Source organism: Cydia splendana, chromosome 4, assembly GCF_910591565.1.
Source record: "Cydia splendana chromosome 4, ilCydSple1.2, whole genome shotgun sequence".
In the NCBI taxonomy this organism is placed as follows: domain Eukaryota; kingdom Metazoa; phylum Arthropoda; class Insecta; order Lepidoptera; family Tortricidae; genus Cydia; species Cydia splendana.
Window position 1 is genome coordinate 1956858 of NC_085963.1, and position 120526 is coordinate 2077383.

At 39.0% G+C, this 120526-nt stretch overlaps 2 protein-coding genes across 5 annotated transcripts; both read right to left on the reverse strand.

Moving 5' to 3' along the window:
- Positions 1 to 20204: 20204 nt before the first annotated feature.
- LOC134789685 (ankyrin repeat and MYND domain-containing protein 1-like) lies at positions 20205 to 79341 on the reverse strand. 4 transcript variants are annotated; one of them, XM_063760284.1, is made up of 17 exons: positions 79097 to 79341; positions 78618 to 78791; positions 49438 to 49644; positions 48712 to 48915; positions 48063 to 48265; positions 30054 to 30174; positions 29388 to 29565; positions 28387 to 28882; positions 27841 to 28009; positions 27265 to 27492; positions 26236 to 26472; positions 24790 to 24897; positions 24735 to 24753; positions 23859 to 24087; positions 22738 to 23071; positions 21406 to 21589; positions 20205 to 20356 (listed from the first exon to the last, which is right to left on the reverse strand). In XM_063760284.1, the coding sequence occupies exons 1-17, from the start codon at positions 79232 to 79234 to the stop codon at positions 20307 to 20309; spliced, it is 3279 nt and encodes a 1092-aa protein (XP_063616354.1). In that variant the 5' UTR covers positions 79235 to 79341; the 3' UTR covers positions 20205 to 20306. The 4 variants fall into 4 exon arrangements, with proteins under 4 accessions (XP_063616354.1, XP_063616353.1, XP_063616355.1 ...); XM_063760283.1 differs by having other exon boundaries at positions 24735 to 24897; XM_063760285.1 differs by having other exon boundaries at positions 24735 to 24897; positions 79018 to 79151.
- Positions 79342 to 79940: 599 nt separating this feature from the next.
- Positions 79941 to 111114, reverse strand: LOC134789573 (uncharacterized). Its single transcript, XM_063760143.1, has 12 exons — positions 111034 to 111114; positions 92145 to 92328; positions 90062 to 91900; positions 89754 to 89884; positions 89189 to 89410; positions 83857 to 84055; positions 82999 to 83055; positions 82244 to 82381; positions 81612 to 81829; positions 80905 to 81096; positions 80142 to 80291; positions 79941 to 80033 (listed from the first exon to the last, which is right to left on the reverse strand). The coding sequence occupies exons 2-12, from the start codon at positions 92326 to 92328 to the stop codon at positions 79977 to 79979; spliced, it is 3387 nt and encodes a 1128-aa protein (XP_063616213.1). The 5' UTR covers positions 111034 to 111114; the 3' UTR covers positions 79941 to 79976.
- Positions 111115 to 120526: the final 9412 nt, after the last annotated feature.

Sequence of the window (120526 nt, forward strand, 5' to 3'; positions counted from 1 at the left end):
TTATCTCAGATACAGAGGTAATTCGTATAAAATTCTAAAAAATCAATTAGGAAAATGTAATCTTATAAATATAGTCTCAGTAAAAGAGGTGAAATACACTCTCTGTCTCAATTATAGAGGTAAATGTGACTATAAAAGCACAACAACTAATCCCAGTTATAGAGGTTCGTTTTATCTCATTAACAGAGGTAATTCAGTGCTAAAGTGTCGGGACCGTACCATGAGTCCCAGCTATAGAGGTTTCTCACTTATCCAGGTCCCACTTAACCAGGTTTCACTGTACCACTAAAGTTAAATACCTTCTTATATTATTTAAGTGCTTTATTTAGAGTAAGGTTCTGATATATTTTAAGAAATTTGTAAATAATTATGATGTCAATATTATTAACTGATTTAACCAAGCATGTGCACAACAAAAAAAACATTCATTTTGATATGGTAGACATTGTAGTAACTTTGAATATTAATTGGTATCCCTAACGTGTGATGACATGTTATCAAAACACGTGAATGAAAAATTTTTTAAAAATGGTGAATAAATGTTGCGTTAAAGGTTGTAGGAGTGAAAGAATTTCTAATTGCGGAATATTGTTTCACAAGGAAGCCACAATTATTAAATTTTGCGATAAAAAGACAAGTCAACATTGTCAAACTCATTAGGGTGACCATGATGTCGGCACGATGAGAATCAATGTTATACAATTCTTATTACGTACTTAAAAGTAAGTTTATATGAATAGGTATGTATTTATTTCAGCATGTTTAAATTGGTGAAATGAGAGCCACTACAAATAAATAATTGCCTAAATTGAAATCCAAAGTCCTTAAACACTACAGACACATTTATACATTGTTATAATAATAAAAAAACACATTGATAATAAAAGAAAAATAGAACTTTATGGTAATTTACTGACTTTTGGGACGATACCAGAAACGTTACTGGGAATTTACCGTCTTTGGAAAATTTACTGGGAAATGCACATCACTCGTTTCTTTACATTTCACGACTCTTCTCTTTTCGCACAGATGGCCTACCACCGAGAACACCGTGGTTCGCAAATTGCGGGCATCTTTCTCTTTTACTCCTATAAAGGAATAATTACAGAGACAGAGAAAGATGCTCGTCAAACGATGCAAACTTCTGTGTCTATGCTCCAGTGACAAGCGTCCTAGTTAAAAACTATAGCAAACGGGCGTAGCGGTCCCACGCGACCCTGTGGCAGTGGCGGATTTGCCCTAAGGCCGAGTAGGCCCGGGCCTAGGGCGGCCAGATATTTTAAGCGGCAGTCTATATAATGGGTGCTGAGAAAGGGGCGGCTAGTGCTTGCTATGAAGGGCCTGGGACCTAACGCGGCAAAGACTGTAAAAAGCTCTCAGGACCGTAGGGGTGTCCTGAGAGCCTACCCCGAGCCGCTTTCGACGTGTTGCCTCTTTGTAGCACTTTCGTACGTAAGTGTGACAGAGGGGCGACACGTCGAACGCGGTTCACGGTAGACCCTCTGGTTCTGTTAGCATATCTGTCTCTCTATCTCTCTCACTCATACCTGTATTCTTGACAGACGTTACGGCGGACCACCATCCTGAGGATCGACCATGTTCGTGGTCCAGCATCTACGCCTAACAGTTTTTAGAACAACTAAATTAAGTTCCTAAGGTTGTGTGAAGCGTTATACAGAAGAGAAAAAAAACTATATCCATCCCTTTTTAGGCCATAATACTAGTACAGCGAAAATACAGTATGATTCTTTATAACTGATATAACCAGGGTTGGGCAAAATACTGGCTTCCACGTATTTCAAATACAAATTACAAAATACATTTTTAAAAGTATTTGAAATACCAAATACAAATTACTTTGGTGACGGGTATTTGAATTTTGAAATATAAAATACAAATTACAGTGTTTAAAATAATGTATTTCAAATACAAAATACAAAATACCTTTCAATTTTTTTGTTTAATCATTTAGCGAATTTTTTTTTTAACGAATATCCTTTCCTAAAAACTTATAGGGTCATTGCGCTAGTTTTCGTCCACTTGACGAAATTTGAATATAAACCTACATTGCTGCACAAATTTGGACTGATTTCAATCCTTAATGTCGAAACAATATATATATCTGTCTACATATCAAAATTATGGACCAGACCAGGACTGGTCCATAAATTCAAAGTCGCTCAGCGAGCTATGGAAAGGGCTATGCTCGGAGTCTCTCTGAGGGATCGTATTCGAAATGAAGTTATCCGTCAGAGAACTAAAGTCGTCGACATAGCCCACCGGATTAGCAAGCTGAAGTGGCAGTGGGCCGGTCATATTAGCCGTAGAACCGATAACCGTTGGGGTAGACGAGTTCTCGAGTGGAGACCGCGCATCGGCAAACGTAGCGTAGGACGCCCTCAGACTAGATGGAGCGATGACCTTCGCAAGGCGGCTGGCAAGAGCTGGTTCAGAGTTGCCGCAAATCGTGCTCAATGGCGTGCAATAGGAGAGGCCTATGTCCAGCAGTGGACGAGAGCAGGCTGATGATGATGATGATGATATCAAAATTATATTTCGCAAGTAGTAAATTAAAAATGAAATATATTATTTGCTAATTCGTCAAGTAGTCTAAAACTAGAGCATGGACGGAAACTACTGCAATGACCCTATCTATACCCTGGCTGTTGACGAAAAGTTCCGCGCAGAATAGCTCGCGCATTGTATTTGCCCTCGTACAAGTCGTACATTATATTTAAATAAACGTTCCATATTAGGATTATAGAATTTAATTAAATGTATTTTGTAGAAATGTATTTTGATGCTTGAAGTATTTGAAATACAAAATACAAAATACATGTGAGTGCAGTATTTGAAATACCAAATACAAAATACTTTTCCAGGTAGTATTTGAAATACAAATACAAAATACAAAAATGTATTTCAAATACGTATTTCAAATACATGTAATTGAAATACTGCCCAACCCTGGATATAACTATGCATGAATAATAAAAGATCCTGGCCAAACTATATATTCAATGTTATCCTAATATCCCACATACATATGACTTATGATGATGATGATATCCTGTTATCCCTCATCAGGGACATAGGGCTCTCAGAAGGGATTTCCATTCTTCGCGGTCCAGCGCGGCCTCTTCCAGCTCCGCCCAGCCGAGGCCAACTGATGCCGCCTCTTTTTCCACTGTGCGCCTCCAGTGGCCTATTTTATAAAGCTACAAGTTACAATTTACAAGCGGAAGTCTCGTTCTAGCACATAGGGTTAGAAAGAGACTTCCGCTTGTAAATTGTAACTTGTAGCTTTATAAAATAGGCCACAGGTGGTACGTGGGCGACCTTGTCCTCTTTTTCCGGGAATTTTCCAGGTCAGCCCTTGCTTGGATAGGTGATTGTTTGGCCTTCGTAAAACATGTCCTATCCAGCGCCATTTCCGCAGAAGTATCTCCTTAGCTAAAGGGTTTTGGCCAGTCAGTTCCCATAGTTTAACATTGGAGATGGTCCGTGGCCAGTAGACTCCTACGATTCGCCGCAAACACTTGTTTACAAACACCTGGAGTCTACTGGTTATGTCTTGCTTGACGGGCCATGTCTCGCATCCATATAGGAGGACCGACTTTACGTTCGAGTTGAAAACCCTTAGCTTGGCATATGACTTATGGTCACCCTAATTAGAAAGAGATGCAACGGCCCACCTTGACTTCTCATGTGGACACACTTTTTGGCTAATGTACACTATCCGGTTTACTCTCTAGGTCCGTGGGCGGACTACGAGGCGGACTACAAGGTAGGAGTGTGAATGGGGGGCTTAAGCATAGACACAGAATAATTAATAGTACTACCGTACAGAAAGGAAACTTCCTACAAAAACGAAGTTTGACAGCGGTTCAGAGTCGAATCATGATGGCCCTTTCTAATATATGGCACTATCCCTTTCGGCTATTTAGGGTTGTCAAAAATCAAGTGAATATCTTATCTGTGGTCGTGCACGCAAAAGGAAGTCAAGTGGTGCCAACCCTAATAATTGCTCGGAGCAATGCTGAGCCGAGCGGAGCCGAGTTTGACCGAAGTCAGGAGTTTCGCACCCCTGGCATAGACTTATAATATATAGGCTTAGCCCCCATTCTCACGGGAGCTTTTCAACGCGCGTTAAAAAAGCGCTTGAATCTGTCTGCACTCTAAATTCGATTTAACGACCAAGGCTTAAAGTCGAAAATCCAACAACGTTTGATAAAAAGCGCCACCGCTGTCGTGTGAATACATACATGGTTATCCATTTGTGTCATTCAAACGCTTTTTTAACGCGCGTTGAAAAAGCGTTTGAATGACACAAATGGATAACCATGTATGTATTCACACGAAGGCGGTTTTTAAGCGCGGCGCTTTTTTATCGAGCACTGTTCGATTTTCGGCGTTGAGCGTTGGCGTCAAATTGAATAGACCATACGGAAATCCGTGTATCTGTTCTCACAAGCGTTGAAAAAGCGCCGGCGCTGCTGTCAGTTGGCTGTCAAGTGTCAATTTTTGGTGTCAATCGTCAAGATTATTAGTTTCACCTTAAAAATGTCAACTTATGCTTACAAATTCCTGAAATATTCAAGCTATATTCAAATAATACGTCGTAATAGCAAATAAAGTATGGCTTTGCTGAGATGCGTACGTGGCAGTACGACTCACAAGTGATTTTTAAGCGTTCATATGAACACAAATATTGGAAACGGTAAAAAAGCGCCAACGTCGGGTTTTAACGCAACGCTTTTTAAGCTGTCGTGCGAATGGGGCCTAAGATTTCGACTGAAAGCTAAATAACTGGAAGAGACACTTTACTTAAATTAGTATGAAAAAATGAAAACTACTGAAAACATTAATATCGGAATTGACCTAATATGAATAGTATTATATTTACTGAAGACATTTACCGGATTGAATACTGAAAAGCCAAAAAAATCTACTTATGACAAGGCAGTATGGCTTAGAGCTTTAGCCTGTCCAGATGGACGAAAAAAAATAACAGCTAACAGCTTGTTGACAGATTGTCTAAATTGCCTTTGCCGCGCACACGCACGAAAATTCGCAGGCCCGCAATACTCAAAACTTGCCGAAAGACTGATTGTACAGAAGAAACTACTGCAGGAGTGCCTTGGATGCTGTTGTTTGCTTTTTTGGCCTAATTTTAGTTCAAAAGTGTGATCTACCGACCCCATTGTAAAGATTATGGCTGAAAATCAGACCATGGGTGAGTACAAGATATTTCTTATACGTAAGATGAAGATTTCTTTGTTCACACAGGAAGTCTTGGGATAGTGACGTTTAAGGACATTTGAGCTGTTAATTCTTACCCCGTAGAAACACTTTCTTAGCAATCGAAGAGTGGGTTTGGACCAAACTGCCAGAAGTTGAGGTCACACTATATAAAAGAGTTAGAAATTATTAAGCATGCTCTCAATTTAATTATTAATTAAGTGTCTACTTTCTTAATAACAATTATGACATTGTTTTTCATAGCTCCTGTGACCCCACTGCAGCTGGCAGTCCCTGGAAACCTAAAAGTCATCCCAAGCGCCGTGTTCATGACAGATAATGGAAGAGGTATGTTTGTCTAAGAAAATGTAGTATGCAATTTTAATAACAAAACTTCCGTGAGACACAGACATATTAAATATATTAAGAACGGGTCAATCACGTATTTTAAGTCGAAAAACGCTCGACATGTTTCACTCCCTACCGAGGAGTGTCATCAGGAGCTTGCGTTTACGGTGACGGACCGGCGCAGACTGACCGTCCGTGACTGACTGGCTGTGAGTGACTCATTCTTAATGTAGTATGCATTTGAAATTTGCATATAGACAGCGCCAGCTGGTGAAATGGAACTGCTGATGAAGACCAGAATGTAACTATTCCACAAGTAGGTATTTTACGTTTTTAATTCATTTAAGATGCACTGTACTCACAGTGCATCTCGTATATAATTTTACTGGCATTTATAACTTTTTTGTGAAGTCAGTTATTTCTATAAAAGATTATTTAATGTTCATTTTACATTTACAGCAATTAAGCTATACTACAGTCGAGGCCTGCAGCGCGGCGCCCTAGTTATTTTCAGCTACTCAGTGTTCACAACAGGGGAGGGATACAGGGATATTGCGGATGACATTGAGATGCTGAACAATTTGTTCAGACAGATTGGTTTTAGCTATATCCGACACTGCGAAAACTGCTCTAAAGAGGTAATTAGATTCATCTTTCAATATCCGTGCACAACACAATAGTTCGTTTTTTTTTGCATTAGTAAAAGATACGCGATCTTGACAATGTCTTTTAATTGAAAAAACGCTTTTTAAATAAGTTTTTGGCAAAAATTTCAATTTATCGCTGACTGTACTTTTCTTACGACAGACAGGGAATACTCATTGAGACAATTTTTTATTTTATTTTTTATTTATTTAACATACACACAACCATCTTTACAGGCTATCCTAATTCGACAGTATGGAATTTTAACACAAAAGAAACTAAACAACATAGGTACATTGTTACAAATTACAGTAACACAATACATATAACGTGGCCTTTGTGAATTCGTTCAAAGAACAAAAAAACAAATCTAACTCGATCGCTACTCGATTAAGGGTCCGAATTGCGCGCGTAAAGGGGACCTGGCGAAGGAGTTGCGTTCGAGCGCGCGGCTCGGCCAGCAGGCTCGGCCGCCGCCGCCGCCACACATACCGGTCTGGTACGTTCAAACGCACCTCTGCCAGGACTCCAGGATTGCACAACTTCCCTCGTACCAACTTAAATATATATGAAGCTAGCCCCAGTTCCCTTCTAACTTCAAGTTTATTGTATCCTACCATTCCTAACACGAACAATGTAGGATACATTAATGGATAAAAAGGGTATACTCCGTATAATTTTAAATATATAAACCTAATAAATTTATTTTGAATTCTTTCCAACATTAGCCGATATTTCGACTCGTGTGGACTCCAGATGGCTGCATTACCCTCTAGATGGCTCCTGACAATTGCCTCGTACAATACACGTATCGCATTGATGTTAGTAAACGCATGAGCCTGTCTCATCACAAACCCCAGATTTCGGAAAGCCCTTTTACATACTGAAACAATATGGTCTCGAAAGGTAAGGTCGGACTTCAGCAACACCCCTAAGTCCTTCACTTCTTCCACACGCTGCATCGGTGTCTCTTCTAACACATATTGGTAGCAAATAGGATTCCGAGATCTGGTGAATGAGAGTATGGCGCACTTTGCCGCGTTGAAATGTAGCTTGTACGTTTTACTCCATTTAACCACTCGATGTATGTCCTCTTGTAATTTAATACAGTCAGAGCTGTCATTGATTCTGCAGACAAGCTTGAGGTCATCAGCAAAGAGTAGACAAATGGAGTCTCTAACAACGTCAGGAAGGTCATTTATCATTAAAATGAACTCTAAGGGACCCAAATTGCTCCCCTGACTTACGCCAGACCTCGTGAAATATGGTTCTGACACGTGACCAGCACAGTCCACATACTGGCGCCTGTTACTCATATAGCTGGCAAAGAAAGTGAGAGTATGCGGAGTGAAACCCGCGTTTGCCAATTTCACGAGTAAGACATCAAGGTCGACGGTATCAAATGCCTTCCGGAAGTCGAAGTACGCCACGTCCACCTGGTCTCCTGCATCCACTGCCGGCACTATATTGACCATGAGACGCAGTAGGTTACCTGTGGTACTGCGCGCCTTCCGGAAGCCATATTGCGCGTCAGTCATTTGGCCGCTAGCTTGGGCCTGAACCGATTGGTAAATCGCAGACTCAAATACCTTAGCTACCGTACACAATACTGCCACCGGACGATAATCACTGGTATTCGGTCCGCCGCGACCTTTCGGTACAGGCACCACCCTAGTTAACTTCCACCTGTCAGGAAACACTTTGGATTTAAGGCAAGTATTAAAAATATAATGCAATGGTTCAGCCAAAACACTACGACAGTCCTTAATTCTAAAAACCCCTAACACAATTTGGTTGCGTTGTCTCATCACAGAGTTCCTATGGCCACCTCCTGTCTCCATCATCAGATCAGCTCGATGGTACCATAATATTGCATTGTCATCCGATTTATACATGCATGCAAAATTTCAGCTCAATCGGAAACCGGGAAGTGGATCAAATTTAACTTGCAAGATTCCATTACATAGTTACATACAGGTCGACCTTATAATAAAAGCTACCTCCTGTCTCCATCATCAGATCAGCTCGATGGTACCATAATATTGCATTGTCATCCGATTTATACATGCATGCAAAATTTCAGCTCAATCGGAAACCGGGAAGTGGATCAAATTTAACTTCCAAGATTCCATTACGTAGTTACATACAGGTCAACCTAATAAAAGCTTGTTAAAATCACTACTCACTACTTATGAAAGCAAAACAATGTAAATAACTATGTGATTCATAAATTGTTACATATTTGCCGTGACTTATTTTTCAAAAGTGTTTTTCAATAAAAAGACACATCAAGATTTCTTTATTTCTTTATTTTAAATCACATGCATAAACTTACAGCTAATGATGCCAAAACGCTTATACAGTAGGGACAATACATACAATCAGATTCAAACACAGCTAGAGTGTGATAGCTAGATGAGATTAAAACATTAAAACAAAACATAAACAATCAAATACAGTCACGTTAAATCACAAACATTACATTAGGTACACATAAATTAAATTAAATGCAACAGAGGGTAGGATGTCAAACTTAAACTTACACACATATATACATAATATATACGAAAATTCCATTATTCATTCGTCAAATACACATTAATATAATTTAAGAATTTTCTAGTGAAGACACCGACACTATCGTAGTATACGTCAGCATCATGTTTGATGTTAAAAAAGTCATTAAAAAGTGCCAGAGCTCTAGCAGTGGGAGCGTTCTGGGCCCGACGAGTACGAATCGCACTGCGCGCGAACAGAGGCCTTCGTCTACGCACGCCACCCTCACCAGTGTCTTCCGCGATCAGTCGCGCCTGCGGTACAAATAAACCGATACGCTCTAAGACAGTTGGATTGTCGACCTTATTATTGAGCAGTTGGTAGTAGTGCACCGCAAGTAGGAGTTTGCGCCGTAACTCGAGTGTATCTAAGCCCACCATCCCTGTCACGAAAAGAGAGGGAAACAGAAAGGGATAGTACCCGTACTGCCTCTTGTAGAGAAATCTCGCAAATTTCCTTTCGATCCTCTCTAACATCAGAGTGTACTTTTTCTCACTTGGATCCCATACCGTGGACCCGAATTCCAATAGGGTACGTACGTAAGCATTGTACAAAACTTTGGGTATGAGTCTACTTTTAAACTGGGAGCTGATTCTCATTATGAAACCCAAAGCTTTAGTTGCACGCGTACAGATGGCAGTTATATGCGAACGGAAATTAAGTTCCCTGTCCATATTTATGCCTAGGTCACGTATTTCCTGCTCTCTTGCTATCTCGACGCCACTTAGATGGTAGGAAGAGGAAGAGTGAATCGGCGATTTGGCTCTTGTGAATGTAATGACTTTACATTTGCTTTCGTTGAAAAGCAGACGATTAGCCTTACTCCACTCAGCAACAGCGTTTATGTTTAGCTGTAATTTGTCACAGTCTAGCGACTGTTTCGACATGCAAAAATATTTTAAGGTCATCGGCAAACATGAGACACCTCGCATACTTTGTGAATCTTGGTAAGTCGTTGATCATTATGAGGAACAACTTTGGGCCAAGAGTACTCCCTTGGCTCACTCCAGAACGCGTATAGAATGGTTGGGATTCGTGACCTGCAAGTCCTACATACTGTGATCGACTGCCAAGGTAATTCGCAAAAAAACGCAAAAGCTGGGGCACAAATCCTAGTTGGGCAAGCTTTAGTAATAGAATGTCGTTGTCGACTAAATCAAAAGCCTTTTTAAAGTCAAAATAGGCTGCGTCGACTTGCCTACGCGCATCGATGGCCCCCAGCACGTATTCCACAAAGGCTACGTGATTAGTCGTAGTAGATCTGCCTGTACGGAACCCATGCTGCGAGTCATCGAGCAGTCCAGCTATTTGCCGACTTATTTGGTAATCAAGTATCGACTCGAATAACTTGCCGAAAACAGGTAAAACAGCAATTGGCCTGAAACTTGTTACATCCGGACCCAAACAAGAAGCAGAACCTCCCTTGGGCACAGGTGTAACTCTTGACACTTTCCAACGTCTAGGAAAGGAGGCTTGTTTCAAAGACAGGTTAAAATGTGTAAGAGAGGTGCCTTCAGGACTGAGATGCAGTCAATGGCCAGAAATGGGGGAACGGCATCGGGGCCGGCTGCAGACCGAGGTTTTAGTCTCTTAGTTGCACGAAGCAGCTCCCACTCCTCCACCCCATCGACACCGATTCTTCTAACTCCGCCCACCCCCTTCACGCTCTGTGCAGCATCGTCCGCGTCCAGTCGCGGTATATCTGGTTGGAAAACAGAACTGAAGTATTCGGCAAAGGCTTCAGCTGCATCTTGGCCCGTTACGAGGTTATCTTTAAAGAAGAATTCTTTACACGATAATTTCCCCTTACGCTTTTTTTTCACAAATTGCCAGAATTTAGTCGGCTCATTCATGATATTGTCTTCTATATTTTTAAGGTATAGTTGATACGATTGGTCAGTCAAGGTTTTAACGTGCCCCCTGTAGTACCTGTACAGTTCTTTATTGCATACAGCACCAGTCTCTTTGAATTTTTTCAGATGGTAATACTTGAGCTGTATGTTTAGGATGATTTCTGGCGTGTACCAATCCGGGTAACTATATTTACCTACACGATTTTTTTGTTGGTTTCTGCACGGAACAAACTTTAACATACACTCGGTTAACTTAGTGTAAAAAACCTCTGTAGCCTATTCAGCCTCCTGGCAGTCGTGTACTTCTACCCAATCTATATTAGCGATTGCGGCATATAGCGCACGAAGATCTGCCTTACGAAAATCCCATGCAGGCGAGGATAACTTCCCTTTAGACTGGTGCTCAGAGGAGGACGAGTGTGCATGTAGACGAGATGTTCGCACCAAGGTAAGATCGACCTCATGCGGCGGGTGATAGGCGTCCATCGGGACCAAAGGCTCCACGTCACCAGATACACGAATGCTATCGGAATCACGATCGAATCAAGATTGTTTATCTTTTTTCTCATGCTAAAAAAAAACGAATTAAGTTTTAAGCCGATTGGGTTAAGACACACAAAGTATCGTAAATCATCTTACACAAACAAAGTACTCAATCATAATAATTTTGTTATAAACTTTCTAAGAGCTGTTTTTTCATCTTGGTTAACGTGTTATAAATCGTGGAGGTAAGTTTTAATTATTCTTACTAAGAATTCTTTCAGGAAACATTGGATATTATGAAGAACCTTAGCCTGGAGGGTTACGACTGCGTGTTTTTAGTATTCTCCTCTCACGGATATGGCAGGGATGGCATGTGGGATACCGAGGTTCGCTGCACGAACGGTGGGCTAATCTCCACGCACGATATAGTCAACCTTTTCATTGGTGATAACTACCCAGACCTAATTGGCATCCCTAAGGTGTTCATTTTTCAGATGTGTCGGTGAGTACCTACATGTTTTGTTTGTCAATCTAATCCGCATCAAAAATAGAAGGATCTCGAATAGTATTTTTACTCGATTACATGAGTGATTATGAGTTTAGCAGTCTAGGTAGGTACGTTGTTCTACTGACTTAAGATCCTATGACCCCTAGATGGGGCAGAGGGCGTCCACAGTGACTCTCCATGTAGATCGATCTTGAGCTTCTCGCTTCATTTCGCTCCAAGACTTCCCGATCTTCTTAGCCTCGTCTAACATCGTACGCCGCCAGGTTTGTTTGGGACGGCCACGCTTTCTCTTTCCTTGGGGGTTCCAATCTAAGGCCTGTTTAGGTATATGGTCGGGCCCCCTCCGGAGTGTGTGTCCAATCTAGTTCCACTTACGGCACTTGATCTGCTGGTCGATCGGGATTTCGTGGCAACGTTCTCGGAGGTTCTCATTCGAGATGGTCTCGGGCCAGTAAATACCGAGAATTCGACGAAGACATCGGTTAACGAAGACTTGAAGCTGGTTGGAAATGCCCTTTGTAACCTTCCAAGTTTCACATCCGTACAGCAACACAGACTTAACATTAGACCCAAAGATTTTCAGTTTCACTCTTCGGGTCAGTTTTCGTGATTGCCATACGTTCCGCAGTTGTGCGAAGGCTACCCGGGCTTTGGCAATCCGTGAAGTGATGTCCTCTCTGTTCCTCCTGTCTCTGACACGACACTACCGAGATATGTGAACTTGTGGACGCGTTCCACATCCTCTGTGCCAATCAGCAACGGTGTTGTGTTCTTCACTCCAGATCGCATCTCTTGGGTTTTCCGGGTGTTGATTTTTAAGCCTATGTTAGCCGCCTCTGCCCCGAGATCGTCCAGCTTGGCTTGCATGTGACCGCGTGTGTGGCTGAGCAGACATAGGTCATCGGCATAATCCAAGTCTTCTAAGACATTGGAGATCCCCCACTCTATTCCGCGGCGACCGTTGTTGTACACGCGGCACATGATTCCGTCCAATGCTAACAAGAAGAGGAGAGGCGATAGAAGGCAGCCCTGTCGAACACCAGCGTGCACAGCAATGTCTTCCGATATGAGGCCGTTGTTCTACAGTAGCGTCAAAACTTTTGAACTGATTTTGGCAATTGAAGTGTTAGTGTAACACTTCCTCCTTAGATAAAAAAAAAGCGTTTTGAGGAATTAATTCCCAGTACGCTAGAAATCATTTTAATACCTTCATTAGGTCCTAAATTCGTATAATCCGAGTTTGCTCTATCCCAGGAGGTGTGGATAAATTTTGGGGGCCTTAGGAGATAAATTTTACCTTGGATTGACAAAACCACTCAATGTAGAAGGAACCATCAAAATCAATGTTACTACCACAGCAAGGTTGTTGTGGATCAGACACTGGTAAAAAAAATAATCGGATTTTGACACGATTTTACAAAAAAAAAATTTAAGTGGTGGCCATTTTTTACAATCTTTGACTACGAACTCATAATAAGGTATCTTTCGGATCCTAAGATGGCAATTTTTATCATGATTAGAGCAAATTTTCCGTCGAACGTACCGTTTTTGAATTACAAGCAAAAAACTCAAAAATAGCAAATTTTTTTTCCACAACTCCTGGAATGGAGCAAACGCGGATTACGCTAATTTAGAACCAAATGAAGGCATTAAGATGATTGCCAGCTTGCTAAGAATTAATTCCTGGAAAAAAATCTAATTTGATTGGCGTAATAGTGTAGTGCTGTAGTGTATAATTCAACTTGACAAAGTTAGGTATGAAAATGGCTTTTTTTGTCACCTTTTTTAACTTGATTGTTGGTGTTGCCAGAGGTAAAAAGGTGCTGCCGGAACTGCCAGATGTGCTGACAGACAGCTCGAATTGTAACGAGGAAGGAAGCCGTCATAATGGCTTCCGCGGGAGCGGCTACTCGGACATACTCATCGCGTACTCCACATTGCCAGGTATGGGTATGGCTTACAACCGATTTACATTCTCGCGCGAGCCACGAGACGAGCCGCGAGCCGCGCCACGAGCCGCGCCACGAGACGCGAGTGTAAGCGGTGGGCTCGTGGTTCGTCTCGTGGCTCGTAAGCTCGTCGAGCTAATATAATTTAAACACTAACGGCACGGCATAAGGTTTATAACCGAATGACAAGCCGAACGCGAGTGTGTCGAGGCGAGACGTTCCGCGAGCCGAGCCGCGAGCCGCGAGTCTAAACCGGCTATTTCAGATATGTAATTTTTTATGGTAACATTGGTAGGGGAGACTGGACAGACTTCACACACACGCACGCGCACGCACGCACTCACGCACGATATCATTAAACCGCACCAGAAACCTTGGGGTATGGTAATACCATTCGAGATGAGGTGGATTGCAGCGGTTGCTTATCAAACAATTATTCTGTGGCCTATAATAGGTCTGAATTAATTTCTTTTCTTTTTGTTCAATAGGGTTCGTGTCCCCGCGCAATAGCGGAAACAGCAGATTGACCTGGTACATACAGGCGCTATGCTCCGTGTTCGCCGCGCACGCGCACAACCACCACGTCATCGACCTGTTCCGATTGGTCGGCGAGAAGGTGAAGCTGCTCTGCCCTGCCGCGCGCCCCACCTTGGAAATAGTGGAGTTCAAAAAGGACCTTTACCTACATCCCGGCTTGGCTGAAGACGAGTTTGGTAATATTTACCGAAACCCAACGGCCACTCTGTACAAAAGTATGTTAATTATATTATTACGCCGATTTATGTTCTTACATTTTTTTGTAGTTTAGTTTGAGTATTTGGTTGTGGCTATTTTTTAGGGTTCCGTACCTCAAAAGGAAAAAACGGAACCCTTATAGGATCACTCGTGCGTCTGTCTGTCTGTCGTCTGTCACAGCCCATTTTCTCCAAAAGTATTGAACCAATTAATTTGAAATTTGGTACACATAATATGTGAATTCGTGACCGAGAGACGGACATCATACGTAAACAAATTAATTTTAAAGATGGAGGCAACTTTAGGGAGGTAAATGAGAACATTAAAAATTAATGTTTTTTTAAACTATATCGTGTATGTAACACAAATCAAATGAATGAGCTTATTTTGAGAATCTCAAATATATCTTTTTTGTAATTTTAAAATAAATGTCTACTACAATGCTACAATGCTATGTAGTAGATGGGCAGGATATACAATATGTCGACGAGTACGTTTACTTGGGCCAGATAGCATCCTTCGAGAACAGGCGGTCTATCGAAATCGATAGACGTATCGAGAACGCCTGGAAGAGCTTCTGGTCCATGAAAGCGCTAATGAAGGGCGACCTTCCCTTGTGTCTTAAGCGCAAACTCCTTGACATGTGCATCCTGCCCATCCTAACTTACGGTGCACAAACTTGGTCATTAACTGAGGCTCTAAAATCTAAACTCAAGGTTTGCCAGCGTGCGATGGATCGTAGTATACTAGGTGTTCGCAGAACTGATCGAATCAGAAACACGGAACTACGCTCCAAAACTAGAGTTGTAGATGTGGGCGTCAAGACCGCTAAGCTTAAGTGGGACTGGGCTGGACATGTCTGCCGCATGCATCCAGAAAGGCCAAAATGAATGGGAATTACTGAGTGGGACCCACGGAACACAATAGACGGTGCAGGTCGGGGTTTAGGCAGACCGAAAAGGAGATGGCGGGACGACTTGGACGCATTCTACCCCAAATGGTGGGAAAATGCCGATGACAGGGTCGAGTGGAGAAAACGAGGGGAAGCCTTTGCCCGGCAGTGGGACACCAAAGTAGGCTAAAAAATAAATAAATAGTTTAAAAGTTATTTAAGAATATTTTTTTCTAATGGTAATTTGTTGGCTATTGCCAAAAATATACAATAGTTCTTTACCTATAGATGACAGGAAAACCTATTAGAAATATGCAGTCAAGCGGGAGTCGGACTAATTACTTAGTTTTTGATCCGACCCCTACGGGTTTTTTTAAAGGAAATTCACTCGCGTTTCACATATAAAAAATACATTGTTAAAAATTGGGTAATGTACCCTTGGAACGCGAGTCCGACTCGCACCTGGCCGGTTTTTTTTATCGTAGTTTTAACTGTTAATGCCATTTTGTTAAAGATGTTTAAGAAAGAAAAAATCTTAAATTTCTAATTCTAAATCATCTAAATGCATGAAGTATCAATACTTATACCTAATAAAACAACCAAAGTGACAACCAGATTTACTAAATAAAGAATGAAATATATTTTATATTTAGTAATACGAGGTTAATCACGATTATATTTAATATTTTGAATTTCATTTCAGGCCTCGTCTCAACCTTCGGAAGCGAATTCAGGTGGTACATACTTGTATGTACAGTCCTGCGCCTGTACAAATTGAATCTACTGCACCGACGTGAATGAAATTAACTCACAGAATGAATTAATGAATGTATTGACAATAACTCCTAAGTATAGTCGGATGGTTTTAAAATGTCGGTATCCATTTGAGAGACTACCTGATGATGAATGGCATTGCTATCTTTTGTTAAACCAAACCCCTAATTACCTGTGCAATATGAAATGCAATAATCTTTACCGCTTGAAGGATAGAGTTAAATAAGTTAAATTACAATAGCAAGTACTCGATATACCTTTTGGAAATTAAACATGAAACGTAGACAAACACCTGGGCGACCACGGCTCTAAATTTCAAAAGGTTCTATAGGTATGAAGTACCTGCTATTGTAATTCTAACTCTATAAGCCAGCGGTTCTTAACCTTTTTCCATCCACGGACCCCTAGGAAATCAAGCACAAGTCCAAGGACCCCTTAATAAAAAAGGCAGCAGTACATTTCAGACCAGTGAGAATAGGTGAGACTGCGGCGGACCCCCGTACATATACTCGCGGACCCCCAGGGGTCCGCGGACCACAGGTTAAGAAACACTGCTATAAGCGGTAAAGTAATTGTTATCTGTATGGAATCTTTTGTTGTTGTTGCTTTTTATTTTGCACACGTAATTAGCTGTTTGGTTTAATAAAAGAAAAACAATGTCATTCATCGGCAGGTAATCTCTCATTTTAAAACTGTACGACTATACATGAAAAAGCGAAATTGAGTAAGACCATTTTTTGGATACTCCTTTCGGACCAATTTTTCTAGTTTTCATTGACCACATATCTGGTTCAAGTTTGACTGGTTATTGTACTGTCCGTATTAGATACGTACAAATAAGACTTTATTTATTAATCTAATAATCTATTAGAATAGAATAGAAATTATTTTATTCGTGAGCACAAACACAAAATAGAAAATTATACAAAACAGAAACATAAAAAGGAGAAAGTACCACGAAATTAATTCAACTCACCGTGTTGCTGGCGACTTCCAGCGCTGATTAGAAACCTACCAAACGTTTTCTTTTTATACTTTAGTACTACTAATCTGCCAAAGACTACAATCCTGACAAAGACTGCCAAATTAATACATACATTTTTATTTTTATTATTTTATTTAGTAATTAAAACTTAAATCTATCATTACAGGTTTTACCTAATGCGATAGATAAGCGACAAACCAATAATCAGAGTTGTTGACAATATAAATAAAAACTCAACTTGATATTAACACAGTGGCCTTTGTGAAGTCATTCAGGGAGCACGTAAATATGTCAGACATATTTGTATGCATTGACATTACGGGCACTAAGAATGGTGCTATTTCAGCGGTGTCACTCACGAATTCGAGCGAATCGTGCAGTATAACGCAACTAGTTGCGACCAATCGCGCGCTTGATCGAACTCATCAACCAATCGCGTTGTAGACTGCAAGATTGGCTCGAATTCTTGTACCTGACATCGCTGTCCTGGTCCCATTCTTAGTGCCCGTAAGGCCTGTCTTTAGATATATGTCAATGTTTGTATGCTCAACGTTACCTGTTAACGTTAGTAGTTGGCATTAGTAATTTTAACACTTTCGCAACCAGGCAAAATTTCAAACAATACCCCAGAAACCGACAGTACTCGCTAGTCGGGCAACGACGTGCAACTCAATGCCGCACGCCGCGAACCCGCTAGTCGGGCAAGCGGCGGACGCTCAGGGCTGTGCCAAGTAACTTTCGTATAAGTACGTGGATAAAATTAAATCTGCTGTCTCATCTGTTTAGGCTCCCCGTTTTGTTCTTCTCCTAATTCTAACTCCTATTGATACATACCCGTGTATGCAATTTCACGTAACCAACTAATAAGAATTTTTATTTTGTAATCGCATTAGGTAAAGTAAATAAAAATACAAAGTGAAGTAATAAAATATAATAATCAACTGTACCAACTTTTCGACCACATAATAATCAGAAGACTTACAATTTTTTCTGTTAGTGGCAGTGGCAGCCCTGAGGTAGTGAAGATGCAATGCTTGCCCGCCTGTCGGGCACTTCGGCGTCGCGTGTAGGTTTATAGCTCTTGCCCGACTAGCGGGTATGCCGGCATCTGAGTAAAGTTTACGAGTGCCCGAGAGTCGGGTACGCGGTGTCGAATGTGTTAATTATAACTATTATAAGTATCTACGGTCGTCCGCTAGTGCCATTGTAGGTAAAATCCGTCGCACGCATCCGCCAGTTAGCGTTGCTCATACTATATTTCGTTAACCCGCTCACTCGCTCATATTAAACGCCCTACCTTTTTTTAAAAAGGGATAGACATTATCATAACATATCACAGTAAACCGTTAGGGGTTGGTCTGTGTAACATATATAATAAATATAATAAAATAATCATCACTACTTCCAGGACAAATACTTACGTGAAGGCTGTGAATATCTTCCTTCTTATAGTTTTATGATACTATGAAGTCCTGTGATCCTACATTATGATATTTAAGATTGTTATGTTTGGTACATAGTTTGTAACATTATTTTTAAGGACACTATATTCTTTTTTAAATAACTGATTGTTGTACATAATGATATAATTAATTTAATTATTAAAAAAGCAAGACAAAGATGTTTGCACAGTATGTATCTATAAAGATTTAATACTCTGATATTTTTATATACCTAAAGGTAGAATAATGACATTGTAATATTTTAAGTATTTTTTTAGCGTTTATTGTATCCAGAAAAAAGCAAACTCCCTCTAGGGGGAATTTATTTCACGAGATACCGCGTTGTGGTATAGTTTTTTACTTTTGATGACTAATAAATACTCTATATTTTTATTTATTTCATACTTAGTCAATTATATTTTTACAAGAGTTATTGATTGTATGTGTACAGTCTAAACAAACTAAATGGTTTGTGGTAACTGAATTGACAGATATCAGCTTTTGTTTTGACACGCATACAGCAGCGCCATCTATATTAGCTGTCACATTCGAAGCAGGAAATCTTAAAATCACATAGTTAATAATGAGTACCAACTTCGTTTTTTCTTTCTAATAATGTATAATTAATTGTGAATATTCTCTACATCAGAATCATCAGATAGTATTATGTGATTGGTTATGAAGATGATATTATTTTTAATTTATTACCTATTTTTTATTTATTTATAAGGGAACCAATAAAGTTGAATTTATGAAGTTTTTTCTTCTTTTATTTAAAATATGACTGAGCATTTACCGCCTGTAAGAAACGATTAACTTTTATTTACAATTAACTTATTATCTTGACAGTTTGATCAGAAAAAGAAATTGGTCAAATTGGTATTAATCTCATTTAGCGTCCACAACTTCCTCGTAAAATCGGCAAGCCAATATCCTGCAATTTTCTTGTCTGGACTGGCCTTAAAACTTTAGTAGGTACCTACTACTAAACTGCCACAGTCCCACAGAGATAGGCCATAGGCAGTCTGCTCAATTCGAACTTTAAGATACGTCAAATATTACGGTTAGATACGATATGGATTAGATATGTCATTGTCAAAAGTGACATTTTTGTTTGAAGTAACGTCAGATTTGACACTGACATCTAATCCATGCCGCGTAGCCAACATGCCAATCGCTTACGCTTCATAGCATATCGTATCTAGCCGTAATATTTGACGTATCCTAAAGTTCGAATTGGGCCGACTTGTCTCATTTTTGTTCCAATAAAGCCCCCTCCAGACTATGCGCGTGAATCGCGGGCGAAGCCGCGAACGCGAGTGTGGAGTCGATTTCGCAGGTCTGCGTTCAGGACTCCACACTCGCGTTCGCGGCTTTGCGCCGCGATTCGCGCACGAGTGTGGAGGAGGCTTAAGATGTCGCATGCGCTCTAATGCGAGTTCCTACCTTCGGCGCGAATTTTAACACTACACTACCGCACCGGACCAAGGTCACGGTGCGGTAGCGTGTTATGGCTAATATAGTGGCGACGCGCATGTCTCCGACATGATGCCTTCCAGTCCAGGGCTATAACCGCGAAAATCGATGTTCGGAAATTGCGGGCATTTTTCTCTGTCACTCTAATTACGCCTTCATTGGAGTAAAAGAGAAAGATCCCCGCAATTTGCGAATTTCGGTTTTCGCGGTAGCCCCTCAGAGACTGGACTACTGCTGTCACTTTCTTACCTCTATAGGTACTCACCAAAAGGATCTCTTGCATTAAGATTGAAGTAAAAAACAGTGTTAAATAAATAAATTTAATAAAAGTTTAAGTGATAAGTTCACCAGAATCAGCACAAAATAATATAGGTACCTAAATGAAATTATGCAGGTCATGTTCGACAAATAAGTTAACTTTATTTTATTACGGACGGTTGGTTTTGTACAGGTTCGTCGCTATAAATGGCTGAAAAAAAAAATTGAAATAACGAAACAACACTTACGCATATAGTCTGTATCTTTAGGTATTTAAAAAATAATAAACAAAATCTACTCTCAAAAGGCTTCTCAAGCCAGTTGAGGGTAGATAAATAGTATTTTATACAATCGTGATATAATAGAGTTTTTCAGTCGAGTACCGTGTTTAGGCAACGAAGCTTGCTGAGTTGCCTAAGTAAGGTACGAGATTGAAAAGCTTGATTATATCATTATTGTATACAATACTTTTTCTACTAGTCAACAAAAATAATACTTTAAACTAGTAGAATCATACAATCAAACCAAACCAAAAGTATACCTACAGCTAAATTTCGCGAGCTGCCGCGATACCTTCATACTGGTACGCGACCCGGCCGCCGCGCCCCGCGCCCTACGGCGGGTTGGTCAACGACACCTTCTCGTAACTCATGAGGCCCTGGTACTTGCTACTTGCTCCGCGCTAAATTCAATTTTTAAACAGTTGTTTTCTCGATTTTGGCCACCGTAGCCTATGGAAACTAACAAGCAACACTAAGTGGTTTTCGTAGTCTATGGATGTTGCTATATTAAGGGTATCACATGCGCGTTTCTGACTTATGAACCAATTGTTTCTACTATACAACCTAAAATAATTAATTTGAGCTATGGTTTTGTTTCGTCCTCTTGATCGCGGCGAGCTGTGATTGGTCAATTTCATTATAGTTGACTAAACTGTATCGAAATGAATAAATTAGTTGAGTTGGGAGCCCATACATTAAAAATACCCAATTGCAGTTTGGTATAAGAAATCTTAATTCATGAATTACAGTCGACTAGTAGAAAAAAAAGATTACATAATCAAATAATGTAATAATAATGTAGGTCAGGTCGTTCAGTGACAGATCCAGGCGGTTTTGTATTTGGTTGGTTAGTTAATCTATAAATGTTATAGCTACCCGAAAATGTACAAATTATTTGTTTACTTTAATTTAAGTACCTAAAGATACAGAGTATAGGTATTATTAGGCATGTTCGAATAAGTAAATATTAATAACTTACTTTCCAGTGGTTTCGGTAAGTACTTAAGAATCAGATAATCATTGCAGGCGTGACCATTGCTCTTTTCAATGCTCTCTTTTAAACAGTCCATATTGCAAAACGAGACAAATTTACAGGAAGAGCACAGGATTCGGTCGTCGGTGAGGGGCAAGAAGCATTCAAAGCACACGTTGAATTTTGCGTCCTGTAATTTAAGAATAGAGTAGGAAATAAATACCCTTAAGTATATTAGGAAATGACGTTGGATCGGACACGTTCCGTAGACCGGACAGCCACCCGTCCAAGCAGAGTCTCTGCTGGCAATCGCCTGGCTGTATAGGTACCTACTATTGGGTCGGCCTCGCACTACATGGAGGCGATCAGTTGGAATGGAGGCTGGCTCAACTGGACCCGGCTCGGAACAGCTGGTAGTAATAGCCGCTTAAGATCGCGACAAATGGAAAATTCTTTTTGCGAGTCCTATGTCCCTATAATGACTTGAGATAAAGGTACACTGAGGTAATGCATCATAGGTAAATTAGATCTATTCTTTACAGAACACTTTCTACTGACGGAGACAGAAAAAGGTGCAAATTGTTTCCCTGCTCCGCTTAGCAGACATTCTCCCTATCCGACAAGAAGGAAAATATAATAACCCGTAACCTACCTACGTTTGACGTAAATCATGGCATGATTGGACTTTATACAGGGTGGAACATTTCTAGGGACTGAGCTGAAAGGATAGTGTTATCTAAGTGATCTACAATCGAGTTATTATAATCGTAAAACTCGATTAAAAAGTAAAACAAAGTCATTAAAATGAAATATTTTTATACCAGTGACAACCCACAAAGTTATTTAATAGGATCTACTTGCTAGGGTTGAAACATGCAGATTTTTGCACTAAGTTTAACAAAGTGTATCTCAAAAACGGTTAGAAATATTAACGTGATTAATAAGTGAAAAATTAAGTATGCAGCCTAAACAATTTCCCGTTTGCGTAAAAGTCCTTCGTTCTGTTCCACCCGATATACATTTTTCTTTTCTTGAAAGTCTCGAAAAGGGAAAAGTCGTAGAAGACTGTAGTTACTGCTGTGGTGCAAAGACCCGAAGTGGATCTTGGCCTCCGACACCAAAGACCGCCATGCTACTCTGTCCAAAGCCGTTTCTGTCCAGTCGACGACGCCGAGTTCGCTAAGGTCTTTTTGCACTTTGTCTCTCCAGCGGTACCTATCACCAACACACACACATCCACAGTATCCACACACAACACACGTACACGTACGTACGGTAACAGTCGTACAACCATTTTTAATTCATAGTTTCTGCGAAAATGAGATGATTCTATCTTACCGCCTTAACAAAGAGCTCTGGCTGGACATATCGCCGCAATGGCACCATTGGACTCTTCTTACCATCTTTTAAGATATCATTCGCATAAGATTCAGACTCATGTTTTTCTGCGGCTGTCACTTTGTTAAAACCATATTTCGTCACCGATCTTAGATGGAAGAAGTGGGCAATGCAAAGCAGATTCCATAGAACGGCTCTGTCTTGGTAAACTTTCTTTTTAGTCGTCTTAAGATGGCTCCAGATTTCGAAACAACGTTGAGCAGTAATCCAAAGACCGGCTGCTTTTTTGTTTTTACATTCTTTGATAATCATGCTCCAATGTCGGTGCTTGTATCTGGAGTTTAAAAATTATTTGTGATAGGTACAAGTGGAAGTCCCTTTCTAACAAAAGCTGTCAAAAAGTTACATCCGCTTGTATTACAAAATACAAGCTTTTGATAAACAGGGCACTGGACTGAGGAGGTGACCTACCTGTTAATCAGTGGGAGGGTTTATAATCTTAAATTCATAATACTTAATCATAATTATGGATTCCTGTTTAATAATGATTTACAGAAAAACCTCTCTTTCAAATTTATTTGCGTCGCGCCCCCCAGAACAGAGAAGAGATATTTTCATACTCTTATTCTACATATGTCATGAAGATGGTTTTGGTAATAGTAGTTCCCATAGGCTATAATGTCGCCTAGGTGCGCCCCCACTGGTTATGAACCCCTGCTTTAAAGTAATACCAGGCGTGGCTCATTCCGCAATTTCGTCGCGTCGCTACAAGTACATGCGGTCCACACCAATTTTGGGGTCTAGCCATAGTAGTTGCCGCGCACCGCTACGGAACGGACGCCTGCTCGCGTTTGTGCTCGTATCTCTCGTAATAGACACTTTTTTTTAGAGACCTTCTGTACCTAGTACTATTAATTCTGTGGTAATACTCGTATTTTCGTGTTACCTGAACTGATATGATCCCCGCGTGGGACCCCCATGACTCTCATGAGGTCATATTTAGGAATCCTGTGTCAAGTGTTAGTTTGCTGGAAGCTGGCAATAGCCTACTGGATTAGTTGGTTGGATGGAAGCGAAAGTAGAACTTGGAAGGAAGCGAAAGAATATCGATATGTGCATACTTGTCAATGACCTGGATGATTTCTTTAGCCAGCTGCGTCTGTAACCACCTGATGTAAATGATCCTTGAGCATTCCGTCATCAGGTCAACCGCTTGCTTGAAGCTCTCAATATTACGAAGATTATCGGACGCTGATGGGGTTTCTACTTTTTTCGGTTCATGTTTTTCTACTTTTTTCGGTTCAGGTTTTTTACCCTTCGTCAAGCTTGGTTTTGCTTCTAGCTTTTTGCCTGAAAAGGTCATTAGGTCAAGACAAGAAAACTATAATTATTTGTGTTACAGGAAGACGAATACAGTGATATATAGATAAAATCTGTATTCAACCACAACTTGCTTTGGGACACAAACAATAACAAAAGACAAAAACAGTGAAGTAATGGAAGAAAACTGATTAGAAAAAAAATGCAAAAGAGACTCAATGGATATGTCAACTTATGTCGATTAACTTGAACTTTGTCAAATTAAGGGTAAACTCTGATAAATGATTTTAGGGTATTATCAGGACCTAAGAGACATAAATTATGTTGCTACAGTTCGTGCTCCAGGCTGAAATTGGTGCCCACAACACAATACCGGTCGCTCGGCGACATCTGTGTGTATGTCGCGGTGAACAAGTGCTCCGGAAGAAAAACAACAACTCAAGAGTGGACAAGTGAAAGCTCTAGTCAAGTCCTGGAGCCTGTTTTCTTCAAATTGAACTTACACACAGATGTCGCCGAGCGACTCTTCAAAATACAATCCATTGTATGCAACGAGGTGAAGCGCTCTCAGTTGACCGCCGAGCTAAGCGTCGTCGAGCCCTGTAGATCACCACTGAAAGTCCACAATGGACGGCGGCCCCTATATTGTCTGATTCGTATACGGAAATACTACTTACTACCAGAGGGACCAGTTGAAGTCATCACTGTGTGATGAGTCATCACTGTGTGATGAGTCATCACACACGGTTGTTTTACCATCACGAATAGGTTCTGATATTTGACGCCTTCACATTCACATTCAATCAACGGATCGGCTCCAAACAACAAAAGGTTTGTTAGCTAAAACGATAAAAAATCAATGAGAACATGGTTAACAAGAAAAAACCGGAAAAGTGCGAGTCGGAGTCGCCCACCGAGGGTTCCGTACTTTTTAGTATTTGTTGTTATAGCGGCAACAGAAATACATCATCTGTGAAAATTTCAACTCCTATCACGGCCTAGCTATCACGGTTCATGAGATACAGCCTGGTGACAGACAGACGGACGGACGGACGGACGGACGGACGGACAGCGGAGTCTTAGTAATAGGGTCCCGTTTTTACCCTTTGGGTACGGAACCCTAAAAACAGAAAAATCTTATATCGGTCTCGACATAGTGATTTAATTCTCTTTGGGTCTCGATTTAAATAGGTAGTGGTCAAGGTATAAATATGGCTGACCATTCTAGACAGGTCAGTCCGTTACCGGGCGTCAGATCTTCAACATCTCCTGAGGATGATATAGAGAGGTACAGAGGCGAAACACGTGTCGAGTTCTTTTGGTGGTGGTTTATTATATTTATTTTGGCGGTGGGTGGAAACATTAATTGCATGTAAAAAATACGCAAGTAAGTTTAACGGGTTAGCACTAGAGATGCGCAAAACGCATCACTGAGTTGAAAAGATTGATTCATATCTTTCGCTCGCGGTGATATGTATCACTAATTTCGCTCATTTCGCTCAGTGAGAGAGGTCAATCAATCAGATGACATAAGTGCGACCAAGATGGCGAATCACGCGATACAATCCCGCCATGTTTTCCCGACACCCTCCGAATTCTTCCGAACCGCCCACTCGCTCGTCACTCGGCCGGCTCATTCGAATCATGAGTGGGAAAGAGCGAGCAAGGAACACTGAGATAGATGAGTTACTGAGCGAAATGAGCGAGTTGAATCTGCACTGAGTTGAAGAGTGAGTGACTTCAGTCAAATGGTACAGTTCATTTAAATCACTCACTCGTGAACGACTACATGCCTAGTTAGCACTGATTGACCAGCACGTTATCTTTTCGCGGATAAGCAAAGTAATATTTTAGTATTAATTAATATGGAAATTTGCAAAGTAACGCCTGATTCTATTCAGATTTTACATCGTTGAAATAAGGTTTACGAATGTTCACTTACCCACACAAATTGTGTCAACAATTAACACATAAAGGCATGTCCAGACGGGGACAATTATTCGCCAATCTGATTAAATTGTCCAATCAAATTAGGCCGTGCGAACTCAAACGGCGGTCGAATTCGGCGAGTCAAATTGGCGTTTGAGTCCGCTGGTCCGCACGGCCTGATTTGATCAGGCAATTTAATCAGATTGGCGAAAAATTGTCCCCGTCTGGACAGGCCTTAAGTTAACGAACCGTTTGACTCCGCTCCACATTACCCAGTGTCCTGAAGTACGGCATGTAGAACATCTTGACCAGAATAGTCTGGTTAGAATCGTCAATGGCAGCGTTCAAGTTGGTTTTGGGATTCTTGATAATGATGTCCAGCAGATCCAGGCTCTTTGTCGCTTCGTCGAGAGCTGAACGTCCATTGTATTGCTCTAAAGGGTCGCAGTCGTATTCGACCAAGAGGTGAATGATTTCTCTTCGAATCTGTAAAATAATAATTATTATTTGTTAGCAGTAGTAGGTATTTTTATTTTTTTATTTTATTTTAGTGGTATTCAGGATAACAACAGCCGTAAATATAACTAAGAAATATTAATGCTTACATAAAAATAAGGCCAATAACAGTCATCCATTGAGTTACATTATATAACGATTAATAACAAATATAAGAAAACAACGAGAATGTAAAATACACACAAATGCTCGATACGCTAGAACTACTATAAACCGGTTGTAAGATGTATAAGTAATCTAGTTAAAAATACCTAAGCATTCGTTGTACATCAGACACCAGCAGATATTCACAAAAAATATCAAGATAAACACCATAATGTAGTATTCAAACTGAATATGATCATTGATCATATGATGACTTGTTTTATGGGTTCACTTTTCACCCTTATCGCTATTAAAACATATTCAATTAGTAACATTCGTAAGTAACTTTGGTTGATTCAATTATTAGCATTCTAACTTTGTTTTTACAGATAGTATAGGTATTACCATTACCTACCCGTTGGAATAGCCGGACAAAATTTTGTCAAACAAAATACTTGATTGAATATAGCGCTTCACACACCTGACACACCTAACTTAATATTTTATTACGACTACAGACTACTGACGACAGGGACGCAGCAATATGTAAAAGTGAGATGCGAGTGAGATCTTTACCGTGTCTAACGTATAGCTGCTTCCCTGTCCTTAGTTACTGAATTAAGGTGTGTGAAGCAATATAACAGGAACAATCTGATGAAACGAATGAGTAGCACTCACGTCTTCCTCAATTTCGCTTTCCACTCTCCTCTCCAAAACATAATGGAGCAACGTCGGCCCCGGCCCTAGTTCTATCAGCCTTGCGGGTTCCCTTGGCGAAACACGCTGGAAGATGGTCAGCCGATGATTAGCGCTTGCGCCACCCATCAGCAATGTTTGAACCAAATCCAGAGTCGTTTGGTTTAGCGGCAGAGACATTGCTATGTCTAGTGGCGTGTATTTGAAATGCTGTGGGAAAACGAAAAATACGTCATTCATTGCTGTTAGACTAGATTACATTCTAGTTCACGCACGAGGACCACGAATTTGCGGGTCATTATAACAAGAGGGTCCGCATTCGGTTATGTTAGGTTACATCTATATCCAGGCACCGAGCGGATACGAGGGGCAAGTAAAGCAATACAGCAAAAAGGGGAGCTAGACACAGTGGACACAGTCTGCTGTGATGATATTTATCATATACCTTTATCTGTTCGTCTCAGCAAATAGACCTAACAATCCTTTAACTATAGGTTTGCACCCGAGACCTTGTGCACGAGGATTATTACAGGTGCCATTTTTTAAATTAAGTCTCACCTGAGGATAAACCTCATTTACATCAGCGCCGTAGTGTATCAAACGGTCCACCAAATCCGGGGACCCGGCGAGGATCGCCATGACGAGCGCCGGCTGCGGACAACGCACCAGGCTTGGCTTCGCTCCATTTTCGAGGAGTGTGAAAATTGTCAACTTGATTCGACTACATCTGAGAAAAATGTCGTTAAATTCAATTAGTTGTGGTATGATACAAGTAGAGAAAGATAGTAAAATATTTGTTCTTCGTTGCCCTTTAGGTATTCTGTAGAAGAGTAACTGGAAGGCGAGGATGAAATTTGAAATTTTTTGTAAATATTTGCTAGGGATGGGGAATGGAAGACTACAGCAACAAAAAAAAAAAGAATATAGCCACAACCGAATACAGAACCTCCTCCTTCTATGAAATTGAAGTCGGTTAAAAAAGAAGGTAATAGGCGGAGTATATTATTATACCATGGTAATAGTCATACTCATAATAATATGTTACTTATAATTTACTAGTTTGTATTAAATATATTGTATTAGTTATATGATAAAGGGGCTTACAATTCGGATTTACGGGTTTCGGCGGTAGTCATAGTATAAGTATCCTCGTCTTTCTGAGAATTCTGCCAAATCGCTTCTTTACTCGGCTTAGTTGGTTCCTTAAAAGCATGGGATGACTTTAATTTTGGATCCTTTTTCTCAGGTTGTGCACATTTTTTCTGTTCTGCGTTCATTTCGTCAATCATATAATTGAGCTCAAATAGATATGTTACTGGTTCAGCCACTGGTTCAAGTGTATCTGTTATTTTGATCATGTATTCATTATTTACATCTCTATACAATTTAGTTTCAGGATCATCTTCGTCTATTGGGTTTAATGTGTCTATGTTTATTTTACTAGGAGTTGGGAAATCTTTTACAGATGTTAGTGATTTATTCTTCACGTTCATCTTGGTTATCGTCGTCTTGCTTGGTGTCTTTCCTAATGTGTTTTTGGCAGGCTCTGTTTGTGTCTCCCTGGTTATATTCCAATCTAATACTGTTGGTGGTTCGTAGGCTGAAATATGTGATTGCTATCATATAACCGTGTCGTGCCGTCTCATCAATAAGTATTCATAATTCATCACAAATGGGAAAAGTGTTGAAATCGTTATTCATGAAAAGTAAAACTTGTAGGTAAGCAAGATCAGCCGGCCTAGTCAAGGCGACAATCGCTATCGCTTTGACAACGAAACACTTTGTGTCTCTCTATCACTCTTCCATACTATATTAGTGCGACAGTGACAGTTTCGTTTCGATCGCTACGGAGCGTAAGCGATTGGCATGTTGGCTACGCGGCCTGAACTGGTTTCCGGTGTCCAATTTAACTGAAGTTCTGCTGAACCATTGCATTGTTACCGGTTTGCGTAGGCAAGCATGCCAACCAGACTGGCGTGATGGTGCTGATGATACAGTTTGCAAAGATGGCAGAGGGAAAGGAAGGGGAATGTAGGCTCGTCACAATTGCCTTGATATTTACCTGGTAAATGACTAAAAAAAAACTACTTTTTTCTGCGACTTACTAGCAGGAGCAGCCGGCGGTACTAAGGCTTGCATCATCCCGTGGCTGGGGACGTCTCTGCTGGCGCACAAGAGCTTCATCAGGGCCACGCCCAGAGGAGTGCAGCATGAGTCGTTGGCACTGTTCACTCTCGCACCCCCCTCAGCTAGGAAGGTTATGAGGGAGACCTGGTCTCCGCACTGCACAACAGCTTAGTGTTATTTCAATATTCTAAGGAATCTAAGGCGTCAGGCGTCAATGCTTAGAAATCATCATCATCATCATCATAATAAAAAAGTGGTCGTTAGGTCGTTACTAGTGAATTTCCAATATTAATCGGAATTACTGAAAATATTTGGCGTCAACAGCCGGGCTCTAGCACTACATGATTGGCGCGACAGTATCTCGCGGCGAGATAGACTACCCGTCTCTCTTTAATTAACATAGAAAAAGACGGGTAGTCTAACTCGCCGCTAGAGACTGTCGCGCCAATCATGTGCTAAGTAGGTCTACAGGCTAGTCTCGGTAACGCGGTAAAGCGGCGGGCTTGTATTCCGGAGTCGGGAGTTCGAGTCTCACCCGAGACGGTGAGCATTGTTGTATCGTTTGCATACATTTCTGCTTAATAAAAATTTAATTCTAAGCCTTATTGTATTGTATCTAAGATTTACGTGTATTTAATACTCACAGTAGCATACATGATAGCTGAATTCCCTAGCATGTCAGTGACATGTGGATCCACTCCGCGCTCGTTGATGAGGTCGGTTGTGGCGGCCACGTCGCCCAAATAACAGGCCATTAGCAGAGTCCTTAAAACATTCCAACATTTTAAATATTTACATCACAACGGTTACACTCACTCACAGGTGAGTGTAGTGCGTAATTATTTTCCTTCGTATTTTCACGGAAACGTATGAACGTGTCTTGCTATTTCAGTCTGTCTCGGTACAAGAAGTATACTGACGTGGACCGAATCAGCATGACAAATAGGACGTTTCCGAGAAAATACGGAGGAAAACAATGATTCTGCCGCCTTAAGAAAAAAAACCATAAGTGACAATTTTTGCGAAATTGAGTTATTGATACCCTCGAAATCAGGAAGAAAAATTTGATTTTTCTATCTAACAGTTATTTCTTTATCTCTAACAGGTCACGATTTAGACAAGCATAACTACACGCCATTTTGGTAAAATTACTGCCTTTTTGAGAAAGAAAAAGCATAAGTATATATTCATAGACAGAAAAGTACTAAATTGACGACTTGTGTTTTTTTCCTCTGTCTTGAATTTGAGCCCAATAATTATTTCACAAGAAGAAAAACCATATATTGGTATTATATAAAATTTCTATGTAAAAAAACCATAAGTTGACAGAGGTGTTCATTCTTGTTAATATAAAATAATGATTACTCATATCTCTCGGAATCTGAAAAAACATAAGTTGCACGTTATGTTTTTTCTATCTCGTAAGACTCTTCCTTATGCTTTTTCTGCTTGGTGTCGGTTTCAAAAATGTAAACTTGTGCTTTATTTATTAAACGTTGTGGTCAGTTATGCTTTATCAGGCTAGTAGGTAGTCCCCCTCCGGTCCCCTAAAGGACAGATTTCGGCCATCACTCCTGGTTACTTTACTTCGGAAGAGGTTGCGCGTACGACGCACGTATTAATTACTCCTGTGCCTACCTCAAAAAATATTAGAAGTAAATTTAAAAGTGGAAAAATTACTGTCTTGGGTGAGACTTGAACTCACGGCCTCTGGATCCACTTTTAAATTTATTCTAAGCTTAGTAGCATCGTTAGCAGACGTTTCTGCTTGTTAAAAATTAAAATATTAGAAAGTGTTAATGTGTATACGTGATTGTAATAAGTGTGAAAAATTATTCGTAAGTATACTTATATTTATATCCATGTTACGTTTCTCACCTTGTCGCGTATTCCAGATTTTGCACGCGTATTCAAATGTAAGTATACCTATGCATATCTGGAATTAACATTATCTATTTATTTATATTGGTGTTAAGTAACTTGTCTATTGGGACTGCTGTTGAATAACTACCTAAAACATATTATAACATAACCTAAAGACGAATTTAAGGTACAATGGTTTAAAATAACGTGGCTTTAAGTTTCGGTCCTATGTATAAACACGTACAGTTTACATTGGCACATGGCTTAATTTTAGTACAGGATACACCGCCCAAAGTCATGCTTGTTCATGAAACAGGCTTTTCCCAACTATTTATTTTTCATTATGTTTGTTTCATGAGTATCGCTTTGTTGTTATTTTTGTGGTTGCATGTTTTGTTATAATAAAATATAATTGATAGTTTTCTGAGTGTTTGAGCTGTATCTAATATTCTAATTCTAACCATATTTTATTCTAAAATTCAAAGGCTGTTTGCGCTTGCTTCTTGGCTGTGTTTTGTTTATCAGATTACTAACAATGCGGCAGTCGTCCAGGAGCAGACGGTTGCTTCTTATTGCCAGAGGTGAAATTCAAGAAAATAATGTCGAGCCACAAACATCAGCAGCATCTCAATAAATTAAGGACTAGTAATTAGTACAATCTACTTGTACCTCATTTCAGTTTTGTATTACATTATGACATTTTAAAGGTCTCTAATAGCATTTGTACTTAGGTAGTACAATCTAATTGTGCAATTTTTTAGTTTCATACTACATTATTAATCAAATATATCTAAAAATATCTCATTTGTTTTCTTTTAATAAATAATCCTGAATCTTCATTGTATTTTTATAAATTCCTTTGACGATATAAATCATAATTTGATAACGTTAACAAAGCAAAAAAAAACATAAAGTACATAATTGTGCTTTTTCAGCTTCGAGATCGGTCAGTAACATGAGCACAACTGTGTACTTGTGTTTTTATTTCTTAGACATCGTAGTACAAAACTAACACAAAAACCATAAGTACACACTTATGTCATTTAATGTTAGTAAAGATATTTTTATTTTATTTATATCACGAGGCAGTAACTATTTTTTCTAAATAACTTATTTAAATAAATAGATAATCGAATAATTTACAACGCATAAAAATTGTACACTATTACTTTGTTCATTAACAAAAGTTTCAACTTTGTACTTTGAATTTAACCTATTTGAACAGGAGTGCAAAGTTTTTTGGCTTTTTCTCGAAACTTACTTTTTGTCAGTTATGGTTTTTTTTTCTTAAGGCGGCAGAATTATGCACTACATCGATTATCGAACTGAAGTTTGAACATTGTCATAGTGACATTATGTTGAACTTCAACTATCTTGAAAATGTAACATGGAACCCTGTTTAATACGAGCCCCGATGCACATGTTTTCGTCTAGTGAGACCATTTTTTGAGGTTGTCGCGTTTGTTCAAAAATAATGTTTTTGTTTAACAATTACTAATATTTAATGCTTATACTAATGTAATTTAATTTTATATGGTAACACTCTGCAATAACTAAATCCAAATACAAGAAATACCGTTTGTACTGAAAAAAAAAAATTATGATTTTTTATTTTTTTATTGACGGGTAGGATTACAACATAATGTGATAAAAACTTTTTACAAAAAAAAGTAAACCGACTTCAAAAAGGATGAAATAAAATATTATCCTTTTTTATGTCTATGCGTTACCAACTGATATGTTTGAAGTCGGTGCCAAGCCAAATTTTGAAGCATACCATGACTTTGGTGCGATTCGATAAGGATTTACCTACGTTGGATTGCCTTACACGACTACAATGAACGTACTTTCTGTAGGTACAGTCGACGTTAAAAATATGTTTACACTTTTTTCCTTATTACAAAGGAGTAAGGTGTAAAAGTGTAAACATATCATTGACGTCGACTGGACCTAAGAACACACCTCAGAACATGCGATCAAACCTTCTTGGCGCAGTCCGTACCATATTTGTCGGCACATTAGTGTAAATATAAATGCATTTTTTTGCCGTCGTATTTTTTAAAGAACATTTCTTACTAATGCTCGAACAGTCTATAGCACGCAAGTGTGGGATTGGGACTGAGTTATTTCCCGTCCCTTATCCAGAGGACTACATTTCAAAATATAAAACAATTCAAGGAATTTACCTTCTTGCCAAATTTCACCTAAAGCGGTTCAGTTGTTTAGCCATGAAAAGGCGACAAAGAGGCAGACAGAATTCTTTACACATTTATAATAGTTATTAGTACAGTTCTAATGGGATTTATAGCCATCAAGCTGATTATTTTTGACTGGTATTGTTACTACTTGGCTTGGCACTGACTTCAAACATATCAGTTGGTAATGCATAGACATAAAAAAGGATAATATTTTATTTCATCCTTTTTGAAGTCGGTTTACTTTTTTTTGTAAAAGTTTTTATTTTACCATTTTTAGGGTTCCGTACCCAAAGGGTAAAACGGGACCCTATTACTAAGACTTCGCTGTCCGTCCGTCCGTCCGTCCGTCCGTCCGTCCGTCCGTCCGTCCGTCCGTCTGTCACCAGGCTGTATCTCACGAACCGTGATAGCTAGACAGTTGAAATTTTCACAGATGATGTATTTCTGTTGCCGCTATAACAACAAATACTAAAAACAGAATAAAATAAAGATTTAAATGGGGCTCCCATACAACAAACGTGAATTTTGACCAAAGTTAAGCAACGTCGGGAGTGGTCAGTACTTGGATGGGTGACCGTTTTTTTTTTTGCTTTTTTTTTTGTTTTTTTTTTGCATTATGGTACGGAACCCTTCGTGCGCGAGTCCGACTCGCACTTGCCCGGTTTTTTAGTTTTAACGCATTGTTAAGAGCGCAACGCATGAATGAGAAGCAAGATCATGTTTAACACTAAATTCGTGTACCTATTACTTTAGTAAATATGTAATCAGGAATTTTCTCGAGTCCGTCTGGGAAATTATAATTCCTGTCAACTAAATCCATCCGCCCGCCCCGCCACTGACCCAATCCCTCAGCCCCCCGATCACTCAACCTCACAGCACATCAACCCCTGATCCAGGAACCCCTCGATCCTGAACCAGCAACCCTTCAACCGCCATTCCCCTACCCCTTAATCCCTGACCCCTTAACTCCTAACCTTAACCCCCGATCAGTAGCCTTACCAGCTTACCACGAGTTTGACATTGATATATTCGCTAGCATGTGTGTAACTTACTTCCTATGCATCTCGCTCGTTCTAACCTTAGTGTGAGCGAGATGCATAAAAAGTTACATTTAGATGCATAAGACGTTAGCGAATATGTCAATGTCAAACTCGTGGTAAGGCTACAGTTGCAGTACATCAAATTGGTGGTTGTTGGAAGCAAATGCTCGAGTTACTTTAGAAAACGCCCAAAACACCATGCATGTGCCTTTAAAAATTGAGGAGTTCCCTCAATTCCTCATGGATCCCATCATCAGAACAGAACCAAATTAAAATGGGACCAACTCGGAGGTAGCTCCTTTCAAACAAAAAAAGAATTACTCAAATCGGACTACGGATGTCGGAGTAATCGGTGAACGTACATAGAAAAAAAAAATAGCCACAACCGAATACAGAACCTCCTCCTTCTATGAAATTGAAGTCGGTTAAAAAGGGCTATTACTAGGGAAAGCAATAGGGCTCTGCCAATGTACTGACAATTTTGTTTCGAGCCCTTGCATGCAGCAGTGCTGTAGGAGAGGACAATATGATTTGGACAAAGTTTTTGAAAAGTCCTTTTTTTTCAGCAATAAAAGTCTCATGCAATTTTATTAACCGACTTCAATTTCATAGAAGGAGGAGGTTCTGTATTCGGTTGTGGCTATTTTTTTTTTTCTATGTACGTTCACCGATAACTCCGACATCCGTAGTCCGATTTGAGTAATTCTTTTTTTGTTTGAAAGGAGCTACCTCCGAGTTGGTCCAATTTTAATTTGGTTCTGTTCTGATGATGGGATCCATGAGGAATTGAGGGAACTCCTCAATTTTTAAAGGCATATGCATGGTGTTTTGGGCGTTTTCTTAAGCAACTCGAGCATTTTCTCCCGAAAACCACCAATTTGATGAAGTAGACCTTATGATGATGATAATTTTGATGATAATGATGATGATTTCTTTAAATGTCAGTATGTTCAGCAATTACTCCGGCACCTGTGATCCGATTTGAGTAATTCTTTTTTTGTTTGGAAGAAGTTACCTCCAAGGTGTTTCCGTATTATTTTTGGTTCTGGTCTGATGATGGAATCCATGAGGAATTGAGGGAACTCCTTAATTTTTAAAGGCACGTGTTAAGTGATTTCGGGGTTTTCTAAAGTAACTCGAGCATTTGCTTCCAACAACCACCAATTTGATGTACTGCAACTGTAGCCTTACCACGAGTTTGACATTGACATATTCGCTAACGTCTTATGCATCTAAATGTAACTTTTTATGCATCTCGCTCACACTAAGGTTAGAACGAGCGAGATGCATAGGAAGTAAGTTACACACATGCTAGCGAATATATCAATGTCAAACTCGTGGTAAGCTGGTAAGGCTACTGATCGGGGGTTAAGGTTAGGAGTTAAGGGGTCAGGGATTAAGGGGTAGGGGAATGGCGGTTGAAGGGTTGCTGGTTCAGGATCGAGGGGTTCCTGGATCAGGGGTTGATGTGCTGTGAGGTAGAGTGATCGGGGGGCTGAGGGATTGGGTCAGTGGCGGTGCGGGCGGATGGATTTAGTTGACAGGAATTATAATTTCCCAGACGGACTCGAGAAAATTCCTGATTACATATTTACTAAAGTAATAGGTACACGAATTTAGTGTTAAACATGATCTTGCTTCTCATTCATGCGTTGCGCTCTTAACAATGCGTTAAAACTAAAAATGGTAAAATAAAAACTTTTACAAAAAAAAGTAAACCGACTTCAAAAAGGATGAAATAAAATATTATCCTTTTTTATGTCTATGCATTACCAACTGATATGTTTGAAGTCGGTGCCAAGCCAAGTAGTAACAATACCAGTCAAAAATAATCAGCTTGATGGCTATAAATCCCATTAGAACTGTACTAATAACTATTATAAATGTGTAAAGAATTCTGTCTGCCTCTTTGTCGCCTTTTCATGGCTAAACAACTGAACCGCTTTAGGTGAAATTTGGCAAGAAGGTAAATTCCTTGAATATTTTATATTTTGAAATGGAGTCCTCTGGATAAGGGACGGGAAATAACTCAGTCCCAATCCCACACTTGCGTGCTATAGACTGTTCGAGCATTAGTAAGAAACGCTCTTTAAAAAAATACGACGGCAAAAAAATGCATTTATATTTACACTAATGTGCCGACAAACATGGTATGGACTGCGCCAAGAAGGTTGGATCGTGTGTTCTTAGGTCCAATCGAGGTCTATGATATGTTTACACTTCTGCACCTTACTCCTTTGTAATAAGGCGAAAAGTGTAAACATATTTTTAACGTCGACTGTACCTACAGAAAGTACGTTCATTGTTGTCGTGTAAGGCAATCCAACGTAGGTAAATCCTTATCGAATCGCACCAAAGTCATGGTATGCTTCAAAATTTGGCTTGGCACCGACTTCAAACATATGAGTTGGTAACGCATAGACATAAAATAAAACCGGGCAAGTGCGAGTCGGACTCGCGCACGAAGGGTTCCGTACCATATGTAAACCAATGGACTGGTTTAACACTCAGGTTATGAGATTGGGAGTGAAAACATACAACGTACTTGACAAACACTATTTATTTAATATTACACCTTCACTTCACAATAAACAATTCACAAGAGCTACCGTCACTTGCAACTGCCGAGAAACGAATGCCTGGTTCAACCTTGCGACGGAAACAACGTCATAGTCGTCCAACTTGTCTGTGATTGGCCGTCTCGACAAACTGTCAATTCCGGCCAATCACGGATAGTCAATACAACGACACTTTAGTAATATTTTTAGTAAAATACTGAAATAGATATTTATAAAATTATAACAACTCGGCCATCCGCTCCTCAACGAGTCCCTCGTTGCTCCTAATGATAAAGATGCATAATTTCTTACTAAGCTACATTTAAATTCAATTAATTACACCAATCCAAAATTGTATAAAATATTTAATTAAAACAAGTCTCATTTGCAAAACAGGTGTAGCAACTAATTTAATAACCATTTCGAGATAGGCTTGAACTTAAATAATTATATCGATACATAATCTTGATCAACAAAATATTACATCGTAACTTATATGGGCGTCGGTTACCTGACAAACCCAACCTTATACTTTTTGCCAGCATACCTATTGGCACATTACATTTACCAATAACTATGCTGCCATTATACTTTATACCAAATTGGTACCACCAATCGCCAACAGGCAGTGCATCTGTTACCTGACACACTGCGCTTTCATCATCTATTGGAGATTAGTCAATTTCTTCAATTAATACATTACTTTATTTATCAATTGAATTACATCGCCAACAGGCAGGGCATCCGTTACCTGACACCCTAGCGCTTACATCAACTATTGGCCTTTAATTACATTAAATCATTCTTAGGTATCATTTACATTACTTATACCTTTGGGACTTATTAATCTCATAATCATCATTTTCTTACATCAATGGTGCACTTAATTAAGCAGGTAAGCGTTAAATCACGCTTACATCATTCATTCATGATCAGATGTGTTATCACTTTCGGACTCGGTTGATACGGGTTCTTTAAAGCAAGTCCATGGAAAGATTTTGTCAATGGCAACTACAGCCTCATACCTTTTACTTGTTCTTGTGAGTGGCGTATCCTCAACTACGAACCTGTCATTAGGAAGAACCTTTTTAACTCTATACGGTCCCCTACATTTGGGTTCGAGTTTCTTTGACTGACCCTCAATCCCTACTGGTGTTCTTATAACCCTGACTAAGTCACCTTCTCTATACCTAATGCCAATTTTCCTGTGTTGATCATACCTTTCTTTATCTTTATTTTGCTGCGCTTTAATTAAGTTTTCAGCATCGTTCCTAATATTGTCTAAAGTTTCACCAACCTCAGGCGTCACCTCATCTATTATTTCATTCATTAATCCTTGAGATGGATTAGTCACATTTCGACCAAATAGCATTTCAGTGGGAGTCTTTTGAGTGGTGGAGTGCACTGAGGTGTTAATACCTAACTGGATGTCTGGCAAATGTTCATCCCATAACCCATTCGCTTTTTCGTGGTTCATTGCCCCGAGCGCTGCCAATATGGTGCGGTTGTAACGCTCCACTTGACCATTTGCTCGGGGAGTGGCTACAGCATTCATGACATGCTTTATGCCAGTTGATTGCACGAAAGCTTTAAAGGTCTTGCTAGTGAAACTAGTGCCTTGATCCGTTATTAAACGCGTAGGCGTGCCAAAATAACTAAAATGTTCTCTAAATACCCGTATACTCGTAGCTGATTTTGTGTTACGCACAGCAGTGAGATTCACAAATTTAGTGAACGCATCAACGATGACCAGAATGTAAGTATTGCTGCGTTTCGTACGTATAAAAGGACCTAGATGGTCCGCGTGTATAGTGTGAAACGGCACACTAACTTTGGGTATTGGATGTAATTCACCGGGTTTGGCACCACTTGGGAGCTTGTGATGCGCACACTCCAAGCATGCAGCGACATATTTTTTTACAAATCGCCTCATTTTTGGGAACCAATATGTCGCCTTTAATCGCGCTAGAGTTTTGTCGAACCCAAAGTGTCCGACGTCGTCGTGGTTTGCTTTTAATAGCTGCCACCTGGTGCCCTTCGGTACGACCCAACGAATATTATTTTCATCTAAAATCTTGTATACGCGTCCGTTAACTAGTTTGTAGTTATTGAAAATATCGATGGCTTCTTTGCATTTAGGATCATTTAAGGTATCCGCGATATTTTTAATATCTTCGTCAGTTTGCTGTACAGTGGCTAACCAGTCATCCGAGCCGATATTGAGAACATCTAAAACGTGTTCGGTTTCCCGATCGTTACTTATGGGACCTCTGCTAAGGGCGTCTACGTGAGCCATTTTATCGCCAGCACGGTATTCTATTGAGCAATCATACTCCAAAAATTGTAACCACCAGCGAGCGATGCGGGGTATTAAGTCACGCTTACTCATTGTGGTACGCAAAGCATTGCAGTCAGTCACTATGGTGAATTGAATACCGAGCAGATAATGTCGAAACCTATTTAACGATGCGATAATAGCGAGAGTCTCTAGCTCGAACGAGTGTAGTTTTTGCTCATCGGCACTAGTCTGCCTACTATAATACGCAATTGGTTTTAACGCCCCAGAGCCATCTTGTTGTAATAGTATTCCGGCAATTCCATACTTACTCGCGTCGGTATGGAGTTGCGTTGGTACATCAGGATTATATAGTGCTAGGACCGGCCTTTCTATCAAAATTTGTTTTAACCGATCAAATGATGCAATTTCTTCTTGACCCCACTTCCAAACGGCTTCCTTCTTTAGGAGACTGGTCAGTGGGCGAGCTATCAGAGCAAACCCCGCAACGAATCTCCTAAAGAAGCTAGCCAGTCCTAAGAACCTCCTAACTTCGTGCACATTAGTTGGCGCGGGAAATTTAGATATAGCCTCAGTTTTTAGAGTACCCGGTCTGACTCCATCTGCACTAACTTCGTACCCCAGATATTCAATTTTGTCATAGAAAAAATTACATTCACTCATTTTAAGCGTTAAGCCACTTTCTGCCAGCAAACGCAACACCTCTTCCAGTCGTAATATTCCCTCTTCAAATGACTTCGCTGGAATTAATATATCGTCCATATACACCAAGGCATATGACGAAGCAGGTGAGTTTTGAATTATTTTATTCATTGTACGCTGGAAAACAGATGGCGCGTTTACTAGCCCGAACGGCATCCTATTGTACTCGTATTGACCTTGGGGGGTCACAAAAGCGGTTTTATCTCGTGAACCTTCAGCGATCGGAATCTGGTAGTAGCCAGATGCTAAGTCCAGCGTAACAAATAAGGAGCTGCCGGACAGTAAATCGAGTTGATCTTCGATGCGAGGGAGGGGATAATGTTCTTTCTTCGTTTTACTATTTAAGGCGCGATAGTCTACGCATAACCTCTTTTCCCCAGACTTTTTATTCACTAAAACGATCAGGCTTGCATAAGGACTGTTAGATTCTCTTATAATACCACTTTCTAACATTTCTTTTATCATACCCTGGACTAGTTGACGTTCGTTGTACGATAAACGATAAGGGCGATATACTACAGGATCAGGATCGTCAAGTTGAATCACCATTTCAGTCTCAGTCGTAAAACCCAGATCCTTTAGACCAGTTGAAAAACATGACTTGTACTTATCTAATAATAGTTTTAAAGTTTCTTTTTGTTGCTTAGTTAAATTCTCCCCACAACTGATTGGTGATTCATCTGACGCCAACTGTTCGTTAATGTTTACCTTCAGTATTTCTAAACTCCCAACTAATGCCCTACTGCGTGTTACTAGACTGCCCTTATCTATAATCAAATCATTCTTACCGATATTTTGAATCAAAATTTTGCCAACCCCTTGAGTTAAGTTGTACTCTCCGGGTAATAGGTAGTGCTCACGGTCAACTACCTTACGCACGGTTCCATTCACATACACACTACCCGTAAATGTATTAGAAGAGTTAACCGGAATAGCCTTTAATTCACCTGTACTTACTCGTGTGGTCTCACTACATACAAGGGGGTAAGTACTAACCGACTTTCCGCCGCAGTCTACATTATTCCTTTGAATAATGAGATCGGAATCCATTTTGACTATTTTTACTGATGGTCTTTCAGTAAACGAATGGCCCACTAGTACAGGATAGTCAATAAAGTAATCATCTACCACCACTACCTCTACATTTTTCTCTATCACCCCCTGAACCTCAACCGTGACGTATGTTTTCCCAAGCGGGGTGTACGGTATGTTACCCGCAGTTTTTAATATCGGCACCTCTTCTACAGCCCAATTTAATGCCAGCCGCTGAGCGTCACTAATGCGTATCAAAGTCCCTTCGCTTCCTAAATCAACGAAACATTCTGACAACATGTCATTTATTTTAATTGGCATTTTATATTTAGCACTCGAACCGCCTGAGCTATCAAGTTTCAAAACTTGTTTGGGTTTTACTTGGGTACTTTGTATGGTTTCGGGACACTCAGCGTCAAGCTTTAATACTACTTTGGGCTTTGCGTCATTACTTTGCTTAGGTCCCGGACACTCAGTATCTTTATGCCCCAAATAATTACACTTAGTACAACGAACTTTAGGTTTTGGACACCGGTAAAATGGATGGCCAGCTTCGTTGCAATTAAAGCAAGTCCGGGGTCCTGATTTTTGTGGATTTACTTCATTTTTGCTATTCTTTACAGTATTATTTTGCGAGCGTTTATCTCTATCCCTAAGTCGTTGAGGCTCGTTCGTGTTTCTATCTTGACCTACTTTAACAGTCTTTAAAAACTTGAGTACAAGCTCTGGCTCCTTAAACTCGGCTCCCTGAGCGCCTAATCGAACACCGCGATCTTCAATTCCTGCTATAATACAGTCTACTGCGCGTTTACCTGATATCTCGCAGCGATTTAGAAGATTCATTTTTGCGTAATAGTAAACTTCCAAAGACTCCCCATATCGTACTTTTTTATTAAGCATTTCCATTAACAAATCCGCATAGTTGTCTCTAGTTGGAAAAGACTCCCTCAGCTTTGCCTTCCATTCTTCCCACGTAAAAAGTAATGAAGGCAAACCCTGATACCAGGTCTTCGCTACCCCTGTTAGTTTGGGTAGAGCGTAATGAATGACTTGCTTATCACCCCACCCATAGATTTGAGCACATTCGTCTACTTTGTGAAGCCACGTATCAACCGTTTGTTCCTTACATAAAGGGTCAAAATCGGGAATTACATTATTTAAAACAGGAAACTTATTGCGATCGTCATTATTCTTTAAACCTTTAAGTGCTTCAATAAACTTATCCATTAACATATTATTCATTGACTCACAGTTCGCGGCTCCTGGGGTTGAAGAACGCCGGCACGAAGTATTTCGCCTCGGTGTACTCGGGGTACGTAGGCGCGAAGACTTGCGCCTCGGTACGTTCCGAGAATCTGCGTGGTGCGATCCGCCTCCCATGGATGTAGGCGTTCGTGTCCTGTAGCGCCCTGGGCTTCTATGCTGCGAAATCGAACCTGTCCGTCTTGAATGGTGTGACCGAGACCGTGACCTCGTCATTGTCAGTCGCGATCGCCTTCCTCTTGAGCATCTTGACCTCGAACGGCGACGGCGACTGTCGCGCTCTCTTTCGCGCGAACGTCTTCGCCCCCGACCACTGCTACGGCTTCGACTCCGAGTCTTGTCACGAGATTGTAACGGTGGTGTCATCGTCTCACGCGAAGTTGCTCGTTTTTCGCGTTTTCTTCGAGAACTATTGTTTCCATCGTCCATGATCTTGTGACCTCGAAATAATTGAAGAAAATATGTCAATAAACAAGTGATATATTACTTAAACCTAAAGAGGACTGTTAATGATACTGTAACCTCACTTCCAACTATGGACTAATCGACCACTGTTGTCGATCCATCAATTTCGATCGCCCGTAAAATCGTCAATCAATATTACCGGTTCCTCAATCTGTCAGTCGGAACCGGCCATCAATCGTACATCAATCCTCCATCAATCATAATTGAGCATCAATCCTACATCAATCACGATTGACCATCAATCCCCAACAATCATGATTGACTATCAATCTTCCATAAATCATGATTGACCATCAATCATGATTGACCATCAATCCCCCATCAATCATGATTGACCATCCATCCTACATCAATCATGATTGAGCATCAATCCTACATCAATCATGATTGAGCATCAATCTTCCATCAATCATGATTGACCATCAATCTTCCATCAATCATGATTGACCATCAATCCTATATCAATCACGATTGACCATCAATCCTACATCAATCATGATTGACCATCAATCTTCCATCAATCATGATTGACCATCAATCCCCCATCAAACATGATTGACCATCAATCCTACATCAATCATGATTGACCATCAATCTTCCATCAATCCTATATCAACCATGATTGACCATCAATCCTACATCAATCATGATTGACCATCAATCTCCATCAATCATGACTGATCATCAATCCTCCATCAATCATGATTGACCATCAATCTTCCATCAATCATGATTGACCATCAATCCCCCATCAATCATGATTGACCATCAATCCTACATCAATCATGATTGACCATCAATCCTACATCAATCATGATTGACCATCAATCTTCCATCAATCATGATTGACCATCAATCCTATATCAACCATGATTGACCATCAATCCTACATCAATCATGATTGACCATCAATCTCCATCAATCATGACTGATCATCAATTCTCCATCAATCATGATTGACCATCAATCCCACATCAATCATGATTGAACATCAATCCTACTTCAGTCATGATTGACCATCAATATTCCATCAATCATGACTGACCATGCATTCATTAGGATAGACTTAGATATGAGCGCCGCGCCGGCGCGCCGCCGCCGCCGACAAAATTTACGCGCCGCCGCCGCCGACGCTGCGCTATCGGCGTGGCATCGGCGTGACCTTGTTAGATACTACTACTTTCAGAATCATATAATATATATTTTATCTAGTTTAGATCTTTAACGGCGCCAGTCTGAATAGCTTATAGACATTCAAAAGGTATTTTAGGACCATATCATTCTAAAATATCGATGGTAAATTCAAACTTTTCTGTTTGGTAACCGCGCTACTAGTGTTAGAGCAACGAAATGACTAATTTTGCCAGCTGGCTAGCTCATCCGTCATTCACCGCGAATTCAATTATTGCAAGCATGGTTTAAATATCTTAAAAAGGTGTAAAAGGATTTCAGATATTAAGCGTTTTCACGCCCAAAGGTCCGGCCGTTGGCTTTGCACGGAAGGCATCGGAAACGGAATCAGGTCTCATTTTAAGCTTGGCCATTGTTCAAATTTCAAGCTTTGCTCTCTCGCAGACCAATCTTTGGCCTCGCATCGCTCGCATAGAAGTAAGCCGCTATCTGAACCTCCAAGTTTTCGGCCCTGTTTGGAGCGTAACTTTTGGCCTCGCCTTTAAAATGCTTGGTTCTTCTCCAATCTTAGCTCCACTGCAGCACGGCCTTTGGCCTCCCACGAATGCAGCTACAGGAGAGCCCCAGAGGTCTTAAACACTGTGGCCACGGTCTTTATCGGCCTTCGGTCTTGCTTACACTGGACCAATTCCAAGCTCTGCCCTCTTGCAGCTTGGCCTTCGTCCTCGCACAGAAGCGCGCCGTAATCGGCACTCCGCGCATTCGGCCGTCAGCCAAGCTCACACTTGGCGTTCGATTCTAAGCTGTATGCTTACTTGCAGCTCAGCCTCTGGCCTCGGATGGGAAGGCGTCGGAATCTGGTCTTCGGTGTTAGGTGGAGCTCGGCCTTGGGCCTCACTTTTTGACATAAACCGGTTTGTTGGGTCGATATTGGTTAATAACGGAGCTTGATTTTCCTCACTTCGGCTCTTTGGACAGTCGACCAGATGTTTCCTGATACAGTCAATCCGCTACTTTTTACTTAGGGGTCATCCATTTATTACATCACACGTTTAGGGGGAGGGAGGGGGTCAAGAAAATGTGACATGTGTGACAAGGGGGAGGAGGAGTCACAAACTTTATGACGTCACTTTAACTTCATCAGTAATCGAAAATTTATTGAAATTATTTTATACGCTAATATACATTTAAATAACAAGTTTTTGAAACGAGAATCGTTTTTATTCGTTTAATTTTATTTCTTAATCAGTTTGGGTTATAAAATTACTAATATTTCTTTTGTCAAAAATATTTTGATAAAATATTAAATAAATATTTGCCGATTTCGTTGAAGAAATGTGACGTCACACCAGGGGGGAGGGGCTTGCCAAATGTGATCAAGTGTGACAAGGAGGGGGGAGGGGTAAAAAACCTAGAAATTCGTGTGACGAATTAATGGATGACCCCTTAGCACAATAGATAAGGGCCTCGCAAAGATCTTCCGGCCAGGGCCTCGCCAAGATTAAGACCGCCTCTGATGCCGCTCGATACCGTTTATACTATATAAAACTTTTTTCGTACCTTTATTCAATAAATTTTGCTTGCAATTGAAAAATGCACTTATTTTATAACTTTCTTACAACAAAAACGTGTAAATTCGGTAAAATTTTGGTTTTAATTATTTTTTCATTAATCAAAGGTGTTTCAAGGCCACGCCGCCGATTCGCCGCCGCCGCCGACCGATTTTGACCGGCGCGCCGCCGCCGGCTAAATGTCTATCGGCGCTCATATCTAGATAGACTATCTGTGTAACACGATCAACAATAGCTCATTAATCGATCAGTCACAAACCACCATCAGTTCATCCTGGTGAGCCCTCGGTAATCATGATTTTCCAAAAATCACGGTAATACACTAAGATACATTACGGTAGTCGCAATCATTCACTTTCTCAGTCGCGATAGACAGTGATTAATATTCTAATGAATGTCGGTATTAATTATCGCTTGATAGATATTTCATATTTACGATATAATTATCAGAGGGCTTGGCTACTTTTCTTTGGTCAGTATGACATCTGATTCTATTAATAACTTATGTAGTAGTATAAACACAAACAAATAAAATAAAATGAAACATCAATTTGATTTGTTCCCTTAGTAACAGATGTAAAAAAAAATAGATTAAGTACCCACTTATGTACTATGAATAGTCACGTAAAATATTGGAACAGTACCAGCTACGTCTGTTAATTTGTTGATACTTAACTTTATGATAGGAAAAACACTTACGTTTTATTTTCCACGTGCACAAAACTTACGGCCAACTAATTTGCGGGTCTTTGTTTTCGATCCAACTTCTGATATGTAAACCAATGGACTGGTTTAACACTCAGGTTATGAGATTGGGAGTGAAAACATACAACGTACTTGACAAACACTATTTATTTAATATTACACCTTCACTTCACAATAAACAATTCACAAGAGCTACCGTCACTTGCAACTGCCGAGAAACGAATGCCCGGTTCAACCTTGCGACGGAAACAACGTCATAGTCGTCCAACTTGTCTGTGATTGGCCGTCTCGACAAACTGTCAATTCCGGCCAATCACGGATAGTCAATACAACGACACTTTAGTAATATTTTTAGTAAAATACTGAAATAGATATTTATAAAATTATAACACATAATGCAAAAAAAAAAAACAAAAAAAAAGCAAAAAAAAAAACGGTCACCCATCCAAATACTGACCACTCCCGACGTTGCTTAACTTTGGTCAAAAATCACGTTTGTTGTATGGGAGCCCCATTTAAATCTTTATTTTATTCTGTTTTTAGTATTTGTTGTTATAGCGGCAACAGAAATACATCATCTGTGAAAATTTCAACTGTCTAGCTATCACGGTTCGTGAGATACAGCCTGGTGACAGACGGACGGACAGCGAAGTCTTAGTAATAGGGTCCCGTTTTACCCTTTGGGTACGGAACCCTAAAAAGGATAATATTTTATTTCATCCTTTTTGAAGTCGGTTTCATTTTTTTTGTAAAAAGTTTTTATTATACGATCAAAATAAACTACATTAAACATTGCTATTATGGTTCCCATTACTGGGTCATTTTATATTCATGTGTAATAGTAGTTTATGTGACTGCTACATAATGAAAGGCATTAAAATACGAGTGTGGGTTTATGAAACGAATGAAATGAGTTTCATAATAGTATCACACGAGTGTTTTAATGCCTAATTATGTACAGTTACATACACTGCTTTATCTACACACATATTATAAACTTTCTATGATATATTCACTAACCTCATATTACAGCCGACATTGGGGCACTTTCCTCTCTGGCGGAACTCGCGGATATGAGATGGCGTCTCCGAAATATCTTTATCGCACATTTTACACGAAACTTTTGTTATAGTTACTTTAAAAACAACAAAACAAATTATTTTTTACTTACAAACTAATTAAAAGATAAACTGTACGTCAAATGGCGGCAAATGAAAACTTTTTTTTCACGCATGTCACGCATCCGTAGTTTTTTTTTTTATTCAAAGACAAACTAGAGTCGGGGTCGATTACCATATCGTCCGATACCAACTTACAAGCGAGATTTGTCAATATTGTATGCAATTGTCATTTGATTTCGAATAAAACGTCATCTCGACTGATATTAGAATAGGGGTCAAATCAAATTGCCTTTTTTTCCAGAGATGTTCGAAATTTGAATGTCATTACCAAATCGATTTTGATATAGTAATGAAGCTATTACCACATTTTCACAGATAAGAAATTTGCTGTAACAAAACAGTTTATCGTAATGTGGGCCATTATTTACGGATTTTGAAGGTATCATAGAGAGTTTATGATATGTGTGTAGATAAAATTTATTAGAATAAACAAAATTGTTACGTGGAACTAGACGAAATAATTTGCATCGGGGCTCGTATTGGGCCAGCGATCTGTAACCGTTGTGATCTAAATATTTTAAAATATGTCTCACGAAAGTTTAATTTCGATCATTTCAACATTGACTTGAAAGATTATAGAAGAGGTGAAAAGCGCATTATAATGGCCCGGAAAAAAGCTTGATTAGGTATTAAAATATTATTTTAAACCTGCTATCCAATTCATGCATAGCCGGAGGCTTGAATTGACTCCTTCGTCCACTCAGCACAGCCTCCAAGTCGATAAACACATCTCCTCTCTGTTTATCATGTTTGAAGCAATGTTTCATCATGTCTATGGTTACTGGATCGTTGTTCCATGCGTAGTATGAGCCTGAATATTCCAAACTGTTTTCGCTTTCGTTTTCAAGATCCTGTACAAATACAAGGAAGTGTAACGATTAGATCGATTCATGTATCAAAAATTAAAACGTGTCACCCTATGTTCTGAACGAAGTTTATGATACTAGACGGCCATTGAGTATATTGAATAGTAGCTTCTTAAGGCCTGCATCTATTAGCTGTTTAAAAAAATCGTAAGTATGGTGTAAGTGTAGATATTCATTCCTAATCCACATACATTGCACGTAGTGTATGGTGTTAAAAAGATTACTTTTAATGGCCAAAATCATGCTATACTAAAGTAGATTAATGGATGCTACACCATCTGATAATTTAATTTGAAATGATGTTTATTAGTGCCTTGTAAATCTTGCTACCCACGTAGTAACTTAGTAATACGTAGGTATTGTATGAATGATCACGATTATCGGAATCGAAAATGTCGAAGAAGTACTTTTTGACAACTTATGAATTTAACCTCATCATTTTGGGCACTGTCATATTCCTTCAGCGAATACACCTTCCCGTCATAATACTCGTAGTCAAAAAGCTCGACATGGCACAGTCGACTTTCAAGGTCCGTACAATGTTTAGGGTACAGTCGAGCCCAGTTTTCAGTTGCGGACACTGGGTCGGAGCCGTGTTGCTTCAAGAATTCCATTGCTTTGTTCACTTTGTCAATCTAGAATAAAAAAGTAAGCGGTCACTATATCTAACACATTCACTGCTAGCAGCTAGCGACCCGCTAGGCGGCTTATCTGTTCGTAAGCGCTTTTCGCTCCATAGTAGCTTTCCCATGTTATCGGACAGCGGCGTAGCGTGATAATCTAGCCGTGGGCGAAGTCGCATCTACGAGGCCCTTTTCTTTTGATGTGCCCGAAGGGGCCTTGCGCGAGGCCCCCCTAGGGGAGCGAGGCCATGGGCGACGGCCCACTTCGCCCACGCCTAGCTATGCCACTGTTATCGGCTACGCTCGTAGCGCTTAGCTCGCGTTGGCAGTGTGTTAAGTGCCAACACCAAGGATCCAACTGCATTTCACATCTATAGGTTTTTTCATCTATTGCATTTGGCACATATTACATAATTATGTATATGGGTTGTACATCTTTGTAATTTTTCAGGAGCCTAACTGCTGAGACAGACAGAAAAATATTTACGTTGTTTCCCTGTCCCTATAGAAGAAAGTAGCTAATAGAATACTAACAGTTCTAAAAGCTGTCTGCATCACAACCCGATGTGGGTTAACGATCGCTCGGCCTCCCGGACAGGCTGCGAGTTCAGGGGCCACGGGGGGCAGCGGCCTCCACGCTAGGCGGACTAGCTTCGTGCTGCGCCAGAGGCCGACGTTGGCAGTGTCGTCCGCGAAAGACTCGACGCCGGGGCCATAGCGGACGTCGTTGCTGAATAAACCCTAATGAAGAAAAAGGTGCAAATGGCATGCGATTTTAGATTATTACCGGCTAAGGCCCACTTGCACCATCCCACTAACCCGCCCATATAACCATTCCAGTCGCAGAATCACAAAGTGGTAACTAAATGTCAGATGTGTCGTAACAGAGTCCACACAATGTGTTTAGAATTGTTTCGAAACAAAGTGTCGTCGCCGTGTCTACACTTTTCCGTAACAAGGTGTCGACACATTTGTGTGCACTTTGCGTGCGGTTTGCGACTAAATCTGACAGCAAATTTGTGACAGCAAATGTCAATATAAAATACCTCTTGAAAACCAAGGTTTGTCAAACTACTATTAGTGTCTCGTGTGCTCGTAATTCTAGTAAGTCATCATGGGCAATGCAAATGATAATAATCGACCGAAACCATATAAACACCCAACACCCGTCAACCTTTTACAGAAAAGTTTTTAAAGAAATTCAATAAGCTACTTAGGTCAGGCAACGAATGCTCCAAAAGTTGTGAGCATGTCTCCAAAGGTACATGCTCATAAACAAAATTTACAATATCGCCAAACTGTAACCAGTTTGTTGGCGAATGAAGCGCTCACTTAACTAATCGAATCATGCACCTAAACAAAACAATTAGTAACTTAAACAATAGGTAATCCTTATTATAATATAAAAAACTAACATGCATAGATGCCTAACAAGTCTTCACATTGTCTCAAAGTTTAATTTTCTAAAAGGTATGTTTTTAATCTCTTTTTAAGGATCGGCTTACTTAACCTAGGTTTACCTCTTAACCACCCTATTTCGTTAAACAGCCTAGGCACTAAATATTTATTTAACCTTTTCCCATAATAATTAACCGCCGCAGGCTGTATTAACTTCCCTTCGCGTACCCTCCTCGTGTTGTATTTATTAAATGCTGGCCGTTTATAATCATCGCCCACGCCTAAAAAAAGTCCCCGTGGTAGAAGAGCCGGCCGCAAAATTTCTAACCGACTTGATACCACGATGAAATGCACAATGGTTTCCCAGAAAAGTTATGCTAAGTCCGAATTCGATAGTCTGCCACGGCGGAACTTGCCGAAAGTACGAAAAAGAAGGCCACTTCCGGTGCGAAAAAAGGGGCTGATTTAACCCATCTGATACCGAGATAGTAGTTATGGCAGCAGTTAGAAATTTACATGTAGACACAGAAAAGCGAAGTCTGCCACTATTTTTTTTGCCGGAAGTGCTTGGCAGACGCTCTCAAAGGTGACCATCGGGACCCCTAAATTAACCCATCTGATACCACCATGAAACCAATGCCAGTCGGTAGGTATGAACTCTCATGTCAGGAATATATAAGTCTGCCAAGGCTTTTCCTGCCGAAACACCATGGCAGACGAGATTATGTAAGCAAGGTCGCCATCGGTTACCCTACACTAACCCATCTGATACCACCATGAAACCAATTCCATTCGGTAGGTATGAACCCCCATTTTAGGAATATATAAGTCTGCCAAGGTTTTTCCTGCCGAAACACCTTGGCAGACGAGATTATAAGCAAGATGACCATCGGTTACCGTACACTAACCCATCTGATACCGCCATGAAACCAATTCCAGTCGGTAGGTATGAACCCTCATTTCATGAATATAGAAGTCTGCCAAGGCTTTTCCTGCCGAAACACCTTGGCAGACGAGATTATGTTAGCAAGGTGTACATCAGTTACCCTACATTAACCCATCTGATACCTCCATGAAACCAATTCCAGTCGGTAGGTATGAACCCTCATTTCGGAAATTTTTAAGTCTGCCAAGGCCTTTCCTGCCGAAACTCCTTGACAGACGAGATTATGTAAGCAACATCCGCATCCGTGGGACCGGTATACGTGATTACTGTAGGCTTATTTATTACTTTATGCTTTTACATATTTGTATATTATTATGTTATTAATGAAATATATTTATAATTTATTAAACCTATACCTAATACATTGGGAATTCATTACCTGCTTACGGCAGTAGTAGGGAGTAGTGGGTGAGTTCTGGCTCACTTAGCCAGGCCAACAGTCCCTCCCCCTTTTTTTCCCTTGTTGAGGCCCTGCAACCTTACCTTGAACCCAACCTAATGTCATTGTAGCTCGAATCTAACCTAATCTATTTTTATTGCTTTTAGAAAATATTCTAATAACAATTATCTACTTTTGCAAAGTTAAATGTTGAATTCTTTATTTCGCAAAATGGAATTTTAATGTGACTATAATGTATGTGCAATCTACTTAGAAACTGGGTTTAGAAATATAAAAACACACATTTTATATAGGATAATAAGTTTATTCAAGTAATATTCTGAACATATGAGATATAGTAACATCATTACTTATTCTGTGTACAGTGGAGAAAACATGCAAGTTGACATTTTTCGTTTTAAAATAAAGATAAACTAAACAGTATTTGCCACAAACCGATGTAAAAAAAACTTTGCAGTTGTTGATTACAATACCATATCTTAAGGCCCCAGTACACAATGGGCCATCGCCGGCCATTCCAAGGGACGCATTTATGCGTTAGAGGGAGCAAATGATATTGCTATCTCATTCTACCGCATGGCTGCGTCCCTTGGAGTGGCCGGCAATGGCCCATTGTGTACTGGGGCCTTTACAATTTCTCTCCATGAACATTTTATGATACCCAACCAACCTTCCGGTTTTCGCCCGAATGAATTAAAATATTCACCAACACCATTGACATCAATATAAATGGCTATCCGATGTCAGCCAGGTTTAAAATCCGGATCTAAATTGATAATAAGCAATTTAAACAGGTGAACAGGCCCCAATTTCACCACGGTGACAGGTGCGACAATTGTAAAACATCACTGTTGCTGACGTCACAGGCATCCATGGGCTAAGGTTACCGCTTACCATCGGGCGGGCCGTATTCCTGTTTGCCACCATCATCGTATTATTAAAAAAAACTTTATTATATCGGAAAAAAACAGATATTTCTCTTGCTAAGTTTATGACAATTGTCACAAGAAACACTACAACTGTCACGAAATTCCGACATATAACTCATTTCCTGTCAAGATTCACCGACAATTCTACAAATATGTCGACTAGAAAAAATAATTCTTGTTTCACAACATAATTGTAATACATACAATTGTAGCAAAATGCCTGTCATGTTTGTAAGTATTTCTATAGAAAATATTTTATAAAATTGTAATATGTCACCTGTCGCTTGACAATTGTCGCTCGACATATGTCACTGACAATTGTAGCCGTGGTGAAATTGGAGCCAGGTAGCTGAACAAACATTGGCATTTTGTTGGCTGCAAATACATTCGATTCCACGCCTATATTCATTTTACTCATATAGTGTTACACAGAACTCATTTGCTGTCAAGAATTACCGACAATTGTCGTGTTTCTTGTGACAATTGTCATTAGCTTCGCAAAATAAGTACTTAGTATTTGGCGATATAATGGAGTTTTTATTTTATTAACATGTTGGTGGCAAACAAGCACACCGCCCGTCTGATGGTAAGCGGTTACCGTAGCCTATGGAGGCCTGTAACGTCAGTACCAACTGTGATGTCGACAAGTGTCGCACCTGCCACCGTAGTGAAATAGAGGCCAGGCCCCAATTTCACATCGGTGACAGGTGCGACGAATTGTAAAATCACTATCGCTGACGTCACAGGCATCCATGAGCTACGATTACCACTTACCATCGGGCGGGCCGTATTCCTGTTTGCCACCATCATTGTATTATTTAAAAAAAACTTTATTATATCGGAAAAAACAGATATTTCTCCTGTGAAGTTTCTGACAATTGTCAAAGATCTAGAAGAATTGTAGGTAATTCTTGACAGGTAATGAGTTATGTCGGAATTTCGTGACAATTGCAGTATTTCTGTGACAATTGCAGGTGACTGTATATTAGGAATAATTATTTTATTTAGTTTCAACGAAAGTTTCAAGTTTAGTACGAAAATACTTCAGATATATAATATGCACAAAATGTAGACCTAATCGAAATAAAACATTGCTTTTTATAGTAATTTTTTTTAAAAACATTCGATACATAGGTATACATAACAATAACCACCACAGCGGTATTGGCCTGTAAGCTTTATCTCGGTCTCCAAAGCCGCAAAAACTCGCTAGTACTTCGTGCTGGTCTAGCCGTTATTTTTTCTTGAAGATTTTCAGAGAACAGCACGTACACGCATTATACATATAGACGGAACGAACGGCATAATCATAATCATTTATTCGTCGCAATCCATGGTATTACAGATCTAGGTACAAGACTTTCAGGTATTACTTATACGAATTACATAACGCTTCCTGTTAATAGGCAATATTTTAAGATAAAAGTTCTATAATATATTACAAGATTACAATTGTCATCAAAATTAATTGACGTACAGAAGTCAAATACGTTTTTAAAATGACGCAAAATGAAAATTAATCCCAATCAGTAAAGGATGAGTCTTTAAACTTTTTTCATTTTAAGCGAGTTTTGATTTGAAGGAACATAATACTTAAATTCGACTGTAATCGTATTGTTTTAAGATAGTTTACTGAGGTTTTCAACCATTATGACCCGTAAATAACAGCAAATCAAATTTAAAGGAGACGCGAGCTGATATTTATGTACCCTATTTTTTGAAATACAATTTATCTACTGGTATACTTTCTCGTGTGCGTATATGATTTAATGTCAAATCAAGCTGTCATTTTTATTTGAAGAATTATACGTGTGCTCCGGTGCAGCCCCAGCGGGCATCTGACTTGAAGAAGAATTTTGAGTGATGTCGTCAATGTATGGAAATTGTTCGAAGGTTTACATTTGAGATTGAATTTCTGTGTTGTCTTTGTGAGTAAAAATATAAATCTTGAATTGTCTAGCTTTCAAAATCACACAATAATTCAATTACTGTCAAAGACAAAATTGTTTTGCTTCTTTCTCAAACGGAACTCCATATTTTGATATTTTGATACTTTTAGTGTCGATTTGTAGAGAATAACAGCAAATTAAAAATATAATGGCATGAAGAGTCGGTACACGGTTTCTTCGTGAACAAATTTACGTGTAATAATAATAATTATAATATAATATATATTATAGTGGTTTTCCGGGTCAAGGTCCGGGTCCGAGTCCGGGTCCGAGTCTGAGTCCGAGTCCGGGTCCGAATCCGTGTCCGAGTCCGTGTCCGGGTCCGAGTCCGAGTCCGGTTCCGAGTCCGGGTCCGAGTCCGAGTCCGGTTCCGAGTCCGGGTCCGAGTCCGAGTCCGGGTCCTAGTCCGAGTCCGTGTCCGAGTCCGAGTCCGGGTCCGAGTTCGATTCCAAGTCCGGGTCCGAGTCCGGGTCCGAACCGGATCCGGGTATGAGTCCGGTTCTGGGTCCGAGTCCGGGTCGCAGTCCAAGTCAAAATCGAAATTAGAAATCACCAAACGTGTACTATGCGTCGTTGAAGAGTTTTGTTCTGGTCATCATCAGCAGTTCCACTTCATCAAATGCGACAGTTTTTAATGTAAATGCTTGATTTTATGATGAAAATACAAAAAAAAAATTATTTTATTTTTTATTTATTGGTATTCAGGATAACAACAGCCGTAAATATAACTAAGACATATTAATGCTTACATAAAAATAAGGCCAGTAACAGTCATCCATTGAGTTACATTATATAACGATTAAAAATAACAAAGATAAGAAAACAATGAGAATATACAATACACACAAATGCTCGATACGCTAGAAATACTATAAACCGGTTGTAAAATGTATAAGTAATCTAGTTAAAAATACCTACTTCTAATACAAAACAAAACCATGACATTGCATTAGTTGAAAATCAGACACCAGCAGACGTTCACAAAAATATCAAGATAAACATCATAATGTAGTAGTTATTCAAACTGAAAGTTTATTGTTCATAGAATTATTATAGGAGTTAGAATCTAAAAAGTACACCTACCTGAACGTACAACTAACTGCATTTCCCTGGCAACCAGGAACACATAGCTTGAAAAAATTATGATCTTATGATATAAAGAGATGTTGTAATAAAATGTATGTATTTATTTAAGGAGCAATTAGTACCAGTACTGAAGTTAAATGTAGAAACACAATAGTAATAAAAACAGAAACTGATTTTATGTTAATTTTCTTTGAACAAAATGGAATATATATATTTTTTGAATTTATTTTTAGAACCTACAAAAGGATCGGCAGTGCAGAATTCAGTGTTATACAAGTGAGGGATCCGTGATAACACGGCGTTAGAACCATAGTTAGTGGAGTGGAAGGGAACATGAAATAGAGTTGTATGTCGAGTTCGACGTCTTGGAACTCGAAACGTTAGACCAGATAATAATTCAGGGCAGTCTAAACGATTTCTAGTTATATCGAAAAGTAGACTCATATCAGCTAATTTGCGCCTAGCTTCAAGTGAAAGTAGGTTATATTCCCGGCAATTACCTTTGTACCCAGCAGATGGTTTCTTAAATTTAAAATTTAAATGAGCTACAAAATTTTTTTGAATTTTTTCGATGCGGTCTTTATGAACAGCGTAACAAACTGACCAGATAGGTGATGCATATTCAAGGATGGATCTCACATATGCGTAATATACGACTTTTAGACATGACAAGCTATGAAAAGGTTTACAGGTCCTCATGACGAAGCCTAAACTGCGATATGATCTGTTAATAATGGAGTCAACGTGATTTCTCATTGTCATTTTAGAATCTAGAATTACACCCAGGTCACGCACAACATCGACTCTGTTCACCGCTACGCCATTAAAGTGGTATGAGTAATTAAATGGCTTAAGACTTCGAGTAAAACTTATACACTGACACTTATTAACACTTATTGTTATCTTATTACGGAAGTAATACTCGACTAGGTTATTAAGATCATTTTGCAGGAGTTCGCAGTCTGCTAAAGATTTAACACGCATGAATACTTTTTTATCATCTGCATATAATAAATGGCGTGCGGTTACAAAACATGTATTAATATCGTATATATAAGCATTATAAAAGAGAGGACCGAGATGGGAGCCTTGGGGCACGCCGGAGGGAATATTAATGTAATCAGACCTATAGCCGCCAAGAACTACAGCTTGGGAACGATTAGTGAGGTATGATTTGACCCATCTGAGCAAGTCGCCATGAATTCCGAGTGCTTCAAGCTTCATGAGAAGTATAGCATGGTTGACACGATCGAACGCTTTTTCAAAGTCTGTGTATATCACGTCGACTTTACCGCCTCCTTCCATTTCTGTTAAAACATGATTCGTGAAGCAAGCTAGGTTGGAAACTGTAGAACGTCCCTTTAGAAAACCGTGCTGTTTATCCGAGATCCCACAAGAGACAAGGGGGTAAATTTGTTTAAAAATTATGGATTCAAAAAGCTTTCCTATGGTATTGAGGATAGAGATAGGTCGATAATTCTCGATATTGGACTTTGAACCTTTTTTATATATAGGAATAATGTGGGCCCTTTTCCAGATGGAGGGGAAAATACAGTCCTTTAAAGATCGTTGAAATAGAATGGTTAGTGGGCATGCAAGGCTCTCAGCACAAGAAGATAAAAAGATAGGTGGAACGCCGTCACAACCAGGTCCCTTAGTTTTATCTAGTCGCTTTAAGAAACTTAACACGATCTCGCAAGTTACATCGATTCCGGACATTGCATGAATTGCATCCAGGGTTGGGCAAAATACTGGCTTCCACGTATTTCAAATACAAATTACAAAATACATTTTTAAAAGTATTTGAAATACCAAATACAAATTACTTTGGTGACGGGTATTTGAAATACAAAATACAAATTACAGTGTTTAAAATAATGTATTTCAAATACAAAATACAAAATACCTTTCATTTTTTTTGTTTAATCATTTAGTTTTTTTTAACGAATATCCTTTCCTAAAAACTTATAGGGTCATTGCGCTAGTTTTCGTCCACTTGACGAAATTTGAATATAAACCTACATTTCAATCCTTAATGTCGAAACAATATATATATCTGTCTACATATCAAAATTATGGACCAGACCAGGACTGGTCCATAAATTCAAAGTCACTCAGCGAGCTATGGAAAGGGCTATGCTCGGAGTCTCTCTGAGGGATCGTATTCGAAATGAAGTTATCCGTCAGAGAACTAAAGTCGTCGACATAGCCCACCGGATTAGCAAGCTGAAGTGGCAGTGGGCCGGTCATATTAGCCGTAGAACCGATAACCGTTGGGGTAGACGAGTTCTCAAGTGGAGACCGCGCATCGGCAAACGTAGCGTAGGACGCCCTAAGACTAGATGGAGCGATGACCTTCGCAAGGCGGCTGGCAAGAGCTGGTTCAGAGTTGCCGCAAATCGTGCTCAATGGCGTGCAATAGGAGAGGCCTATGTCCAGCAGTGGACGAGAGCAGGCTGATGATGATGATGATCATCTCAGCCATAAGACGTCCACTGCTGAACATAGGCCTCCCCCTTGGACCTCCATACGTGCCGGTTGGAAGCGACCCGCATCCAGCGTCTTCCGGCGACCTTAACAAGATCGTCTGTCCATCTTGTGGGTGGACGTCCTACGCTGCGCTTGCTAGTCCGTGGTCTCCACTCGAGCACTTTTCGACCCCATCGGCCATCTTCTCTGCGTGCAATGTGGCCTGCCCATTGCCACTTCAGCTTGCTAATCCGGTGGGCTATGTCGGTGACTTTAGTTCGTCTACGGATCTCCTCATTTCTGATTCGATCACGTAGAGAAACTCCGAGCATAGCCCTCTCCATAGCTCGTTGAGCGACTTTGAGTTTTGAGATGAGGCCGATAGTGAAAGACCACGTTTCGGAGCCGTAAGTCATCACTGGTAACACACGTTGATTAAAGACTTTCGTCTTGAGGCACTGAGGTATGTCGGACGAAAAGACATTACGTAGTTTCCCGAACGCTGCCCAACCGAGTTGGATTCGGCGGTTGACCTCTTTCTCGAAGTTGGACCTACCTAATTGGACTACTTGTCCTAGGCAGATGTACGAGTCAACAACTTCGAGTACCGAGTTCCCAACAGAGACTGGGATGGGCACAACATTGGCATTTGACATAAGTTTCGTCTTGTCCATGTTCATTTTCAAGCCCACCCGTTGTGAAACTCGGTTGAGGTCATCGAGCATCATGCTGAGTTCCTCCATCGACTTTGCCATGACTACGATGATGATGATATCAAAATTATATTTCGCAAGTAGTAAATTAAAAATGAAATATATTATTTGCTAATCCGTCAAGTAGTCTAAAACTAGAGCATGGACGGAAACTACTGCAATGACCCTATACCCTGGCTGTTGACGAAAAGTTCCGCGCAGAATAGTTCGCGCATTGTATTTGCCCTCGTACAAGTCGTACATTATATTTAAATAAACGTTCCATTTTAGGATTATAGAATTTAATTAAATGTATTTTGTAGAAATGTATTTTGATGCTTGAAGTATTTGAAATACAAAATACAAAATACATGTGATTTCAGTATTTGAAATACCAAATACAAAATACTTTTCCAGGTAGTATTTGAAATACAAATACAAAATACAAAAATGTATTTCAAATACGTATTTCAAATACATGTAATTGAAATACTGCCCAACCCTAATTGCATCGCACTGATTGCTGCTCATAGAACTATTGTTAAGGTTATAAGAGGAGTTTGAGGTATCAAAAACACTCTCAAAAAATGTATTAAACGCATTACAGATATCCATGCCACTGTTGTAGTGATTACTACCTAAATTGAAACAATTAGGGTAATTAGAGCCTTCCCGTTTAGATTTGACATATTTCCAAAAGAATTTAGGAGAGCGCTTGATGTAAGATTCGGTGTTGTTATTAAAACGCTGAAAACAAATCTATACTTATGCCTTTAATATTTGAGGAGTTCCCTCGATTCCTTATGGATCCCATCATTAGAACTCGAGCTTGACAAAAATGTGGCTTTAAAACTTGACTTGCTTAACAAACATAACGAAGAGGAAAAATCGCCAAACGTGAACTATGCGTGGTTGAAGAGTTCTGTTCTGGTCATCATCAGCAGTTCCACTTCATCAAATGCGCCAGTTTTTAATGAAAATCCTTGATTTTCTGATGAAAATACAAAAATGTCTATACGCATGCCTTTAAGATTTGAGGAGTTCCCTCGATTCCTCATGGATCCCATCATCAGAACTCAAGCTTGACAAAAATGTGGCTTAAAAACTTGACTTGCTTAACAAACATAACGAAGACGACAAATCGCCAAACGTGAACTATGCGTAGTTGAAGAGTTCCGTTCTGATCATCATCAGCAGTTGCACTTCATCAAATGTCACTTTTTTGAATGTGTATGCTTAATTTGATGATAAAAACCCAAAAATCACTATATGTATGCGTTTAAAATTTGAGGAGTTCCCTCGATTCCTCATGGATCCCATCATCAGAACTGGGTTTTGACAAAAACGGAACCAATCTGTATGCATATACATACAATCAAAAAACTAATTTTCAAAATCGGTCCAGGAATGACGGAGATATAGAGTAACAAACATAAAAAAAATAAAAAATAATAAAAACATACAACCGAATTGATAACCTCCTTCTTTGAGATTTGGAAGTCGGTTAACAAACTAATATTAGCCCAAAATCTAAAATAAATGAAGTACCGATCACATAAAAAGTAAAAAATTAAATTAAGTAAATAAAAACAGGAAGGTATCATAAAATGTTAATGAAGAGAAATTGTAAGAGATGGTATTATGCCAACCAACAACTGCAAAGTTTTTTAACATCGGTTTGTGGCAAATACTGTTTAGTTTATCTTTATTTTAAAACGAAAAATGTCAACTTGCATGTTTTCTCCACTGTACACAGAATAAGTAATGATGTTACTATATCTCATATGTTCAGAATATTACTTGAATAAACTTATTATCCTATATAAAATGTGTGTTTTTATATTTCTAAACCCAGTTTCTAAGTAGATTGCACATACATTATAGTCACATTAAAATTCCATTTTGCGAAATAAAGAATTCAACATTTAACTTTGCAAAAGTAGATAATTGTTATTAGAATATTTTCTAAAAGCAATAAAAATAGATTAGGTTAGATTCGAGCTACAATGACATTAGGTTGGGTTCAAGGTAAGGTTGCAGGGCCTCAACAAGGGAAAAAAAGGGGGAGGGACTGTTGGCCTGGCTAAGTGAGCCAGAACTCACCCACTACTCCCTACTACTGCCGTAAGCAGGTAATGAATTCGCAATGTATTAGGTATAGGTTTAATAAATTATAAATATATTTCATTAATAACATAATAATATACAAATATGTAAAAGCATAAAGTAATAAATAAGCCTACAGTAATCACGTATACCGGTCCCACGGATGCGGATGTTGCTTACATAATCTCGTCTGTCAAGGAGTTTCGGCAGGAAAGGCCTTGGCAGACTTATATATTCATGAAATGAGGGTTCATACCTACCGACTGGAATTGGTTTCATGGCGGTATCAGATGGGTTAGTGTACGGTAACCGATGGTCATCTTGCTTATAATCTCGTCTGCCAAGGTGTTTCGGCAGGAAAAACCTTGGCAGACTTATATATTCCTAAAATGGGGGTTCATACCTACCGAATGGAATTGGTTTCATGGTGGTATCAGATGGGTTAGTGTAGGGTAACCGATGGCGACCTTGCTTACATAATCTCGTCTGCCATGGTGTTTCGGCAGGAAAAGCCTTGGCAGACTTATATATTCCTGACATGAGAGTTCATACCTACCGACTGGCATTGGTTTCATGGTGGTATCAGATGGGTTAATTTAGGGGTCCCGATGGTCACCTTTGAGAGCGTCTGCCAAGCACTTCCGGCAAAAAAAATAGTGGCAGACTTCGCTTTTCTGTGTCTACATGTAAATTTCTAACTGCTGCCATAACTACTATCTCGGTATCAGATGGGTTAAATCAGCCCCTTTTTTCGCACCGGAAGTGGCCTTCTTTTTCGTACTTTCGGCAAGTTCCGCCGTGGCAGACTATCGAATTCGGACTTAGCATAACTTTTCTGGGAAACCATTGTGCATTTCATCGTGGTATCAAGTCGGTTAGAAATTTTGCGGCCGGCTCTTCACCTATAATTGTATATATGTATATTGAATATTCAAACACGATGTAAATTGTTCTTGAATAAATAAACTGAAACTGAAACTGAAATATATTAAATAAGATTGTGCATGATCTTAAGCAAAGCTAAGGTGCCTACAATGCGCACAGTGTCAACTGTGAAATCGAATAAAATATTAAAATCCAGTAGGACATCTACCTGCGGAAGCAATGATTTTATTCATACGTTTTTGTTTAACGGCATAGTCTGCTTCTAATTTTAATTTTAGGATCTTCAAATTTGTTAATAATTTTTATTATCATCGTTTTTACACCGCTTTTAAATTGTCCGTCCATATTAATAACAATTTCAAACATTTTCAATAAACTGCGAGTGACAACTTGAATTGACGTACGTATAGGGCGCGCTCAGCGTAAAAAAAGTTTTGGTTCGATGTACATTGTACATGTACATTGCTGCTTTTCTTAGCGCAATACTACTCTTGGAGTGTTGCCCTACTTTAGTTTGCTTTACATTGCTACTACAAGATTTGCTTGATGCACTATATTTAAATTGAGAATTCCGTTCTTCACTGTCGTTGTGTTTTTTTTTCACAATAGAGCACATAGAGATAGTAAATCGTATAGAGATAATAAAGTCATTTAATATTTATTAACAGCTATGGCCTCATCTATGTATAGATTTTACTGAGAGTATCTGATTCGTCGAAACAATATTCCTTTTCATTAAGTACTTTTACATTTATGTATTAATTGTATACCTACAGTATGTATATTTTTGAACGGATCGGTGAGAGCAGCAACCAGATCCCGTTCTGAATGAATGAATGAATGAATGTTTCTTTATTCAGGCAATAGACCTGTTAGTTCTGTTAGTAGTAGTTCTGTTCTGTCTGTTACTTCTGTTACGAAAAAATCATTTTGGAAGACCTAGATCCCATCAAAAACATTACATGTAAAAAGGTGCAAGTCTCGCAACGCTTCTACTACAAAAAAGTTTTGAGATGTAATGTGAAACCAAGTCGGTTATTTTAATCAGTGCCAGGGGGTATTAAAACAGTATCAATAAGATATCTTTAATTTGTAATACATGTAATGACCTGGCCATCGCACGGCTGCATAATGACATAAGGATCATCGTCACCTATTACATATAAAAATAATTCTGATTGAACATAACTCTAGCGCTAATTGCAGTTTGAGCATTACACGTATTTATAGTAGAAGAGCCGGCCGCAAAATTTTTAACCGACTTGATACCACGATGAAATGCACAATGGTTTCCCAGAAAAGTTATGCTAAGTCCGAATTCGATAGTCTGCCACGGCGGAACTTGCCGAAAGTACGAAAAAGAAGGCCACTTCCGGTGCGAAAAAAGGGGCTGATTTAACCCATCTGATACCGAGATAGTAGTTATGGCAGCAGTTAGAAATTTACATGTAGACACAGAAAAGCGAAGTCTGCCACTATTTTTTTTGCCGGAAGTGCTTGGCAGACGCTCTCAAAGGTGACCATCGGGACCCCTAAATTAACCCATCTGATACCACCATGAAACCAATGCCAGTCGGTAGGTATGAACTCTCATGTCAGGAATATATAAGTCTGCCAAGGCTTTTCCTGCCGAAACACCATGGCAGACGAGATTATGTAAGCAAGGTCGCCATCGGTTACCCTACACTAACCCATCTGATACCACCATGAAACCAATTCCATTCGGTAGGTATGAACCCCCATTTTAGGAATATATAAGTCTGCCAAGGTTTTTCCTGCCGAAACACCTTGGCAGACGAGATTATAAGCAAGATGACCATCGGTTACCGTACACTAACCCATCTGATACCGCCATGAAACCAATTCCAGTCGGTAGGTATGAACCCTCATTTCATGAATATATAAGTCTGCCAAGGCCTTTCCTGCCGAAACTCCTTGACAGACGAGATTATGTAAGCAACATCCGCATCCGTGGGACCGGTATACGTGATTACTGTAGGCTTATTTATTACTTTATGCTTTTACATATTTGTATATTATTGTTATTAATGAAATATATTTATAATTTATTAAACCTATACCTAATACATTGGGAATTCATTACCTGCTTACGGCAGTAGTAGGGAGTAGTGGGTGAGTTCTGGCTCACTTAGCCAGGCCAACAGTCCCTCCCCCTTTTTTTCCCTTGTTGAGGCCCTGCAACCTTACCTTGAACCCAACCTAATGTCATTGTAGCTCGAATCTAACCTAATCTATTTTTATTGCTTTTCGAAAATATTCTAATAACAATTATCTACTTTTGCAAAGTTAAATGTTGAATTCTTTATTTCGCAAAATGGAATTTTAATGTGACTATAATGTATGTGCAATCTACTTAGAAACTGGGTTTAGAAATATAAAAACACACATTTTATATAGGATAATAAGTTTATTCAAGTAATATTCTGAACATATGAGATATAGTAACATCATTACTTATTCTGTGTACAGTGGAGAAAACATGCAAGTTGACATTTTTCGTTTTAAAATAAAGATAAACTAAACAGTATTTGCCACAAACCGATGTTAAAAAACTTTGCAGTTGTTGGTTGGCATAATACCATCTCTTACAATTTCTCTTCATTAACATTTTATGATACCTTCCTGTTTTTATTTACTTAATTTAATTTTTTACTTTTTATGTGATCGGTACTTCATTTATTTTAGATTTTGGGCTAATATTAGTTTGTTAACCGACTTCCAAATCTCAAAGAAGGAGGTTATCAATTCGGTTGTATGTTTTTTTTATTTTTTATTTTTTTTATGTTTGTTACTCTATATCTCCGTCATTCCTGGACCGATTTTGAAAATTAGTTTTTTGATTGTATGTATATGCATACAGATTGGTTCCGTTTTTGTCAAAACCCAGTTCTGATGATGGGATCCATGAGGAATCGAGAGAACTCCTCAAATTTTAAACGCATACATATAGTGATTTTTGGGTTTTTATCATCAAATTAAGCATACACATTCAAAAAAGTGACATTTGATGAAGTGCAACTGCTGATGATGATCAGAACGGAACTCTTCAACGACGCATAGTTCACGTTTGGCGATTTGTCGTCTTCGTTATGTTTGTTAAGCAAGTCAAGTTTTTAAGCCACATTTTTGTCAAGCTCGAGTTCTGATGATGGGATCCATGAGGAATCGAGGGAACTCCTCAAATCTTAAAGGCATGCGTATAGACATTTTTGTATTTTCATCAGAAAATCAAGGATTTTCATTAAAAACTGGCGCATTTGATGAAGTGGAACTGCTGATGATGACCAGAACAGAACTCTTCAACCACGCATAGTTCACGTTTGGCGATTTTTCCTCTTCGTTATGTTTGTTAAGCAAGTCAAGTATTAAAGGCACATTTTTGTCAAGCTCGAGTTCTAATGATGGGATCCATAAGGAATCGAGGGAACTCCTCAAATATTAAAGGCATAAGGATAGATTTTTTTTGTATTTTCATCATAAAATCAAGCATTTACATTAAAAACTGTCGCATTTGATGAAGTGGAACTGCTGATGATGACCAGAACAAAACTCTTCAACGACGCATAGTACACGTTTGGTGATTTCTAATTTCGATTTTGACTTGGACTGCGACCCGGACTCGGACCCAGAACCGGACTCATACCCGGATCCGGTTCGGACCCGGACTCGGACCCGGACTTGGAATCGAACTCGGACCCAGACTCGGACTCGGACACGGACTCGGACTAGGACCCGGACTCGGACTCGGACCCGGACTCGGAACCGGACTCGGAACCGGACTCGGACTCGGACCCGGACACGGACTCGGACACGGATTCGGACCCGGACTCGGACTCAGACTCGGACCCGGACTCGGACCCGGACCTTGACCCGGAAAACCACTATAATATATATTATATTATAATTATTAATATTACACGTAAATTTGTTCACGAAGAAACCGTGTACCGACTCTTCATGCCATTATATTTTTAATTTGCTGTTATTCTCTACAAATCGACACTAAAAGTATCAAAATATCAAAATATGGAGTTCCGTTTGAGAAAGAAGCAAAACAATTTTGTCTTTGACAGTAATTGAATTATTGTGTGATTTTGAAAGCTAGACAATTCAAGATTTATATTTTTACTCACAAAGACAACACAGAAATTCAATCTCAAATGTAAACCTTCGAACAATTTCCATACATTGACGACATCACTCAAAATTCTTCTTCAAGTCAGATGCCCGCTGGGGCTGCACCGGAGCACACGTATAATTCTTCAAATAAAAATGACAGCTTGATTTGACATTAAATCATATACGCACACGAGAAAGTATACCAGTAGATAAATTGTATTTCAAAAAATAGGGTACATAAATATCAGCTCGCGTCTCCTTTAAATTTGATTTGCTGTTATATACGGGTCATAATGGTTGAAAACCTCAGTAAACTATCTTAAAACAATACGATTACAGTCGAATTTAAGTATTATGTTCCTTCAAATCAAAACTCGCTTAAAATGAAAAAAGTTTAAAGACTCATCCTTTACTGATTGGGATTAATTTTCATTTTGCGTCATTTTAAAAACGTATTTGACTTCTGTACGTCAATTAATTTTGATGACAATTGTAATCTTGTAATATATTATAGAACTTTTATCTTAAAATATTGCCTATTAACAGGAAGCGTTATGTAATTTGTATAAGTAATACCTGAAAGTCTTGTACCTAGATCTGTAATACCATGGATTGCGACGAATAAATGATTATGATTATGCCGTTCGTTCCGTCTATATGTATAATGCGTGTACGTGCTGTTCTCTGAAAATCTTCAAGAAAAAATAACGGCTAGACCAGCACGAAGTACTAGCGAGTTTTTGCGGCTTTGGAGACCGAGATAAAGCTTACAGGCCAATACCGCTGTGGCCTGGTTATTGTTATGTATACCTATATATCGAATGTTTTTTAAAAAAAATTACTATAAAAAGCAATGTTTTATTTCGATTAGGTCTACATTTTGTGCATATTGTATATCTGAAGTATTTTCGTACTAAACTTGAAACTTTCGTTGAAACTAAATAAAATAATTATTCCTAATATACAGTCACCTGCAATTTATGTTACACAACACACAACGAAGGCCGCAAAAATATCTGACACGATCTTATTTGTAGAACCATAAGAGCATGTCATATATTTTTGTGGCCTTCGAAGAGTAGGTACCGGTCATTATCACCAACTTTGCCCGCATTTAAAAAAAAACACGAATTTCTCAAAAAAAAAAACAAATCGTAATTACTTTTTTTGCTCAGCACGTCCATTGTGATCAAACGCATCAGTTTATTTGAAGAAAACATATTTTTATCGTGTTTTTACCCATTTTTTTGCGTTTTAGAGGGTGGGCAAAGATATCCGGAGTTTTCGCCAACATTGCCCACGTCAATTTGGTATTCAAATACAGCTCGTATGATGATGATGTCTAAGGATCACTGGTTTTGGGCAATCCTACCATTCCCTGTTAATAACTTAGCGATAAGTGTAAAAACTTTTAAATAAATTTGCTGGGCAATGTTGCCTACCCGTTTTTGCTCATTTCCATATAAGGCTCGCCTAAGCATTTTACAAAGGCTAGGGTTGTCACTTTTGAGAAAATCTGTTACAATAGTTTAATGGCCAAAAATATGATTTTTGCTGTGTTTTTCATTAGTTAACGGGATAAAACATCTAAGTAAAGGATAATAAGACAAATTAAATACAGTATATATTTATAAACTTACTTTAGTGTACAAACATAACCTTATTTTACATGCGAAGTTGGGTAAATTAGATGAAAGTGATAACCCTAATCCGTTTTTGGTGGTGGGCAATGTTGGTATGGATGCCAAATCACCGGATTACTTTGCCCACCGCTAAAACTCGCTAAAAATTACAAATTAAAGATATCTTATTGATACTGTTTTAACACCCCCTGGCACTGATTAAAATAACCGACTTTTTTGAAGTGAAAATTTCTTTAGCGGCGTGTAATAGTGCCCTTGCGGCCTATTTGCTGAATAAATGTTGAAGTTTGAAGTTTGCATGCCAAGTTTCGTGCTTTCTGCCGGATGGGACAGGATTTAGGATGGGTCAGACCAGGACCGCATTTTTGCAGGTTCATCTTTTATTAGCCAGACTCTACCTCCATACTAAATCGAGCTAAGGAGTCGCACTATAAAGAAATATTGAACATTTTCTTTCAAGTTGATATACAGGGTGTCCATGCATTAGGGTATTTATATTCAATATTCAATAATTTATTCATAAAATCAATACAATTTTACACGTCAATGGTATTTAGAACCAGTATACAAAGTATCATAACAAATTACGATTTTTTTACTTTGGAGCAACCTGTATGTGTTAGTAGCTCCTGAGGTAATAAATAGTATGACTAGATTTTGCCCTGTGCGCGGGGCCCGAGGTCCCCGCGGTCTTCTTGTAGTTTGTTGTTGGTGCTGTTGTTTTTGTTGTAGTAGTAGTAGTAGTAGTTTGTTTTCCAAAGGGAAAAAGAAATAAAGTTGTACTTTTGCTAGGACGAAAAGATCCGCGTGAAAGCACTACATTCCCGCAGCTCGGCCTGGCCTCGCGTGCTTGGGAACTCGTAAGGGACGCTCCGGGCCTTCGGCCCTACGCGGAGCTCGGCCTTCGTCCTTCGCTGGGTTTCGAAGCTCAGCGTCGGGCCTTCGGCCCGCCGCTTCGCTTATTAAAACAGTTGGGAGGGTTGGTTTTGCTTCGGGGCTTAAGCGGGAAGTTGGAGCTTAAACACGACCCAATAGGAAAAGTGTCTTAGACAAGCGAAACGGCGGGCCGAAGGCCGAAGGCCGTAGGCCAACTTCCCCCTCTCGTGTGACGCTTCGGGCCTTCGGCCCTACGCGGAGCTCGGCCTTCGGCCTTCGCGAGCCTCGACGCTTCGCCGTCGGGCCTTCGGCCCGCCGGCTTCGCTTATCAAGACAGTTGACTTTGTAGAACGCTTGGGGGAACTGCATTCACGCAGCTCGGCCTTCGGCCTCGCGTTTTGGGAGTCGGGGTGGAGGCTCCGGGCCTTCGGCCCTCCGCCGGGGTCGGTCTTCGGCCTCCCGGCCTGAAGCTCGCCCTTCGGGCTCGCTTAACACACTTTTTGTATAGGATTTTGCTTTGTTCGTCATTCCCGCAGCTCGGCCTTCGGCCTCGCCCAAAATTACTGGGGGTGGGGCACGCTTGGATATTCGGGGTGAAGCTCCGGGCCTGACGGCCCTACGCGGGGTCGGCCTTCGGCCTCCCGGCCTGAAGCTCGCCCTTCGGGCTCGCTTAACCTACTTGGAAATTTGAATTTTGCCCTTGTCGCCCGCCATTTTGGATTTTTCCAAAAAATTTTTTTACATGGTAATGCTGGGCCCCCTAGCTCGCCGCATGCCAAATCTCAGCGCACTCGGACCAACTTGAAAAATTAAAAAAAAAAGTCGGCCATTTTGAAATTTTTTAAATGCAGTTTGCTTTGTTTCGGGGCCCTCTATGACATTTGGTCGAGCACCCCCCACCTACCTCGCACCGTTTAAAAGTTGCCATACAAAATTAAAATGGCCATTATTTCCGCCATCTTGGATTTTTTCCAAAATTTTTTTTTTTTCATAGGAATCTAGAGGCTTCTATCTCTCGCCATGCCAAATCTCAGCGCGCTCGGACCAACTTGAAAAAATAAAAATAAAAACGTCGGCCCGTTTGAAAATTTTTAAATGCAGTTTATTTTGTCTCTGGGCCCTCTATGACATTTGGTCGAGCACCCCCCACCTATCTCGCACCGTTTAAAAGTTGCCATACAAAATAAAAGGGGCCATTTTTTCCGCCATCTTGGATTTTTTCGAAAATTTTTTTTCCCATACTAATCTAGAGGACCCCGAGATTCCGTGACCAAAATTTCAGCGCGCTAGGACAAACTTGAAAAAATTAAAAAAAAAGTCAGCCATTTTGACAAAAAATGGCGGCGTCAAAAACTGCCAGGGTCCCTCTATGACATTTGGTCGAGCACCCCCCACCTACCTCCCACCGTTTGGCCGGGCCGTCGAACATTTTTCTGACCGGAAGCGGTAGGCCAAAAGTCGGAATTTTCTGAAGTCACGAGACCGCCCTCTATACGATTGTACCAAAGTCTAACACCCCACGAACCTCCTTCTGGGAGAACAATCATGTCAATTAATCAGTCGTGTTGCAGCTTTAAATAAGATTAATTATTAATTATTAAATTATTAAATTAAATTAAATTAATTAAAACTTTCTTCGACCGTTTTGATTATCTTTTTTATTTATGACAATAATAAGATTCTGACTTTTGACAAATGTCATCATTGCCGCACATTTTCAAACAAATTGTCAAAAGCACTGCCAATGATTAATACAGTATGTTTCTTTTTGTTGTCGATTATTGGAATTAACTTTTGTTTGATAATTTAATGTTTTATCTTTTGTTCTAATTAAAAAGAAATTACCGTTAGAGCATTTCTGAGAAGTAACCCTATGTGGGATTTCAGGGTTTGTCCAATGGCTAAGGTCACCCTGTATTTAAAAACGTAAACGTTAAAGTTTTTTGGATATATGTATAGTAGACTATTTATACTCCACATTGATACCATAAGAAGTTAATAAAACTGCCTGAAAGTTAGAGAGGACTATGCAGGTGATTACTGTTTACTAGCTTTTGACTTAACTCCTGGCCCCTGTTTCACCAACGTGACAGGTGCGACGAATTGTAAAATCACTGTTGCTGACGTCACAGGCATCCATGAACTACGGTTACCGCTTACCATCGGGCGGGCCGTATTCCTGTTTGCCACCATCATTGTATTATTAAAAAAAAACTTTATGATATCGGAAAAAAAACAGATATTTCTCTTGCTAAGTTTATGACAATTGTCACAGAAACACTGCAATTGTCACGAAATTCCGACATATAACTCATTACCTGTCAAGAATTACCTACAATTCTTCTAGATCTTTTGTCACAAGAAACACGACAATTGTCGGTAATTCTTGACAGCAAATGAGTTCTGTGTAACACTATATGAGTAAAATGAATATAGGCGTGGAATCGAATGTATTTGCAGCCAACAAAATGCCAATGTTTGTTCAGCTACCTGTTCACCTGTTTAAATTGCTTATTATCAATTTAGATCCGGATTTTAAACCTGGCTGACATCGGATAGCCATTTATATTGATGTCAATGGTGTTGGTGAATATTTTAATTCATTCGGGCGAAAACCGGAAGGTTGGTTGGGTATCATAAAATGTTCATGGAGAGAAATTGTAAAGGCCCCAGTACACAATGGGCCATTGTCGGCCACTCCAAGGGACGCAGCCATGCGGTAGAATGAGATAGCAATATCATTTGCTCCCTCTAACGCATAAATGCGTCCCTTGGAATGGCCGGCGATGGCCCATTGTGTACTGGGGCCTTAAGATATGGTATTGTAATCAACAACTGCAAAGATTTTTTTAAATCGGTTTGTGGCAAATACTGTTTAGTTTATCTTTATTTTAAAACGAAAAATGTCAACTTGCATGTTTTCTCCACTGTACACAGAATAAGTAATGATGTTACTATATCTCATATGTTCAGAATATTACTTGAATAAACTTATTATCCTATATAAAATGTGTGTTTTTATATTTCTAAACCCAGTTTCTAAGTAGATTGCACATACATTATAGTCACATTAAAATTCCATTTTGCGAAATAAAGAATTCAACATTTAACTTTGCAAAAGTAGATAATTGTTATTAGAATATTTTCTAAAAGCAATAAAAATAGATTAGGTTAGATTCGAGCTACAATGACATTAGGTTGGGTTCAAGGTAAGGTTGCAAGGCCTCAACAAGGGAAAAAAAGGGGGAGGGACTGTTGGCCTGGCTAAGTGAGCCAGAACTCACCCACTACTCCCTACTACTGCCGTAAGCAGGTAATGAATTCCCAATGTATTAGGTATAGGTTTAATAAATTATAAATATATTTCATTAATAACATAATAATATACAAATATGTAAAAGCATAAAGTAATAAATAAGCCTACAGTAATCACGTATACCGGTCCCACGGATGCGGATGTTGCTTACATAATCTCGTCTGTCAAGGAGTTTCGGCAGGAAAGGCCTTGGCAGACTTAAAAATTTCCGAAATGAGGGTTCATACCTACCGACTGGAATTGGTTTCATGGAGGTATCAGATGGGTTAATGTAGGGTAACTGATGTACACCTTGCTAACATAATCTCGTCTGCCAAGGTGTTTCGGCAGGAAAAGCCTTGGCAGACTTATATATTCATGAAATGAGGGTTCATACCTACCGACTGGAATTGGTTTCATGGCGGTATCAGATGGGTTAGTGTACGGTAACCGATGGTCATCTTGCTTATAATCTCGTCTGCCAAGGTGTTTCGGCAGGAAAAACCTTGGCAGACTTATATATTCCTAAAATGGGGGTTCATACCTACCGAATGGAATTGGTTTCATGGTGGTATCAGATGGGTTAGTGTAGGCTAACCGATGGCGACCTTGCTTACATAATCTCGTCTGCCATGGTGTTTCGGCAGGAAAAGCCGTGGCAGACTTATATATTCCTGACATGAGAGTTCATACCTACCGACTGGCATTGGTTTCATGGTGGTATCAGATGGGTTAATTTAGGGGTCCCGATGGTCACCTTTGAGAGCGTCTGCCAAGCACTTCCGGCAAAAAAAATAGTGGCAGACTTCGCTTTTCTGTGTCTACATGTAAATTTCTAACTGCTGCCATAACTACTATCTCGGTATCAGATGGGTTAAATCAGCCCCTTTTTTCGCACCGGAAGTGGCCTTCTTTTTCGTACTTTCGGCAAGTTCCGCCGTGGCAGACTATCGAATTCGGACTTAGCATAACTTTTCTGGGAAACCATTGTGCATTTCATCGTGGTATCAAGTCGGTTAGAAATTTTGCGGCCGGCTCTTCTACCACCGGCCGTAGCCCTTGAGCGGGGGGGTGAGAGGGGGCTTTGAAGGTCCCATTTTCCCGTTTTTCGATTATATCTCGGAAACTATGCATCTCAGCGACATGGCCACTTATACAAAATGAAACTTAATTTAATTTGTTACAAGTTTATTCAATCAATTTTTTCGATATGTTGAATAGTTTTTGAGATATCCGCTCTTAAAAGTTTATTTAGGGCTCTCAATTTTATCTTGATATATCTATATCAGTGAAGGTGCTAGGCCGTGTTTGGTATCGTTTTCGTATAAATCTGGGGTGCTGAATCCATTTAAGATATCACATTGACACCATTCCACAAAATAAAAATAAATCTTTTTAGGGTTCCGTACCTCAAAAGGAAAAAACGGAACCCTTATAGGATCACTCGTGTGTCTGTATGTATGTCCGTCTGAATACACAAAATAGTTCTTTACCTATAGATGACAGGAAAACCTATTAGAAATGTGCAGTCAAGCGCGAGTCGGACTTAATGTACGGAACCCTTAATACGCGAGTCCGACTCGCACTTGGCCGGTTTTTTTGAAACTCTTCTTGACGCTTAACCGCTGAACCGATTTCGTTGAAATTTGGTATAGAAATAGTTTGCGTCCCGGAACAGGACATAGGATAGATCTTATAACCAAAATCATCTTTTGAAGGTGTGAAAAGTGGCGTGGAAATTTGTACGGGAAATCAATAACCGCTGAACCGATTTATATGAAATTTGGGATGGTCTACATCTTTGATTTAGTTAAAAATGATGAAAAAACATGACTTCAAACCTAAACTTAAACAGTATTAACTTCAAGAAGTCAATTCTGAATTCCCCCTACACCTCATTTCATACCTTTAAAGGATGATTTTTGAGATAACTTATTATATCCTGTCTCGGGACTCAAAATATATGTGTACCAAATTTAAATTAAAACTGTTCAGCAGTTTAAGCGTGAAGAGGAGTTTAAAAGAAAGTATTTTAATAAGTTTATATGTTTTTACTTCGGAATGGTGTCAATGTGATACCTTAACTAAATTTGGTACTGCGAATTTATACGAAAACGATACCAAACATGGCCTCGTAGCTTTACTGTTGTAGAAGTCAAAATAAAATTGAGAGCCCTAAATTCTTATTACTTGGCCAAACTTGTGTAGAAGGAAAAGGTAAAATAAAAGTCTTCGGCAGGAATATAAGACACACATATATTTTTTTTTTGCGTTACTATTTCATTCATCAAATATAAACATACCTTGATTATACTATTCTAGTGAGATCCTCATAGATAAACAAAAACATTTACTTAAAAAATTACAAGGTCGAAATGTCACGGAACTTGTGAGAGTAATATGTGAAAAATATAAACTTTTATGACAAAAAAAATCTGGACACAATTTAAGAATCACCCAATTGCGTCGACGAATCATCTGTATTTTTGCTTGTTTCATTACCTACTCGCTTCTTTTTTGTCCTTTGTATTCTGTAGCAATTTGTTAGATCTGAAAATAAAGATAACTTGCGTCGTCACGGATGTCGAATTATAGGTTTTAGGGAGTGCAGAATTCGAAAACGATGATCATTTTATAATCCAAGATGGCGGCTACGTATTTTGTTATAAAAGTGGAATCCAAAATAGTCAACATTTTCGAAATCTGCGCCCCCTAAAACCTATAAAACGATATCCATGACGACTTTTATGACATAGTGCATTGCCGCCATTATGAAATTGAAAATGTTATCATTTTCGAAATCTGCGCCCCCTAAAACCTATAAAACGATATCTGTTAAAATTAGATTTCAATGTAATGTGTATATACTTATATTCATGAACTAGTTTTGTACTGGCTCATGATGATGTAAGTATGTCTATGATAATTTTATTTGAATTTTGTATTTCGCCTATGTTCTAATTTTTGTCTGCTTGACATTATATTGTCACTCGATCTAGTTGTTTACATTGAGATGTACGTTCTTTAATATTATAATTCTAATATACCTAAATAGTGTTCTTATTTAACCATTGCGTGCTCAGGGAGCTCCGCTACAATATCCATGACGACTTTTATGACATAGTGCATTGCCGCCATTTTTAAATTGAAAATGTTATCATTTTCGAAATCTGCGCCCCCCAAAACCTACAAAACGACACCCATGACGACTTTTATGACATAGTGCATGGCCGCCATTTTGGATTCCAAAATGATCATCATTTTCGAAAGCGGGGCCCCCTAAAACCTATAAAACGACATACATGACGACTTTTATGACATAGTGCATGGCCGCCATCTTGGAATCCAAAATGGTCATCATTTTCGAAATCTGCGCCCCCTAAAACCTATAAAACGACACCCATGACGACTTTTATGACATAGTGCATGGCCGCCATTTTGGAATCCAAAATGGTTATCATTTTCTAAATCTGCGCCCCCCAAAACCTATAAAACGACACCCATGACGACTTTTATGACATAGTGCATGGCCGCCATTTTGGATTTCAAAATGGTCATCATTTTCTAAATCGGGGCCCCCTAAAACCTATAAAACGACATCCATGACGACTTTTATGACATAGTGCATGGCCGCCATCTTGGAATCCAAAATGGTCATCATTTTCGAAATCTGCGCCCCCTAAAACCTATAAAACGACACCCATGACGACTTTTATGGCATAGTGCATGGTTGGATTCCAAAATGGTCATCATTTTCAAAATTGGGGCCCCCTAAAACGTATAAAACGACATCCATGACGACTTTTATGACACAGTGCATGGCCGCCATTTCGGATTCCAAAATGGACATTATTTTCGAAATCGGCACTCCCTAAAACCTATATATCGACACCCATCTCGACTTTTATGACAAAGTGTTTTGCTACCATCTGCATGCAAGACATTTCTATTATTTTTACGTACAAAAATGGCCCCCTGTCAACTTTCAATCGAGATTTAATCGATCATTTATTCGATTAATATTCAGATTAATTCAATTTCAATCTATGTTAGGTCGACTAAACTAATCGCGATTAAAATTTGAGAATTAACTTTTTTTATTCCATTAATTAGTCGAATAAACAGTTAATCGATTAATGCCCATCTCTGACCACGGCATTTTTACACTTTGAGAATATCTGAAAACAAATCAACACAAGGAGCCATTTTGCAAATCCAGTAACGTACCAGTAACTTTGTTATTACTTTTGACAGCGCGTGTCATGTGTCAACACAGAGTCGACACAAAGTCGAAACATTGCAACTACTTTGTGACTGCAATATTTCTCAGCCTTAAACCATATTTATACATCATAATTAACAAGTTTCGTAGTATGTAAAGCGTTAGAGTCTGGCTAGCCAAAAATTGTTGACAGATATTTCGTTGTTGTATCACCAATTGTCTATGATTTCAAAAAAAAGCTAAAAGTCAGTTGTCAATTTATGTCATTCATTCAAATTGTTAGCGGTTTATAAGGGGTTTATTTTAAATAATATTAATAATGTCTATACTGAGTGAGGTTCGCAAAGTATTATTTAAGCTCGTAAATAATTACGACAATGTGCGAAGTCGACGTGTAGCGTTGTATAACGAAAAACTGCAATGTTTACAACTCCTAAAGAAATGTAAACAAATTCGGAGGTTGGTGCTCTATAAATATTTTGATACTTAGCTTTTAGCATATTTGGCATAGTACTTATGTATTTTTTTGGTGATGGATTAATATTACGGTATTATCGAGCTAGATCTTATTTACACTACATTTCATTTTTCGCCTTGTTACAATGGTATATGGTGAGAAAGTGTTAACATATGTGTTTATCGTTAACTGTACTTTACATAGTGGTAGAAATTATGTGAGCTGACTTTGAGTGCACGTCAACGTATATTTAACTTATATCCTTAGGTACCTTACATGTGCACAGAAATAAAAAATATTTTCTAGTATCAAAACTATAATTCCTACTACACAAAGTGTGACCAGCCCAAGATTTTTTGAATTTCCCGCCAAACATTTGTGTAATATTTCAGTAGCCAGACTCTATTTCTGTTATTTAAGTATAGTATACGCATCGAAGTACTAAAAATGCTTCAAATAATATAGTTATGAACACAGGCACTGAGAAGTAAACAATTTCATTTCCGGCTAAACTAAAACAATGTGGTGGCGCGTTGATTATATTACACTTAGTTTATCAAATCACTCGAGAAGTTTAATTCCCCATAATAATTTAAGTCCTATTGTAATATAAATGCAAACAATATATAATTACGTCTTGTAATCCGTTTTAGAGATGGCGTATTAATGTCACTTATTTTTATTTAAGTATTTTTCCATCTGACAGTTTCCATTTGACAGGAACAAAATGAACGAATTAACGAATGATTTTGGCATAAAGTAGTCGCAAACCCGAAACAATGTGTGCACACGGCGACCACACTTTATGTCACTTTGTGTCATGTGTCAACCCTTCCCCATTTCTGGTAACTGTGTCGACACGGCGACGACTCTGCGACTGGAATTGTGACCGAAACAGACGGTGTCGACACAAGATGTGTCAACACCGCGTCGTAACGGCGACTGGAAATGGTTGTATGGGCGTGGTTAAGCGGTTAAACCTAATAACCTAATGTCAAATTGTACTGGTAACCATGGTAACTCCAGGTTTAACCGGTTATCCTCGGGTTAGTAGAATGGTGCAAGTGGGCCTAAGTAAGATTAACAAATTCAGTAGATTAGATATAAATCATGTTGTCGGACACTATCTGATACCGAAACTCCAACGTAAACGCAGATATACACGGTGTAACATGAGGAAACCGAATAATATTAACCACGCATTTCTGAGATTAAAAGAAAGAAAAAATTTAATGAGTTTAGGTCAATTTCGCCAAAAAAAAAATTTTTTTTGTTTTGTTTTTTCAATTTTTTGAATGTATTTGTACATAAAAAATAAATGTTATTGGTGAACTTGTCACTTAAAATTGATTTTTACATTTTTTTTCGTAAAACCAACTTTTTGCAAAGTGTTACTTGTCACTTTTTGACATCTATCAATAAGGATATTTAGACTACGTCCCATAGCAGCAACATCACCATCAAAAAGGCCTTTTACACTATGTAACAATAAAAACTTGTTTTTTTTTCAAATTAATATTATCTCTGAAACTAGGCGAATTTCAAAAAAGTTTATAGGACCTTTTTGGCTCTAAATATGATCAGGATATCAGGAATACGCTGTTTAAATGAATACGCGGTTTCCTCATGTTACACCGTGTACCTATTATAATTAGATAATAACCCCTTGAACTTGAGCGCAGCCTATCTAAGTACCAAAATACAGAAAACAGAAAGTACCGTCGTCGACACATTTAACTGATCATTCTTAAATCGTTGAACGCCAAAGACATCACCAGATCACCGAGACAGCACCGTTACGTCAGCCCAGCCTTAGTGAATTCTGACACGAGCATTGTCGGAATTCACGAAGGTTGATATCAATTGGGGGATGACGCGCAGCACACGGAATTCACGAAGGTTGATATCAATTGGGGGATGACGCGCAGCACACGGAATTCACGAAGGTTGATATTGGGGGATGACGCGCAGCACACAGAATTCACGAAGGTTGATATTGGGGGATGACGCGCAGCACACGGAATTCACGAAGGTTGATATTGGGGGATGACGCGCAGCACACAGAATTCACGAAGGTTGATATTGGGGGATGACGCGCAGCACACGGAATTCACGAAGGTTGATATTGGGGGATGACGCGCCGCACACGATAGGCGTGACTGAGCGTGGTGTTCAAAGGGTTAAACCATTCAATAAGATGCCAATAGTAGTTGTTACTCACAGTGTAAACTTTCCCGGCCGGGTACGACATGGCCCCGTACCCGTGCATGTGGTTCACGTACAATCTTCCCTCATATGTGAGGAACAGCCCCTCTTTGCCTTTATATCGGCAGCGGTATTCGCCGGGCCCGTGCATCGTGTCGCGGAGGAAACGGCCACAATGCCAGTCGATGGACTGCAATATTATAATGATGAAACTGTAATAGATAATACGGAAGCAAAATATCCCATTTTCAAAGGATTACCTATGGGTTTTTAATCCTCTCTTTCTGTGCGCATGTGTTTGTGCGTTAGCGCTAGCATTAGGTAGTTTAATTTAGAATAGTTTGTAGGTAACTACCTGTGAGTATTCGTTGTTGTACCGCAAAAAACAGGATGCGAACTACTGTCTGTGAACATACCTATGATTTTTGCGGGATCCATTAAAAACTGTTCCCGCAAAACTGGACGTCAGTGGGAAAGAGCTTTGATGATATTCACCTCAGCACCCGTCCAGCAGTTCTGTCCAATACCATGCCTTCTGTCCTGTTCATCCTTCTCACCCAAGTAGTATTCATAGTAAGGCAACGTCTCACGCTTAACCGTTTCAGGCAGCTCGCAATATTGCGGCTCAAACATCGTTTCCACTGTTGTCAGTATTATACGTAATTCATTTCCAGTTCAGTAAAGTTATACAAAATTAAAAGATTGTTATACAATGGTTATACAAAATAATATAGTGACACGAAAATTGCTTTTGACAAATATGACAAAAGTCAAATGTGACACGGAGGATGGGCAGTTTAATTACCTATTTGAGTTTAATCGTCAACTTTGTACAAAACCTTTTTAATTAGAAAAGGTATCTTTTGTATTCAAAACAATTAAAAATAAATAAATGTGACGTTTATTGAGGCACTTGCGCTTAGAGCGTAGTGATTATATGCTCTTTGGTGATTATATGCTCTTTGCTTGCGCTCTTTATCACGTCAAAGTCAAGCAAAAGTCAAGTTAAAGTCGGTGAAGAGCAAAGAATATAATACTCACTAGTGCAGAGTAACTTTAATCTTGCGTGAGTATGATAATGATAAAGAATAGATCCTGACCGAATTTTTAGTCATCTTTGTGCAATGATTCGAGATCGCTTTTTCTGCTCTATAGATACGACAACACAACCGAGATTTGAACCCATTCGTTTTGACCACCACGTACATATGAAAGGTTAAATATGGGTTAAATACAGTCTTCTGAGCTACATCACTGTAGGTTAGTTTAGTTGTTAGGATGTAATAAAAATAAAATTCCGAATTTTGTATTTATAATATGAAGCAGTATAAAAAATCCATTTTACAATATAATAATTATGTCCTTAAAAAATCTGTTACAAACAATTACACCGAAGACAACTCGATTTTGCTCTTTCAAAATATGTGTATTCCTGAAACATGAAAACGGTAATTTTAATGTTTAAAAATACTGGACACAGCTTTTGAATATTATTAAATATTAAAAAAGTCTACAAGTGTGTGTGTGTGTGTGAACGTACCAGCAGGAACGAAGCCGCCAGCAGCAGTGCCTTATGCCGCGGCTGGACCGCGTTGTGCGGCATAGAGAGGGTGGTCGTGAAGCTGACTAACTCGCGGTCCCAGCCGTGAGCGATCTTTCCAACCTCTCGGAGCGCATCGCCTGTCATTATCTGAAAAATAAAGACCGGTAGGTAAGTAATCTCATGACTGATTTTATAATATTTTTAGGTACATGTTTATGTTTTAAATAAAATATTTAATAGTTTGTTGTTAACCTAGGGAAGAGCGGTGCCTCCCAACACAGGCAATTTTTTGCTTACCGGGCGGCTCCATCCCCTAAACCATGGCCACGTGTATTTAAAAGTAATAAGGAATTTTGTATTTGTATTTGTATTTTAAATTTGAAAGGGCCCTTATAGCCCTTATGGCACGGCAGATTATGACCTGAAGTAAGGTTAACGTACCTACTGGTGCTCGACGTGGTCCCAGTACATGTCATCTTGAAACCTAAGTCATTGTGAATGCAGGTGACAGCAAGGTGTAATCTATTGGGCATTAGCATGTCGAGCACTAAGTAGGTACGTTTACCTTACAAGGAAGGATTTAACGTAACAAGAACCTCGGTATGTAAAAAAATTGCAAGAGAAGACATTACGCATTGCGCGTCATTGGCGAGAATTTTTTTTTCCGATCCGTACATCACACAACCGAGGTTTAAATCACCACACATACATGAATCAAATAAAAATATGAAATGAGATGAGAGCATTGAATCCACATCACCTTGAACTCTGAAAGCATGAGCGCGCTCCGCCTCATGACCGCCGGTCCCTCAACAGCGAATATGACCTGGTCGTTGGCGTCTCTCACCAGGTAGAACGGTACCACCCACGTGCACTGCTGCTGTACGCGACCAATGTAGTCTCCGGGGGGAGTTATCACTTTCATTTCCTGGAGACAGATACGAGGGGCAAACTGAAAGTTTTTAGAATAGAAAAAAAGTGTAATTAGGTGTAATAATAAATTTTCATGAGCATGGAATCACCCTGAACCGCTTACGGCTCAGTCTCCTAAAGCCCTTTCTGTATGGCGATTTTGGATTTATTTATTTATTTAAACTTAGTTGCACAAAAAAAATTTGAAATAGTGGACTTCATTTTTATATTTTATTTACTTATTTATTTAAGTACTTATTTAGAAATTTAAATCAGGCAACAAGGCCCATATTCCAAATACCTTATAGACTAACATACATTTGTATTGTATAAACTTAAAGCTAAACACTATTGAAACGCACTATTTAAAGGCATTCTCTACCAGTCAACCATAAGGCTAAACGGAGATGTAAGAATGGTGCAAAAAGCAAAGTAAGATTTATATGGAATATTGCCCATTTACTCCTTCCAGCTCGAAACTCCGAAGCTTCGTTGCCTGGTTAATAAGTAAAATACCTAATATTGTAAAATAACTGAAATGTCTATATCATTTACCTGTAATCTGCAAGGGAAGCAGCAGGAGGCTGCAGCTAGCCGCCTCTGCATTTGCATCGCCTCCTGCCTCGTGTTGTCATGGAGATGCATCACGAAGGCACGGCCAGACCCGCACAGACATCGTTGCGTCTGGCTCGACACCTCGCTGGCCAGGTATAGCGATTCGCCGTTCGGTACTCGGACTATGTAGCGGTTTTCGGAGTCTACTCTTGAAATTACTGTAAAGGGAAAAATAATCAGCTGCACAAACGTGTTGAATCGACGGTCCAAAATTTCGCTAAGACTGAAAATTCTGGCATCAGCCTAGTTGCTGAGATAAGTAGATAACTATAAGTTACTAGGACTAGGTGAAGATCTTCCACACTTAAAGGACCTTTTCTGACGGTCATTTGCATCAAGCACGATTGACGGAGTGATCAACGCCACTCAACGCAGCAGTCACCTATGAAAATTCCAATACAATAAAATTTTGCGAACGTTTTAACGGATACAGACGGGTTGGTGCAACAGACCCTATGTAAGTCGGAAAAGGATCAGCATTATATCACTTTGACGTGACTCTTCACTGAATATGTATGGGCTTTATGTATTTGCAATAAGGCTTACGAAGTGTCAGTAGTCATTATACTCACAATCATCCAGCTCCACCGTCTGTTGGATCTGTAGCGTGGACACACCGATGAGAAAATCTAGTCCATGGACTGGGATGAACTGGCCTCGAGGGGCGGAGCGCCAATCTAACGTGGACACCGGGAGCTCGGCGCGGGACTCTGAGGATTAAGGGATTTAAGTATGAGTGTCTGTTTAGACACTTGTCCCATTGCCCGTAGAACCGATGGCCATTGGGGCGGAAAGGTTCTCGAGTGGCGACCACGTACCGGAAGGCGCAGAGTGGGTAGACCCCTCCAAGGTGGACTGATGACCTGGTAAAGGTCGCGGGAGTCCGCTGGATGCGGGTGGCGTAAGACCGGTCACTGTGGCACTCTTTGGGGGAGACCTATATATCTCCAGCAGTTGACGTCCTCTGACTGATATGATGATGATGATGATGTATAAACTCCATCAAGTGGTGAAACCGAAGGAGACAAATCACAGGAACTGCAAAAGCAAGTCCTCAGTAATAAGGGACCGAAAAAACTAACTTTGACACCGGGAGCTCGAGGCGGGACTCTGAGGATTAAGAGTAGGGTTACTGATCAATTTAACCAGTCAATTTTACTTCTCTTCTTAACGCTCGAACGATTTAATTAACGTTTGCTAAAGTCGCAAACCTCTTATCTCCTCCAAAGAAGTTAAGACGTTTGCAACTTTAGCTAACAATATCTAAGCCGACACTAAGGCCCACTTACACCACACCATCCCACTAACTCAACATAAATGTACCTACCGTTTTGTCTTGGCTGTACACTGATGACCAAATCTGGCCTCAAATTCGATCCGTCATCTGAAACATCAAAAACTTAATAATAATAATTCAGCCTATATACGTCCCACTGCTAGGCACAGGCCTCCTCTCAAGGGCGAGAGGGCTTGGGCTATAGTCCCCACGCTGGCCCAATGCGGATTGGGGACTTCACATACACCTTTGAATTTCTTCGCAGATGTATGCAGGTTTCCTCACGATGTTTTCCTTCACCGAAAAGCTAATGGTAAATGATATTACCCTACGTGAGGAACTTATCCCGCTACCAACCCATGATCCTATTATTAGTAGGTACAGTCGCCATCAGATATATCGGAGCGGCCAAGGTGTTCACAATATCTGAACACGCGCTCTAACGCCCTGACAATAGAGGCGTGTTCCGATATTTGTGAGCACCTTGGCCGCTCCGATATATCAGATGGCGACTGTACTACTTATTTAACTGTAACGAAATTCACCTTTAATCCATTTTCGTCGGAGCGTTGGAACAGAGTAGTTTTGTATTCGATTTTAAAACAAAACGCACTCAGTTCTAGTTTTGATTGTGCGAGCGCGAAGCTCGGGCAAAATGCTTTTGTATGTGTATCCAGCTGCTCTCTATAGGATGCATTTCTCAACCGAATCTTGTGAAATTTTTTGACAGATTCGAGAGTTTTTTGCTGATTCAGTTTATGGATTTTTTCAAAATGGCATAGCCATTTCACTAATACATTAAGTACCGATACAAATTTCACTCGATTTTTCTCGAACTTGGGCGGCTAGAGGCTTATGAACAACATACTTAACAATTGTTATTGATAAGTTCTACCTAATTCTAATTACCTTCGGTCGCCGCCGGATTGTCAAATCCCTTATCATTTAAATCAGTGTCACGTATTTCATTCATCTCTTTTGTTACTTTATCACTTAACGTTATTTCTTTCTCACAGGTATTTTCCTCCGTTTTATTAAACTTTTTTGTTTTTATATGTTTGTTCACACGCGTTGTACCTATTAATGATGTTGTCGTGAAGTGTGGACGCTGTTATCGATGTATCGGCGCTGTCCTTATCATGTTATCAATAGCAGATATCTTTGGGTATCTCTACGTGGCTGGATTAAATAACATTTATTTCTATTATGTTTGCATATAATGCACAGTGCAGTTAATGTTTAACGTGTACGATATAACAAAAGTATTTCCTTTCATTTTTGACCTAATGGAGCGAAGGTCTCCGTTTTAGCTTGGGAAAAAATGCTTTCGTTTGTCTGTCGGGGTATTTTCCTATACAGGTCGCATATCTCAACCGATTCTCGTGAAATTTGTAAACAGGTAAATCAGGTTCCATAATTATATGTGTAATGTATAGTTTTTTGTGGTTTCACTTTTTAGGGTTTCGTAGTCACCTAGAAAGCCTTATAGTTTTGCCAGGTCTGTCTGTCTGTCTGTATGTCCGAGTATGTCCGAGGCTTTGCTCCGTGATCGTTAGTACTAGAAAATTGTGAAACAAGAGCTTAATAAATTCTTTCAATGAAAACTATAGCGAACATGATCGGTCTAGTCGTTTGTGAGTTATTGCAAAAAATCTTCTTTTCTTAGTAAAAAGACGTAATGTACAAAGCGTTGCAAAGGTACTCCCTTATGATACTTACTAATAGCCCCCGTTTGGCCTATTTTGATAGAATGGTAACTACGAAACCCTACACTGAGCATGGCCCGACATGCTCTTGGCCGATTATTTTCGTATAACATGGGGGTATTGGGGGTTGGCTAGGTCTACAGCTCACAGAGCCACTAGTCATTAAATTAATCGGTTTTCAATCTAGTCACATTGATAATATTTTAGATTACAGTAAAACCTGGATAATTGCAATCTCAAGGGACCGGCAATTTTTTGTCAATTAACCAGGTTTTTCATTTAAGCAGGTCGTGCCAATTAACGAGGTTCAAAAAATCGTTGTGTCAATTATAGAGGTTTTCATTAATAGAGGTTGCGTTCTGACAAATTTCTTTTATGGATGTGCAAATAACCATTGAAAGTAGATTTACAAGCTTACTTTCTGGGTTTCTGGTCTATAACTTGCACTTTTATACTACCTACATTAATTACTACTTTAATTTCTTATTAATCATTTGGGTTTAAAAAATTCCCTTGAATTGTAGAAAAAGTTTTATTGGAATGTAAAAAGCATACTTTGGTTTTGATTTAATCAAAACTATTTCACCTACCTACCTACTTGGCTGTGATACCCAATAAATAAATTGAATTCTGGATGAAGATTTAAAATAAAATGATCATTGCTATTAAAATATTGTTTCTGCTGTATACAACTACATTATTTCAATTACAGAGGTAATCAATAAGTCTCGTTTCAATAATAGAGGTAATAAGAAGAGCTAAAATAACGGATTTTTTTAGCACAGTGTCAATTATAGAGGTCTTAGTTGCGATGTGGTCAATTACAGAGGCAAAATTACGAAAAGCAATAAAATCTAAATTGCAATTATAGAGGTTCCAAACTTTCAATTATAGAGGCCTTTTGGTCTCAAGGGACCGGGACCGGACCTTTGGTTGCAATTATTGAGGTTTTCCATTTATCCAGGTGCCAATTAACCAGGTTTCACTGTATTTGCTTTGTTGTCTCAGGCAAGTCTCAGGCACATAGGAAAAGTAAACGTACTGGTGCTCGACACGGTCCCAGTACATGTCATCTTGAAACTTAAGTCATTGTCAATAGATGTGACAGCAAGGGGTCATCTATTGGGCATTAGTATGTCGAGTACACTTACGTTTACCTTATCTAAAATGTGAACTTATAAATAAAACAAAATTCTTTATTGAAAACCATTTATATTCACGTGTTTACTTGAACATTTTACGAATAAAGGTGATAACATTCAAGTTGTTTAAAATGACCGGTAACCACCGTCTACTACATGATAAATTACATTGATTAATTCTATCTACCCCCCCTGATCCCCCACTAAACTTGTAAACTCTAGTTAAAACATGCAAGTTACAAAGAAAAGTCAACGGCGGTTTGCCTCTATTAGACATGCACAAAACCTTAAAGATTTTGTGTTTTTGTTTTGTGTAAAAACTAGCTTAAGAAACCATTTGTGACAAGTTCAGTAAATAAATAAATAAATATTATAGGACAATTTTAACCTAACCCTAACCCTAACCTAGTCCCACAGTAAGCTCAATAAGGCTTGTGTTGTGGGTACTAGACAACGATATATATAATATACACATATACATAGAAAACATCCATAACTCAGGAACAAATATTTGTGAACCCGGGACCTCCTGCTTCGTAGGCAGGGTCACTACCGACTAGGCTAGGGGCCTCCTAGCCAAACCATATTCTTTCTTATTAAAACGTAACGGTATAAACATATCCAAGTAAACAAGTATCTCCGCATTAAGGGGCCATCCTTTAATAACATCACACGTTTAGGGGTGGGAGGGGGTCAAGAAAATGTGACATGCTGTGACAAGGGAGAGGGGGGAGTCACAAACTTTGTGACGTCACTTTAACTTCATGAGTAACCGAAAATGTATTAAAATTATTTTATTCGCTGTACAGTTAAATAAGAAAATTTTATAGATGCCTTTATAGGTGTTTTATACTGTATTTATAGGTAGGATCTATTTTTTTTTTAATTCTGTTGTGTAATGTACTGTTCCGATTGTTTGTGCTTACGAATAAATCTATTCTATTCTATTCTAATGTAATTTAATATGAAGCTATAAACTGAAAATATATTTTATGGAATTCTAATTTATAAAATTTATGGACGATAATCGTATTCAGGGTTCCGTACCCAAAGGGTAAAAACGGGACCCTATTACTAAGACTCCGCTGTCAGTCTGTCCATCCGTCCGTCCGTCTGTCTGTCTGTCTATCACCAGGCTGTAACTTGAGAACCGTAATTTCTGTTGTCGCTATAACAACAAATACTAAAAACAAAATAAAATATTTATGTCGGGCTTCCATACAACAAACGTGATTTTTCGTCGTTTTTTGCTTAATAGTACGGAACCCGAGTCCGCGAGTCCGATTGGTACTTGGCCGGTTTTTTATTGGTTTAATTTTCTTCCCTGATCAGTTTTGGGTTGTAGAATTACTGATATATCTTTTGTCAAAATATTTTGATAAAATATTAATAATCAGGTACTTAATTCGATTTTCCGTCAAGGAGCCCCCTCCTTGTCACACATGGAAAGGGTAAAAAGACCTAGAAATTCGTGTGACGTAATTAATGGACGACCCATAACGAGTTTAGAACTCCCATCAAATTCGTTACGTTTTAAAAATATTGAATATGTTCTTATATGGTTAGAATTTGAGCATGTCGAATAGAGGCGTTATGTATGCACAATTTGATGCCAATTTTGACCGGAAGACTTTTGAAACGTGTGCCTTTACCTAACGATTACAAAACTCGGAATAGCCGTGTATAAGCCAAAGATTTATTGTCTAGTAAAGTCTAAGGTGGTTTCTACGGCAATTCACAAAGACCGTCAGGCAGGATTCGGTTTGAATTTTCGATACAGGGTTATGATTCTTGGCAAGCGCGTTGTTGTTGACTATTTTTTTTTAAGTAAGGGTTAGCCTACATATGTCGATGAGTAATCGGCAAAATCCGATAGGAAAAAGCTTTATGGCTGCGCAATAAGAGTGAAAAAGTCGTCGTTCGGCTCGGTTCGCAGCTGCCGGCGCCTGCCGACGCGTCGGCGGCTTTTTCGCTCTTGTTGCGCGGACATAAAGCTTTTTCCTATCGGCTTTTGCCGAATACGTGTCGATATATCTGGGGAGACCCTAGGTAATATGGCAACGCTAGAATGACAGCGAAATTGCAAAAGAAAACTTTCAAAAACTTTTTTTTCCGCGTGCTTACTTGGATAGTCTTCAACTTTCTAGTGTTTACATATCACCTATATATTCAAGCGTTTTATAGAATTTAAATATGACGCAGCACTGATATCTTATAGAATAGCTTTGTCCTTTTCTGTCACAGCGAAGCATTAATTACTTTTGACTGGAATTCAGTTAGTTACACTAACTATCTTGCTACAATAAATAAGTATCATAGAAAATATTCAATAGAATTAACGCGAAAATAAAGACAAAATTCACGTTAAATATCGTACTTCTTAAAGATACGACTTTGAAATATTATAATTAATATTTAATGAATATAATTCTCCGTCTTAATAATATTAAAAATATGAAGATACGTTTATAATAATTAATAAATACAAACACGTCGACACACCTTAATACCCAAAACACAAATAGTGTGTAAATATCTTAACGTCGTCAGAATACTCGACGATTCTCAATAATTTTATATCTAGTCCTGCCCCTTTACTCCTACAATACCTAATAAATAGAATTATATCAGATATATATTCGCAAAAATATATCTAGCAAACAAATATGCACGTTGAATAAGTAAGTAGGTATGTTCCATTTAAAACGTAACGATATAAGCATACCTAAAAAAACAAGTATCTCCTTACACTCGAGTTTAAAACTCCCATCTAAGATAATTACGTTTTAAAAACAACATACAAATATATATATATATATATTTAAATCACACGTAACAACGAAAGCGTATCCGATACTCGCTCGCACCGCGCAAGTAACACCTATATCCTCCTGACGACCTGTTTTTTTAAAGAGTTAAAATTTGCTTGAAGCCCATCGGCGCGATTCGGGAAATGAAATTAGAGATTCACAAGATATGAAATTAGTAAAGATATATGACGTCCCACGGGTAAAGGTACCTTATGGCGGTTGGCGATTATTAACGCCGCTCCAATATTATGCGCTATGCGACGTTAGCGCCAGCCGCCATAAGGTACCTTTTGGCGTGGAACGTCACATATCTTTACTATTTCATATCTAGTGAATCTCTAATTCATTTCCCGAATCGCGCCTTACGTCTACGTGTAGGACCCCGGTAGTCAGGAGGATCATCGAATATAATAACTAGATCTCTTACCCTACGTCCATACGGCTCTATGGCTGGTTAGAGCCGTACGAATAACGAATATTAACTACTAGTGAAATAAATGTGATTAGAAAAAATACGACTAGTTAAACATTTTCGTGGAAACGGTATGCTCATTCTATTCAAGGGTGTATTAAAATTTGTTTATCGCTGTAAGGCGCGTTGCCATCCGATGTTGAGTTTGAGAGTGGCCGGGAGACAGGGGCTGGCCTCGCATTCGCCGTCGAGCTCGTCTGCCAGGCTGTCGTGCAGTTCACGGAGCGCCATGAGGGCGGAACGCGCGGCGCGCTGGCAGCCTGTGTCGCCTTCACAAGTCGTGTCGGCTTCGGAGAGGAATACTAGGTCGCAGGTAGTCGGTGGTGCCTCGCCCTGTAAATTTACGATTACACACGTTATGATATGATATGAAAAATTAGAAGAGCTGATATTTAGTAGGCTGATACTCAGTACAAGCCTGGAGTAAGTTGATCAAAGTGCTCGTAATTATTTCAATAAAAGCTAAAGTTGGTTAATTAAAGCTAACATCAATGCCAACATTAGAATATTTAGAATCATAACATACTGAACATGATCCTGGAGGAAATTGACCAAAGGGCACGTCACTATAATAATAAAAGCTAAAGTTGGTTCATTTAAGCAAACACCAATGCCAATATTAGAATCTTGGCATACTCGCTCTATAAAGCTATACGCTGTACCCAGTTCTACTTACACATAGGTAGCATATCTGGTGCAGGCTGCAGAGAGGCAGGAACAGCTGCCCACGGTCTCCGGCTAGAAGGTCGACTCCGCGGCAACGCTGCACGATCTTGGCCAGAACTGGGCAGGCGCCTGTGGCAGTACCTGAAAAACAATTTACTAGTCAAAACCTGTTGAATTTTACACTAAAACACTGAATAACTGCTCTGAGTCGTTTGTTATTGTACGCTAAATGGTATCAAACATTTTTTTAGATGATCAGGAGACGTGTGTAATGATTGCTTAGATTTTTAGAATCATGACGGTTTTAAGGTTATTTACCTGTTGCGACAACCGGTGTGCGATGCCTTCCACTTCCACCCATGTAGCCTTCAGAGAACTGATTCTCAATCTTGCCATTCAAATAGTGACCGGCCCCTTGCTCTTCCTCAAAGTCATCCTCCTTATCATCTCCTTTGTTGAATAGAGGAATCTCGTTATTATTGATGTCTACTTTCTCTTTCTTGACGGCTACACGCTTCTCTTTCGCCTCTTCGATTGGCATATGCGAGGGTCCCATGGTAGTATCAGGCTTCTGCGTTTGCAAGCTTTGCTTGAACTCTCTCAGGGCCTTTCTCATCTTCTCCAAGCTGTATGCCGCAGCCAATCGAGAAAGCAGTTTTTCCTTCATCTCCTGTTCTTCCTTGGTATCTAGTTCTTCACCAGCGTTTGAATAATGTAGTGCTTCGTCTACTATCATCCCTTCCATATTTCTCAGTTTCTTATCGATGTTGTCTAATTTCGATTCCTGTTCTTGGGCGGTGTTTCTTTTATCACCGTCACGTACTGCGATAGCTCTTTCATTGTCTATTTGTATTTCTGTTTCTTCATTTTCAGGACGCTGTACGTAGTTCCTTTTCACATTGCTGTGTTTTCGAAAGGAATTTAAAGGATACATTACTTCTTTATTGAATGTGTCAAAATATTGTTTCCTCAGCTTATTTTCATTGAAATCATTAAAAGATACAGATTTCTTCTTGCGCTTATCGATCCCGAAGTATGTGGACCAGTCAATTGATTTCTTTTTGATTGTAATAGGTTTATCAGTGTCACTATGATCGTGATCGTGCACATGCTCAACTTCCTTGCCAGATATTCCAGGGTGATGTAAATTGTGATGATGTTCATGACTAGCATCATCGGGTGATGTAGAAACATTAGATCGTTCGTTGGTATGATTGTGAGTTGGTATGTTGTGTGCGAGCTGTGGCGGTTTGGTCTCAAAGGAGTTTCCTTCCTGATCACTGCTTCTCTTGACAGGATTCTTAATAAGTTCTACATCGGCCTCACCAAATAATTTCGATAAATCTTTAATAATTTTTGGATCAGTGCCAGAACTGCTTCTGAATCTTTTAGAAACTTCACGCTTGTCCTGATCTTGGGCAAAGCGTTTCTTTGTCTTTGGTTTACCCCAGTCGTACGGTCCACTGCTCCGCTTGGTCACGGGAAAACGTTTCTCGATTACATCGTACCGGTATTGGTCGTCATCCGCTAAATCCGATAGACTGTCATCATCTAGAGGTTGAAAAGCGATTGCGTATTCTTCACGCAAGTCATCATTATCGTCATCAGGCTGGTCGTAGACGTTGAAATTATTGAGATCTACAGGTCCTGGTAAGACTTTAGAGTCATCAAAATTTGTCATCGCGGAGCGTTCGTTTTCAGCTTCAGGACTTCTCTTTTTCTTAAACGCAATAGGACCCCAATTATCTGGGTATCGTTTTTTGACAATCTTTTCTTTGTAAAGTTTAACGACTCCTTGTGGAGCTCCTTCTGAGTTATGTTGCTTATTGTTTTTGTACTTTGACCACAACTGGCCTAGCAGTAAGGCGTATTCAGCATCGTTTTCAGCGCGATCTTGCTGCACCTCCTTAGGGTTCTCAACCTCATTCCTATCCGTGAACAGATCCCGTAGTCTATCGTTGTCGGAATGATGGCTCCTCTCGCGAAAAGCTGACTCTTTCCTATTAATCCCCACTGGGCCCAAGTGGTTGCTCTTCTTCTTAACTAGTTTGTACTCATAATCTTCGATGGGTCTGTCATTCTCTTCTAGAAGCTTGAGAATATAGTTAGTTTCCGGGTCTTCTTCTAAATCTTCGGTATCCACAGTGTAATCAGTATCTGGAAAATAAATGAATGTTCAATAAAGAACAACGCAAAACCCTATTGTGACTAATTTCAGTCTAGGTTTGATAGGATTCCTTGAGGAGTTGGGATGGGTGAACTAGCCTACCTCCCACTCCCTCCACTCAAAATAGGCGCCAGTCGTCGAGTTGCAGATACTTTTACAATACAATAATTTCTGGCACACGCGGCGATCCACCAGTTTTGGCAGAACTCTAACAGTGCTACTAAGTTACCTTACCTGGGACGTAACCGTTCGGAGGGAGAACTTCGTACAGATTATAGTCGGGAGCCATGGGGGGCGCCCGCCCCCGCTGGCGCCGTTGCAAAGCCTCTAAAGCGCCGCGAAGCGACCCTCCGCGCTCAGCCGCGGCCGCGCCGGACAGCGCTAGCGCTAGGACCCATAGGACCCATGCTGTAATCATCTGTCGACAAAAGTTACAAGTCAATAATTTTATACCTACTATGTAAAACAGATGGCATAGATAGCTGGAGTCGGACTTAGCTAACTCTGCAACTGCTACCGTTTATAAATTTTAAGAAATAAACAGATTTAATTGGTATTTGTATTTTGCATGGCATTTACAATGACAAAGCGTGGAATGTCATCATTAACGTAAAATTTCTATGAAAATATGACTACGTTATAGATCAGATCGGGGAAATCCTGAAGAAAGGCCAGGTCAAGAGCATCCTAAACTGGCGAGCGTGTATGAGGAATGTTATGAAAGTGAAGGAAGCGAAAGAGGTATGTCAGGATCGTAGCAAGTGGAAATCCGTGGTCTCTGCCTATCCCTCCGGGAAATAGGCGTGATTGTATGTATGTATGTATTCAGGTATAATTATTAATTAGACTCCCTCACTTTGTTCTGTTCAAGTCGCACTTCAAAGGTAGCTTAGACGGCGTCTAATTAATTACCTATTGAATAATAAATGTCGCATGTTAACAAAAAGTCTGCTTAGATGCCAGGTCTTTAATTCTTTATGTGGTGAAGTTAATAACATTTAACTTTAAGTACGGAATCAAAGACCTTTATGTAAAAAAAAAAATCCCCTAAATTGTACTGGCAGTCATAAATCGGTACCAAATAAGTTACTTAAAAGGGATTTCATGTTTTAATAAAATTATTTCAATTCTCTAGATTGTAATTCCAGAATCTGTCGGAATTCTCACCTGTCGCGTGTCTTATCAAACAAAAATTATAAGAGGGTGTTAGGTATCTTGGAAGTTTATTTAAGGCGCCGCAAATTTCCGGCTTAATTTTCTCTGTAGATATTTTCACCATCCTGTTTAGCATTTAAGCAATGTCTACGTCACCGTGAAAACCCCTTTTTTAATGAAAACGCGAGTTCCATACCTATTCAAAAATAGAATTCCGTATTGCTTCAGTGGAAACGCGCATTTAAATTGTACCTTAAAGCTACTGTTACACATGCTCTAAAATAGCATGCTAAAAAGCGTGCTATTGAGTATGCTCAATACGAGCATGCTTATGAGCAGTTTACATTTGCTAGCAATAGGCATGCTAGTTTTAAGTATGCTCCTGAATAAGCATGCTCAAAGCTAACACTCCAATACACGTGCTATTTTATAGCGTGCTCTCTCGCTCTCTGTCAGTTCAAACAATGCCATGGACAATCAAACAGCTATCCGTATGAAGCTGAATAAAATCATCCTTTTGCTAGCGATGCAATGCATCCAGAAGCTTATATCAGCTCGGCAAAAAAAGAAAAGAAAGATAAATATTTGGGTCCGTGATTGGATATCTAGAAGACAGGACTTTGGAGCAAGTGCTCAATTGCTTACAGAAATGCGAGTAGAAGATGCTGCGGGTTATAAAATCTATTTGCGGATGCTACCGCATCAATTTGACTTTTTAATCTCTCAAGTTGAAAGCGCTATACAGAAACAATAATTATACTAGCATGCTCAATAAGCAAACCTGGTCACACGCGCTAAAAGCACGCCCCCCTGCACCCGCGCTGCAGGTAGCATGACCGAAAATCGCACGACCGTTGATTTTTGAGCAAACTCAAAATGAGCATGCTCATTATTAGCAATGTTTCGACACACATACTACTAAGTAGCAATTGCTCAATAGTGGCATGCTTTCGTGCTAGTAATCAGCATATGTAACAGTAGCTTAACACTTCTAAATTCCTGTTTCAGACAAGGCGAGTTGAATCCTTTGTATTTGTGTAAATGTGTGAATATAAATACATTGGGTACCAACGTTAATAGCCTTGAAAACCGAACTACAAAAGGAGGCCCTTCGAAAGCCCCTTTTGATACCCTTTTTGATCCCCCGTCAAATACAGAAGCCGCGTTATGATTCTAAAGGCAGAAATATTATTATTCAAAAAGAAAGCTCCTTTCACAGTTTGAAAGAAAAAAAATATATTATTATGTTCTGTTCGTCTACAAATCGAATAAGTGCTGACGGCAAAAAAAGAACTCAAAGATTTTGGAATATTGAATGTAAAAAGTCAAGATTCTAAAATGTATTTTCCGAAAGGTCTCGAAAAGTTGCTTGAAAATCAAACCTCAGTCTGTTCATTTAGGCTTAGATTCAGAGGGCCTACCGCGAACACCGAAATTCGCAAATTTCAGGCAATTTTCTTTTATTCTAGTTAACATCTAATAAGAGACCATTACTCCACCTAAGAGTTCGTAGCACAGAGAGCTCCGGAGCGCGCCATGCTCGGTATCAAGTTTCAAGATCGAGTAAGGAATGTCGAGATCCGTCGCCGCACCAAGGTCAAGGTTTCGTCATTACCAAACTAAAATGGAATTGGGCGGGACATATATGTTGCTAGGCAGAGTGATGGCCGGTGGACTAAAATGTTAACAGAATGGTGGCCGCTTTCGGGTGAAAGAAGCGCCTGGCGTCCGTTGGCTCGTTGGGTGGACGACATCCGGAAAATTGCGGGTCACTTCTGGATGTGATTAGCTCAGGATCGGGACAAGTGGCGTACTAGAAGAGAGGCCTGTGCTCAGCAGTGGGCGATAAAGGGCTGATATGATGATGATGAAGAGTTCGATTTTTGCGGTTATATTATAGCCCAGATGTCCTTATATATATGGATTCGCCTTTTGAACGCCGCGCGTATCGTGCGCGCCGCGTCATCGTGAACCTTGCTGGAATGCACGAAGGTTGATATTGGGATGTAGCCGCGCGCGTCAGTTGACATCTTTGGCGGTCAAAAGTCAAAAGGTTAGAAAATAGACTAGACCAGACTGTAAAAGTCATAAAATTTGTGAGATATTAGCTTTGAGCCGTGAGGCACCGTTTCGCTGAAACGTTTTATGTTCTCCCAGATGGCAAATCGATAGATGATGGAATTCGTAAAAATGGTGTTAGAGATAGGATTCCCTCACCGTCCATCTGGTGTAATGTCACAGCCATGTTAAATCGCGTTCACGATGAATTTTGAATGGTTGATCCGCTTTGTGTAAAAAAGTAAATACATACAATACAAACAGTTTGGCGGATATCCAGTCATCCACTCTACCTATATAAATTTAACTACTGAATTATATAGGGGTTTGAGCAGTTTTTGATATTTCGCCAAATTACTTTCCTTCTTTGTAATAAGTGCCAATACACATTCGCCCTATTTTAAAATTGTTAAACAAATTGTGGCTTAGTACGAGTAGCTATGGCTTTTTCTGCTTTTTCGTATGCGTATTCTGTCGTTTCGTTCCAATTGACCTTTAAATAATAAAGCTGCTTAAAAATGAAATAACTTTAAAGTCGATTTTAAACTGTTATGAGACATACTAACATTGAATATATTTCTTGAAAGGAGACCTAGTCCTCTCCGAAACATGTCGCGCGAGTGACTAAAAACAAGCGAGTCTAAACCGTAAAAATATTCAACTTTGAAGTCTAATCCAGTAACTTTGTCGAATTTTGTAACCGGGCTCTTTTGCGTCAAATCCGGTAGTTCTGATTTTTTGCAGACTTATTTATGATGTTGGCCCAATGAATAATACAAGTTTGTGACTTCGAGCACCGAACGCAACTTTGTCAATATATGAAAATAATATTAATATTATTTAATATATTACTTGACCTAGTTGCTAAGAGCAGGAAGAAATATAGCATAGATTGGACCTGGTGATCCGACCCTTGCGCCTCCCTTTTTGGGGGGTAGGCACGGTACGATCTCAAGCTACCTGGCCAAATCAGCTTTGTTTGATTGACCTTAGGAACAATCGTGCCAAGCTGCATCGCCTGAGACAAAAGTGCATACTCACTGCACTTACTTACCCTACGAATACAATTTCAAAAAATTATAAATTTTGAAAGGATTTATTTCGGAAACTACTAGATGTACAGAGACCAGCCGTTTATATATTAGAAGCATGCAAATACGTTAGGGCAAACCTTGAAACATACACAAAACCCTGTACCCGCGACGCAGACAGCCGCAGATTGCCCATGCTAGTCGCTCCTACGCAACGACTCGCGAAGGCCCGAAAGTCTCTCAACAGTATTATCGGGCCAAAAATATATAAGTAATAAAAATATTAATAAAATTCCTAATGACATTAAATTCACAGAAAGCGACTCAATATTTAATAAAAAACTCAAATGTTTACTTCTAGACCAAGCATGTTATTCTGTGGATGACTTTATGAAAGAGAATATGTAAATTGCACGATCATTATTCATTATTTTGAGATTTGTAAACTTTGACCAATGTATTATTTTTATCTAGAATTGCAAAATAACTATCTTATTTCAATTGTACCTGTGTGACCTGTAAAATATTTTTTACCAATAAAGAAACTAAACTAAACTAAACTAGACCATTCTAGTCTCGTATTGTAGCAAATTTAGTCCACTTTAAAAATGTCCTGAGAAGGCACTCACATAAACTAGTCCTTTAGGGTTATAATCGCCCAAATCTAAAAGAAAACCGAAATGTTCGCGGGTTTTTCGATATTTGACAAAGTTGCGTTCGGTGCTCGAAGTCACAAACTTGTATTATAGTTAGGGAGGCGAATAGGGGAATTTTCGGCAATACTCGAGCGTGGCAGTTTAAGATATGAGAGATACCTTAGACCTAATAGAACAACCTTGTAAAGTATTTAGCTCTATATGTAGTGACGCGCGCCTAGGATAGACGATCAGATTAGTAAAAAAAAATGGATAGTCTGAAATACTCGAGCGCCTCAGATTAAGATATTGGGGGTTGATTTTAGTGTTTAAAGACTAAATTTAACTAATCTGACGATAAGTCTTTGACGCCGCCGAGTTATAGGGTCGCGAACTTGTAAAAAAAAAACGTTAATCCGGCATTCTCGAGCGCGATTTTTTTATTTTTTATTTTGAAGAATATAATCTAAAACTTACTAAAAATACAAAATCTGCCGGTTTCCGCATGACCGGAAGTGTGGAGGAGCCATTTCGTCTTCCTAAGAACGCGTTGCGGCATATAAGTCGCGAACGATACATTTTACAAAAAAAAAGTTTAAATAAACAAAAAAGGTAATTTTATTGTCATTCTTAAATTCCCCGTTTTATCAAGGAGAAAGAAAGGAAAAAAAAGAAACCAAAAAACCTTTCTCGGTCAGATTAAGAGAACCCACCAACATTTTTGTCAGATTAAAAAAATATGCTTTCAGGATACCGAGATAAACCTCCCCTATGAAAATCTGACGCGCTCGAGTATTTCAAAAAAACTTTTTTTTTTTGCATTTTCAAAAATTCATCGTAACTTATCGTCACGCCGAAATCGTCAGTTTTTTTAAAGGAAGCTTCCTTGGGGCCTACTTAACATCCCTTCCGAAAATCTGACGCGCTCGAGTAAATTTTTTTTTTTTTGCATTTTTGACTACTTTATATGCCTACCCCCACCACGCAAACCGGCAGATTAGTATACCGTTGTTATCAGAGGCACTCGGGGCATACGTAGTATGAATATCTGACGCGCTTGAGAATGCCCAAGTAACTGTTTTTTTTAACATTTTTGAAAAACCGTACACGCCAAACCCACCGCTAAAATGGTTTTTGCCATACGAGCTTTTCTTTTAGAAATTATTTTATCTTTCGATTTTGATAGGTCTCGACGGCGCCGTTGAATTACGCCATTTAGCTACCTCGCCTCCCTAACTATTATTCATTGGGCCAACATCATAAATAAGTCTGCAAAAAATCAGAACTAACGGATTTAACGCAAAAGCGAAATGTATAAAATGACTGTATTAGTCCACGATGAATAAAATATTACCTAATCATCTATATTTCAAGCTAACCAGCGTATCATAAATTATAAAAGATAATTTAAATAACATTTGACAATAATATTAAAGCATTTCATTAGATTTATGCTTTTAGTAGATTAATAGCATAATACATCCACCCTCAGGGAAATATATAACAAAGCTCGTTCAGCAACTTATGAATATTTGATGCCACGGCAGGCCACGGACGCGCAAGCCAATCGCAAAAATATGACATGATATATGTTAGTACTCAGAATAATAATATATACAGACACAAGATACCGGAATCATGTAGGTAATTCAAAAAATATTTACTTGAACTTAAGTATTAAAAAATAAATTTAGATCAATATCCTAAAACCGATTTTGTTGTTACAAGCTTTAGATACTGTTGGCCGGTGTATTATATATTTATATAGTTTGCAAGCTCCTATTTTTTGTAAGTACCTAGTAACAAAATATTTTGTTACTGTTATGCAATCATTTCTTTCAGTTTTAGTGCAAAGAAGATGCAATGGTCCCAAAAAAGAGATCTTGATTACTGGGTACCTACTACAACCAAATCTTCAAGAGCATTTTAGGGTGAATCAACTTTTTTGTGTCATTGTCCAAGGGACAATAGTGGCATAGTTTATTAGAAGAAATATTGTGACATGTTTTACTAATTTACTACTAATATTCTAAAAAAACATATTTAATGAGACTCCAGAGTAACAAAAACAAAGAAATTAATCAACAAAGTAGGTACCTTAACACAAAATAATCGCGAACAAATAATTTTAAGCTGTCTAATATGTCACACTTCTCAGCAATGGTCAAAGTTTTGTGTTTACGCTTGGGTGTACGAACCATAAATTTATAACCTCGAAAAAACGTGGGATACTGTATAGCACAGAGTAACTTGATAGAACTAATTACTACCTACAAACAAAACTAGGGTCAGGTGTTACGGCGGGGGAGAAAGGGGTCACTCGGTAGTTCGGATTATAGCGACGTTCGGATTAGCCTATGTACGGATTATCAAGGCCCTACTGTACTAAAGGATTTGTAGAGTTATTTGTCCCCTTGACAACTAATAATTGTAACAGTGGAAACAAGTTAGGTACCTACGATAAAAAGTTCATTCACCCTTTTAATAAAAAGGGAATGCATCTCATGCGATTTACAAAGAATATCATTTCTCTTTTAAAGAAAATGTAAACATACTTATTTCTTTGTTTATGAATGTAATCTAAGAGAATGTTTTATGGTAATAGAGTGAGCGTTGCTCTTCATAAGCATTTATTATGGAATTATTAAGATTATTCCAAAACAGATCATTATAAATGTGCAAGATGCGGATAATTTCCAAATATTTGGAAAGCTTTTCGAAAACATGTGATATCACAAGAAATAAAGGAAGTTTCTAATTTAGAAATGGTAATCTCGTGGCCCAAACAATATCCCGAGATTCCCGAGTTTCCAAAATAATTCCTTATGGAAATTTCATAATTTTGGAAACTTACCTATTGACGGCAGATCAGTCAGGTCAAAGGACACGTGGAGTGTTACGTATGATCAACTATATAGGTAGATAAATATAGTTACCTATTAAAGACTATTACATGATAATATCAGCATCATTTTAATTGCAATGTTGTCTCTCTATACCCATACTATTTTCAGTAAGTAGGTAATCTTAAATTGCCACCTAAAGTGCTTCAGCACACTCAATATGCTGCTTAACACCAACCTACTTCCTTAATGACTCCATTTCCTAGCAAATACGGACACGGACACGGACACGGACGCAGAGTAGTAGTAACCCCAGACGACACTTCCTATCTAATCTAACCGCGTAGTGAAATTGTGGTTACCAGAGTCAGTGATCAGTGCACCTTCGATAAACTCTTTTAAAAACAAACTCGTTGAACACTTTCGTAGACTACGAAACACAAGTGGACATTGATGTGCACGTATCAGCTTTAAGCTGCCTGTGCATTCACATATAATAATAATAATAAATATCCCCAGTTACGTCGTTTTAGATCTAAAACACAGTAAGGCCCGGAATGCACTAATGGGCTACGTGTGCGAATGCAGAGAATACCCCCTCCCCGTAGCGGGTGTGGGTGATATTCCCAGTTTATTAAATAACTTGGGTAGGTCGTGAACTTTAATGAGGAATTCATGAGTTTTTCTGGTCGTAGACTAAATTCTGGAGTGTAATTCCCTAATATACTAAGGTCAAAGCTGTGCGTCTAACCCCCTCTTCCTCGCGTTATCCCGGCATTTTTACCACGGCTCATGGGAGCCTGGGGCCCGCTTGACAACTAATCCCATGATTTGACGTAGGCGCTAATTTTTACGAAAGCGACTGCCATCTGACCTTCCAACCCAGAGGGGAAACTAGGCCTTATTGGGATTAGTCCGACTTCCTCACGATGTTTTCCTTCACCGAAAAGCAACTGGTAAATATTAAATGATATTTCGTACATAAGTTCCGAAAAACTCATTGGTACGAGCCGGGGTTTGAACCCGCGTTGTGCGTTTAACGAATCTTGTTATTGATTTATCGTGGCGTAAGTACCTAATTGCCAGAAAGTGGACAGAAATTCAGTCAGTACGAGTAGTACTTTCTACGAATATTATTTAGGACTCAACAATTAGAAGCTTAGAACTAAATGCCGTAAAAGTTATATGAAGGTGTATGTATTTTAAAGTTAAGTAATGAGGATTAGGATTTAAGGGACTTTCCACGAAAAGGGACTACTTTGTCGGGGACTTAACGCATATGGCAGCTACTTTATAAACCTGCAGAAATCTGCACCTGTCGTTGAATTAAAAGCTAAGTTACTTATCAAATGTTATCATGCTAAATATCGGTTTCTCAGTTGTATCAGATGTGTTTAAAAAAATTGCGTTACTAGGTACACTGATGATCCCGCACAGCTGTTGCGATTAAAACGTTCAATCCCTCACTTAAGACATTGAGCTATTATTAATATGTAACATAGAATCGGCACAGAGAACCAGTATTTTGCAGTGGTTGTTGTTTTGACAATAATACTATAGAAGCGGAGCGTGAATCACGCGACCTAAACGCATTAGGGCCATGAATTTTACGGTACATGCAACGTTTTGGTCGCGTCGCCAGCGACATTTTCATTGTTTGGTATGGCTTGTCTATAATAATTAACTGAATGATCGATGAATTTGAACGTCCAGAATAACACATAACCTAAACGTACACATATGTACATGTACGTTGACATGGTAGGTACACGTTGAGTGAAGTTTATCCCCAACACGTCATAAAACGAGGGACATGTCTCGTGGCTCTAGGCAATGCTCCCTCGACCTCTATTTTATCGCTTTACGACACTTTCTTTTTATTTTCCTACGAGAATTATTTTATTGCGTAGAATATAGATAGTTTTAGGGAGCCTAACGCGGTTACTATATACCTATCCGTAGATGCAGAGGGGGCTTACAGTACCCCTAGCTTCATTCGATCGGTTTTGTCCAAAAACGATTGACGTCTTGGCTACGACCCTAAGGTGCTGGTGTATACCTACCTATCAACAATTTATTTTATTATTTTTATTTCAAGTGTCATGGAAAAAATTCACTGTAAGAAGGTTTGGCAATATCCGCTCAGAAAAAAATACCGAAATAATTTATGGCAACTGTGCAATTTTTGAAAATTCTCCTTGGCACTTTGCTAGCCTGTGAGTTATATGCCTTACCCACACACCAGGGGTGCGAAACTCCTCCTTTCGGGCAAACTCGGCTCCGTTCGGCTCAGCATTGCTCCGAGCAATTATTAGAGTTGGCACCACTTGACGTCCCTTTTCGTGCACGACCACAGATAAGAGGCTTGAATTTTGACAACCTTAAATAGCCGAAAGGGATAGTGCTATAAATTAGAAAGGGACAGCATGACTCGACCCTGAACCGCTGTCAAACTTCGGTTTTGTAGGAAGTTTCGTTTCTTTACGGTAGCATGGTATAATAATATACTCCGCCTGGTACTCCATTCCCGTCTTTTCTAGGTCACCTAACTGACACGGGCCTACGTCATCATGCGACAGCGCTATATGATAATATGCGATAGCGCTATATATAGCGGCCATGTTGTTGTGACGTAGGCCCGTGTCACTCTGGGAATGGAAGACCATGTTTTATTAGACTATGTACGGTAGTACTATTATTTATTCTGTGCCGTAACTATAGCTACCCTCTTTGTGGCACGAAAATAAATTATTAAAGCCTCCACATCCAGACAAAAAAAACATTATAAACTGGCTAATTTCCCTAGCCCACGTCCTAGTACTAGTTTATTGTTGTTTACTCCAGCCTGGTAATGAGATTAATTAGAACCCCGCATAGCTTCTGCCTATAGCGGCAGCCTAATCCAAACAAATGACTTTAATTACATCACGCTAATTGTTTGAGAACTGGTTAGGTACTTTAAGTAATGAAATTAGTTTTCAATTTGTTTTAAGTCTTTTAAGAGTTTTTAAATCTTGTATAATATTATATTGCGATTGATTACCATTTATTTCGTTAGTCATGAATATTTTATGAATGATAAATGTGATTGTAAAGAGGTGAAGAGAAACATCGTGAGGAAACCGGACTAATCCCAATAAGGCCTAGTTTACCCTCAGGGTTGGAAGGTCAGATGGCAGTCGCTTTCGTAAAAACTAGTGCCTACGCCAATTCTTGGGATTAGTTGTCAAGCGGACCCCAGGCTCCCATGAGCCGTGGCAAAATGCCGGGATGACGCGAGGAAGAAGAGATGTGATTGTAAAGATTTTAACTCTTTTCATGAAACATTGAACAGAAATTGTGCTTTCAAGCCTTGTTTGCACTCACAGATATTCTGCGCTTAATAAAACGTAAAGAATATTTGCAAAAAAAAAATAGAAAAGAAGCAAAGCAAATGTGCCTTACATTGCCTAAAATGTGGTTAAAGAAATAATCGTTCTTAGCCTCGTAAGACCAAGGGCAATTTTGGCGCTTCTGAATTTGGAACTTTCTTTTGTTTCTATAAGAGTTCAAAACTCGAATTTAATTTGTACTTATACTACCGTAAGGTTGGCGCTGTAAGTATTTTTGGCACTTTTATATTTCAATGAAAAATAGGTACACAAATACACCATCCAACGTGGTAATGCCGATCCGTTATAGGCACTTTTGCACCGGAAGCGGTAAGTAGCGGTTATGACTACCTACTCTTTTAGGGTTCCGTACCCAAAGGGTAAAAACGGGACCCTATTACTAAGACTCCACTGTCCATCTGTCTGTCTGTCACCAGGCTGTATCTCATGAACCGTGATAGCTAGACAGTTGAAATTTTCACAGATGATGTATTTCTGTTGCCGCTATAACAACAAATACTAAAAAGTACGGAACCCTCGGTAGGCGAGTCCGACTCGCACTTGTCCGGTTTTTGTAATAATTTTTAATTAGAAAACTAATAAATCAATAATATGTTATTAATTTATTACTAGACACTAAAACTAAGATTGGAAGCGAAGTTCCGGCACTCAGCCTAATTGAGAGCTAGGGCAAGCGATCGAGATGTCTATCGGAAAACCATTACGGGAAACCGTTCTTACGAGCACCATTCTGATTTAAATATTTGTTAAGATTTATATAAACGCTTATTCATGTAACAATATATATACACTTACTTTACAAGTTGTAAATTATATTCGGTGAGGTGAGGTAAAAGTAAAAGTAAACAGTTTTTGACGCGAAAAATTGTTGAACTTTGTATGGAGGAGGCCGACTTGGACAACCTGCCCCATAAAAAAACCGGACTTCAAAGAACGAAATGACATAGAGTCTGTGCGGAAAGAGAAGAGTCGTAGAATGTATTGGATCCTATACATTTCACGGCTTTCTCTTTCCGCACAGACTCTAACGATAATAATAGGTATTTCAATACCGGCTTAGAGCCCTGCGTCAAGTTATAACATACTAGCAACCCGCCCCGGCTTCGTACGGGTTAACAAATTATACACCTAAACCTTCTTCAAGAATCACTCTATCAATAGGTGAAAACCGCATGACAATCTGTTTAGTAGTTTTTGAGTTACAACATACATACAAACACACAGACAGACGCGGCGAGGGACTTTGTTTTATAAAGTGTAGTGATTGTTAAGTCACGGCCCGATTCGAACTTTAAGATACGTCAATTAATTGATCTAGAAACGATATGAATTAGATATGTAAGTGTCAAATGTGACGTTTCTTCAATCAAAAACGTCACTTTTGACACTGACACATCTAATCCATATCGTTTCTAGATCTAGTTATTGGCGTATCCTAAAGTTCGAATCGGGCAGTCTGAATCGGTATCCAGGCCGAATCGAAAGTCAGCAATAAAGGTCTGACTTGGGTCGATCAACTATTTCTTGTTGTTATTCTGTCCTATCAGCCAGGAGACAATACTAGCATAGTTTGATAGAAGAACTGCCGTACCATGTTCTACAAACATGCTTAGTAGATGCCCCATTATGGAAAGGCCTTATAACTACCAAAAAATCACAAACTTGATTTTTTTCATTTAAATACGAAAAAACTAGTATTTTAAGAGTGACCCAGGAGACCGTAACCATGGCAACGAGTGACAAGAAAAAGTTGATTCACCCACTTATCGCCCTGGCAGCGCGTGGGTTTGCAATCTAACTTGGAATTTCTATTTTATTTTGTAATCGCTTTGGATAATTTGGATTGTTTGTTGTTCTAGGTAACAAGAAAAGGTGAAATAAAGGTGAAAAGGTTAGGTTAGGTTAGTATAATAGGCAGAGGCGTATTTACAAATTTGGCGCCCCGGGCCATTTTGATTTGCCGCCCCCCTTCATCAGTGACGATAAAGTATTTTATTTAAGAAAAAAAAAACCTGCAACAAGTACCTTTGGGGTGTGAAATAAAAAAAAACTAAACATTTACCATTTACTCACATAGGCATTTACATTGTTTTCCTATGTACAAATTGGTTGACAAAATCATCAATAACGCTGTCGTAATTTAAAACGTTTGTCAGCTCAGCTTCTATATTAAGAAGAGCTAAGCTATTCAGGCGCTCTTCGCTGATAGTGGAACGTAGATAATTTTTTATTCTTTTGAGTGCAGAAAGGTGACGTCACTAATGTCACTATTCTAGATACAGATTTATATGGGCCGTTTTTGTCACTCAATGACGATGCGACCTCGTTATATTTGCCTGATCTGATCGGTGACCGGTGGGTACTGCTGGGTTTTGGCCATTGAGAATCAAGGTGAGACATGGCAGTCAGGCTGGATATAGCTAAGGAGTTCGGTCGGGTCTGGCATCGAGTCTGCTCGAGGGACTATGTTATACAAATGGATCGCTAGCTTTTTTTCCGGTAGACGCACATGAGCCGTATAGTAGAGGGAAGCTGCTCCGATAGTGTGGACATTACCGCTGGCGTTGCACTAGGTTCTGTGCTGTCATTGCTGCATATCAATGATAATCATTGCTATGCAGACGACAGTAGTAGGGATGCGTATTACATAGGCCGTACCATTATCCCTCATTCTGTGGTGCTGGAAAGTCATGAAAAGTATTGTATTTGTATCTGATATCGAGAGCACTCTATCTGTACTGAGTTTCGGCATGGGATCGGAACAATTTAGTGAGATTCAATACCACGAAGACACAAGAACCGCCCGTATGTATATAATCAGATGGGTCACAAATAATGTTACGTACGTAAGTGAAAACGCGAGCGTAGCGAGCGCGAAATTTTTTCGAGAAAATAGTAGGTAAATTTTTAGGGTTCCGTACTTCAAAAGGAAAAAAACGGAACCCATATAAGATCACTTTGTTGTCCGTCCGGCCGTCTGTCTGTCTCAATATAAAGGGTCTTGACATGACAGAGGGCGGCAAAATCGACAAGGCTTGTTATTTAAATTTTACAAATAAATAGGGGAGCGACAAAATTCTGGTCGACCCTATCTGAACAGCTAATAAAATATTTTTTTGACCCAAATTTGCCGCCCCCTAAAATCTGCCGCCATAGGCTTCAGCCTACTCAGCCTAGTGGTAAATCCGGCACTGCGCCGTACTAATACTTCTTGAACGAAAATGTTGCTTAATTTAGGTACTTGTTGGTAGATATTTTTAGCAATTGGTGGGGTTTGAAGCGTTCGTTTGTTTATTAATTTAAATGTCAATTAAAATATAATAAAAAAATAGCTAAGTTTGATTATAAAAGGCGCCCAGAAAAAGCCGCAAGGGGGCGGCTTCGCCGCCCCCCTGCGGCCTGCCGCCCCGGGCCATGGCCCCCTTGGCCCTATGGTAAATACGCCCCTGATAATAGGTAAGATATTTTATGAAAGTAGGTAAATGAGAATAAGCTGTACCTACCTAATATGTAAATAAGAATTTTTTCTTTGGTTTTAGATTTAGGTTTTTTTTTCAATTTCTACTCAGAATCATAAATTAATTTTAAGTTGGCGGCAGGTACAAATTGAATGTAAATGCCCATTTAAAGAAAATATATTTTATAATATTAAAGTACTAAAAGTCCACTGTCTAACGAAACGAAACGACATTGTTAGGCAAAAACAAAATATTATTTCTACAAAACATTGAGCACTACAAAAGGTTACTTTGGACAAATAAACATTTAAAATAATCAAAAGAAAAACATGCCTCATTTTTCAATGTCGTTTTAAAGGGAAACAACTCTTTGAGATTCCCAACAATCCTTTAATAATTAGGTAACTTTTGTATTTCCATTAGGTTTTGTGTGATATCCACCCGACACACTGTCAAAATGTTGTTGTAGGCAGAGGAAGGGGTGGGTAGGATGAGGAGGGGGGAAAGGAGGAAAACAATAATGCACTACATTTGTACAACAAAACAACCCATCCTATTTTGGTTTGTTATTAGAATAGTTGGTTGCCATGGACCGGGCAGGCGCGTGTAGCAACAGGTGGTACCGAAACTCTCCGGTTAAGGTCACGGCTACCGACAAATAACTATCGAACTTAGGCAACCATACGGCAACCCTTATTAAATCGATTAACTTTATTTAGCAAATAATCTGTGGAAAATATTCACAGTAAGAATAACCTTTTGTTTAGATTTTTGTCGTTAATATGTGAGATTTGTAAAACTTGGTTAAGATCAAATAAATAAATAATAAATATTAGGGGACGTTTTACACAAAGCAACCTAGCCCCAAATTAAGCAAAGCTTGTACTATGGGGGCTAGGCGACAATATACATACTTATTTTGATAAATAGTGTAAATACATACTTATATACATAGAAAAACACCCTATGACTCAGGAACAAATATTTGTGTTCATTACACAAATAAATGCTCTTTCCGGGATTCGAACCCATCAGGACCATCGACTTCACCGGCAGGGTCACTGTCACTACCCACTAGGCCAGACCGTTCGTCTGATGACATCCTTAGAAACCGACTTATTTTGCGACTAAACGAACCCTTTATTAACATAGTATTTTTCAACAGGACCTATATAGTGACTAAATACAATGTTATTTTAATTAAGAGTTGCGTATTCATCTGTGAAATATTATAAGGGGACGTCGGGTTATATGTTAAGGAAACCCTACTCTACGCTATAATGATAAATGAAGAGCCCACACATTTACAAACTTCAGTCTGAAATAATAGCATTTCCTGTAACAGGAAGCCTTCGTAACGGTAAAAGGCTCGCTCGGCCATATATCAAGTTAGCCAGTAACGACGAGACGTCGCAGGCAAGGTATATTTTATGTTTTATATAGCTTATTCATCCTTGTTAGTGGATATTTCGGTGTGAAAGTAAAAGACGGGGTCAAATTTAAACTTCGGTGGGTGATACTAACATTTTGACGTGATAACGTCTTATAAATCGATGATTTCGATGAGCACCGGTAGCATGCACGAAAAAGTGTCACGTTGTGGACAGATCTCCATGGTAACGTTACCTACGTAATGTAATGGTAATGTTTTCTTATGACGTTATGACGCAAAATTATCGTCCGTAAACCGACTTTACAGACAACCATTTTTTTTTCATTAATTGAAGCGCCGATAGTCAAGCAGTAAGAGCTTGCGACTTTCAATCTGGAAGTCGTGGGTTAAACCTCCGGCTTGTAACAATGAGTTTTTCGGAACTTATGTACGATAATATATGTAATTTGGTACTTTACCAATCGCTTTTCGTGAAGGAAAACATCGTGAAAAAACCGGACTTATCCCATTTTAATGTTGGTCATCATCATGCTGCTCGCGTTATCCCGGCTTTCTGCCACGGCTCATGGGAGCCCGCTTGGCAGCTAATCTCAAGAATTGGCGTAGCCGCTAGTTTTTACGAAAGCCACTACCATCTGACCTTCCAACCCAGAGGGGAAACTAGGCCTTATTGGGATTAGTCCGGTTTCCTCACGATGTTTTCCTTCACCGAAAAGCGACTGGTAAATATCAAATGATATTTCGTACATAAGTTCCGAAAAACTCATTGGTACGAGCCGGGGTTTGAACCCGCGACCTTCGGATTGCAAGTCGCACCCTCTTACCGCTAGGCCACCAGCGCTTCTTCTTTAATACTTTACTTTTTCTTTAATATATGACATCTATTTCAGTTTATATTTATGAAAATTCTTGGGAAAAACCCGGTCAATCAAACTACAAAAAGCGTTTAAAGGCCATACATCGTTATAGTACCACTTGTACCCAAAAGTCATGACACGAGCAAGCGTCATAATAAGTCGAATCAGCCCCTGGTTACCGCAATCACCGCCAGGCTTTTGTTAAAATTACCGCGGAACCCCAACAAAGAGTTAAAAAGCTATAATTAACGCCCCAGTTGTTCCCAAAATAAAGTTATGAAAGCGTCTATAGAAGCCTTTACGGAGATTTAACCAGACGGTATTATTAACAAGTATTGTCGAATATATAAATACGAGTATGTATACAGTTATTCGAGTGTTTCTTTTATTTTTTGCCATTGTTATATATTGTGACCTTTTTTGCCACTTTTGTGTTATTTATACTCAGAATCACGAGCTCTTTCGATCCTAATGGGATAAAGAAATGCCCAGTTTTTTTCCTATTGTGTTACCATTTCCCCATATACTTTGTATGGCGGTAACAAAAAGGAAAGTTAGAAAAATGTATGGAATTTTAGGAAAAAAATTTCTCCCATAAGGATGAAAAGGGCTCGCTATCCTTACTAGAAATAACACAAAAGTGGCAAAAAAGGTCACAATATATAAATAAAATCGGCAAAAAATAAAAGAAACGCTCATTAACCTAAATCCATTGCTATGGCGTGAAAAAATGTATACCTTCATATTTATGAACTCGACTTTATGTTTTTATGGGCCATTTTATTGAAAGTTTTACTCTAAACTTTTTTTTATATTTGGATGTTTTATGTGATTTCCATTCAGAATCCGAGCTCTCTCGATCTTAAGTATCCGAAGAGTCCTGCGATTATAATATCCATTCCGTTGCCTTTTTCAAAGACTTTATACCATGACGGTAACGGAATCGAAGGAACGAACAAATGTACCTATGGAAACTTTGGGAAACTTTTTTTCAGCGTAGTAGGTATAGGGCTGCTATCTCTAAATTCGCCTAACCCGGACAAAGATTTAAGAAAACCCGGATATTGGGCGTTAATCGCATTTTTTCCCCGGACGTGTGTTTATACGATTTTTACCTACTTTGTACACAATAATGCCGGTAAATAATTAAATCCAATAAAGTGTTTCCTCACATAAAAAGTGTCCGGGTTTTCCCCGGCCTCCAAACTAGGACAAATCCGGGGAAACCTGGACGGATGACAGCCCTAAGTAGGTATATACCTAACATTAACAGCCCGATTCGAACTTTAAGATACGTCAAATATTACGACCAGATACGATATGGATTAGATATGTCAGTGTCAAAAATGACGTTTTTGTTTGAAGAAATTTCACTTTTGACACTGACATATCTAATCCGTATCGTATCTAGTCGTAATATTTGACGTATCTTAAAGTTCGAATCGGGCCGTTCGTAATATGGCACTCATACTGGTTTGCTGGTATTTTTTCGCGGAAAGTCAACAAAGAGTTTCAGCTTTAATCATCGCCCCAGCTGTCCCCAAAATCTGGCCATTAAAGCGTCATTAAAACTCATTTAGGTAAAACGTACACTCTCTTAGTACTAGAATTACCTTTTCAACTCTCAATTTTGGGACAATTACGGCCTAAATTTAGTACAATGGTCGCATTTATGGTGTGGCGTGGCATTATCATTATTACCAGCCGGTTCAGCCAGTATTACCGATAGCGAAAAAAAGAGGAATAGGGACGTTAAAAAATATTGATTTGACATTTTCAACTAAAATAATTAAATTAAATGTTTGATCCCTATTGTTATTACATGAAATCTCAAAACTGGAAACAGGTTTTCCATTAGAAAAATAAAAACTCCACACGGCCACAGGATCATTTAATAAGAACCATTTTTTTTTACAGATTTTGATAAAATTTAGTTCGTTTGAAAAGCTCCTCATTCTGGTCGGAATAAATACCTAAACCAAATTTGGTATAAAAAAAAGAGTTAAATAAAATACAAAAATTAACTGATTTCTGTTTCTGACTTTATTACCTATCCCAATTCAGTTCTTCTAAATTTTATTGAATAACAAAAAACCCTAAATTAGTAATGTTAAAAATACTTAAATTAAAAGAGGTTATCATATATCCCTAATCTATTTCCACTGAACTCCAATTTTTCTTTTAATCTAATGCATGAACCATGTAATCATAATTATTTCCGATTAAATTCATCTATTATTACGCACCAATCACCGAGCATTGCATCCACACACACAAACGTATCATTACAAACACACTTACCTTGTTTGTCTACAACATTGGAAAACAACGAGCAACTAGATTCTCGTGCGATCTGGGAGAATCCGGGAAAACAACTGAGCGTTCTCGTCGTGCGCGGACCGATGCGCAGTGGACGGGTTGATTCACTAGTGTAAAGGCTGTGTTTGAGGTTATATACCAGTATTTTTGATCCGTCTTTTACTACTAATTTCTTGAAGCTTAAGCTCTAACTATACTGGTCTTTTCTGTCGTTATCAGGTTTGAAAAACCAGCGTGATGAGCTGCAATTTCAAACAGATTTTAAGAATGAAACGGTCAGGTTACTTTGGACAATATAGTCCTGTTTGAGTGAGGGATAGGTGTATAGGGGTTCCGTAGAGGTTCCGAGCGGTTGGAGCCTTGTGAAAGGGGGGTGGGGAGGGGTTTTACATAACGCGCGGATCGATCGGCGCAGTTTGCTGGAAGCCGCGATTCTGAAGGATGTTAACTAATTTATTGAGATTAGATTGGGTTAGTGAGTCTCGTTTTCACTTACGTACCTTTTACTCAAAATAATAAGTATTTTAATACTATTGCAGGTGTCACCTTTTTTTCTGAGAATTTATAAAAAAACGAAATTAACAAAGATTTGGGCTTGATATCATTGGTCAAATAAGTTCACCTCACTTAATTTAACCCCTTACTGCATATAATAAAAAATATTTGTTGAAATTTGAACTTTAATAGCTGTCAATAGAGTTAAATATCATATCCGCCATATATGGCTTCGTATGCGGTAAGGGGTTAAGAAAATATTACAGGAAATATTAAGTTAAAAGAAATAAAACGAAAAAACCTTAAATAATAATCACGATTTAGGCGAATGATGTGATAAATGTATAGAATAACACAATTATAACTAAAGTACTGAGATAAGTAATTTAAATTTTTAACTTGTGTATAAACATCGAATTTTTGTGTGTGATTTTCTTCTGAACGCGCAACACCCTTGCATTGCATATGTAGGAATGCATCGCTCTTAATATTAGATTGGAATTAAACTATTCGTACGGAATACCATCCTGACACGTCCTAGAACCAAAAGGTGCTATATTCTGTAGGTTTCGGAGGCGCTTGTGTCATTATTGTATGTGTTTATAAAGGTGTCTTGCATTCGCTTTGGCTACTGGAAAGCGGTTTATTGCAACTGTTGCCATTTCGTTAAGCGCTTTTGTTTAAATTGGGTTGAATGGCTGGTTTTATTCGTTTTGGTTTAAAGTTTTAGTTTACTACATTGTTAGTTTAAGATTTAAGCTTTTGTTTAAGTAATAAGATACAAGTTTAAACTTTAAAAAATAAGTACATACGAGTTCCCATGATAAAACAGTAGTAAACACCTTCGATGGGTATTTATGATCGAAGCCTTCGATCAGTGTTTATGTGAGGTGCAGGGGGGCAAATTCGACTGCGGGATAATTTCAACTAATCGAAATATCTTCCATGTTTCACAGATGTCGGTAGTGACGTTGTCACAGTTGCAATGACTAAATTCTCGTTGATTGACGGAAGGTCAGCTGGCGGAATTGGTAACGCATCGGACCGGCAATCCAAGGATGTGGGATCATCGTTGATTTTTTCATTGTGATTGTCATATGTATTTACATTATTAACTAGAGTGTCATATATGTCCAGGTAGCGAAAAAGATATGTTGTGTGTGTTATTTGTGACTCTAGTTAATAATGTAAAACATGGAAGATATTTCGATTAGTTGAAATTAACCCGTAGTCGAAATTGGCCCCTTGCACCTTAATTACTTTGAAGTAAACTGAGACTTATAGTAGTAGTAGTAGTAGTAGTAAACTCTTTATTGTACAAAAAGACATATTAAAAATAACATACAATTAGTAAGAAGTACAAAGGCGAACTTATCCCTTTGAGGGATCTCTTCCAGTTAACCTTTGAGTAGATGAGAGGAGAAAGTGAAAAGAGGGTGACAAATGCAGCAAAATGTACAACAAGGTACCAAGATAAAGGATATAAATACATACAAAATTTATAGGATAAACATACATATATTAGACAAAAAGGAATGGGGTAAATACACTAAAAATTGGAAAGAATTAGAACGATATAAAGCAACTATACAATAGAAATATAGACAAATTAATCAGTCAGATCAGATAACCATAGTTTCTTTAACCTCTCCTTGAACTCTCTCTCTCTTTTTTCTTATCATTTCTATACATTTTCCGTATTTACAAAACTTTACAAGCCTCAATTAGTTAATTAATGTTCTTATCCCTTTCTTACAAATAGATTAGTCGAGATGACAGATTAAGCGACAAAACGATTAATAGCTTTGAGGTTTGCGGCGCTTATAAATTGACATTTCTGGAACAAGCAACATTCACTGTGAGCGTGACAACGAGCAATTCTTGTAGGTAAATTTATTTATATATTTATTTATTTATATATACCTATATTTAGGGGATCTCGGAAACGGCTCTAACGATTTCAATCAAATTTGGTATATGGGGGTTTTCGGGGCCGAAAAATCGATCTAGGTCTTATCTCTGGGAGAACGCGCATTTTTTAGTTTTTGAGCAAAGCTTGGTCTTATATTAAAATACGTGAGTGACCCGTTTTTAGGGTCCCGTACCCAAAGGGTAAAAACGGGACCCTATTACTAAGACTTTGCTGTCCGTCTGTCTGTCCATCTGCCTGTCACCAGGCTGTATCGCATGAACCGTGATAGCGAGGCAGTTGAAATTTTCACACATGATATATTTCTGTTGCTGCTATAACAACAAATACTAAAAACAGAATAAAAACAATATTTAAGTGTTTTGCGTAATGGTACGGAACCCTTCGTGCGCGAGTACAACTCGCACTTGGCTGGTTTTTACTATATTTAATAACATTTACCGTTTGACTATTTAATATTTTTCTAGATATATTTAACACGACATTGTTAGTATACTCGTACCTACTGGCTTCATGTATCTACCTACATAAAGTTATATAGCGCTAAAAGCACCATAAAACATGAATGTCCACTCATAACAGCTGTATACCCTCTTATGTGACGTGTGTGAAGTGTCTTATCTTTTACAACGGTCCATTTGCTACGAGGGTCTACGCCGTAGCCGCGTAGGCTCCGTAGCGAAGTGATAAAACATTTTTCATATTGGAACCATATTTTTTAACACATTTAGGACCAAGAACCCGACAGTCGGGTACACTGTTCGTAGCGACTACGCGCTACAAACGGCGAAAACGTGGTTACGCTAACCCGTAGCACTTAGTGGCAAAGAATGTCATAATTAGGATTTTTTGGGAACTCGGCGCGATTCGGGAAATGAATTAGAGATTCACTAGATATGAAATAGTAAATATATGTGACGTTCCACGGCAAAAGGTACCTTATGGCGGCTGGCGCTTACGCTATTATTAACGCCGCTCCAATATTCAGCCGGAGTCACATATCTTTACTATTTCATATCTTGTGAATCTCTAATTCATTTCCCGAATCGCGCCGCATATTTTTTAACACATTCACCACCAAGAACCCGACTGTCGGATACATGTATGGACCGCGTAATCGCTAAGAACAGTGTACCCGACAGTCGGGTTCTTGGCCCTGAATATGTTAAATAACATTTTTTTTGGGCACTTAGACCTTAGACCATTGGGTAGGACTTAGACAAAGAAAAGAAAGAGTAAAGTGATATTTCATTTTTAAGGGAAATATTTCAATAGGGGATGTTACTGCAATGTTCTGCCGCCAGAGTGCAGCACTACCGACTCAGTAAATTCATAGACTAACTTATACATACTGTGCCTTAAACTGTTTTTTGACAAGTTTTCACAGACAATAAAATATGACATTGATGCATCAAGGCGGTTTGTTAACAAGGGCCTACCGGTAAACGCGAAAATCGAAATTTAGTTATCTGCCTCTTTATCGCTCGAATATGCAAGAGTGATAGAGAGATTAGATAACGAAATTTCGATTTCTTGTTTCGCGGTAGGCCAGGTGTCAATGTGGTTTGTTTACTGTATGTGCCACAAAGGTGCCACCTACGCAGAGCACGCAGAGCTTTGCCTAATATTCCCTATTCTGAACGATATCAAAGCCCTCTCCTCTCCGGAGGCTCTTTATTTAAAACCGAATAAAACAACCTTTTACGCGTATTTTCTATTCATTCCTGAAAGTATTGCTTTAGGATAACGCTGTATTCACATCCTAAAATATCACTTTATCGTGACATCTGTATTCCAGTCACCAAAGTAATATGGCGGGTATGTTAACGACATTCTGCTCTAGTAATGCTTCCAGTACCTAATTACTTAAATAAATACATATGTATTACGGTATTAATACATTCACACGTTCGTCGTTAGCAAATGGGTTAGTTATAGTAGAACCTACATTGGTAGGTATAACGTTGGCCTACTATATATATAGGTATATCCATACATATAAATTATAAACTATAAATGTTTTTTGAAGTGAAAACTTCTTCAGCGGCGCTGTGCACTTTTTGTGATGGGGAAAAAATGTTAAACTCGCAACAGGTCACGTGACCGTAAGACGTAAGACGGACACGTGACCTGATCGAAAAACTGTTACAATGTCATTGAGTTTTTCTCTATTGATTTAAATGCCATCTAGTGAGTTTCCTTCTAACTAGTACTAATATAACTTGAGTACTAACAGTGATGTGCTTAGGGGTTTCAAGTAATGCGACGAAATAACGCTAGATGACGTTAACCTCAATTATACATAGTGCTGCAGACATTTTGCACTAGTCATTGAGTTTTCACTTCTGCCGGCACTCCCGGAGTGCAACCCGTTGTTTTTTTTTCGCTGTCTGCCGCTGTTTAACCCGCCAACGCAGAAGCAGCTGACGTTCATATAATGCTCCAAATTTGTTGGCAAATCTACTAACCAATTTGTTTCTCCAATTTAGTGTCTCCAATGAGTTATAATGGATTTAACCCTTAAACAGGCCTGACGCATTTTTTACTGATTCGGGTAGGTAATAGCTTAAAAAGCTTTGACAACAATTATCCAAAATAATTCAACAAAAAAGGCTCTCAGTCGCTCTAAGTTTAATATAAAGCCATGGATAACTCCAGGGTTAATTAGGTGCTCTAAGCATAAGGACTGATTGCATTTGATAAGCCGTAAAAACCCTAATGACCTTAATGCTAAACTAATTTTCACTCGCTATAGGAACTTTTATAGAACCATTATCCGGAAACTTAAAGTCGAGTATGAGCATAAACAGCTTACTGAAAATCGAAACCATCCAAAGCAACTGTGGAAAACTATAAAGCAAATAATACAAACCCCGAAAGATAATGGAACCCCTGGCTATACCACCATAAAATCGACCGTACCTGAATCTTTGAATTACATAAACGACTATTTTTTGCCAATTCTGGAGAAACCGAAGCATCCCTTGCATCCAAAATTAAAATAGCCGCATCACCATCAAAGTCTTTCTTTATGACCCCAACTGACACCCAGGAAGTTGAAAGTATAATCATGAGCCTTAAAATGAGTGGTGCCTCAGGCATAGATGGAATAAGCAACCAGTTTCTAAAACGCGTGAAAGACTACGTGGCCAAACCCCTAACAACCATATGTAATCTTAGTCTAGAACATGGTTCCTTTCCAGACACCTGGAAGACGGCAGCTGTAGTACCAATTTATAAATCTGGTGCCAAGGATAATGCTAAGTAATTGATAAGTAATTACCGGCCGATATCACTATTGTCAAGTTGCTCAAAGGTGCTAGAAAAGCTAGTTAACAAACGACTTATCAACTTCCTAAATTCAGAATGCGGAAAGGCAATTTGGATTCCGACAAGGAAAATCTACAGAGGACGCGGTCTCTCTTTTTGCCAAACAGGTCAGTACATACTTGGATAAGGGTAATCCATGTACTGGCGTATTCCTAGACCTGTCCAAGGCATTCGACACAGTTTCGGTTCCTATACTACTGCAGAAACTCGAACACCTTGGAATCAGAGGAGTGGCCCTAACCTGGTTCAGTAGTTACTTGACTGGCAGACGTCAATGTACAAAGTTTGGAAACACGTTAAGCGAGGCAAAACCGGTAACTTTTGGGGTCCCGCAAGGGAGTATCCTTGGGCCAACTCTTTTTATAGCATATTTAAACGATTTAACAAATATTCCCATAAATAACGCGGATATTATTTGCTACGCAGATGATACTGCTATACTATTTCACGATGACTCATGGCCGCAATGCCTAGAGCTCGCCCAGAGCGGTATTAAATCGGTTTACAGTTGGCTAAAGAGTAATCTACTAACTTTCAACACCACGAAAACGAAATTTCTTTGTTTTCACAAAACTGCTGCCTCAGAGCCGACAATCCGCCCTGAAATAAGAATACATGATATAAACTGCAAACAAGGTACACCTTCTTGCAATTGTATTGAAATTGAACGAGCATCATCTATAAAATACTTAGGCGTGACACTAGATGAAAAAAATAATTTTTCTAACCACATTGAATCAGTATCTGCTAGAGTAAGAAAATTAATTTATGTGATGAAGGAACTAAGAGATGCAGCTGACAGGAGACTACTTAAAATGATATATACTGCACTTTGTCAGCCAATTTTAACTTACTGCATCACCGTATGGGGAGGGGCAACTAGTTTGGCAATGATTACCTTAGAAAGAGCACAGAGGTTTCTACTTAATGTAATCCTAAAAAAACCCAGGCTTTACCCTACAATAGACGTGTATAGGGACATGGACGTGCTCAGCGTCCGTAAGCTTGCTATCAATAGGTTGACAATGATAATGCACCGTGAATTAGTCAAATCTGGATATGGAACTTCTTATAGTAAACGTGTATTTAAGTTGCCTGTTCCCAGGACAAAAACTGCTTTTGCAAAAAGATTTCAAAACTTCCTTTTGCCATATATATATAATAAAGTAAACAAAGATTGCGATATTAAAAACTGTACTGCTAGCAAAGCTAAAATAATAGTAACTTCTTGGATAAAAAGTCTTACTTATATTGAAACAGAACAACTAATGAAGACAAATGATTGGTAACTGGTAAAATCAATGGTCTAACCTCTCGGTAGGCTTTTAATAATGGAAATTTAACCGTCATTTTCGCTCCGTCATATAGAATAGAATAGAATAGAATAGAATAGAATAGTTTTTTATTCGTAAACACACAGACAACAGACATACATTGAAAAAACATAGTGAAAAATAAAGTGTCACGAAATGGTCCCATCTCAGCATGCACTGCGCTGAGTGTGTGTGCATATAACACACACACTCACAGCACAAACACACTCACTTCACATGATTGCTGTCTACGATAGGTAATGGTATAAATTGATGTAAACTTTTTACTCTACCTAAATTGTGATTGTTCCTGTTAGATTAAGCCTGTTATTATAATTAAACATATTATTTAGTACTAGATATTTATTAGAAAACTAAAACTTCAGCGTAGGAAGTAACTCAATTTAGCATTGTTTTCAATCTGACTCCACAAGACAGGCGTAGCCTAGTGTGGCAGTCATAGGTTAAGAATATCTTGTAAACTTTTTGGCAAATAAAACTATTTTTATTTTATTTATTTATTTATTTTATAAAAAGAAAAGTAATTTCTTGATTTTTTTTATTACCCCTAATTCAATAAAAAAAACCCGGTGGTTTTTATATGCCCACTGCTCGAGACCAATGGTGCTACGTGGTCCTTATATGGCCACTGCCTTGTTAGCCATACAGAGTAGTTTTAAGGGCAAGTCATGTGCACATCACATTTACACTTGCGTCACAAAATGCACTAACTGCCAGCACTTTCTTGGCTCGCATGGATGTCGTGGCTCGTAAGATTGACCGTTGAATAAATATTTAATTTAAAAACCAAAGGAAAATATATTACTTTTGTACTATGAGGGTTCATTCATAGTAATGAATCTTACCCTTAAATGTCATGTAAACTCCCTGCAGGGCAGAGGCCACTTATAAACCACTCGAATGTGCCCCAGACGGGCAGAGGTTTCATACGAACCACAAACTTTTAGATCGAATATTTTATCAGAAAACAATAACTAAGGTAAGTTATGACTTACTACACATACATTATCTAATAATCTACCATAAAAATACAAAACAAAATACAGTACTTTTTTTAGGCGTAGCGAACTTATACTTATACTTATATAAAGAAATTTGTTTTGACACCTGTCATTTTTTTACGTTCCGATATCACCCACTTAATAGACTTTACGGCAATGACATTTTGCGGTCGTTGTATTTACTCAGCTCGCCAAAAAAAAATCATTTGCTATGTGGTACTTATAGATACACAACCTGTTTCAGGGTTAATGATTTTATGTTAACTTGTAATCTTGTAAAATGGTTCGAAAATCGCATGCGATTTATTGCAAGGTCGGTAGAGCCCTTTAAACGTGTCCCACGCCTCTGGAGGCATTCAATTGTTCCGCGTTCGCAATTTCCATTAAGAACGATTCACGCCCGAATGGACACGTGCCTAACGTGCCTTGCCGCGTGTTTACTAGATATTGCTTCGGTTGTGCTTATGTTTTAAACATCGATTAAAAAACGAATCACTTCGAAACGTTTATAACTCAACCAAGTTAGACAAAGGGGGCCAGAAATAGTCAGGAGATGATCCACCATCTGTCCACCATAGACAGAAGGCCGCGGGAATCTTTCTAAAAAAATTATTAGAGGTTTGGCAAGGCAGCAGTGTCATGCTTGACTGGTAACCTGTCAACTTATTTGTATTCTTAGTAAGAACTCTAGGATGCCAATTCAAACTTACATTTTGTCATCAAAATGATATCAAAAAGGATGTCATTTGCCTGCGCCTCTAGTCACGCCAATACACGGAGAACGGAATGCACGCGCGAATGGTAAAAAATATGGTTGTCTGTAAAGTCGGTTCGGACGATAATTCTGCGTGATAACGTTGTGACGTGACGTGTTCTTATGAGAAAACGTGGCCGTAACGTTACCATGGAGATTTGTCCACAAAGATACCATGGAGATCTGTCCACAACGTGACACTTTTTCGTGCATGCTACCGGTGTTCATCGATTTATAAGACGTTATCGCGTCAAAAAATTACGTTCGATATCATTTACATGTCAAAATGTAAGTTTCAAATGGCCCCTAGGTTACTTTCAGCATGTCACGCTAAGCCATCCATTTTCAAAGTAGTCGTGTGTTGAATAAATTTTACTAAATTAAACTTTAATATGTCAAGGTATATGTAAGTAAGAATTTGAAATAAAAGCTAGATGAAGGAAAAAAAGGTAATGAAGGACCTTAGATAATTATTTATTCAGATGGAAGTATTTGAGGAAATTTTGTTCACTACGGTTAGGTAATTCATTTTATCTTTTACGTAACTGAGAAATACGGAGATAAATTCCCTCATTTCATTGTTTGGAAATTTCTATACGAAGTAATCCCGTTTGTATAATAAGGCTCTCGA

Excerpts from the sequence above, each read along its gene's own strand:
- LOC134789685 (XM_063760283.1), bottom strand. The coding sequence starts at position 79,234 with ATGTTTGAGCCGCAATATTGCGAGCTGCCTGAAACGGTTAAGCGTGAG. Across the intron at positions 26,473-27,264 it reads AAAGCGAAATTGAGGAAGAC|ATTCGAAGAGAAATCATTCA; the intron begins GTGAGTGCTACT and ends ATTATTTTACAG. Across the intron at positions 24,898-26,235 it reads ATGTGGAGCGGAGTCAAACG|CTAACAAACCTTTTGTTGTT; the intron begins GTTCGTTAACTT and ends TTATCGTTTTAG.
- LOC134789573 (XM_063760143.1), bottom strand. The coding sequence starts at position 92,328 with ATGATTACAGCATGGGTCCTATGGGTCCTAGCGCTAGCGCTGTCCGGC. Across the intron at positions 84,056-89,188 it reads GGCAACGCGCCTTACAGCGA|CGTCCACACTTCACGACAAC; the intron begins TAAACAAATTTT and ends CATCGATAACAG. Across the intron at positions 80,292-80,904 it reads TCATGCTTTCAGAGTTCAAG|ATAATGACAGGCGATGCGCT; the intron begins GTGATGTGGATT and ends TTTATTTTTCAG.